This window comes from Triturus cristatus, chromosome 7 (assembly GCF_964204655.1).
Source record: "Triturus cristatus chromosome 7, aTriCri1.1, whole genome shotgun sequence".
Lineage (NCBI taxonomy): Eukaryota > Metazoa > Chordata > Amphibia > Caudata > Salamandridae > Triturus > Triturus cristatus.
This window is the reverse complement of record NC_140590.1, coordinates 167590846-167735024: the sequence shown is the minus strand read 5'-3', so window position 1 is coordinate 167735024 and position 144179 is coordinate 167590846.

The window sequence follows — 144179 nt, the reverse complement described above, 5'->3', positions numbered from 1 at the left end:
CCACTCCAAAATAGCCAACACATTAGTTCTCTTTGTGGCGGCCTTACTCAAACTTTAAAACAACTATAGACTATTTATGATGCTTTTGCACGATGGATACCGGCTGCTATCATTAGTTTTGTTATTACAAACAGAAGACTGCCATGTTTAGAAGACGGTCTGTTTTATTTTTTATACTTGTCTTTTAGTTTATGTTCCATTTGTTGTTAAGTGTGTGTATGTTTTATTGCGTCAGAAGGTGAATGGATGGACAAGTCAGAGGATTACGATGACTGAATGGAAGAGTGCAGAGATGAGTGCCAGAGTGTGTGTGTATGGTGACTTATTGAGTGTCTCAAGCCATCAGCGACACAAAAGTCACTTTCATTCATAAGTCAGACCTACTTGTATTGCCAATGCTTGTTAACAATACCCATCAACCCTCTGTCTTTTGTTATTTTCTTGCTATTTTTGCAGATAACTGAAAATGCCTTCTCCTATTGACATTACGGACAAGAGAGCAGTAAGTTGGAAATCACTGCTCACAACAGGACAGTCTTTCCTGAGCGTTCAATAGTTCGTGGCTTCTTCTTTCTTTTCCTCTTGCCGATCTGATTCATCTATGCCTTTAATTCCACAATCATAAAAAAAATATCCTATCTTCTGGGCTACCCACATCAAAATCTGGGCCTAATTTAGACTTCAGCAGACAGGTTACTCCGCACAAATGGATGGATGTCCCGTCCGCCGAATTACAAGTGTACTGTATTCAGTGGATCTTGTAATACAGTGGACAGGATATACGGCAAAATTGTGAAGGAGTTTCCCGTCTCCCAAACTTCAAATCAGGCCCTCAGTTTGGAAAATATGTTCTCATTCTGCTATCTAAGTTCTCCTTTTGCACTGCCATATGTTACTTTGGTATAATTCCCTGGTTTATGGGGTCTTTCTCCAGAAAGTTAGATGCTTCACTTCATATTTCTGTTGGGGTTTCACTTAAATTCTTATTTACCGTTGTAAGAGTTCAAATCAGGCCCTCAGTTTGGAAAATATGTTCTCATGCTGCTATCTAAGTTCTCCTTTTGCACTGCCATGTTACTTTGGTATAATTCCCTGGTTTATGGGGTCTTTCTCCAGAAAGTTAGATGCTTCACTTCATATTTCTGTTGGTGTTTCACTTAAATTCTTATTTACCGTTGTAAGAGTTCAAATCAGGCCCTCAGTTTGGAAAATATGTTCTCATGCTGCTATCTAAGTTCTCCTTTTGCACTGCCATATGTTACTTTGGTATAATTCCCTGGTTTATGGGGTCTTTCTCCAGAAAGTTAGATGCTTCACTTCATATTTCTGTTGGTGTTTCACTTAAATTCTTATTTACCGTTGTAAGAGTGTGAATTCGTCAAGCCAGTCCAGGACTTCAAACAAGAAACTATGCCAGTAATTTTATTTTGTATTTTTAAAGGACAAGGGAACCCAAAGAGGTAGTTGAGGACCTTGGGTAATCGTTCAGTACAAACAACAATGATCCTCAAGTAGTTGGGGTAGTGGTTAGATAAATATAGTTCAGAATCGATACTATATTCTGGAAGTCCAGCCGGACAACCGATTTAATTATTCAAATTAAAATTGCATACATATAAGAACAAAATACACGTGGGACACAGTCCTGTGTCCAAATAGAACAATGACATTAACGAAACAAACAAGGCATTTCAGGCAAGACAGAAAATGGAGCTTTTTAGATTATCCAGTGTTATAAGCTTTTTCAAAACAGCTAGTGCACTTTTTCAACACAATGGAATAACGTGCATGCTATTTTAGAGGGGGTCGACGACGTTTCGATCCTTTTAGAGGAGTACCAGGATCATCATCAGGACTTTGATGTGTACATGCCTGATTGTGAACGAAATTGCCTGTATTTGTAAGAGAACAAGCGCCGTTCAGTGATGGGGGCAACTGCGGTGAAAGCTCACGGGTATGAGCTGGAGGGCAAATGCACGGTCAGGCCGGAGCCACGGGAACCAATATTCGCCGGTAGGGGACAGATAGGTACGCTAGATGAGAGGATGGTTATTCCAAAATTACAGAGGTCCAAGCAATGCTGTGGATAATGGAGGCGACGTGACAATGCACGGGATACAGCCAGGTCCGTGTATTTTGTTCTTATATGTATGCAATTTTAATTTGAATAATTAAATCGGTTGTCCGGCTGGACTTCCAGAATATAGTATCGATTCTGAACTATATTTATCTAACCATTACCCCAACTACTTGAGGATCATTGTTGTTTGTACTGAGTAATTTGATTTTGAGCCTAGACTTGTGTCAGCCTCTTTATTCTTTGTCTTTCGACAGAGTTTGCTCTGTCTAGTGGTGCCAATTCTCCTACCTCTATATCGTCTCTCTAATAGACTGGTGGTGGGGACTAGATATACTTTTGTCCAGAGATGTGGTCTTGGGGTGGGGACCGCGTCATACCATTTATAGCAAATTAATTATTTTGTATTCCAAAGGTGCTGTGGCATATGGACTTTGTGTAGCATCTTGAAGGATAGTTACGTGATCTCCACCCGTCTCAACATCGCGGTATTGCGGAAATATGGACATTCCTATTGAAGATAAGTTATGAAGCGGGGTACTGAGCAAGATTATCATTAGCGATTGTGTGGTCAGAGATGACTTTCTGGATAACAAGACCACTGCGCGCGATATCTGATTTAAAATTGAATCGTGTACGATTGGAATCCTGCGCGAAGTGTAGACTTTTGGCATTCATTGAGATAAGAACGGGGGTAGGTGAATATTGCCCGTTCCAAGATGGCGTATACTTTTGTTGCACATAAAAAGCCATTCTAAGATGGCGCCCGGTGTGGACGCCACCAGTTTGAACGAAGATTGGAGTTACCGTGGGTGAGTGAGTAGGTTGGAAGCTGCGAGTATAATTAACAGTATTGAATATTGGATTTGGTGACTTATGGTGCGCTTTTGACTCTTCTTACAGGGCACGTACTCGTGTTCCGATTTTGCATGGGAATTTGGAGAGCTTTTATTACGGTGAGGAGTAGTACAGTTGGCCTATGTTAAGACCGGACCGGAGGAAATCCACGTGGAAACTGAGTTATGTTTTTGATTTTTCTTGAGAATTATTTGCTGATTTACTTAAGTGGAATGAAATAAGAAGGAAGTAACGTGGGAACTCCTTAAGCAAATGAGGGTGAGTTGTCATTATGGATAAATCGTTTTTGAAGACACTAATATGGAATTATTAGGGTGACATTTACTACGTTCATTGTGTTATTATAGAGTGTATAAGGGTTCATTTACTGGAGACCGGATTGGATGGATAATATTTCTTCTTTTTGTGGACTTGAACGAGCACTAAGAATTGCTATTTCAGGTATGACGTGGAATCCACTTGAGTCACATCACTTTTAATTTCTGTTTTTTTTACTTGGGGCCTATTTGACATCAATGTGGGCAATAAATGTTATGTTAATTTGGTACGTAATGAGAATACATTTGGCATGCGGATATTTTGCCTGCCATTTGGACATATTACACTCTTTTGGGTGAGTCATTCATGTCCTTGGAGGGGTCTATGTCATCTTGACTTTACACCACATTTCTGGCACTGGGGAGTGTTGAAGGTGTTTCCCCTGTAATTGAACTGTGTTGTTAGAATGTTATACTCCTAGAGTGGAGTACTTATATGTATTATTTGGCCTTTGAATTGCAGCCCTGAAGAAGTTGTGAGTCTGATATGACTTTACGAAACACGTGTCGGCTGCGCTTGCATTGAACTGCTGTCCTGATGAATAAACAGTGGATGAATCTTATCAACTGATGATTCTAATTTTTGGAACTTTTTCAACATGGATTGTTGAGTGCTCGGAGGTGTTTGAATATAGTTCTGGACCACCTTGGTTGTCCTATTGGGGTTGTGGGAACCAATCCCTTCCTCCTGAGCACCATTTTGACTTGGACATTGTTCACTGTTGACCTACATCTGCTGAGCGCTTGAAATAACTGTTTTCCCAATTTGTTGAATCTATTGTGTAGTTTGTAAGCTGCCGCAGAGGTCGAGAATATGAATAGAGATAAAGAGGCAGAGTTATTATTTAAGAACTTGGTCGCTGGGGGTTCTGTGGTAACAGCAGTTGGACCTCCGAAAGATCATAAGAATGAAGGACTCAGGGCCAAGTTTGTGAAGTTGGAGTCACTGAAGAGACAGGAGCTTAACAAATGGTGGGATGCTGCCACATTAAAACAGTACTTAATTCTTAATAGCATACCTAGAGGTCTTAGGTCACAAATAATACCGACCTATGAGGATTTGGAACCTGATTTATATATCACGTGGGAGAAAGAACTAAATAACGGTTCACGTAATCTAATACAGATTTTGATAGAAAACGCCGAGAGAAAGATAGCAAAATTACTAGTAGATATAAGTAAGATTGAAGATGAGATTAAGGATTTGAATCTTCCAGAGGCGACTATCAAAAACTATTTAATTCTTGATGAGATACTTAATGACTTACAAATGGACATTAAAAAGAGAAAAGCACGCAAACTTAAGCGTGATGAGGCTGACTACCGGGCGGGTCGGGTCTACACATTCGCTAAAAGATTTGATTACTTGGTTATAAAAGGCCCGGCGGGTAAACATAAGGGCAGCACTCCTGTTGTTAGTGATAACGATTCGTCATCAGTAATCACCAGTAGTGAGAATGAGGATGCTCCTGATTTAACTGTAGTCCCTGATACTGATACAACTTTTTTAGAGGAAGTGCAGAGATTAAGGAAAGGCAACAGGGACACAGAGAACAGGAATCGGGTAGCAAATACAAGAAGACCAGGAGAGGGGGGAGGGGTGGTAGGAGATCCAGGAGCAAGAATCAGGACCCTGAGGTCTTGGAAACAACAACCATGAGTAATGTTTCAGATATTGAAGTGATCAACCTGTCTATACTAGAATTAACTAATGATATGTTACAATTGTTAAAGAAAGGTTTAGGCTTTTGCCCTGCAAAGAAGCATAACTGGTGTATGACCAAAATAGATCTGTTTAAATTTGCAAGGAGATTGAAACTGAAAAAATACTTTGCCAATGTACTAGAGAAATCCAGAAAAACAGATAATAAAACTATTAGCAATTTGACAATACAAGAGCTTAAAGACACACAGTTACTTGTTTCATTAACTGAAAAGGAGGATGACCCGGTGACTATTTCTAGACTGTTAGAGGAATTGGAAGTAGAGAGATTCCAGAGTGAGGGGAGTGGATTTAAAGTCAGGTCCAAATGGACACCGCAATTACCAGCTGGTAATACGATAGATGTATTCTGTAAGGCAGTGAACATTGACATTGATAAGGAGATGGATGTCAAGAATAGATATGGACTGTATAGGAGAGATGATAATTTGACAGTTGGGGAGAGGAAAGCTCTGAAAGAGTTAATGGAAAATGCAGATATTACCAGTGGCGTCACTAGGGTTGGTGTCACCCGGTGCGGGTAACTCATGGTGTCACCCCCTCACGACTTACCGCATGGACCTCCTCCGCCCCGAGTCCGCCAGTGGACACAGTTGGCAAATAACGGGACCATACAGAATCCTTAGTAACGTTTGTAAATGTAGGTCCTATATTTACAAAATGTGCCTGTTAACAACAGTGTGATAATGATTCGTTAATCAGGTTGTACAGTGGGCTACCTGCTAGTCAACAGTTTAATGGAATTTATAATATCATAGGTATGGTACTTTTTACTGGTGTGGTGTTCCCACTATCCATCAACACGATATATCAGTGGTCGAAGTGGGGGAAGTATAGTAGGGGAACTGTGGGCGGAGAATCAAAGGGCGGGAATAACCCAAGGATTGGATCAGTGGGCAGAGCCAGAGGCGTGGCCAGAATGCGCAAACATCCCAATTTTTTGTATTTGTTTGGTTTCACTGCCCAGTTTTATCAACCAATGGATACACATGATTATTTAAGGTTATAATGAGTTATTGACAGTAAAATGTGTTCACAAAGTGGGATATGCTTCTAATCACAGAATGTCCCCAAATACGATAAAATGTGGAAGCACAAGCCATTTGTCTCCGAGCCATGGAGTTTCTGTCATCAGCACTTCTCCCTTTACCAAAACAGCAGTTCAAACATGAATGGCTAAAAATCCTAGTTTGCAAATGTTTTCTAAATAATAATGGCTCTGCCATATTTGCCTCATAATGCAAGATCTGCAGCATGATCTCACCATTTAAACTAATAAATTGTTTTTTGCTCAAACGTATCAAAAGTTAATAAAAAATTTGACTTGTGTTGCTGCGGAGTAGATGACAGTTAATAGCTCACTGTTCTATGTTAGAATTTTAACTTATAAACTGCAAGTAACAAAAGGATCTCTCTTACAAAAGCAGTAGCCCACTGGCCTATTAACATTATGTGCACTTTGTGATCTGCATGGTACATGTTCTTTGCAGCAGGTACATTAACCCTCTGAGCTACCTTTCCATGAGTCAAATCTTCCATTAGACAAAATTCCGATCTCTCTCTAGGAAGAACATTAATCACCAGAGTCATCATGACATTTTTATTGTTACCGAACATTACTGGAGGCCAGGAAGGAGGCAGCAAGCGCTTTTAAACCATAATATACTTGCAAAAATGATGCCTCCACCGAAAGTGAGCACCTGGTGCGGTCACACCGGTTGCACCGCCCTAGAGCTGGCCCTTCTCAAGGGTCCTGTGATCTCAGTGACAGGGTCACTGTTCTAGGGTGTACTGCTTCATAGGCCTGCCGCAAAACTGGAGGTGAACTTCAGTATGAATAGTGGTGGACAAGCCTTGAAGGTTAACCTACACTTGTCATGCTAGGGTCCACCTGCTGGTGCTACGACACCGGGGCTTCTAATGTCTTGCGAAGCCTTCTAAGGTCTAGCATGAGATAGTGCTCTCTCAGGAGAGTGGTCTGGCGGACTGGTTATTAAGGCTGAACCTGGTTCCCCAGTTCCAAATTCAGCAGCTCTGGCCATAGTGCCACATCCTCTCCCCCACTGAACACCATACTGCCCCACTGAGAAAAACTCAGACTGCCTTCAACTACAACCCAATTGTTGCCAGCTATAAACACCTGGATGCGGCTCAATTTAAATTACGCACTGGGCAAGAGCAATATGTGGCCTACAAAAAAAAGTGACAGCATCCTGGAAAAAGCAAACAACATAGGGAATGCAAAAGTTTGTAACCATGTGAAATGTAAGCAGGAACAACATGGTTAACTTAACACTTTTACACTCACTGTTCAGAAATCAGTGAGTGCTTTTGCCTGAAAAGTTAAGGACATGACAACAGGGCCCTGAATGGACCCATTTCAATGGCCATTCCTTATATCCTTACAAAACGTAAGCAGTATGGTAAAAAAAGACAACATCCCTAGATACAGAGCAGCAGTACAAATTTTGTTTTTCAATCCTCACATTGCAGTACCTCCATGATTGGTGCACTAGCTCCAAGCCCAGGGAAAACAAAGCCAAGACAACAAAAATAGCGCTTCACTGGCAAACTCTGTAAAAGTGGCGCTAATGTGTTTGGGTGTGAATAAAAATCAATCTGGACAGTTTGCTACCACTCTGTCTTACTTTATTTAGTTATTTATTTTTCATATTTTTAAACTTTTATTCCTGATGCTGCATTTTGGAATTAAATGTCAGAAAAATACATTGATTTCCAGCAAAAGTGATTTTCTTTTTTGGATCCATTTCACAGGGAAGCAAATAAAAGAAAGGAGAGGAGACAGTGTGCACTGCGCACAGGCACGTCCTCTTCCTAAAAGGTTAGATTGCTCTGCGCACACAGGCCCCAGGGCCGGCTTTAGCGCTGGTGGCGCCCTGTGCGTCAATGTTTGTTGGCGCCCCCCCAATGACCACCTCCACCACGGATTCTCTCACTAGCACCCTTTAACAGTGACCAAGTCACCATAACCACACTCTCTCAGATGCATTGAATTAGTTATATAGCGCCACTCATAGCAGTGTAGGGTGTCCGAGCACTTTGCATCACACACACATTACACAGAGACAATCAATCATAGGTGTGTAAATCCGTGTATAGGAAATGATACATTAACCAAAGGACTGAAAGTGTAGGAGTCACATGTCATTCATACTGGTAGGCAGTATAGTGCTTGGTGTGGAGAAGCACAAACGCAGAGTCGAAAAAGAAACAGCATAGTTGGGAGTTTTCTTTAATAATAAGAATCTATTTCTAGCCAAATTAACCCTTTTTGCAACATTAATCAATGTTCTAATAATGTATATTTTGAGGTGTGTATGCAGTTCTATGATGAAAGTTAATAGTTCACTATTCTATATTAGGAGTTATAAATTGCAAGTAACAAAAGGATGTCTCTTTTGAAAGCAGTAACCTGCTGATCTGCACTCTATAATCTACTTGGCACACGTTCTTTGCAGCAGGCATATTAACCCTCTGCACTAACTTCACCTAAGTCAAAACCTCAACTTTACAAAACACTGATCTCTCTCCAGGAAGATAATTAATCACACCAGTTATCTTGACATTTATGTGAGGCCTGGTAATTGCTGGCGGAAAGAAACGCTGCAGCAGGTGCTTCAAAAGCTTAATAAAACTTTCAAACACGGCGCCCCCAGGAAGCCAGCACCCGGTCCCACCGCCCTAAAGCCGGCCCCTGACGGGCCCTGTTGGTGTCACCCCACTTGAGGGTGTCACCTGGCGCGGTCCGCACCCCCCGCACCCCCATAGTGACGCCGCTGGATATTACAATACGAAGTGCTGACAAAGGAGGCAACGTAGTTATCTTAAACACATCAGATTACAAAGAAGAGGTGTACTCCCAGTTGAATGACTCACGAACCTATGAGAGGCTTACTTCTATCCTTTAGGAGAGTTAACTGTTTTGTTGAATGCTAAGATTAAGGAGTGGTATGATCTTTCACTTCTTGACTATGATGAGTTCCTTTATCTTATGATCTCTTCACCTAAGGTGCCATGCCTTTATACATTACCAAATATCCACAAATGCAGAGAAAGACCGCCCGGGAGGCCTATTGTCTCTGGCATCTGTGGCCCTACAGAACGACTGTCCCAGTTTGTAGACACCTATCTGAGACAGTATGTTTATAATCTCCCGTCTTTCATAGAAGACACTAAACACGTTTTGAATCTTTTGGCGGATATTGTATGGCAAGATGGGATGCTATTGGCTACTCTTGACGTAGTTTCTTTATACACGTGTATAGACCATGGACTGGGCATTAAGGCACTTGATTTCTTTCTTAGTCGCAGGGCGGCCAAACTTTATGACCACACACAAATGATTTTGCAGATGACTGAGCTGATTCTTACTAACAATGTCTTCTTATTCGATGGGCATTGGTTTAGACAACGGACTGGGACTGCTGTGGGATCCAGATTCGCTCCGTCTTTCGCAAACCTCTTCATGGGGCGGTTCGAGGCGGAGCGAATCTGGGGACCAGATGGCAGGGAGTGGGTGTCCCATATACATTATTGGGGCCGCTTTATTGATGACTGTCTGCTGATCTGGACAGGAACGGTAGACCAGTTGAAAGGTTTTTTCGACTATCTTAATGACAATACTGTCAACCTAAGGTTTACAACACAATATGATACTCACAGCATCACATTTTTGGACGTTGAACTATTTGTGGCTGGGGATAGACTAAAGAGTAGGATGTTCAGGAAACCAACTAGCTGAAATTCTATTTTGCATGCTGGGAGTTGCCACCCCAGCAGTCAAATAAACTCAATACCCCATGGCGAGATGATCAGGGCGCGACGGAACTGTGCTCTGGACGTAGATTTTGAGAGGAATCTCCAGGATATGGAGGGGAGATTTTGGAACAGGGGTTATAACAAGCATATAATTGAGTTAGCGGCACGAAAAACAAGGAATATGAAACGTGAGACTACTTTGATTAGACGGAGCAAAATGGAGAAAAAACTGGAAAGGGATAACAAGATTAGACTAATCACCAATTTTGGTACAGATAGTGCTAAGTTATACAACATTTTGCGTAAACATTGGCATTTATTAATGTTAGATTGTGACCTACAATCCTTTTTGACGTCAAAACCTAGCTTGACATTTAGGAAGGGCCTGACATTGGCAAACATGGTTAGTCCGAGCTACCCTAAAAAAGTGGACAAACGAGACTTTTCACTAAAATACAAAGGGTTTTACAAATGTGGAAGGTGTAGTTCTTGCAGATGGGCGAAACCAAAGGTGCTGCAATTCAACTACAATGCAACTGGTGACTTTGTGATCGAAGACTTTATAAACTGTGACACCACTTTTGTGGTGTACGTTATTGTTTGCTCCTTTGGCAAGATTTATGTGGGGAGCACTATTAGGAGACTAAAAGACAGGATGGTGGAACACTATAGGGCCTTGAAGAATGGCGACACAAGATACCCGATTGCATCCCATATGGTACAGAATTTTGATAAAAAAGATGAACATACCTTTACATACCATGGTATCGATCATGTACCGCGTGATCCCCGTGGGGGTAATAGACTGCTTGCACTGAGAAGGAGGGAGGTACTATGGTTGATCAAATTAAGGGCGGTAGAGTGCGGCCTTAATCGTGATCACAAATATGAATTCTTTCTAGGACAGGAATAAGGTAGATGAATTAAATGAGAGTGTCAATTTTTACTGATTGGAATTTTGGTACATGCTATATTCTTGATTATCAGTATAGGAATGCAGTACTACTAATAGCTGACTTTTGAATAGGATGGAAAGTTTTTGGTGTTAATAATTTTTAAAAAATCTGAACTGTCTTCAATTCTTTGCAGGATGATGAATATGTAAAGTTGCGTTATGAATTTTGACATATATGGGCAGATGTTTAGTTCAATGCCCGTGTAAGGAATGTGATGTTGTATGATTTTAAATAGTTTTGAAAAAATTGTCACTAGTTACAGATATTATACTTTAACTGGGACAAATTGAATTAAGAACTGTGAACTCCTACCTCTATATCATCTCTCTAATGGACTGGTGGAGGGGACTAGATATACTTTTGTCCAGAGATGTGGTCTTGGGGTGGGGACCGCGTCATACCATTTATAGCAAATTAAATATTTTGTATTCCAAAGGTGCGGTGGCATATGGACTTTGTGTAGCATCTTGAAGGATAGTTACGTGATCTCCAGCCGTCTCAACATCGCGGTATTGCGGAAATATGGACATTCATATTGATGATAAGTTATGAAGCAGGGTACTGAGCAAGATTATCATTAGCGATTGTGTGGTCAGAGATGACTTTCTGGATAACAAGCCCACTGCGCGCGATATCTGATTTAAAATTGAATCGTGTACGATTGGAATCCTGCGCGAAGTGTAGACTTTTGGCATTCATTGAGATAAGAACGGGGGTAGGTGAATATTGCCCGTTCCAAGATGGCGTATACTTTTCTTGCACATAAAAAGCCATTCTAAGATGGCGCCCGGTGTGGACGCCACCAGTTTGAACGAGGATTGGAGTTACCGTGGGTGAGTGAGTAGGCTGGAAGCTGCGAGTATAATTAACAGTATTGAATAGTGGATTTGGTGACTTATGGGGCGCTTTTGACTCTTCTTACAGGGCACGTACTCGTGTTCCGATTTTGCATGGGAATTTGGAGAGCTTTTATTACGGTGAGGAGTAGTACAGTTGGCCTATGTTAAGACCGGACCGGAGGAAATCCACGTGGAAAATGAGTTATGTTTTTGATTTTTCTTGAGAATTATTTGCTGATTTACTTAAGTGGAATGAAATAAGAAGGAAGTAACTTGGGAACTCCTTAAGCAAATGAGGGTGAGTTGCCATTATGGATAAATCGTTTTTGAAGACACTAATATGGAATTATTAGGGTGACATTTACTACGTTCATTGTGTTATTATAGAGTGTATAAGGGTTCATTTACTGGAGACCGGATTGGATGGATAATATTTCTTCTTTTTGTGGACTTGAAGGAGCACTAAGAATTGCTATTTCAGGTATGACGTGGAATCCACTTGAGTCACATCACTTTTAATTTCTGTTTTTTTTACTTGGGGCCTATTTGACATCAATGTGGGCAATAAATGTTATGTTAATTTGGTACGTAATGAGAATACATTTGGCATGCAGATATTTTGCCTGCCATTTGGACATATTACACTCTTTTGGGTGACTCATTCATTTCCTTGGAGGGGTCTATGTCATCTTTACTTTACACCACATTTCTGGGACTGTGGAGTGTCGAAGGTGTTTCCACTGTAATTGAACTGTGTTGTTAGAATGTTATACTCCTAGAGTGGAGTACTTATATGTATTATTTGGCCTTTGAATTGCAGCCCTGAAGAAGTTGTGAGTCTGATATGACTTTACGAAACACGTGTCGGCTGCGCTTGCATTGAACTGCTGTCCTGATGAATGAACAGTGGATGAATCTTATCAACTGATGATTCTAATTTTTGGAACTTTTTCAACATGGATTTTTGAGTGCTCGGAGGTGTTTGAGTATAATTCTCATTTAAGACTTCTTTTAAAGGAACTTTATGAAGATTGGGCTTTGTAGCGATGTTCTTAGGACTAATATAAGACTTTTAGCCAGGTCTTCCTATTGGTTGAAACAGCATTTCAGGGTGCAAGCTTGTGCCTATACTATTTAACCTTTTTCTAGAGCACCTAATGCATGGCATAGGATGCTTTGAATTTAATTCTGGATTCCCATGTGTTAGACCTGTCAGCCTTAGAGTGGTCTTCTCCCAAACATGTTGCCTTCCTACTCCATTTTTGCCGATCTTACTTCTACTGGCCTTAGGACTCTGCACACTTTACCACTGCTAACCCATACTAAACTGAATGTGCTCACACCTTAAAACATGGTAACATTGGCCTATCCCTAATTGGCCTATTTAATTTACTTGAAAGTCACTAGTAGAGTGGTAACATATGTTCCCAGGGCTTTTAAATTAAATGCCACTAGTGGGACTGCAAAAGACACACAATTGATGGACGGAATGCAGAACAAATCAAAACATTCTCCCCCAGTCAAGAGATCTGGGTAAATCCATCATTCTTTTGCTCACCATGCCACCCCAGTTTAGACTTGGCCAGATGCAAATCAGTCTTGACCCTGTGCCTCATGGGAACAGTCCAGCCCGAACTGCCAGGCCAGGTCCTCCCTGGACCGGAAACAAGCATCCTAGGACCGGTTTCGGGGTTTCACCCCTCTTCAGCCAGGATAGCTTGAATCCAGTGGCACAGTGAGTCCGGGACCAACGTCTGGGCCTACCTGGCGCACTTAGGGCGAGAAAACAAAAGACACACAATTGATGGAAGGAATGCAGAACAAATCAAAACATTCTCCCCCAGTCAAGAGATCTGGGTTAAATCCATCATTCTTTTGCTCACCATGCCACCCCAGTTTAGCTGGCCATATGCAAATCAGTCTTGACCCTGTGCCTTCGCAAACAAGGATTTGAGGTACTTTGTTCAGCGGTCCTGTAACTGGCCCGCACTCCATCGCGGCCCACCAGAACTTGTGACTTTTTCGTGGTCCAGCATGACCAGATATCCACAGTTGGTGCTTTTTAGGGCTTGCGCCCTGTGTTGCACTGCGCAGCAATGCCCGCGCAGGCGAGAGCTCTTTTGTCCGGGGTTTGAAAACGGACCCTGGAATCGCACACGCTCGTGCGTGTGCTTTTCCTGTTGGGTTCCGCTATTGGGCTTTTTGTGCGTGTTTTTTGTAACAGAGCATGCAATAGGCCAAAGGCGGGCGCATTGCTCCGCCCATGGCCTATTGGTGTCTATTACGCGCACCAAAGCCCATATGTTTTCAATTATCGTGCCCAGACATGGGCGTGATAATTGAAAACATATGCCTCGCAGTGGCGCCCGCACCACTCTCGGGCATGTTTTAACTGCGACAGCTTCTAAATCCTCTGGTCAGAAACACGAAAATGAAGTAACGGGTGAGGAGAGGTCATGTAGGATGTTTATGGATCGGAGGCAGCCAAGAAACTTTATGCGCTCTCTCTAATAATTAACAAATGAAAGCAGCCCTATGCTTCCAGGCTATCTCTGGAAGGAGGCAAGAGGTGGTACGCCGCCATGTAGTGGTTGCCAGACCACTGTAGATGTGCCCGACCCCTTGGCCTACGTCTGGGGGCCCTGTGCGGGGGGTAGGGGGTAGGTTGTGCCACTAGTCCCAGGTGTGTCCGGGACAGGATGGGGAGGGCTGTGCATGCAGACCTTTGTAGATTGGAGGCACTCTCTGCAGAAGTGGCTTACAAGGAGAGGCTTCTGTGTCCCTAGATTACCACGTGTACCATGACTCGCTAATTCCCCACTCCCCAGCGTAATCCAGGCATAACCATGGGGTGGGGGGTTTATGAGCAGACCAGACAGCTCCCAGGCTCATGGGGTGTGGACGGTGAAGTGGAGGGGGGGAGGGTGCTAGTTGGACGGCTAATGATGAGGATAGTAGGCCTTCGCCGCTCCCCAACGCCTGAAGATCACGGCGTTATGTTAGTTCCGACCTCAGTGGCGGGGGCCAGCCTTCTCCCAGCCCCCTTCCTTGGAGAGTCTGATCTTCTTTATGTCTTAATGGTGAAGGGCGGCGGGCAGCAGGAGCCAGCGTGTGGTGTGAGAAGTGCCTCTCTTGCTACTACACATGTGGATCGGGGCTAAGATAGAGAATGCGTCGCCATCTAGGTCAGATGGAACAGGAGGGGGAAGAGGCAGATGCTCCGCTCAACAGCCAGGCCACCTGTGTCCCTCGGAGCGCCATGTTAGTAGGCCTCTATGATAGGTTTGAGCTGGATTAGCGGGCACTCCGGCAACATACCGCCCACTCCCTCAAAACACAGGGGCGCTGATGAAGCAAGAGAGGATGTCGGACCACTGGGTGCAGGTTGGGCTCCCCAGCAAAGGTACTCACTGCGAAACCAATAGATGTGGGAAGGGCAGAGGCACTGGATCTTTTAGGAGAGGATGAGGTGACAGACGGCGCAGCCCCCAGCCTCCGTGATCCTTTCAGTGTACCCAGGAGTCTCTCCAGCCTCATGGGCGGTGCGATGGTGGCCGTGTTGAGGGACGTTGCTCTGCCACGTCTGCCAGGGTGCGATGGGTGGTAATCTCGGCGTGTAGGTCTGGGAGGCTAGGCACAGGTTGGCCCCCACCACATGGTGCGCGGGCCCGGTGGGCCTTTCAGTCCTCAATAAGCAGCTCCAGCAATCGCTCACAACGGGAGACAGGCAGCTGTGCTGGCCCGATGGTGCGTCTACGATGTGTGGTTGCAGACCCAGGATGGTCACGTGGACAATGTGTCCTCCTTCGTAGAAGTGCCCACAATCAGCCTGGGCCGCGGAATCAGCCAAGCCTTGCCCGCAATCTCGAGGTGCCAGTCCAGGCCACACAGGCGCAGCTAGTCACTGAAGGGCACAATGGGTGAATGGTTGCGCCTTCGGCCCAGGCAAAGGGCTCAAACGATGCCGGGGGGGGGGGTAAATTATGGGCTGTCTGTGTAAGGGTAGTTACTACGAGGATCAGTACGGACGATGGCAGATCATGGGTCGTGGTGGGGAGCAGCTCTAAAATACATCCAACATCTTTCCATAGCTGGCCACGCCCCCACTGCCACACTCATTTGAGCTGACTGCGCAAGTGTGATTAAGTGGTCAACCACACACACAACCACACACACAACCACACATACAACCACACACACAACCACACACACACACAACCACACACACACACAACCACACACACACACACAACCACACACACAACTACACACACACAACCACACACACACAACCACGAGCACACACACAACCACACACACACACACACACACAACCACACACACACAACCACACAACCACAAACACAACACACACAACCACACACACACAACCACACACACACACAACCACAACCATTCACACAACCACAACCACACACAACCACACACACAACCACACACACAACCACACACACAACCACACACACACACAACCACACACAACCACACATACAACCACACACACAGCCACACTGTCAGTGCACACTTTCACCAGGCACAGATACCATCAGTCTTCAGTGCACGCTTTCACCGGGCACAAACACTACCAGCCATCAGTGCATGCTTTCACCGGGCACAAACACCACCAGCCATCAGTGCACGCTACCACCAGGCACACACCACCAGACGTCAGTGCACGTTTTCACCAGGCACACACACACACACCATCAGCCGTCAGTGCACGCTTTCACCAGGCACACACACACCACCAGCCGTCAGTGCATGCTTTCACCACGCACACACACCATCAGCTGTCAGTGCACGCTTTCACCAGGCACACACACACCACCTGCCGCCAGTGCACGCTTTCACCAGGCACACACACCACCAGCCGTCAGTGCACGCTTGCACCAGGCACACACACCACCAGCCGGCAGTGCACACTTCCACCAGGCGCACATACACCACCAGCCATCAGTGCACAATTTCTACAGGCACAGACAACACCAGCCATCAGTGCACACATCAATTGTTAACGCATCCAAATTAACTATTGTAGCAATCGCAGTATGGCGCACTTTACTTTTAAACATATTAATCTAAAGCGCAGCATGCCACCATTGCTACAAAAATAAATATAAATTTTTTTGGCCTACAATTTATAGACTTTTGTTGCAATTGGTATTGCAATATTTAGCAATGCCAATAGCTCAAACGTCATTAATGCGAGACCTATTGCATTGCAAATGCTTGTTTCTTTTTGGTGCTATTTTTATGGAAATCTTTAAAAGTGAATATCTCCATACCTACTGATTGTATGTTTATCCTTCTGGTCTTGTTTTATTTATTAAAGATTGCTCCATTATTCTAAACGGATGTGGGATACTTTTGTGGTATGTTTTCGCTGTACTACTGTTTGAAGTAGTGCACAAATACTTTACACATTGCCTCTCAATTAAGCCTGACTGCTCTGTGCCAAGCTACCTGAGGGCTGAGCAGAGGTTGATGTAGGGTTTGCTTGTGGCTTTACCATGACAAGTATTGTGGTTCCTACTTGAGTAGAGTTCCTCCTCCAATCAGTAATTTTATTAATAATGCCATGGGAGCCATTGAAGTTACTTTTGAAAGTATAAAAGAAGAATTAGTTCATCTGATTTGTTTTCTGAGAGGTCAGTGCAGATCTAATTACCGAAGGTGTACTTTACCATGAGAAGAGGTGAACTCCATTCTATGCTGTGCTAAAAGGAGTGATGGGGCATTCAGGTGGAGTTGTGATTGCCACTGCCCTACTTGAAATCTTAAAGTAGGGGTCCTCAGGTTTCATTAAGGCAGAGACACCTCTCTCTCACCTAGTGGTGTGAAGGATCCAGGTGGTTATTGTTGTCTGTTAGGTTTTCAGGTTCATTTTGAAAATGGAGATCAATATGTGTGTTGAATGTGTTTTCAGTTACCTGTATCAGTTGGCACATAAAGTAAGGAAGTGTGCTATGTTGTTATGCATTCATTTTCCCAAGCAGCTCTATTGTCATTCCTAGGGTGAGTGATCTACAACAGTAGGGCAATATTCACCTCATTGTCTTTAATAAAATCAGGACTCTCCTTCACCAACTGGCTAGGAGAATCTGCAGTTTTATTGCGAGATCGGCGGGCTCCTATTATGCACATTCACAGCATACTAACAACCGTCATTGCAGCTTACAATAAAACGTCTCAAAAGTTGACACCCTAGACCAATCTGCAGATTTCATGATCTTCTAGCCCTCCTCCAGCCCAGACTGCCTTAGAAGACATAGCCCCACTGGCTCACTGTGCCCCAAATGGCCCTTTATCAGCTCCTGCCAAAGCCATCACCCCTTCTGCCCATCTAATTAATGTGGTTGATGTTACCAGAGAAAGTGGTTTACGCAAAGCTAACAAGAATTGAGTAGCAGATGCTCTGATCTTTTCAGTTATATGCACATAATGTTTGCAGTAGCTCACCTCACATAGCATTGGGTATGAAGGAAAATGTGGAATTCTTGGTACATCTTGTGATGTTAAAATGAACACCAACAGGAGAAAAATGCATAGCTGTGATGTAGCTATTTTCTGATTTAAATCATATTTACATATTAATTTGAATCTATTGCAATTTTAACGATAATGGCAGGATGTTCAGAACTGTGCTTTTCTGGTCTATGTCAAATTAGACCTCAACTAGGCCTTAACTCCATTTTGTATTTGTATGGCTGCCGCTTCATAACATTCATTGCGTGTTTCTATTTCTCAGGTACATCACAGGCAGCAAAACGTGCAGTGTTTGCTCTGTAAGGACATGTTCTCGAAGAGCTCTGCAGGAAGGCTTCACATACCTTTCAAGGCTCTTCCTGTTCATCCACTGTGGGCCAATCTTATGACTCTTTCCATGGTTTATGTAATCAGATGTGTTCTGACTCCTCCGACGACATTTGGTCAGACGCAGCATATTAATATTCCTTTAGGGAGAGAGTGCTGGGATAGTGGTTTTAGCTGACATTTTATAATGCTATGTTATGATGTAATGTTGTATTGTTACATTTGCTCGTCCTATGCTTAGTGTATGATACACAGTACTTTGTATAGGGAGAATTATTATATTAGAACCGCAATTTGGGGGAGACCCAAACTGTTTTCCAAACTTCTAGTGTTCCAGCCCTAATTTCTATTGATTTGCAGAACATTGTGGACTTGGACTATTTTTCAGATTTTGCTCATTGAGGCATCTATTTTAAATTCTAAGAGCCTTTATGGCAATTGATGTCTATGTCCTATGACTGATTTATTAAGTCTGACAATATTTTTGCCTTTTGTATTACATTTTAATATTTTGTTAAACCTTCATGGTTTCTCCTAAATTGGTGTCGGATCCTTTTTGAGTCAGTCCTTACTTACTGATTATATTTTAAAATACTGTTTTGAGTCTTGTCTTTAGAGACACATTGCCACCTCGCTATCCTCACAATGTGCTTCAATCATGTAGATTATATGAGGGATAGCGCTCGCAGCAGAAACATCTGAGGCTCTGACATCCAACACCTTCCTAAAGAATACCAGGCACAACAATGCTACTAAATTTGACTAATAATAATTTAAATGATAATTCATTATCATCCCATCACTCGAATAACCGTAAAACCAAATTAACACCCACATAGTGGAATACCTAGGTTTGGAGTGATTTATGCACCTTATACCCTTCAATAATCTTCATACGAATGGTTGTTCTCCAACTGGTTTCCCCTCAACCTTGTGGTGCCCCTCTCACACTGCCTATATATCACAGTTTCTCGTGCTGTAAGTCTTCGTACCGGGCAGCTAGGGTTGCTAAGAAATGTAACACTCCTGTGATATCAGATGGCACAGGATCAAAATCCTGTTCCACACACAAACCATCCCATTTCTCAGACTGGACTGTCTGCCTTGCTTGTGCCATGAGCTAATGAGAACCTAATTCACCCAGAAGGGGCCTCTGAAAGACCTAGCTGATCTGCAAACATCCTGAAAGGTTCCATGCCACTAGCCTCAGCCTGCCCTGAAGGACTCCAATGTGGTTCTGAACATAAGGGAGTGTCAGAATCTGTGGGAAGACTGGCAGCTGGACAGAACAATCCACTGATAGCTCCAACAGAACTGGTTACCAGGGCTGACTCCTCCACAGTAGAGAACCCCTGCAACACAGGTCAAGATTTGGGAGAATACTCCCTACCATTATCACTGTGGCAATGATAGTTGTTCTAATTGGATGGATGAGAGACAACTGCCTCCAACTTAACTCAGACAAAAGTGTAGCACGGATCTTTGGGAAGAACACCTCCACATGGGACCACATCTGGTGGCCAGCAGAAGTCGGACTACACATACACCCACCAACCATGCACACAACCCCTGCATCATCTTTGACAGCACACACTTCGCATGTTCGGCAGAATCTTCAGATGGATCCCAACCAACACCAGAAAGACCGTCACTCAGGCCCTCATCACTAGTCGCCTTAACTACAGCAGCGCCTTCTATGCCGGCATCTCCACCCAGCTCCTCAGAAGACTCCAGACCATACAGAACACTGCAGCCAGACTCATCCTGGACCTCCCATAACGCCCCCCACCTGAGAGACCTCCATGATTACCCATCCAAAAGAGATGCCGGTTTAAGATCCTCACACACTCATACAAAGCCCTCAATGAACTAGGACCTGCCTACATCTACCATCGACAGAACTTTCACCAACCCTCTAGACACCTGCACTCCTCTTCACTCGCCCTCGAACTCACCCCCGCATCCGTCGCAGCAGTGGCCACTTCCTCTCCTACATCACTGCCAAAACCTGGAACGGACTTCCCCTCCATCCCCGAACAGCCCCTTCACTGACTTCTGAAAGAGACACAGTGCCCAGATACCCCTAGTGGTGACAGTGTTGTGCTTTAGAAATGCTGTTTGATTGAGTGGAAAAATAATTCACAATGTGTAATTTATAATTGCATTATTCTAGGTAAAGCAGCACAGAAATACCTTGAGCCATTCCCGAGACCTGTACCCACAGGGTCTGTTTACAAACCCAGGGATTCCCCTCAAAGTTAAGGAACCAACTGGAGCTATTGAAACTCCTCTGCTATTAAGTCTACCCCCTCCAGTGAGAATCTCACTGCGACAGGATGACTGTCTTTAAATGGAGGTGCATAAAGGTCTATCTGAAACCCCCACACTGTTTGTAAAACCCAATGATTGTAAATATGCTCCCAATCTAATGCAAAAAGGGCCAGCCTCCCGCCAATTACCATGAGCGCAAAAGTAAGGACTCTTGCCTTAAGTTCCCCCTCCCTTTGTTTGTCTGCAATAGAAGTTGATCTGCCTAACCCTTCACCTTTGCAGGAAGAACATTGGCCTCGAATTTCTGGGTTAGTGGTTGTAGCAGTAGGGAGTGTTGAAATCTGACAGGCCAGCCAAGCGATCCCTGTATGCACTGGCCCTAGGAAAATCCTGATATATTAGCCTTATCAGAGCGGAGTTAGCTTTATCTAAAGTTTAGCTTGGACATAACAGCCAATTTCTTTTATAAATGTTACTCCAAAGAGAAGTCCTCTTATCCAGCTATCCCCCCCAACACCCCCTGGCTTTAGATACTATAATCAGCAAACGTCCCTTTCTGCTCTTAAAGGAGAGACCAGCTCCTGCATTGTCCAGGAAACAAATCACTCTTTTGACCCACTTTTATGTAACTTCATGATAGAGTGGCGCCCCCATATGTTTTTGTGCTTGTTCTGCTGTACAAATAAATTAGGCAGTGGCCCAAGGGTGTCCAATAACTTGTCTTGGTAAGAAACCTAAGCTCTGGCTACCCCTTTTCTGGGATCCTTATACCCTCTACTAAGGAAGGTTATAATGTGTGTTTTCAGTATAGGAGTGAATGCTATGCTCTCCACCCTCATATTGGCTCTAGTAGCCCTATCAATAGAGCTTTTGACTCTAATTACTTCTAATCATCTACAAACGGTGGAGGGAACTACCCTGCGGAATTTGGATGCTGCACTTGACCCAAGTTGAACATCGGATTTCTACTAGTATTGGAATGATAAATGTGGAAACCACTGTTACTCGGATCAGCCTGTGCATGGCACGATTGGGTGTTCAGGGTTAAATCTGGCAGGATCTAATAGGCACTGTAAGCCAAGAACAGTGTAAATAAGAAGCTCCAGGCATCCTTTCTGTTTGTTGAGTCTCAGAAAGCTCGTTTTTGAATAATTGTTACAGTTTAAGCTATCATATGAGCAGGAGGCCTAAAGAATATACAGAAGCTACGAAACCCTGCAGTTGTGAGGGTGCTGATATGAGCCATATATAGCAGAGGTATCCGAATAACCACAGAGATATGGAAGGTGATGACAGTATTGAAATTCTCTAGGTGAATACCTAAAACCCCTAAAGAGGAGACCCTGACTTAGTTCTCCACCGAGACCCTAACTTAGCTGTCCATCGTTTAGTCTTAGGGAGGCATTCCCCTTTGCTTCATGTGAACAAGTCCTGCATGGTGGCACCTGTTCTTGTTTTTGAGGTTGATCCTTGCTTCCAGGAGCGTTGCCTACTGGCCGCAGCTTGTTCATTAAGTTGAGGGTGCATATGGGAGGCCGAGGCCGCTATGTGTTAATTTGTGAATTTTTTGGGGGGTGTAACTGAAATGTTTGCAATCATTGCATGCAGAAGTGATGCTGACCCCTTAGTAAAAATTAAAATGAATGCATACTGTAAAGCCTTCGCAATCATTGCCTGTGCACCTGTTATTAGGATGAGAAGTCAGTGGTCATGCACATGTATTTGTATGTAAGATTGGCTTCACAAGAGGAAGAGTTGATTCTGCCAAGCTAGAACCAGCACCCAAGAGACCCATAAGTCACAGAGGGCCAAAGACAGGACAACAGTCGAGAAGGCAGCGCATTAATCCGTTATTCCACACAGATAGACAGTACAGGTAAAGTCAAGAGAACAAACATCTCAAATCATTTGATATGCACCCTTAAATGCAAAGGATATGCTAGGTGACTGCCGGGGGCTCTTTCCACCAAGCAGAAGGCAGGCGAGCACTGTTACAGGACCGGCTGCTGGGGCCCCCCATTCTATTGTGCAGCAAATCAGGGTATGGTCGGATAGGAATCTGGCTAAGTGTGTGACAGACACCTCTCCAAGGGCATTCCTCCCACAAGCACTCTGTCCAATCTGCTGAACTTGTGTGTCAGAGAATGGCATGTGTGTGCCTGCAGCGTTGGATGGAGTGCCCACCAAGCTTCTACGATCCCTTGGTTGCTCATCATCTCTCTCAGGGCTTTAGTCATGTTGGGCTTAGTGCCCCCCCCCCTTTCAGGAAACTGCCTATCGAGGTCTCCATTCGTCACACAGTTGGAGTTGGTGAACCATAATAGGGGCGTGTTTGCGTCCTGACCAACTAAATCCTGTACTCTATGAAAAAAAGTACAACCTAAATAATCTATTGTAGTAAAGGCTTCACTCCAACTAAAGTAAAGAAGGAGACTTTATTGGTGCGACAGCCACAGGAAACCAAGGGAACCCAACTGACAATCCAGTCAGGAGTAACTGAATAGAACATGGAGGATCTTAAGAGATGAACAGGGGAAAGGGAGAGATGGGGCACAGCATAATGCATCTACAGGTTAAATGATTGCATTCCTACTAAACAACCTACAACACTTCTCCCACCTATACAACGATGATGTACTGTACAGTAAGTTCAATCCCAATAAGGAGATGGAAGGTTTGAATAAGAAAGAGACATATTAAGACATAAGGTAATCTTTATGCCACCCGGAGGATTCCCTACCCTTTTATACTTCTTTTCCAAATCCTTCCTACCATCGTCGGTTGATCCTCAAAACAACTCCCCCCGGCTATCTGAAGACAGCAGGGCAGGGTGACATGGAGTGATTCTGTCCATGCTCCATGTCTTTCCATAATTTAATGTCACAACATTTTTCCCCACCTTAACCACCTCCATGGGTTCAGGAAATGTACTGAATCCTTTCTGTCTAGGAACAGGAAGTTTGATGAGTACCTTATCACCCACTTCCCACCTTCCGTCTTTTAGCCCATGACGGACATCGTATTTTTTCTTGTAGTTAAGTTGATGAAGTCTTCTCAACCTGTCCATTTCTTTCCTACACACCCACCGCGGCTCACCACCACCCAACCAATTGGGTAACAGTTTGGTACCAGGTAACCGGCCTTTTAAAGCCAAAAAAGGAGAAACATTGCTAACCAAATTAGGAGCTGTGTGGTATGACCACAACAGGTTTTGAAGAGCAACATCTGCTGGCCTATGAGAGATTTGAGTTAACTGCAAACACTCCTTGATCATCCTATTCACTCTCCACAAGACCATTGGCCTTAGGACAATACAGGGCCGTCCTATGGTGTTAAATAGACCACTTCTCCAAAAACTGCTGCATTTCATCAGAAGTGAACTGAACCCCATTATCTGTTATAATCGTGCTGGGAACCCCTTCAGTGGAAAACACTTTTTGCAAAAAACAAATAAGAACCTTGCTGTTGATACTACTCACCACCTTAGTCATGATCCAGTGGGAATGATAATCCACCACAACCAAAATGTGTTTTTCAACCCAATGAGAATTCCTTAAAGGACACATAATATCCAATCCTAACTTATCCCAGGGTTTGGATGGCACAACCACTGGGGATAAAGGAGAGCTTTTGAAAGGCCTGGATTTGTCACTACAGGCACAAGTTACACAATTCTTCACAATGCTTTCGACAACACTATCTATTTTGGGGAACCAATACGATGCCCTAACTTTGGCCTTAGTGATACTCCTTCCCAGATATCCTTCATGACCCACCACAGCAATCCATTAATGCAAATCTGATAAAGTTATTAGCCTGTTACTTCTAAAAATGCTGTCATTGACAATACATAATTAATCTCTTACTGTTCAATAATCTTACAATTCTGTACCATGGGAACTACACTTGGCAGGCCAACCCTGGACAATCTTCTCACATACCTGCTTGAGAACCAAATCTTTCTCCATACCAATTTTCCATTCTTCCCTCTAAATAACAAGGATATCCACCAACCACAACACCTCACTTTCTTCACACTCATCCATAACCAACCCATTCATGCATGGAAGCCTAGACAAGCAATCTGCCATGCTGTTTTTGAGTCCAGGTACGAATTCATTTTTAAAGTTGAAACCTTCCAAACTAAGCAATCATTTTGCTATATGGGAGGTAGTGGTATCTCTGCCTCTAGTGGAAAACAATAAAGGTCAAAGGCTTGTGGTCAGTCCGTACCACAAAAGGTAAGACCCACAAAAAAGATTTAAAATGGTTCACAGCCCAGAAAAACACAATGGCTTCTCTCTCCACCGTTGAATAATTCTGTTCAGCTCTCTTCAATGCTCTGGATGCAAAAGTGACCACCCTCTCTTCTCCATCACCCATTTGGGACAGGGCCGCACCTACACCAATCCCACTAGCATCTGTTGTCAACACGGTTTTGCTCCGGGTATCAAAATTCCCCAGAGAAGGGGCATCATAAATAGCTACCTTAGTAAGATCAAAGGAATTATGACATGAACCATCCCAGAGAAATGTCAGAATTTCTTTTAACAAATTTAGCCATATACGCTACAAGCTCAAGGAATAACTTCAATTCCTCATTCTTGGGAGAAGGTGCTCTCTTAACAGCCCCTACCAAATCCAAATTGGGCTTCACACCATTCTTCGAAATAGTGTGACTCAAATATTCCACTGAATCTACACCCAGTTGACACTTATCCTTGCTCACAGTAAGGCCAGCAGATTTCAAAGCTCCTAATACTTCTCTCAATATGCTTTAATGATGTACCACAGAAACTCCATAGATCAAGATATCATCCTGAAAACATAGGACATTCTTGATCCCCCTCAGTACATCTGCATTACTCTCTGGAATACTGCAGCCGCTGACGCAAGGCCAAACAGCATGTGACAAAACTGATAAGCTCCAAATGGTGTGATAAAAGATGTAAGAGCTTTAGAGTCCGGATGTAGCTCGACCTGGTGGTAGGCAGACGATAAATCAATAACACTAAAAACTTCAGCCTCACCAATTATACTCAACATATCATTAATTCTAGGCAAGGGTAACCTGTCAACCCATATATTTGCATGTAAGTCTCTCAAGTCAACACTGAGATAAAGACCTCTTCCCCCCGCCTTCTGTGTAACTACAATCGGAGCCAACCATAATGAACTATCAATTGGTTTGATTATTCCTTGGATTACCAGTTTGTTCAATTCATTTTTGAGAGGCTCTTGCATGAGATATTGATTTATCTCACTTTGTGTACAACTGGTAAAGCATTGTCCTTTATTTTTATCTTATGTTGATATTTCTTAAGAAGCCCCACCTTTTCAGAAAACACAGTGGGAAACTCATCACACAATGCCATAAGATCATGCTACCTGGGAATTTCTACTGTTAAAACTGGTTTCTCCTTCTTATGATCTAAAACAATATCCAGATCTTTTTGATGACCTCAACCTAGTAGACTGGAACCTCAGCATCGCAGCTCCAGGATTTGTTGGAGAAGGCTGACCCAGCTCTCATTTTGAGGCTGGGGGCCTGCATCTACAATTCCTCGGCTGTTTCTCAGCCCTGGAATTGCAGGCTCTGACATGCGCATATGTGATTGACTGGCTGTAGGCAGCCGGCCAAGATGACATGCGCACTGGCAGTGGTCTGCAGTAATAGTGCAACTGCGGTAATCAGCCCTGCCTCCTGCCCTTGCACTGTAGCAGTGCGAGCCTGCCACACATAATAAAATGGTATTTATTACCATTTTATGAATGTGTGTCTGCTGCGCTGGCAGCAGGTAGGGTGATGCTCCTTCACCAGAACGGAGGAGCCACCGCTGAGATTTTGTGTTACTTTTTTTTTTTTTTTTTTAGCAGAGTTTTATATAGCGCGAACTTGACCCGAATCCAATCAGGTATCAGAGCGCTTTACATAGCACCAGTTACATTACATGAGGACACACATTAATTTTTTTGTAGTTGTTAGTCCAACTCCTCTCCAATGGGCACTCTGTAAGGACCTCCAATTTCAGGACCCATAGCATTTCGATTAATGATTATTCCCCACAGAGTATTTACCTTAACACCAACCTCCATAGCAACCGGACAAGATTCCATCCATCTCGTTTAGTTGTTAAGATCGAGATCTCCTCCCTAAATGGATATTCCTTGAGATAGACTTAAGTTGAGCCTAGCAGATTTTTAGAACATTTAGTTATTGTCAGGCTCCCCCACAGTTTACCTGTGTCTTGCGGAGAGATCTCGCAGAGATGACATGGGCTATCGTCCCCATGCCCACCTTACCCGTAGTCGAATGGGCAACGAACTAAGATAAAGAGGGGATTAGGGATGGTAGTTAATGATCTGGGTAGTTAATGATCTGGGTGGTGTCAGGGTGGAGTAGTGGACGTCCCCCTGTGTCGAGAACCGGGGGCGCCAACTGGACAGGAAGACAAGAGGACACCTGTTACTATCAACACAAACAACCTGTGACCGTTCACATACAAGCACTCATGTGTGAGACAGCGATTACCTCTGTATTGTTTCCAGAAGGTCTGCCATCATCGAAAGTAAAGGAATTGTAGTCTTGCCAGGAGTTAGTGCTCCTGCGCTTTTGAACAAAGTAAAGCCGTTCCTGTATAAGGGCAAGCTGCCAGCAGAGAAACAACAAGCTCACCAGCCCTACAGGTAAGAGTGCTAGTAAACAAATCCCTAGTGCGTAGTTATGCGCTCCTGCGCGGTAAACATATGTCACAGGCAAAAACCAATAAGCGCTTCAGCGCAGTACAAAACAACCACAGGCAAAATCAGCAAGCGCTCCAGCGCGTGGCAAACAAGAACATGGCAAAATCAGCAAGTGCTCCAGTGCGTGGCAAACAAGAACATGGCAAAATCAGCAAACGCTCTAGCGCGACATACTAGGACATGGCAAGGCAATAAGCGCTCCAGCGCGGTAGTAGTACTAACTGTCTAGCGCTCCTGTGCGTAAGCCCGGTTCACGATCAAAAAGCTAACAAGCGCTCCAGCGATGCGGTAGCGATAACTGTCTAGCGCTCCAGCGCTTCAGCGCGGTGTGAAGGTTACCTGGGAAGGTTCAAGGGGCAGCTTCTGAGGAATACGTCGGGGACAGACAGCGGTAATGTTTATCCGAAGCGCCGCATCCGGGGGAAAGCCGCAGCTGAAAAGCGGTTTCCCCCAGAAGCGCTGATGACGTCCTGATGTTTCCGGGGACAGGCTGGACTGCTCATGGCAGGCATCAGAAGTGAGGATATCGCGTCTCACCTGAGCAACCCTGACGCACACAGGTAAACAGGTCAGACAAACCATGACAGTACCCCCGCCCCAAACAAAACCCCCACCCGCAACAGCAGACTCACACAGGGGTGGCAGGGCAAGGGCTGAGCGGGTGACGGACATGGAAGGCACGAACCAACTGGGACGTGTGTCAGACATGAGAAAGGGGCTCCCAGGACCTCTCCTCCGGACCATAACCCTTACAGTCAACCAGGTAAGCTTCCCCCGGGTACGACGGGAACCAAGAATAGCCCTGACCTCATACTCAATGTGATCATCCCTAAGAACTGGAGCAGGAGGGGAGGACACCCTGCACTCAGGGTGAACGGGGCATAGAAGGGAGACATGGAAGACGGGGTGCAGTTTCATTTGGGGAGGCAGCAAGAGCTTCATGGACACACGGTTGATCACCTTCTCAACAACATATGGATCCACGAAACGGGGTAACAGTTTCATGGGGCCGTGCACATTGAGGTTTCGAATGGAGAGCCACACTCTGTCCCCCTTCTTGTGGACGGAGTTCCGGTGTCCTGCTGTCATCCGCATACTGTTTATAATATTCCTTGGCTTTGACTAGTTCAAACCGGGTCTGTTGCCAAAGTGTGCAGATCTTGGTGTGGTACTCCTGAACCGTGGGTAAAGGGCTGGCCTGTGGTTCTTCCCATGGTATCGTCCGTGGATGTTTGCCCGGGAGGCAGTAGAAAGGCGACCTGCCGATGGTGGAATGTTTGCTGTTGCTATAAGCGAATTCAACCATCCACAGCACGTCTGACCACTCTTTATCTGCTGACAGAAGTAAGCAACGTAGATACTGTTCCATGGTATGGTTGGTCCTCTCGGCTTGGCCGTCGGTCTGAGGGTGGTATGTAGAGGACAAACAAACATCCAAATCCATGGCGGCGCACACCTCGTTCCAGAAGCGAGACACAAACTGTGTGCCCCGGTCTGTTATGACCACAGACTGTATGCCATGCAGTCTAACTGCGTTCTGCAGGAAAATAACTGCCAGTTCGGCTGCCGATGGTAGTTACTTTAGTGGGACAAAATGAGCCATTTTCGTGAGGTGATCCACTATAGTAAGGATGGTAGTTTACCCTAACGTGGTGGCCGGCAAATCCACCACAAAATCCATCGAAACGGTATGCCTAGGATGAGGGGGAACAGGTATGGGTTGTAATAGCCCAACGGATGGTCCTGTAAGGTTCTTTCCTTGGACGCATATGTTACAACGTGCTATATAGGCACTGGTGTCTTCTTCCAACGTCAGCCACCAGAAGTGTCTCTGTAAGAGGTCCATGGTCTTGTGATAATCCGGATGGTTGGATAGGACCGGATTGTGACACATGGATAGAGCCTGTTGTTGGCGAGCCACCAGAGGTAGGCAATACTTGCCTCCTCTATACAGGAACCCGATCAGTGTAGAAACGTCCTTGTGGTTTGCTGTCACGGCAGCTGCATCGATCTGTGTGAGGTCGTCCTGGAGGAGGGAGAGAAAATCAGAAGACAGCACAACGCCCTGGAAGCATTGTTCGGGAATGACAGGTACGGGCTCAGGAGCAAACACAGAGTCATTGGTATTCTCCAGGCGGGATAGTGCATCGGCCTTGGCGTTCTCTTTTCCTGGTCGGTACGTAATACGGAAGTCGTACTCGCAACTGCCTGGATGTGAGGGCACGGGCTCAACGAAGAAACTGTAAGTTCCGGTGATCCGTGTAAATCACCACGGGGTGTTTGGCGTCCTTCAGGTAGTGGCGCCACGCCTCGAACGCTGTCTTGTTCTCGGTCCGAGATGGTATAGTTGCATTCGGCTGGTAGGAGTTTCCTGGAATAGAACGCTACCGGGTGCAGAAGACCTGACTCAGTGTCCCTTTGCGACAATACACCTCCCAGAGCATCCTGTGAGGCATCAGCTTCGACAATGAATGGTAGTTAAGGGTTGGGGTGCCTCAGAACGGGGCTGTGGTGAACTTCTGTTTCAGCTCCTGAAAGGCGTGCTCGTCCTTATCATCCCAACAGAAAGGGACTCCCTTGCGCAGCAGGCGAGTAATGGGGGTGACAATCCTGGAGAAGCCTGTGATAAAGCGGCGGTAATAGTTGGCAAATCCCAAAAACCTCTGTATGTGCTTCACTGTAGTGGGAGACGGCCAACGCACAATAGCTTCCACTTTCTTGTTGCCTATTTGGATACCAGCTGGAGTGATGATATGACCCAGGAACTCGACAGCTACCGTATGAAAAATGCTTTTTTCCAGTTTCACTTACAAACCATTCCGTCCCAGCTGTCGTAGGACAGCACGTACGTGTTGTATGTGGTCGGTCATGGTCTGTGAATAGATTAATAAATCATCGACATATACTATGCTAAATATATCAATGAAGTCCCTCAGGACTTCATCGATGAAGATATGGAACGCCGCGGGGGCACTGCAGAGTCCGAAAGGCATGACCTGGTATTCATAAAGGCTGAATTTGGTCTGGAATGCTGTTTTCCATTCTTCACCCTTCTGGACTCTAACTAAATGGTAAGCCCCCCTTAGACCTAGTTTGGTGAAGATGGTGGCGTTTTTCACTTGGTCCAGCAGGTTGGAAATCAGCGGTAGCGGGTATCGTTTTTGATGGTGATGGCGTTCATAGCCCTGAAGTCAATGCACGTCACGAAGAAAAGGGGAGAGGACACAGGGGACCTAGAATGGCGTATGAACCCATTCTTGAGGTATTCATCCAGGTAGGAGCGGTGAGGATATCGCGTCTCACCCGAGCAACCCTGACGCGCACAGGCAAACAGGTCAGACGAACCATGACAGCTATAACCCATAAAAAGGCTTTTTCAGTTCTGCTTAGATATCATGACTGATCCGAACGAAGTTATTGAAGCCTTTCTATCTATCTATCTATCTATCTATCTATCTATCTATCTATCTATCTATCTATCTATCTATCTATCTATCTATCTATCTATCTATCTATCTATCTATCTATCTATCTATCTATCTATCTATCTATCTATCTATCTATCTATCTATCTATCTATCTATCTATCTATCTATCTATCTATCTATCTATCTATCTATCACAAAAGGGATTGAGGCTGGCCTGCTGCCACTAGGAGGGGTTTATCCTCTGGGAGAAAAGGGCTGTTTGATTCCATATGCTTGAAAGCTCATAGGAGATCAAAAGAAGCTTTGCATAAATCACCTAGAAGTAAGCAAGAAGTATAAATGGCCAGACAGGAATATAACCTAGCTATTCAGCGACAAAAGAAAGATTTGAAGGAAGCAGCTTGGGAGACCCTGCATGAGGCTAGCCATAGTAATGATACCACGGCTTTCTGGTGTGTAATTAACTTCCCCTTTTTTGAGAGCAGAAGACGGCCCTCACTTGGAGATTGCTATTCCCAAGGCTGAGTGGATAGCTCACTTCTCCACTACTCATTCAAAGCCTTTGGAGGAGGGTAGAACCAAGGTCCCTTTTACAAGATAAGCAGGCTGATGCCTCACCTCACAGTATCACTACTTCCTATTTACATTAGAGGAGGTAAACAGGTCCTTAAATGCGAGCAAGGGGAGAAGCACCGGGCCTGATTGTATCCCTGTGGATCTTTTTAAATCTAATCTTCCACTGTGAGGCTACCTATTGACTTTGGCCTTAGATGCGTGCTGTAGTGTAGGTTTTCTGCAAACCTGGTCAGACTCACTCATTGTCCCCATTGATAAAAAGGGCGACCGCCACAACCCTGCCTGTTACTGTCCTATCTCATTACTAGATTCGCATGCAAAGGTAGTCGCTGCATCATTTTAAATAAACTCCAGAGAGGGGCAGAATCTAATTAAATTCTTTCAAATTTACAATATGGATTCCGTTCTGGGTTAGATACTATTGAACAGAGACTAAATCTTAATCTTTTAATTTGGAGTACACCATGGTCAGACATGGTAACATGTTCTTAGCATTTGTAAACCTATCCTCTGCATTTGACTGTGTTAGTCATCAGAAGCTGTGGTCCATTATGACTGATCTTGGAGTGGATCCACCTATTGTTCAGTTTCTTAGGAAGCTGTACGCAGGGAGTAGGGCCAGAGTACATTATGGTGGCAAGGGAGAATGCACCCAAATGTTTAGCATAGAGCAGGGGGTCAGGCAGGGCTGCTTAGTCACACCCTTCATGTTCACATTGTACATTAACAATTTGGGAAGGGTGCTAGCAAACAAATTTGGAGATGTCCACCAAATTGGTCACCACCCAATCCCAGCACTCCTCTAAGCTAGCAATGCCATGCTCATGGCCTGTACTCCATTGGGTCTGCAGTTTCGGATTATTAGTCGATCAAAGTAAAACTTTTTTTATAAAGTGCAGGAATAAGTCCGCAAAGTGGCACAACATAAAGTTATGCGACACCAAGATTTGCTCTAGTGCAAATTTTCATATTTAGGAATGCTGTTTGATAAAGAGGGTACATGGGTAAAAGCCATCTATACTAGAAAGCGCCAGTTCATGTAATTCACTACAGTCCTGTGTAATTCTGCTAGGAAGCTGGGTATGAGGCCCCCTAAAGGGATGCTAGCCATTCACAAAGCTAAATGCTTGGCAACTGCAGGAGTGTGGGGGCATATCAATTGTCAAACTGTACAATTGGTGGAAAATGCCTTTTTAAGGCACCTCCTCTCGGTCCCCAGTAGCAGCTCCACAGTTATGTGTCATGCTGAAATGCGAATATCTTTTTAATCAGACATAGTAAGGATGCAGTCAATTCTACTTTGGCACAAGATTTGAACATCTGAGCACCCCAGACTTAATCGTGAAATTATTAAAGACTGCCTCAAATCCCCTTTAGCACTAAAAATTACTGGGTTGAAATATATTAAAAAACTCTCCAGGGACTTGAAACATCTAGAATTTTTTGATAAGGTTGACTCCCTGGTGTGTATCAGTCTAAGGAAATTAAAGGCGGATTCTTTGTCATTGTTTGATGCCTAAGATTGTCCACAGAATTGTTGAAACCTAGTGTACTTAAAAACCATGTGATGTTGGTTATGCTTAACATCTATCTAGACTTTGTACACAGTGATAGACACAGGTTTGCTCTAACTCAATTCAGAATGAAGATATTTCACCCCCTCACTAGATTTCCCAATATGAATGATTGGTCCTCGCTTTTAGTGAATTGCCATTGTGACAATGTTTCAAGCCAAAGCACTGTACATATTGTATTTTTGAGTACATTTTATAAAGACCAGAGGAGGCATCTAATTAATTCACTGATTGCAATTTTGTACAATGTTGACATGCATATCTGTTTTAAAAAACTTTACAGTCTCTTTTTGTTTACAATATGATGTCAAGTACTTTTACGGCCACGATTAACTGCAGAAAGGTGTTAAAAGATTGTAACTCTGTTCTCGATGAGTAGTGTTTTCCACAACTATTATCAGCATGTGAAGTTTGCGATATAGTTTATGTACATGTGGTTTTAGGATTTTATTTATGAGGATGATTTTATGATTAATGATTTATTTATGATTTCTTAAAATGAAATCAAATAAAGCTTCTTTGACTTGACTTGTCCTGGTGAGGGCTGGTGCGGCCAAGTTCTGTGAGGGCCGTCAACACTCTAGCGCCCATTAGGGAGCCAGGCTCTGCCCTGCGCCCCACCGAGGGTATGTCCCGCCAGAGGTGATGATCAGGCAACACCACAGGGGTCCCTGACTGGTAGATCTATGCCCCCGCCAGCACAGCTCCCACCCAGCCCTGCTGTCACTCTCTGTGCTTGCTCACCAAGGCCAGTAATTCCCCGGGTCATTGTTAGCTGTCAGTCATGGCGTTCTTCCAAGTGCTTCTCCAGGGGTGGGGAGAACCCAGTAGGTGGAAGCAATGCGGGGCACGTTGTTGCTTCACCCATTCAGGGGCAGGCTTCCGCTGCTCATCTAGGCCGCCTCACCGCTGTCTCTCTGATCGAAGGAGAATCCTTCTGGGCCAGTCGCACTCGGGCCTGATACAATCAGCATGCCCGGCAGAGGCGCAACTAGAGCCAAATTTCGGGGTGGACTAAGAAAACAAGCATTTACAATGCAAATAGGTCTCGCATTTGTGACTTAGAGCTATTGACGTTGTAAATGGCAATTGCTTTTTTACCAACATGTTTTATTCTTGGAGTGAATGTATGTAGTGTGCAAAATCCCTTGGAAAGGTCCTGCACTTCGTAATAAATATATTGAAAAAGACGCAGTGTGGATTTTGTCAACAATTGCTTGGTACGTCGCCACACATGCAGCGTGGTGCTTTAATAATGCGAAACTCATTAATAAAAGTAGTGCTTACAGACTAAACAATACAATCGGGATTGGAGCATGTGAATCTGAATCCCGGCTTCTCTTTCATTTTCTGGATTATTTGACTTACTATCCTGCGTCTTGGTTATCGCCAAAACACTGGGAGGCAATGAAGTTTGCCAACGGGGCGGGGGCAGGGGGGCTTCAGGGGTACATGAAAATGTATTCATTGCCTAGTTGTCAAAGGTCGCCTGGTGCTATTAGTTAAAAGAGTGCAGATTACATTGAGATATTAAGAGTACTTTATTCACATCTATTAGGAAATCGACATTAACTAAACAAAATGCCAGAATGCGTGTCAGTTTTCACAGTGTTTTAGACAGTACTGGTTGCTTAGTTTCATTGCATTAATTTTTGTATTTACTCTTTTACACAGCATCCAAAGTAGGTTACCTAACCCCAAAGCCCCGAGTTGTTAAATGACCCATTGAAGGGAGTCTTTTACATTTGAGCAAATGTGTCCAAATGTAGTTTTGGTAGTGCCATGGAATGATCAGCCAATGAGGTACTCGATGAGCAGTTATTTAACTACACGTTCAAAACGTACGGTATTGTGGCTGTTGTTTGTTTGTACCCAACCCCCTCTTTGAATGTGTTTATTATCACAGGTTCATCTACCAGACAGTGCTCACAGAGGGGCGACTAAAGCACAGAACAAAATGTATTCATTTATCCTGAGTGTGAAGGCACCCGGAAGGCTTAGGTGCCCGCCCGGAGAGGCTTAGGATCCTGGCGCTTCTACAGACTCTGTCGTGCTCCTCTGCACCAGCAGGGCACAGCTCAGAATCTGCCGCTTCTGCTAAGAATAGGTGAGGGGGATGAGGTTGGGGCATGCGGGAGTTGACGGCAGATTTCCAGGTTATTGAAGGTGATGATTCTGATGTGAGGCAATGGAGACTGACTTTGTCTATTTGTCTGCACCAGTCTATTTTTCTCCTATCTACCTGGCTCACTGTCATGTATCCATTCATCTCTCTTTGTTAGAGATGCGCAAGCCAATATATTAATTAGCAGGTAGAGCCAGCCGGAGAAGAGCCAAGCGTATACGAGCCAGTAGGCGAGACGTGAAAATGATCGGCATGTTAATCATACAGTAAACATGATGTAAATGTGCGATAATGTCTCTTCAGAATTCAAAAAAGTGCATTTCTTTAGCGCATCACCTCAGTACACAAGATTATAGCACTGAATTGAGAGGAAGTTATTAAAAGTGCTTGTTTTAAGAATGAGTTAAAACACTGCCGCTCCTCCTGCCCGACAACAATGCCATTTGTGAACTAAGAGGCGTCCGTTGCCATGCATACTCCGAATGTTGCCTAGAGTCTTATTATATTTAGAGTGACATTAAAATCTAGTTCATTAAACAAGAGAAGTTTTTGTACAGCACGCATCTTGAACGCGCATATTTCAAGGTGGCAATAATAAAGATGAAAACGGAAGTGCCGGCAGGCAAGAAAACACGAACGAGAGTGGGGGGGAGGGGCAGGGGAGGTTGAAAAGTCACAGACTGAGGGAGGAGGCAATGGGGTGGGGAGACAGGGAAGAAAATAGTGTTAGGAGTATAGGGGCCAATAGCCATGGAAGGATACAAATGAAGAATGAGGAGGGACTAACAAGCCTCAAATCAATCGGAAGGCATCATTTAAGACAAAAGCCAATTGGCAGAGAGTGGGAGGAGCTTCCACGAAGCTTCCACACCACAGTATATACTGCATGCTTTGCAAAGCGATGGCAGCGCATGCACGCTGCAATGCTAGACGAGGCCTAAAAGTAAATAGTGCTAGGAGTAAACGGGCAAATAGCCGTGGAAGGATACAAATGATGAATGAGGAGGGACTAACAAGCCTCAAACCAATCGGAAGGCAGCATTTAAGACAAAAGCCAATGGGCAGAGAGTGGGTGGAGTCTCCACACTACAGTATACTGCATGCCTCGCAAAGCGATGGCAGCGCATTCGCGCTGCAACGCTAGGCGAGACCTAAAAATGCGGGGGGCTAATTTTTCCAGCAATAGGCAGAGTGGAGATGCAGGGGCTCTAAGAAGGGGTGAAAAAACAACAAAGCCTCATTAACAAGCAAATTGTCTTTAAAGACCTGTGAAGTACTCCGGTGCGGCTGTGTGTGTGCCCCGGAAGATGTCTCAGCCCGGGCTGCCACACACGACGGGGTGAAGCCGAAACCCTTTGAGGCCAATGGGCGTTGCGCACCTGATGCCCGGCAACCCTCTGTTGCCAGTTTGGTTGAGCACTGGCATCCGGGGCAGATTAAAGCCTCACTCTCAGCTCCTGTGTTCAGGCACCAGGCCGGGGGCCAAGCGGGAGCCGAGCGCAGCTCTCGGTCAGCACAATTAGGCCAAGCTCCCTCAGACCACACAGCAAAGGTAGGCTCAGCTCCAGCCCTCTCCCTTCCCACTTTGGCATCTGCCAGCATGGTCCCTGAGTCGCTGAAGGGAACCCGCTCAACAGGTCTTCTCTCCAGCCTCTCATGGCCTCGTGAAGTTCCACAGAGCAGCCCACCTCATCAGAGCATGGGTGCCACAGCCAACCTTGACACAAGCGGGTTCCACGACAGCCCAGGATCCCTCTCAGCATCACAGGGACTCACGGAAGTGCACCACCAGAGCATTGCGATGGCATCTGAAGGAGCATGGAAGCCAGGATTGAGAGCGGTTGAGTCGGGAGCCTCTGAAGCTCATGTTCTGTTGGCCATCTTGTCAGCAAACACCCCCGGAGCAAACTCAGGTTAACTGACCAGTAAATCTCGGTTCTTTTCAAAATAGATAGGTCGATGCAGGGGAATGCCCAAGCTCCACCCACCTAACATAGCCCTGGCTCGTGGTAATGCAAGGCAGTGCACGACGGTGCGTTATGTTACTTTGCAGGTGAAAAGTGATGCAAGCCACGAAAATATTGATTTGCGTGGCTCTGTAAATGTCTCTTGAGCACTTGTGTTGCTTTGAGTCGACTTGCATGACACAAGGGTGCTCAGTAAATCTGGGCCTAGGTGTAATATCTGCTTTCCTTCAATTTAAATAATATTTCTTGCCACGTTGGAAAAACAAATCTTCAACCTGAGTTGCAGTTATTTGGCTCTGGTGTGCTTTTTGTGATTTATTATTATTACACTTAATATTTGTGAGCTCAGCTAATGAAGGGACTGGGACAACCAATAGTACTTGTAAGAAAGTGGGTTGTTGTTTGGGGGAGGGGTGAAACCCCACTCAATTAGCAACCACACTGCTTGTCAGGGTGAAGTTACAAGCCAATATAAAATTAACCTGTTCTCACCCCTCGAGGTCTTGCATCATCACTGAAGATGACGTAGATGGGAAGCTTGCAATACCAACTCCTGTGTCAAAGATGTGTCACAAATCAGTTGGTTCTGAAGAAGATGTGGGGCTTGCAATGGGGTGTCCTGCTACGTTGCCGAGGATGCCGTTGACATGTGGCTTGCGATGCAAGGGCTAGCATTGAGGATGTGTTGTGTATGTGTTGCACAGTTGAGGGTTTCGAGAAGACTGTTGGCTGCAGGGCAACACAGCAGAGTGGCAGTCCTTCCAGTACAGCAGTCCTCATTCTGAACCGTCCTCAAGTTCAGTTGTATACTGAACAGCTGGGTATGAGAGTCCAATATTTATACCTAGTGGCCATCTTGAAGTAGGAGAAGGTTGTAGAGGATTCCACCCCCTTGAGGTAGAGGCGTCCCCTTTCTCCCTACCCTGGACCCAGCTGGTGTGAGGACCAAAAGACTAGTGACAAATCCTTTGTGAGTGTGTTCCGGCAGAACCTTTGTGTTGTGCAAGTGTGGTAGGGGACAGCTCCTCCAGCAGGCCAATCGGCGATGCAGCGCGCCCAATGTAATTTGTTTTAATTATTTACATAACTCCGTTCTGCTGTATGCCGGAGTTTACTACAACCCACCCTGCCCATCCCCCTCCCCCGCCCCACTTCACCGCCTGCAGCACTCCCTCGAGGAGCCGCCACTGGGGCCAGTAAAACTAAAGAAAAAAACCTTTAGAAAAAAACTGTTCATTGGTGGAGTGAGCCACCAGGCCCTCACGTATGTGTAACATAGGTAACACATTCCCCACGAGGGTTGGACACAGGTTAGCTTATAAATAAATGGGCAGGGACCACTTCCAATGAGCAGGATCAAGCCTGGGTTTGGCTCTTACACTGACAACAAGGATCAGACCATAACTGAAATGCACCACATTACAATAAACCGGTGCTTTGACCCCACTACTCTAAGGCTCTCTGATAAAGGTTCCGTCACCGATTTGCACAATGAAAGTGGTTTGCTATACTGGAGTGAAATTTCTGTGTACTTGTTGAATGTTGACCAGTTATATTTAAAAGGGATTCTAACCATCTCTGGTGCTGAATGATGATCAAGATTGCCTTATGCAGTAATTCTTTGTGAAATATATAGCATTAAATGTAATTTATTTAAAAGGTTAAAGTTTAAATGAATAGTATAATTAAAATAATTAATTATAAACAAATAAGTTTAATATTATTGTTAAATGAAATTATAAATATATATCTGTATATGTATACATATGTATATGAAATTATATATATATATATATATATATCCTTACTTGAAAAAATAAAAAACGGAAAAAATATGTAAACAATGAAAATATTGCATTACCAAGTATATAATCAAAATCTATATAATCAACAAACATGTAAAACAAACATACATACATTTAATTAAAAAACAAATTTAAATAGAAACAGAAAATGTCAAATTCTGTGTATGAAAATGTTAAAATAATTAAAAAATTAAAATAAATACCAAAAATGAATAAACTTTGGCTTTGAAGAAGTCAGATTAACTATTCTAGCAATAGAGAAAGTGTTGAAATTTGGAGATTGGCAGATCTACCATTCTCACTTCAACATAAAAACGGGTAATTGTTCAACTTTGGATAGGTTAAATTTACTATCCCCACTCCAACGTAAGCAAAAGCAGGGAAATAATTGGACATTGGGGAGGTTAGATTTATTATTCACGCTCCATCCTGAACAATCGTAGGGAAAGTTTTGGCTTCCGGCGGGTTAGATTTACTATTCCAGCTCCTAAACCTTTTTTAAAAACACATTTAACGTATTATATATATTGCCACATTATATATATATATGTATATATATTCACTTAAAAAACCATAGGTTTCACACACGTTATAGTTAGGAATTAGCATTTAAAAAACCTTGCAAATTCACTTAAAAAACCATAGGTTTCACACATGTTATAGTTAGCTGGACATTCCCCTCGTAAAAAACCAATGCAATTCCCACGTTATAGTTAGTGCAGGCAACTATAACTCACGCGACCGCAATCCTCTGCTGATGATGTCAGATATTACATCACTGTATTTAGACACCTATTTACCCATGTCTTCTTCCATTAATCTTTAGCTATACATATATTACAAATATTTATTTTTCAGAAAGACACATATGTCATCAGTGATGTAATATCTGACGTCATCAGCAGAGGATTGCGGTCGCGTGAGTTATAGTTGCCTGCACTAACTATAACGGGGGAATTTCATTGGTTTTTACGAGGGAAATGTCCAGCTAACTATAACATGGGTGAAACCTATGGTTTTTTCAGTGAATATATATATATATATATATATATATATATATATATATATATTCACTGAAAAAAACATAGGTTTCAGGGGTGTTATAGTTAGCTGGACTTTTCACTTGTACAAAACCATTGAAATTCACCCGTTATAGTTAGTTCAGCTAACTATAACTCGCGCGCCCGCAATGCACTGCTGATGACGTCACATATTACATCACTCATGACATGGTCAGTGACATCACTCATGATATCACTGATGACATCTCAAATGACATCACTGATGACATCACTGATGACATCATCCAGTGAATGTCTGTTTTTCTGAAAATTAAATATGTTTTATATATGTATATCTCAAGGTCGATGAAAGAATAAATGGGTATATAAGTGTCTAAATGGATGATTTGTTTTTGAAAAATTGATTGTGTAACTGACTGATTAAGTATATCATAGTGAATACATGGCTTAGTGAGTAATGTTTAAATATGTAAATATCTGTATCAGTCTCTCACTTTGTGTATAAGTGGCTGCATGGGTTGGTGAGTAGCTACATGGGTGTCTATATAGGTTATTAGTTGGTTTTTTGAGTATCAGTCTGAGTGTCTGCATGGTTCGGTGGGGGGTATTACGTAGTGCATAGGTGCATGAATGAGTGACTCACTGTTTGTATGTGTTGAAGACAGCATGTGTGCAGGACTGTATGGGTGGATGAGTGTGTGTATGGGTGTGTTAGTGAGTGAATGACTGTCTCAATAGTGTCTTTATGAGTAACTACATATGTTTTAAACTAGTATATGTGACTATTGGTGTATATAAGTGAGTATATGTGAGAGTGAGAGATTGAAAGAGTTCCTGTATGAATAAGTATGTGTTTCTATAAGTGATTGTTTAAAAGACTAAGTATGTGTAAGTTTTCGTAGAAGTAAGTGTGGTGGTGTGTGTATAACTGTATATGCAAGTAAATGTATGTTTGATTCTTTATTAGCATGAGTGACTATGTGTGTGAGTAACTCTATGGATGAGTGGCATTGTGTAACAGGATGTATAGGTGTATGAGCACATATGATGAGTGAGTACATGTATGAGGTACTGTATAGGACTGTTGGTGAATGAGTGGATGTGTATGTGGATCTTAGAATTACAGAAGAGGTTGTTGTAACTGGTATTGGTATGTCCATTGTTTTGAAAATTGTAGTCTCTCTTTTTGAATGTGTGTATCAAAGGTTATATTGGGGTGAGAGGAGGTCTGCCACTCTATCACAAGGATGATGTAATCAGTGATGTCATCAGTGATGTCATTTGAGATGTCATGAGTGATGTCACTGACCATGTCATGAGTGATGTAATATGTGACGTCATCAGCAGTGCATTGCGGGCGCGCGAGTTATAGTTAGCTGAACTAACTATAACTGGGGAATTTCAATGGTTTTGTACAAGTGAAAAGTCCAGCTAACTATAACACCCGTGAAACCTATGTTTTTTTCAGTGAATTTCTGAGGTTTTTTAAATGCTAATTCCTAACTATAACGTGCCTGAAACCTATGGTTTTTTCTGTGAATTTCAAAGGTTTTTTAAATGCTAATTTCTAACTATGCCTACAGAGATAGGACATGTGAAGAAAGAAGAAAAAATGCACAGAAAGAAAAAAAAGAAGTGCAGAAAGAAGCAACAGAAGTCCTCAAAGACGAAGACAAGTGCAGAAAGAAGGATAACGTGCAGAAAGAACAAAAAGAAGAGCAGAAAGAAGCCTTGTTGCAAAATCATCCTGTACCCTCAACTTTTTCAGACGGATACTGGTGGTAACTGAGTCTGACTAACCAGTCCTAGAGCCAGTGCTATGTTAAAAGACACTTAGAATACAGTGAAAACACCTACATACACTAGGGAACATTATGCGTTGGGGTCCCCCTGTGATTAGCATGACCTCCTCTGTAAGCCCCTAGTATATAATAGGGCAGGGGGATTAAAACTACCTCTTAAAACAGTCCACAGGGCGTTTTTGCACACGTTAACTCAGGCCCCCGTCCCCTCCCTTCACCACTGTGTAAACACGCCCTGTGTCTGTTTTCAGTTGGAAGATTAAGTTCATTTGAATCCTGAGGGTCCCTAGGGTCCAACTAGCCCACTAGGTACGTCCAGTAAGTGCCACAGAGCTGCGTTGCAGAGAGGTGTAAAAAGTGGCACGGCCTGGACCACCTCTCTGCAATGCAGCTCAGTGGCGCTTACTGAAAGCACTTGGTGGGCTAGTTAGCCCCCAGGGGCCCTCAGTATTGAAGGGAAATTATATCCCCAATTTAAAACGTGCCATAGTGCGTGTTTGCACACTTCACCTCAGGCCCCGTCCCCTCCCTTCACCACTGTGTAAACGCGCCCTATGGCTGTTCTAAGTTGAGAGATTAAGTCCCCTTGAATCCTAAGGGTCCCTAGGGTCAAACTAGACCACTAGGTACCTCCAGTAAGCGCCACAGAGCTGCGTTGCAGAGAGGTGTAAAAAGGGGCTTGGCCTCAGAACACCTGTCTGCAGCGCAGCTCCCTGGCGCATACTGGAGATGCCTGTTGGGCTAGTTGGCCCTCAGGGACCATCAGTATTGAAGAGGAATTAATTCCCCAACTTACAACTCGCCAGGGGGCGCGTTTGCAGAGTGCTGCAAGGAGGGGGCGTGGCCTCCGGCACGATGTCAGTCTTTTATTTATTTTAATTTTTTAAGAAGGGGGGCTGTGTGGTTCCCCTTCTTATTCTAATTTATTGGCCCTGATGACCCCATCCCCCAGGGCCTGTCTCCTAATTATATTTTTTTGACCCCAATCCCCAGGGCCGGCCACTGTTTTTTATTATTTTTAAAAAATATATATTTATAGACACACCTAGGACATGCTGGAAAAACCGTATGTACCTATCACCATGACGATTTGCGTGATATTCATTAAAAGGCGACTATGCATACAATGAATCCACGTGGAATGTATTTCCACCACTAGTGAAGCTCTGACATGTCTGATGCCCTACCGTGCCTAATCCCGGTAGACACCCTTGTCGTTTATTTATACAAACATGGGTAGCTATTGAAGGGCACATTTAATACACATGCACACCAAGCCATTCAAAGGGGATTCGACAAAAATTCGACCAAAACTATGCAAGAAACCCCCCTCACGGTTAATAAAACACACATCCACTGCCAGATGTGTAATACTTTTTATTTTACTCTCTGAAAAGGGGACGAACATCACTTGAGAGTCACAGCGCGCTCCTGGCAGAGCCCAATGCTGTGTTACACCCACCATTGCCTGCCGAGTGCCACACACCTCTGTGTTGTATTCCACCAGCTAGTGCATATGCTATGACACTCTCTAGCCCATGTGCACTGTAACACCACCCCGTGAATATGTCATGCCACACTTGTCTTCGCACGGGTTATATTGCCCCATCTAACGTGCCTTCCTCGATGCCTATGTTACAACGCACAGTGCTATGCCATACATATTACAATCTGGGATCCATATATTTGTCACAGTGCATATGCAACGTTACACTCCCCAGCACATATTTTATATTACAACTTTAGAGACTAGTTAGGTTACACAACACTGCCCTGTGCATATTACACTCCAAGGCGCATATCGCATAGCACGCGCTAGTGCCTGTGCTATCTCGCGCTCTCCAATGAATCTGTTATTGCGCACAATGTATTGCATATTATATTTCACGCCCGGTTCATCTTATATCACACTTTTTGGTGCATAGTTTATACCATACACTATATCTAGTTTTAATTTTCAATCGTGCTCTCAGGACTATGTTCTATATACCACTGTGTTCACCTACCCTTTTCACGGGCATTACATTTTGTGATAGCGGGTGGAGGGTCAGGGGGTGTTTCTGCCAAGTGAGCCCGGAGTCACAGTCACAAACGTCCTCTTCTTCCTGAATAAAAGTGAGATTATGCTGCATACTTGTTCATATTTTAAGTAGTTCGCACAGACACACGTTTTAAAAACAATAAAGTTCCAAATACCCGCCTTCTCTGAACAGTTATCTTGCTGCCCCATCCCCCTCCTCCCTATCCTCTATTGTGTGAATCCATGGACTAGCCTCCTCCCTCCTGCCATGCATGGTCTGATGTGCTGCCACTGCCTTCAATTTAGTATACCAGTCCACTCCTCCTGCCCTCCATTGCCTAATTCTATGCCCCATCATTGACCTCCTGCTTAAACTCTGTGCTTAGCTTGCTGCCCCTATTCTCCATCCCCCTGCCCTCTGATGTCTTTGTGCATGCCCCTGCTCCATCCTTTTCGCCCACCATGTTCCATGGACCTGCCACTCCTATCTACTCTGAGTGTTCTGTTGAGCTGCCACTCCCCTCCCACCTGCCTAGCATTGTCAGATGACTGTAACCTGTCCCTGCCACCTCCACCCTGCCTGTCCACATGCCATGCCCCTATCCTCTTCCTCCTGTCCTACATGGTCCATTGTACTGCCACACCCTTCTGCCCTCCCTGGTCTGTTGTGCTTCAACTGCTCCTCCTGCCTGCCCCGTGCGGTCTGTTGTGAGGCCCCTTACCCTGAACTTTCTTGTCTGTGCACAGGTCCTGACCCTCCCTTCTATCCTCCATCGTCCTTTGTGCATGCCCCTGCACCCTCCTTCTTGCCCATCATAGCCATTGTGCTGCCACTAACCCTCCCACTTGCCATGCATGGTCTTCTGTGCTGCCATGGCCCCTCCCACCTTCCCTGTGTGGTCAGTTAGCTGCCCCATACCCCCTCCCACCTTCCCTCCATGGTCTGTGTGTATGCCATCACAGTCTCACTGTTGCTCTTCATGGTGTGTCTTGCTTCTAGTGCCCATCCTGCCTGACCTCCATGGCTATCTTGCTGCTCCTGCCCTGCCCCCTTCCCCCCAGCCCTCTGTTTACATGTGCAGACCCCTACTCCCTCCCTCCTGGCTTGTCTGTTCCATTGTAATGCCCCTGATCCGTCCCTCCTGCCCTTTATGGTCTGTTATGCTGCAGCTTTCTCTCCTGTCTGTCCATTATGGTCAGCTAGCTACTATTGCCTCTTGCCCCTCTGTTCTCTGTTGTCCATGTGCATGGTCTTGTCCCCTCCCACTTGCTTTCTATGGATTGTTGTGCTGCACTCCCGTCCCGCATGCCCTGTGTGGTGTATTGTGCTGCTGCAAACCCTGATGCCTGCCCTGCAGGGTCAGTTTGGTGCACCTCTCCATGTCCCTCCTGTCCTCTGTTATCCAAGTCCATGTCCCTACCCCATTTCCTTCCATGATCCAATGTACCATACTTGCGAACATTTTGAACTTGGTAAGAGGGAGATTTTGAAAAAAAACTGGGGTATTGATTTTCCCCTTTGAGTTACATTGAAAAAGAGGAGATTGTAGACAGGAGACAGATCAAATAAAGCCCATTTGAGCTTAAAAACATTGGACGTTTCCTGGCTGAATCGGGTCTGTTGGCATGTATGGTTGTACTACCATTGCCTCTTCCTTCTGCCCACAATGGTCTATTACATTGCCACAGCCTCTCTTGCAAGTCCTGTATTGTTGGTTTGTTGCCCCTGCCCCCCTTTCCACTGCCCTCCATAGTCTGTTGTGCTGCCACGGCCCTTCCTGCCTGCTCAGTGTGGTTAAATTGTTGCCTTTGCACCCTCCTACCTGCCTTCAATTTTCAGAGTCCGTGCCCCTGGCCTCTGCCTCTCAACAGTATCCTAATGAACAACTAGATTGCTAACATTTGATATTTATTACAAAAGTGTGGAACGCCTGACGTCATCTTGATGTAATCAAAACTGTAATACCTAGAGCATTTCCTTTAGAAATTACATATATGAGAGGGTCTTATTGGCATCAAAATTATGGTTAGTGCTCTAAAAGACTAAAATAAGGACATATTTTCTGAGTTTTCAAATAGCGACAAAGCACTTTTAAATTATTTGTTATCTTTATGTTTTTTTATCCAGTTGACCACTTGATTAAATGTTGCACTTAGGGGAGAGGATGTGGTGTTACTTCCAGAACTGCAGACTTTGCAACTGGGGAACCAGGTTGGAGTTTCTGCTTCAGCTCGACATTCTGTGATTCTGGTCAAATCACTTAGTCTCCCCATGTCTAGAACCAAAATGAATTTGTTCTTGTGTGATGTAACCAATGCTCATGTAAAGCACTCCAATACCTGACAAGTCTGCACTATATAACAATGCAAAAACACAAAATAATAAGTGTTTTGCACACTTCTGTCATTGGGCTATATTTGGGCTACATCTGGGTGATTTTGGGCTACATTTGGGCTCTTTTGTCTCCGGTGGCCATCTTGGGAGATTTATTTGTTATGAAGTTTCCTAATTTCCTCATGTACTGCAGTCTCCTCAGTAGGAAATGCTTTCAGTTTTTTACTTTGATTCCATCATGAAGGTATTCAGATATGTCACACATTTGCCATAAATTCTGAAAGTTAGCACTCTAGTTGCTCATTAGATCACTGTAGTAAAACTACTGTTCACCATGGAAGTCTGCTCCTGGTATTAAAAGTGCATGTTTCAGTCTGCATGTCAGAATTTTTTAATGAAATAGAAGAGGATTTGAGAAGTCACTCAAAATGTGCCCTCATTTTCTTTCTTCAGCATTAATTATAATTTCTATGGCAAAATGAACTCCCTCATTGTGTTCCTTTTTAAATTAAATGTTTTAAGTGTTACCAGTTTATTCCAATCAAGATGGCTTCAGGTGTGCCATACTTTTGTCATAATGAAGACAGTAAGCGCTCTAGTTGTTTTTAAGAACACTCTGGGACATTCTGTCATTGGGCTATACTTGGGCTACATCTGGGTGATATTTGGGCTACATTTGGGCTTTTTTGTCTCTGGTGGCCATCTTGGAAGACTTATTTGTTATGAAGTTTCCTAATTTCCTCATTTACTGCAGTCTCCTCAGTATCAAATACTTTCAGTTTTTTACTTTGATTCCATCAAGAAGGCATTCAGATGTGTCACACATTTGCCATAAATTCAGAATGTTAGCACTCTTTTTGCTCATTAGATCACTGTATTAAAGCTACTGCTCACCAGGGAAAACTGCTGCTGGTATTGAAAGTGCATGTTTCAGTCTGCATGTCAGAATTTTTTAATGAAATAGAAGAGGATTTGAGAAGTCACTCAAAATGTGCCCTAATTTTTCTTTCTGCAGCACTAATCATACTTTTTATGGAAAAATGAACCCCCTCATGTTGTTCCTTTTTAAATTAAATGTTTTAAGAGTTACCACTTTAATCCAAGCAAGATGGCTTCAGGTGTGCCATACGTTTATCATAAGTAGGACTGTTAGCGCTCTAGTTGTTCTTTGGAACACTCTGGGAAGCTGCCGTAGAACACAAAGGAATCAACTGACAGTCTCTGACCTTGTTGGATGTACATGTTTTACTAAGAATGTCAGACTTCATTCTCACATGACTGAGAAAGATAATGTGAATTTACAGAAAATAAGCTCCCAGTTTAGCTTATAGATCACCTTCCAAACCTCTGTGGGAAAAGCATGAGAAAATATTTTTCTCTCAAACATGATTCATGATATCCCAGCAGAAGGCTTTTCACATGGTGAAATCACCTTAGAACATACCACAATTCCTTAAATGAGTTTGGTATGATCAACAAATGATTTATAATGTAACTAAAATCTTAAAACCTTCTATTAACTGCAATGCTTTTTAATGAGGTGCTATCATGTATATTGGTCCCAAGATGGCTGCCAACACTTCTTGGATGAAGTGCTGACAGCCAATCAGATCTCAGGATGAGATGTGTGGTTAGGCTCCGCCCACATATATATATGATTTTACTTTTGATTTTCTCAGGAACTACTGAACAGATTGACACCAGACCTGCAAAAGGCACTTCCCTGAGCTGAGGACTACCTCTCTGCCAAATTTCAAGTAATTCTGTTCAGCCGTTCGGGCTGTACCTTGGACTAAAGGTCCCTATGGAAAGTTGCATGGGGAAAATGCGTTTTGGGACCCCCCTTTTTTCTCAGCCCCCGCTTGACGAATCCCCCCGAGACTTTTAGGGTAGGAGCGGAGCAGAGCGCCCCACCTATTTTGAAAATTTCGCGAGGATTCGTCAACCGGCGCCAAAGTTATTCCAAATAGAATGTTGCGGATTTCCTATGGAAACACGTTCCTAACTATAACTATCTACTGACGACTGCCAGTAGATAATATATATATATATATATCTCACAATGTTTTATCCACTGCATGAAGACGCACTCCACAACAAGGTCATTCCACTGAAGTTTTTTATTGAGGCAAACAGGCACTGGCATCCAGATAGTGAGTTGCCTAACGTGTTTTGGAGCTGCCTCGCTCCTTCATCCAAGGCTGTTGGTGCACCTGCGCAGAAACAAAAGACACAAGTGTCCACATGATCTGACGTGCGGTATTTGGTACTTCACCAAAATGTATAATTAATTTTGTTAGAAGATCCACTTGGTTGTTACATCACATAAACTAGTAATGTTGATTGCATGCTATACTGATTATCACAACATGAGAAATTAAAAGTGTGTGTTCCTTTAAATGTATTGGTGGAGGGAGGGACTGGTCTATCCCCCTTTTTTAAGTAACACTCTGCACTTTGTTCTCTGTGACCCGGACAAAGGCAACTGGCTGAAATGCTTAGGCCTATTTACCCAAAGGCAAATGCGCTTTGCTGATTCAGAAAATGCAATGAAATAAGAAAAAAAATCAAAAAATAAGCTATGAACCCTGGATTGCTCTCTCGTGGTATGGTGCTGTCTTCCTGTGGCCATCCATACGGTGGAGGTGATTGTGAAGGGGAAATGCGGGATCTGGGTATCATATATATATATATATATATATATATATATATATATATATATATATATATATATATCCTCAAAGAAGCAAAAGCGTTCCTCCGTTTCCGGAGCCCAGGGCCCTACAGGGCGGTCTCACTGCATGAGCACGGAGCAGCACACAACACCACGCTTGGCAAACAAACAAAGGTGAGGCCCAATACCGTGAAATCACTTTATTCACAGAGTCTTTTAAAAGCGCCTGCTTTCATTCGCCCAACGTTTCAGCATGATTGCCTTGTTCACGGACTGAAATGCAAGCGCCCAGGTGCGCTTGGGTGTCTTTTAAGAGGTACATCACGTGACTGAAATTACAGGTACTTCTGATCCCATAGTGCATTGTGCATTTCGTTTTAAATAAAGACTGGATGTTCCAAATTAATAAATGTTTTCCTTGATGGTAAATGTACATTACACAAGCACTGCAATTAGTGGAAATATGAGCACAGTCAGGTGAAACAAACCATCTTTGCAAATGTTCTTGCCAGAAAATATGACTCAGGAATCAACTGACAGTCTCTGCCCTTGTTGGATGTACATGTTTTACTAAGAATGTCAGACTTCATTCTCACATGACTGAGAAAGATAATGTGAATTTACAGAAAATAAGCTCCCAGTTTAGCTTATAGATCACCTTCCAAACCTCTGTGGGAAAAGCATGAGAAAATATTTTTCTCTCAAACATGATTCATGATATCCCAGCAGAAGGCTTTTCACATGGTGAAATCACCTTAGAACATACCACAATTCCTTAAATGAGTATGGTACGATCAACAAATGATTTATAATGTAACTAAAGTCTTAAAACCTTCTATTAACTGCAATGCTTTTTAATGAGGTGCTATCATGTATATTGGTCCCAAGATGGCTGCCAACACTTCTTGGATGAAGTGCTGACAGCCAATCAGATCTCAGGATGAGATGTGTGGTTAGGCTCCGCCCACATATATATATGATTTTACTTTAGATTTTCTCAGGAACTACTGAACAGATTGACACCAGACCTGCAAAAGGCACTTCCCTGAGCTGAGGACTACCTCTCTGCCAAATTCCAAGTAATTCTGTTCAGCCGTTCGGGCTGTACCTTGGACTAAAGGTCCCAATGGAAAGTTGCATGGGGAAAATGCGTTTTGGGACCCCCCTTTTTTCTCAGCCCCCGCTTGACGAATCCCCCCGAGACTTTTAGGGTAGGAGCGGAGCGGAGCGCCCCACCTATTTTGAAAATTTCGCGAGGATTCGTCAACCGGCGCCAAAGTTATTCCAAATAGAATGTTGCGGATTTCCTATGGAAACACGTTCCTAACTATAACTATCTAATGACGACTGCCAGTAGATAATATATATATATATATATCTCACAATGTTTTATCCACTGCATGAAGACGCACTCCACAACAAGGTCATTCCACTGAAGTTTTTTATTGAGGCAAACAGGCACTGGCATCCAGATAGTGAGTTGCCTAACGTGTTTTGGAGCTGCCTCGCTCCTTCATCCAAGGCTGTTGGTGCACCTGCGCAGAAACAAAAGACACAAGTGTCCACATGATCTGACGTGCGGTATTTGGTACTTCACCAAAATGTATAATTAATTTTGTTAGAAGATCCACTTGGTTGTTACATCACATAAACTAGTAATGTTGATTGCATGCTATACTGATTATCACAACATGAGAAATTAAAAGTGTGTGTTCCTTTAAATGTATTGGTGGAGGGAGGGACTGGTCTATCCCCCTTTTTTAAGTAACACTCTGCACTTTGTTCTCTGTGACCCGGACAAAGGCCACTGGCTGAAATGCTTAGGCCTATTTACCCAAAGGCAAATGCGCTTTGCTGATTCAGAAAATGCAATGAAATAAGAAAAAAAATCAAAAAATAAGCTATGAACCCTGGATTGCTCTCTCGTTGTATGGTGCTGTCTTCCTGTGGCCATCCATACGGTGGAGGTGATTGTGAAGGGGAAATGCGGGATCTGGGTATCATATATATATATATATATATATATATATATATATATATATATTCACTGAAAAAACCATAGGTTTCAGGGGTGTTATAGTTAGCTGGACTTTTCACTTGTACAAAACCATTGAAATTCCCCCGTTATAGTTAGTTCAGCTAACTATAACTCGCGCGCCCGCAATGCACTGCTGATGACGTCACATATTACATCACTCATGACATGGTCAGTGACATCACTCATGACATCACTGATGACATCTCAAATGACATCACTGATGACATCACTGATGACATCATCCAGTGAATGTGTGTTATTCTGAAAATTAAATATGTTTTATATATGTATATCTCAAGGTCGATGGAAGAATAAATGGGTATATAAGTGTCTAAATGGATGATTTGTTTTTGAAAAATTGATTGTGTAACTGACTGATTAAGTGTATCATAGTGAATACATGGCTTAGTGAGTAATGTTTAAATATGTAAATATCTGTATCAGTCTCTCACTTTGTGTATAAGTGGCTGCATGGGTTGGTGAGTAGCTACATGGGTGTCTATATAGGTTATTAGTTGGTTTTTTGAGTATCAGTCTGAGTGTCTGCATGGTTCGGTGGGGGGTATTACGTAGTGCATAGGTGCATGAATGAGTGACTCACTGTTTGTATGTGTTGAACACAGTATGTGTGCAGGACTGTATGGGTGGATGAGTGTGTGTATGGGTGTGTTAGTGAGTGAATGACTGTCTCAATAGTGTCTTTATGAGTAACTACATATGTTTTAAACTAGTATATGTGACTATTGGTGTATATATGTGAGTATATGTGAGAGTGAGAGATTGAAAGAGTTCCTGTATGAATAAGTATGTGTTTCTATAAGTGATTGTTTAAAAGACTAAGTATGTGTAAGTTTCCGTAGAAGTAAGTGTGGTGGTGTGTGTATAACTGTATATGCAAGTAAATGTATGTTTGATTCTTTATTAGCATGAGTGACTATGTGTGTGAGTAACTCTATGGATGAGTGGCATTGTGTAACAGGATGTATAGGTGTATGAGTACATATGATGAGTGAGTACATGTATGAGTGACTGTATTGGACTGTTGGTGAATGAGTGGATGTGTATGTGGATCTTAGAATTACTGAAGAGGTTGTTGTAACTGGTATTGGTATGTCCATTGTTTTGAAAATTTTAGTCTCTATTTTTGAATGTGTGTATCAAAGGTTATATTAGGGTGAGAGGAGGTCTGCCACTCTTTCACAAGGATGATGTCATCAGTGATGTCATCAGTGATGTCATTTGAGATGTCATCAGTGATGTCATGAGTGATGTCACTGACCATGTCATGAGTGATGTAATATGTGACGTCATCAGCAGTGCATTGCGGGCGCGCGAGTTATAGTTAGCTGAACTAACTATAACGGGGGAATTTCAATGGTTTTGTACAAGTGAAAAGTCCAGCTAACTATAACACCCCTGAAACCTATGGTTTTTTCAGTGAATTTCTGAGGTTTTTTAAATGCTAATTCCTAACTATAACGTGCCTGAAACCTATGGTTTTTTCTGTTAATTTCAAAGGTTTTTTAAATGCTAATTTCTAACTATGCCTACAGAGATAGGACATGTGAAGAAAGAAGAAAAAATGCACAGAAAGAAACAAAAGAAGTGCAGAAAGAAGCAACAGAAGTCCTCAAATACGAAGATAAGTGCAGGAAGAAGGATAACGTGCAGAAAGAACAAAAAGAAGAGCAGAAAGAAGCCTTGTTGCAAAATCATCCTGTACCCTCAACTTTTTCAGACGGATACTGGTGGTAACTGAGTCTGACTAACCAGTCCTAGAGCCAGTGGTATGTTAAAAGACACTTAGAATACAGTGAAAACACCTACATACACTAGGGAACATTATGCGTTGGGGTCCCCCTGTGATTAGCCTTACCTCCTCTATAAGCCCCTAGTATATAATAGGGCATGGGGATTAAAACTACCTCTTAAAACACGTTAACTCAGGCCCCGTCCCCTCCTTTCACCATTGTGTAAACACGCCCTGTGTCCGTTTTTAGTTGGGAGATTAAGTTCATTTGAGTCCTGAGGGTCCCTAGGGTCCAACTAGCCCACTAGGTACCTCCAGTAAGTGCCACAGAGCTGCGTTGCAGAGAGGTGTAAAAAGTGGCACGGCCTGGACCACCTCTCTGCAATGCAGCTCAGTGGCGCTTACTGGAAACACTTGGTGGGCTAGTTAGCCCCCAGGGGCCTCAGTATTGAAGGGAAATTATATCCCCAATTTAAAACGTGCCATGGTGCGTGTTTGCACACGTCACCTCAGGCCCCGTCCCCTCCCTTCACCACTGTGTAAACGCGCCCTGTGGCTGTTCTAAGTTGAGAGATTAAGTCCCCTTGAATCCTAAGGGTCCCTAGGGTCACACTAGACCACTAGGTACCTCCAGTAAGCGCCACAGAGCTGCGTTGCAGAGAGGTGTAAAAAGGGGCTTGGCCTCAGAACACCTGTCTGCAGCGCAGCTCCCTGGCGCATACTGGAGATGCCTGTTGGGGGTGCGTTTGCAGAGTGCTGCATGGAGGGGGCATGGCCTCCGGGACGATGCCAGTCTTTTATTTATTTTATTTTTTTAAGAAGGGGGGCTGTGTGGTTCCCCTTCTTATTCTAATTTATTGGCCCTGATGACCCCATCCCCCAGGGCCTGTCTCCTAATTATATTTTTTTGACCCCAATCCCCAGGGCCGGCCACTGTTTTTTATTATTTTTAAAAAATATATATTTATAGACACACCTAGGACATGCTGGACAAACCGTACGTACCTATCACCATGACGATTTGCGTGATATTCATTAAAAGGCGACTATGCATGCAATTAATCCACGTGGAATGTATTTACACCACTAGTGAAGCTCTGACATGTCTGATGCTCTACCGTGCCTAATCCCGGTAGACACCCTTGTCGTTTATTTATACAAACATGGGTAGCTATTGACGGGCACATTTAATACACATGCACACCAAGCCATTCAAAGGGGATTCGACAAAAATTCGACCAAAACTATGCAAGAAACCCCCCTCACAGTTAATAAAACACACATCCACTACCGGATGTGTAATACTTTTTATTTTACTCTCTGGAAAGGGGACGAACATCACTTGCGAGTCACAGCGCGCTCCTGACAGAGCCCAATGCTGTGTTACACCCACCATTGCCTGCCGAGTGCCACACACCTCTGTATTGTATTCCACTAGCTAGTGCATATGCTATGACACTCTCTAGCCCATGTGCACTGTAACACCACCCCGTGAAAATGTCATGCCACACTTGTCTTCGCACGGGTTATATTGCCCCATCTAACGTGCCTTCCTCGATGCCTATGTTATAACGCACAGTGCTATGCCATACATATTACAATTTGGGATCCATATCTTTGTCACAGTGCATATGCAACGTTACACTCCCCAGCACATATTTTATATTACAACTTTAGAGACTAGTTAGGTTACACAACATTGCCCTGTGCATATTACACTCCAAGGCGCATATCGCATAGCACGCGCTAGTGCCTGTGCTATCTCGCGCTCTCCAATGAATCTGTCATTGCGCACAATGTATTGCATATTATATTTCACGCCTGGTTCATCTTATATCACACTTTTTGGTGCATAGTTTATACCATACACTATATCTAGTTTTCATTTTCAATCGTGCTCTCAGGACTATGTTCTATATAACACTGTGTTCACCTACCCTTTTCACGGGCATTACATTTTGCGATAGGGGGTGGAGGGTCAGGGGGTGTTTTTGCCAAGTGAGCCCGGAGTCACAGTCACTAACGTCTTCTTCTTCCTGAATAAAAGTGAGATTATGCTGCATACTTGTTCATATTTTAAGTAGTTTGCACAGACAAAATGTTTTAAAAACAATAAAGTTTCTAATACCCGCCTTCTCTGAACAGTTAGCTTGCTGCCCCATCCCCCTCCTCCCTATCCTCTGTTGTGTGAATCCATGGACTAGCCTCCTCCCTCCTGCCATGCATGGTCTGATGTGCTGCCACTGCCCTCAATTTAGTATGATGTACCAGTCCACTCCTCCTGCCCTCCATTGCCCAATTCTATGCCCCATCATTGACCTCCTGCTTAAACTCTGTGCTTAGCTTGCTGCCCCTATTCTCCTTCCCCCTGCCCTCCGAGGTCTTTGTGCATGCCCCTGCTCCATCCTTTTTGCCCACCATGTCCCATGGACCTGCCACTCCTATCTACTCTGAGTGTTCTGTTGAGCTGCCACTCCCCTCCCACCTGCCTAGCATTGTCAGATGACTGTAACCTGTCCCTGCCACCTCCACCCTGCCTGTCCACATGCCATGCCTCTATCCTCTTCCTCCTGTCCTACATGGTCCATTGTACTGCCACACCCTTCTGCCCTCCCTGGTCTGTTGTGCTGCAACTGCTCCTCCTGCCTGCCCCGTGTGGTCTGTTGTGAGGCCCCTTCCCCTGAACTTTCTTGTCTGTGCACAGGTCCTGACCCTCCCTTCTATCCTCCATCGTCCTTTGTGCATGCCCCTGCACCCTCCTTCTTGCCCATCATAGCCATTGTGCTGCCACTAACCCTCCCACTTGCCATGCATGGTCTTCTGTGCTGCCATGGCCCCTCCCACCTTCCCTGTGTGGTCAGTTAGCTGCCCCTGACCCCCTCCCACCTTCCCTCCATGGTCTGTGTGTATGCCATCACAGTCTCACTGTTGCTCTTCATGTTGTGTCTTGCTTCTAGTGCCCATCCTGCCTGACCTCCATGGCTATCTTGCTGCTCCTGCCCTGCCCCCTTGCCCCCAGCCCTCTGTTTACATGTGCAGACCCCTACTCCCTCCCTCCTGGCTTGTCTGTTCCATTGTAATGCCCCTGATCCGTCCCTCCTGCCCTTTATGGTCTGTTATGCTGCAGCCTTCTCTCCTGTCTGTCCATTATGGTCAGCTAGCTACCATTGCCTCTTGCCCCTCTGTTCTCTGTTGTCCATGTGCATGGTCCTGTCCCCTCCCTCTTGCTTTCTATGGATTGTTGTGCTGCACTCCCGTCCTGCATGCCCTGTGTGGTGTATTGTGCTGCTGCAAACCCTGATGCCTGCCCTGCAGGGTCAGTTTGGTGCACCTCTCCATGTCTCTCCTGTCCTCTGTTATCCAAGTCCATGTCCCTATCCCATTTCCTTCCATGATCCAATGTACCATACTTGCGAACATTTTGAACTTGGTAAGAGGGAGATTTTGAAAAAAAACTGGGGTATTGATTTTCCCCTTTGAGTTACATTGAAAAAGAGGATATTGTAGACAGGAGACAGATCAAATAAAGCCCATTTGAGCTTAAAAACATTGGACGTTTCCTGGCTGTATCGGGTCTGTTGGCATGTATGGTTGTACTACCATTGCCTCTTCCTTCTGCCCACAATGGTCTATTACATTGCCACAGCCTTGAAGGAGGGTAGATTTTGTATCACAGGGGGCCCCTGGCCCGTTCTGTCCACACCTGAAGTATGAGACCCTTGTCCTTGCCCTGCCAGCCGCATTTGTAGGCCGTATTAAATTGACCAGCGGGTCCTGTGTTGCTATATAATTATCCTGAGACATCCTTACCACTCAGCCAGCATAAAACCCCTGTGTAGGCCCTTCTGTTCAATATGTAGGCCTCTTTGTTAAATTGACCATAGCTCTGCAATTTTAGTGTATAGCAGTCTGAAGGCAGGTCTGCGAGGCCTTCTGCTCCAAACTAGTAGCCCCCACCCTACCCGAGTGCTCCGTGCTCGGTATCAAAGTTCAACATCCCCCTGAAGCTGTCGACATACAGTAGGCTGCATCCTGGACTGGTACTTGCTTCCTGGGCAGGTTTCCCGCTTTTAAGGAAGTGGCAACCGCAGAGCGTCAAGTTAGGAGAACTGAGGAGATTTTATACATGAATATATTGAATTCCTGTACAATACCCATTATTTTCTGCTTGCTCTATGGAACTTACGATAAGCGATTGGCCTGAGAGACTGACCTTTTCACCCAGTCCATTGTCAGCATTAAGTGGGTAAATGACGAAATGTCTGGTAAAATCTGCAGACGAAGCTTTTGGGTAGCATACGTAGGTAGATGTAGCGTGCAAAGGAGCCCACAAAATGATATAAAAAGGGAGCACCCACAGATATCGACGGACAACCTCGCCGTCTGTATGTAGGTTAACAGGCTGTGCAGGTTTTCCCCAAGAACTGGGAGCTCTTGTCTTCCTTTGCTTAAAATGTCTTGCTCTGCTTTGCTTGAAGTATCTTATTCTATTTTACCTATATGAAATGTCATGTTATGTTTAACCATTGTTCTCTTTACTTTTGCATTTAAAAGATGTTGTATTGTAATTGCAGGAATGCTTGCTCTAAGAGTAAATGTGAGTGTCCCTAGGTAACATTTTCCTTGGTGTAACTTGTTTCTCATGATGCATTTATAGATGTGTTTTCTCTCTCTCTCTGTCAGTCCATTAATTGAGATACAGAGAATATCATGACAGCTGTATGATTATCTGGATTCTGTATTTTGTACTTTATGTCTCTATTCTGCGGTTTCTTTGAAGTTGCATCTTCTCATTAAACTGACATTGTATTCTGCCTCCAATTCCATGTCTCATATGTCTGTTTTCTTCATTTTTGGAGCAAGCGTTCCTAGGCACCCCGGCTCAAATTAAGGTGCCCCTTTTGTCCCTGACTCACTCTCCTGCTCAGTTCTGTGGTGGCTCCCGGGGCTCTGGGGACCGCCCCTAGCTTCCTTGACCCGTAATAGATCTTCCCTCCAACAGCCTCTCTTGCAAGTCCTGTATTGTTGGTTTGTTGCCCCTGCCCCCCTTTCCACTGCCCTCCATAGTCTGTTGTGCTTCCACGGCCCTTCCTGCCTGCTCAGTGTGGTTAAATTGTTGCCTTTGCACCCTCCTACCTGCCTTCAATTTTCAGAGTCCGTGCCCCTGGCCTCTGCCTCTCAACAGTATCCTAATGAACAACTAGATTGCTAACATTCTATATTTATTACAAAAGTGTGGAACGCCTGACATCATCTTAATGTAATCAAAACTGTAATACCTAGAGCATTCCTTTAGAAATTACATATATGAGAGGGTCTTATTGGCTTCAAAATTATGGTTAGTGCTCTAAAAGACTAAAATAAGGACATATTTTCTGAGTTTTCAAATAGCGACAAAGCACTTTTAAATTATTTGTTATCTTTATGTTTTTTTATCTAGTTGACAACTTGATTAAATGTTGCACTTAGGGGAGAGGATGTGGTGTTACTTCCAGAACTGCAGACTTTGCAACTGGGGAACCAGGTTGAAGTTTCTGCTTCAGCTCGACATTCTGTGATTCTGGTCAAATCACTTAGTCTCCCCATGTCTACAACCAAAATGAATTTGTTCTTGTGTGATGTAACCAATGCTCATGTAAAGCACTCCAATACCTGACAAGTCTGCACTATATAACACTGCAAAAACACAAAATAATAAGTGTTTTGCACACTTCTGTCATTGGGCTATATTTGGGCTACATCTGGGTGATTTTTGGGCTACATTTGGGCTCTTTTGTCTCTGGTGGCCATCTTGGGAAACTTATTTGTTATGAAGTTTCCTAATTTCCTCATTTACTGCAGTCTCCTCAGTAGGAAATACTTTCAGTTTTTTACTTTGATTCCATCAAGAAGGCATTCAAATGTGTCACACATTTGCCATAAAATCAGTATGTTAGCACTCTTTTTGCTCATTAGATCACTGTAGTAAAGCTACTGCTCACCAGGGAAAACTGCTGCTGGTATTGAAAGTGCATGTTTCAGTCTGCATGTCAGAATTTTTTAATGAAATAGAAGAGGATTTGAGAAGTCACTCAAAATGTGCCCTAATTTTTCTTTCTGCAGCACTAATCATACTTTTTATGGAAAAATGAACCCCCTCATTTTGTTCCTTTTTAAATTAAATGTTTTAAGAGTTACCACTTTAATCCAAGCAAGATGGCTTCAGGTGTGCCATACATTTATCATAAGTAGGACGGTTAGCGCTCTAGTAGTTCTTTGGAACACTCTGGAAAGCTGCAGTAGAACACAAAGGAATCAACTGACAGTCTCTGCCCTTGTTGGATGTACATGTTTTACTGAGAATGTCAGACTTCATTCTCACATGACTGAGAAAGATAATGTGAATTTACAGAAAATAAGCTCTCAGTTTAGCTTATAGATCACCTTCCAAACCTCTGTGGTAAAAGCATGAGAAAATATTTTTCTCTCAATCATGATATCCCAGCAGAAGGCTTTTTCACATGGTGAAATCACCTTAGAACATACCACAATTCCTAAAATGAGTATGGTACCATCAACAAATGATTTATAATGTAACTAAAGTCTTAAAACCTTCTATTAACTGCAATGCTTTTTAATGAGGTGCTATCATGTATATTGGTCCCAAGATGGCTGCCAACACTTCTTGGATGAAGTGCTGACAGCCAATCAGATCTCAGGATGAGATGTGTGGTTAGGCTCCGCCCACATATATATATTGATTTAAATGCTATTTTCTCAGGAACTACTGAACAGATTTACACCAGACCTACAAAAGGCACTTCCTTGACCTGAGGACTACCTCTCTGCCAAATTTCAAGTAACTCTGTTCAGCCGTTCGGGCTGTAGCTGTGTCTAAAGGTCCTATGGAAAAATGCATGGGAAAAACGCGTTTTGGGACCCCCCTTTTTTCTCAGCCCCCGCTTGACGAATCCCCCCGAGACTTTCAGGGTAGGAGCGGAGCGTAGCGCCCCACCTATTTTGAAAATTTCGCGAGGATTCATCGACCGGCGCCAAAGTTATTCCAAATAGAATGTTGCGGCTTTCCTATGGAAACAGGGTCCTAACTATAACTATCTACTGGCGACCGCCAGTAGATAATATATATATATATATATATATATATATATATATATATATATATATATATATATATATATATATATATATATATCCTCAAAGAAGCAAAAGCGTTCCTCCGTTTCCGGAGCCCAGGGCCCTACAGGGCGGTCTCACTGCATGAGCACGGAGCAGCTCACAACACCACGCTTGGCAAACAAACAAAGGTGAGGCCCAATACCGTGAAATCACTTTATTCACAGAGTCTTTTAAAAGCGCCTGCTTTCATTCGCCCAACGTTTCAGCATGATTGCCTTGTTCACGGACTGAAATGCAAGCGCCCAGGTGCGCTTGGGTGTCTTTTAAGAGGTACATCAAGTGACTGAAATTACAGGTACTTCTGTTCCCATAGTGCATTGTGAATTTCGTTTTAAATAAAGACTGGATGTTCCAAATTAATAAATGTTTTCCTTGATGGTAAATGTACATTACACAAGCACTGCAATTAGTGGAAATATGAGCACAGTCAGGTGAAACAAACCATCTTTGCAAATGTTCTTGCCAGAAAATATGACTCAGGAATCAACTGACAGTCTCTGCCCTTGTTGGATGTACATGTTTTACTAAGAATGTCAGACTTCATTCTCACATGACTGAGAAAGATAATGTGAATTTACAGAAAATAAGCTCCCAGTTTAGCTTATAGATCACCTTCCAAACCTCTGTGGGAAAAGAATGAGAAAATATTTTTCTCTCAAACATGATTCATGATATCCCAGCAGAAGGCTTTTCACATGGTGAAATCACCTTAGAACATACCACAATTCCTTAAATGAGTATGGTACGATCAACAAATGATTTATAATGTAACTAAAGTCTTAAAACCTTCTATTAACTGCAATGCTTTTTAATGAGGTGCTATCATGTATATTGGTCCCAAGATGGCTGCCAACACTTCTTGGATGAAGTGCTGACAGCCAATCAGATCTCAAGATGAGATGTGTGGTTAGGCTCCGCCCACATATATATATGATTTTACTTTTGATTTTCTCAGGAACTACTGAACAGATTGACACCAGACCTGCAAAAGGCACTTCCCTGAGCTGAGGACTACCTCTCTGCCAAATTTCAAGTAATTCTGTTCAGCCGTTCGGGCTGTACCTTGGACTAAAGGTCCCTATGGAAAGTTGCATGGGGAAAATGCGTTTTGGGACCCCCCTTTTTTCTCAGCCCCCGCTTGACGAATCCCCCCGAGACTTTTAGGGTAGGAGCGGAGCTGAGCGCCCCACCTATTTTGAAAATTTCGCGAAGATTCGTCAACCGGCGCCAAAGTTATTCCAAATAGAATGTTGCGGATTTCCTATGGAAACACGTTCCTAACTATAACTATCTACTGACGACTGCCAGTAGATAATATATATATATATATATCTCACAATGTTTTATCCACTGCATGAAGACGCACTCCACAACAAGGTCATTCCACTGAATTTTTTTATTGAGGCAAACAGGCACTGGCATCCAGATAGTGAGTTGCCTAACGTGTTTTGGAGCTGCCTCGCTCCTTCATCCAAGGCTGTTGGTGCACCTGCGCAGAAACAAAAGACACAAGTGTCCACATGATCTGACGTGCGGCATTTGGTACTTCACCAAAATGTATAATTAATTTTGTTAGAAGATCCACTTGGTTGTTACATCACATAAACTAGTAATGTTGATTGCATGCTATACTGATTATCACAACATGAGAAATTAAAAGTGTGTGTTCCTTTAAATGTATTGGTGGAGGGAGGGACTGGTCTATCCCCCTTTTTTAAGTAACACTCTGCACTTTGTTCTCTGTGACCCGGACAAAGGCAACTGGCTGAAATGCTTAGGCCTATTTACCCAAAGGCAAATGCGCTTTGCTGATTCAGAAAATGCAATGAAATAAGAAAAAAAATCAAAAAATAAGCTATGAACCCTGGATTGCTCTCTCGTGGTATGGTGCTGTCTTCCTGTGGCCATCCATACGGTGGAGGTGATTGTGAAGGGGAAATGCGGGATCTGGGTATCATATATATATATATATATATATATATATATATATATATATATATATATATATATATATATTTACCTACTGGTGGTCGACAGTAGGTAGGTATAGTAAGGACCTAGTTTCCATAGGAAAATCACTTTTTGGCATGCCTATAACTTTGGCGTTGTTTGACCAATGTTCGTGACATTTTCGCCAAAAAGTGTCAAGTTAGGTTCTGGTTGTCAAGGAATGTTTGGGGGTCATCCATGCAGTGGGGTCCAAGAATATGGGGCACGAAATAAGGATGCGTTTGTAATGTTAATTCCCCTAAGACTCTTTAGCCAAAAGTAAAGCCCGAACTGCTGAATGGACTTAAACCAGACTTGGTAGGGAGGCAGATATTGGTTCAATGAAGTGCCTTTTTCCAATTGGTTAAAATTATAATGATCTCTCTGGCTGCGGATATTTTGCGGTGGTTTCAAGATTAATTGCGAATGCACGGCCCAACGGGAATGCTCTGATTGGATTTAATCGCACACAATATTCGCAATGATGCACCAACATCAGCGTGGCCCCCTGTGTACCATAGCGGGGATATCGTGACTACCGACATCGTCATGAATATTGGTGGAGATATAAAAAAAAATATATAAGTGAATCATTAATACACATTGTTATAGAGATATTGAGATTCTGGTAAACTTTTTTATACAGTTATTATATAGCGAGTTATCTACTGTGGTGGTTAGAATGAATTAGTTTAAAAAAAATAATATGCTGGTGGCTATTGAATTTCCGCTTTTGTTTTCCGTGTTCACAAAATGTCTACAGGGATCATGATTACTGACGTCATCGCGTTCTCTTGAGTCACTGTGAAAATATAAAATAGGTTTTAGAGATGATTTTCATAGGGTCTCTCTAGACAAAACATCACTTTAGAGAATACTGTAAGAAAACCCTAGTGTGTAAAATACTGTTATATGTGTTTTAGACTTCATGGAGAAGGCACGATCGACGTGGTTAACAATATCATTGCGACGTCTCGAAAAACCACAAAAATGGAAAATAGGTCTGAAAGATGGTTTTTAAAGAAACTTAGTATAAAAAAATGAGTTTAAACATGCTTTGAAAGAAGTATGTATATAGTAATATATGTAGGGCAATGTTCAGAATGTATTTTTCTACATTATATTTTTGGATGTGTTGGTGGTCATTGAATGTCTGCTTTTGATTTCCGTTTTTGCGATGTGTCCACGGGGATCATGACAACATCACGAAGATTGTCAAAAACTAGGGAAAAAAAACCTTTAGAAAAAACTTTACAATATTTCGGGTACTAGGGTTACTCTGACAAGAGCTGTTGCATTGGTTGTGTGTATATGGCTGTCATACATAAGACTGGATGCAGAGTTTCAGGTTACTTAGAAACACCCTGTTGCCTTCATCTGTAAAGTGCACTCCATCATTTCTATAAATCCCATGCATGTCAAAATGCTGATTTTGTTATTATAGATACAGCCTCTGCGATGGTCTCTGAGGAATGCAGAAACAGTTTTATTAACATTTTTCCTGTCTTTTTCTATCTGTGGACAGAATTGATTTGACCACTTCCATTTCTGTCTTTGGCATATATTAGAGTACACCAAGACAGTGTGAGGGAAAAGAGACATCAGTTCTGCAAAGGTTTCTTTCATTAGGATTTCTAGGCTTACCCCAGTCAATGTGACTAGGTCATTGCCACCACAGTGCATAATCATGAGGTGAGGAGCTTAGAATGCACAAGAGATTTAACCAACACCAGCAACTGATGACATTTTAACCCTCTCTGGCCAAACCAAGTAATCTGCACATTTGGCAAGCCCAAGTCCCTGTCAATACCTCTCTTTTTCACAGCCTTTTTAGCCCAATAGATACAGTTGTGGCCCACAATCCATGCTCTAAGCATTTTGAAGTGAAGGAGCGCTAGCATTCAGGAGAAGGTTGGAGCTGAATAAGGTAAATTTCCAAATGAAAAGCAGTTAAAATGGAGGTGTTATATATATCATTGGATGCTGTCAGCATGAAAGTGAATAATTTAGGTAGTGTGTTGGATGACTTAGCAAGAAGTCCCATTATTGGCTGCTGTTTAAAAACAGAAATGTAATACAGATATGGATATGCTTTTGAATCTGTGGAGTAAACCACACCTGCTGCATCGTATTTGGAACTAGCATGTTCCTTCTAGAATGTGCTGTGAACTTGTGACCTACTGGTTCCACTGGGCTGCTATGTACACTGAGCTAAGAGTTTTTGAGGGGGAAGTGTGTTAAAGAGAAATTGTTTTTAAAAGTTGAGGAGTTATGACACAATTTAAGTAATGACCAACTTTAATTTCCAACTCAGGACTATGTAATAAACTGTTGTTTAGTATTTAAATTAAAAAAAACTGAAGCTAAATATCGGTCATCAGTGATATCATTTGAGATCTCATCAGTGATGTCATCAGTGATGTCACTGACCATGTCATGATTGATGTAATATGTGGTGTCATCAGCAGTGCATTGCGGGGCCACAAGTTATAGTTAGCTGAACTAACTATAACCGCTGAATTTCTCTGGTTTTTTACCACTGAATTGTCCAACTAACTATAACGTCCCTGAAACCTGTGGTTTTTTCAGTGAATTTCCAAGTTTTTTAAAATGCTAATTTCTAACTATAACGTGCCTGAAACCTATGTTTTTTCAGTGAATTTCGAAGGTTTTTTAAATGCTAATTTCTAACTATGCCTACAGAGGTAGGACGTGAAGAAAGAGGAACAAACGCACAGAAAGAAGCAAAAGAAATGCAGAAAGAGGCAACAGAAGTCCAGAAAGACGACGAAAAGTCTAGGAAGAAATAAGACATGTGCAGAAAGAACCAACAGAGGAGCAGAAAGGGGCATTGTTGCAAAATCAGCCTGTGCCCTCAACATTTTGCTGATGGGTACTGGTGGTAACTGACTAACCAGGCCTAGAGCCAGTGCTATGCTGAAAACACCTACATACACTAGGGAACACTATGCGTTGGGGTGCCCCTGTGATTAGCGTGACTACCTCTGTAAGGCCCTAGTACATAATAGGGCAGGGGGATTTAAAACTACCTCTAAGCCAGAGGTGCAGAAAGATGCTTCTTTAAGTAGTAGTCACGTTTGCAAAGTGGTGGAGAAAGGGTGCTGAGCGTCCGACCAGCGCTCAGGAATTCCGCTGGCTATGACTTCCAGGAGGACTTCGTGGCCCCCAAACTCCCTCAAGACTAAATTGGACTTTATCCCCCATCCCGTTGTCTGCCAGGAGGTGCGTTTGCAGAGTGGTGGAGAAAGGGGGGCATGGCCTATGAAGACGTCTTAGTAATTCCTCTGTGTGGGACTTACTGAAGGTAACAAGAGGGGTAGTTGGCCCCCTAGGACATCCTTAGGGGCCAACTTCCCCTCCTATTACCTCCAGTAAGGCCCACACAGCAAGTTGTCATATCAGGCCTCACCCCCTCCCTGCACAACTGTGAAAACGCGCCCACTGGCGCGTTGTAAGTTGGGGGATTAAGTCATCTTGAATCCTAAGGGTCCCTGGGGGCCAACTAGCCCTCCAGGTAGCTCCAGTAAGCACCACAGAGCTGCGTTGCAGAGTGGTGTAAAAAGGGGCGTGGTCTCAGACCACCTCTCTGCAACACAGCTCTGTGGCGCAAACTGGAGGTACCTGCTGGGCTAGTTGGCCCCCAGGGACCCTCTGTATTTAAGGGGAATTAATTCCCCAACTAGCGTTTGCAGTGTGGTGGAGTAGGAGACGTGGCCTCCGGCTGGATGCCGGCTTTTTTTTTAAATATTTTTTTTAAATGTGGCCCCTATTCTTTTATATTTTTGGGGCCCTGGGGACCCCATCCCCCAGGGCCTGACCCCTTTTGCTTCATTTTTTTAAAATAAAAAATTGGGAAGGGGCCGCATGGCCCCCCTCCCGAGGCCAATTTCGCCCCGGGGGCCCCATCCCCCGGGGCATGGCCAGTAATTTTGTAATTTTTTTTAATTTAATCATTTGGATGGGGCCGCGTGGCCCCCCTCCTCAGGCCAATTGTTGCCCTGGGGACCCCATCCTCTGGGGACGGCATTTCCTTTTTTTTAATGTTATTTTTATTTACAGGAGAGGGGGGCCACGTGGCCCCCCTCCCGGGCCACTTCTGGCCCCGGTGCCTCCATCCCCTGGGGCCTGGCTATTCCGTTGGGGACCGTGGGGGGAGCCCCAATGCCCCCACGGTTCCGCCGGCTCCCCCCCTCCTGCGGGAGCCGGCATTGCTTTTGAGCAAGGGGAGCTGCTAACATGCAGCTCCCTTTTCTCAGAAGCAGTTGTGCTGTGCTTCCTTGAAGCGAGAGCAGGTTTCCCTGCTCTCGCTTCAAGGAACCAAAGCAGAGTTTGCTATGGCAGGGCGGGAGCCGTGCTCTTGCCCTGCCATAGAAAACAGCAGTGTCCCAGGGGTGGGCACCCCGGGACACTGCAGGAGCTAGCCCTGGGAGGTGGTGGTTCCCAGGTGCCATCGAGGGCTCCTGGAGGGGGGCCACACTGCCCCCTCCCTCCATTTCAAAGCCCCGGGGAAGTGGTGGTGCCCGGGGCAGTGTGGGGAGGGGCAAGAGCCCCCCCACACAGTTCTGTTTTTTTATTTCAGCCCCGGGGAGGTGGTGGTCCCCGGGGCTTGAGGGGGCCAGCGAGGCCCCCCTTGTTTTAAATATTGAATGCCCCAGGGAGGTAGCGGTCCCCGGGGCTGCGGGGCCCCCACAGGCTCCTGCAAATAAATCAATGATTGCCCCCAGGACCTGGTGCATCTGGGGGCTTTTTGAAAACAAAGTGCAGAAACCCGCGCTTCGTTTTTTAAAAATTTTCATAGCAGGATTCGCGATCCCAACGCAAATTCTGCTGTTTGAAAAAAAAAAATGCTTTTTTGGCCCTGGGGATCCTTGTGTGCCCCTGAGCAGGCCTAGGGGGTGAGGGTGTTTCTACCCTGCCCCCTTTTCTTCTTTTTCATGTTTTTTTTCTGATTTCTTGTGACTCGGTTCCTGAGTCACAAGATGGTTGCCAACACTTTGGAGTGTTGGCAGCCAATCAGAATTGAGCTCGTGATCAGGAGGGGACACAAATCCTCCTCGGTGCTCGGATATTGATATTTTTTCTTTTTTGAATTTCTCAGGAACTACTGAACGGATTTACACCATTTAACAAAAGGGGCTCTTTCTGAACCAAGACCTACCTTTTTTCCAAACGTGGTGCAATTCCGTTCAGCAGTTCGGGCTGTAGCTTTGTCTAAAGTTGCCTATGGAAATCTACATGGGAAAAACGAGTTTTGGGACCCTTTTTTTCCCGGCCCCCGCTTGACGAATCACCCCGACACTTTCAAGACAGGAGCTGACCGGAGCGCCTCACTAGTTTTGATAATCTCATGAAGATTCGTTAAACGAAGCCAAAGTTATTTGGAAAACAAAAAAACGCTTTTCCTATGGAAACTAGGTCCTAACATAACCACCTACTGGTGACCGCCAGTAGGTAATATATATACATATATTCACTGAAAAAACCATAGGTTTCAGGCCTGACATTGTTAGGAATTAGCATTTAAAAAACCTTAGAAATTCACTGAAAAAACAATAGGTTTTAGGGGTGTTATAGTTAGCTGGACATTTCACTCGAACAAAACCATTGAAATTCCTCCTATACAGTTAGTTGTACTAGCTACATCTCGCGCGGCCGCAATCCACTGCTGATGATGTCACATATTACATCATTCATGACATGGTCAGTGACATCACTGATGACATCTCAAATGACATCACTGATGACATCCTCCAGTGAATGTGGTTTGGTTCGTTATTTAAATATGTATTATATATATAGCAATTTGCATTGAAGAATGAGTGGATATATAAATATAAATATCTGGATGGAGGATTTAGTAGCAGTGTGATTGACTGTTTACTTGACTAATTTATAGTGTCTCACTAAATATATTGGATAGTGACTAAACTGTGTGAATATCTGTATCACTTTGTCAGTTCTTGTGTAAACTGCTGCACTAGTTGGTTACTGGCTACGTGAAAGTCTATATTATTTATTGATCAGTTAACTGAGTATTTGTATGGGAGAGTGAATGTGTGTATGGTTCGGTGGAGGGTGTGTGACTGCCCAAAGATGTGTGAATAGTTGATTCAGTAGGTATATGAAGTTAAAACTACATGTTATAACAGTTGTTTGGGTGAGTGAATATCTTTATGGGTGTGGTGATGAGCAAATGTATGTCTCAATGCTACATGTCCAACAAACTAGAAAAATAAAAGCCAGTGTATGTGTCATTTGTTGTATATAAATAAGTATAATAAGACTCAGTGATTTTGCAAATAATTAAAATCCCCTCCCCATATAATCTAACCAGGTATACCTGTCAATGCTTGTTTTAACTGCAACATGGGGAGCGGATCATCTACAACTGGTGCATAGATTGTAGCAAGTATCACGCTTGTGTGATTTATTTTCCCATGTAAAAATGTCCATCTGCCACTCATATCCGAATGAGATGCTTCAACATGAAATTGAACATGCTTGCCTATATAGATGCTCACACCCTTCTGAGCTGTCCCTGACACAGCCGAGCAATAGAAACCCGCCCAGTTTTTAAACATCTTACTAGCATCTGCTAAAGTTCGAAAATGTGTCTCTTGTAAAAAAATTACATCTGGGTGATGACTTTTTAACCAAATTTCTATAGCACCAGTTTTACGCCTATTATTTAAACCATTGAAATTCAATGATAAAATTGAGAGTTTATTCCTATTCATAATGCAGCCTGCTTTATCCATGCGCCCCATGGAGTCTCATCTAAAGTGTGATATGCGCTATATGTACAAAAAATGCTTTTCTAAACAAAAATTTTAATGCAAATATGCCAACTGCACCAGTAAATAACCGCTTAATCGTTAGTTCTCTTCTCCCGATAAAACCATAATGAGCTAAGTTATATGCTAAAGTACAGGTCATTAAATAGGTCATTAAATAGTGCAAATTACGCAAGTCTGCCATGTCTAATATAAGAATTGTGCAATTGTGCAAATCATACCATAAAGTGCAAATCACGCATCTAAGACCGCATATTACAGTATAGTTTGTAACAATTGTGCAAAAGGCTATTAAAATGCGAATCAGGTAGCTATTAGGCCACTCAAAACAATATAGTACAGTACGATTTATATCAATTATGGAAGGTAAACACTAAAGTGCAATAAAGTCCTATATCCAATGTGCAATATGTGCAAAATGTGCAACATAACAGCTATACAAGGCAGCATCATTCCCTAACAGCATTATGTATCCTTTTCCTTAATTTATTCAAAAAATCAAAACATAAAAAAATTCCGTTTATGAACTCTCTTTTTTTTTAGCTGCTTCACCCCCATCACCCCCCCCCATCCCACCCTTCCCATAAGAAGAGGAACCCTAACCCATCCCACTATCCTTCCCTCTTCCTCTTCCTCCCCCTTCCTATTGGATGCCATCTCGTTGCATCCTATTGCGTCCCCTGATTCACTTCACGTCCACCACCAAAAAAAAAAGGGAGAACATTTTTATAATAACTCAATCTTATGGCCTACAGCAACCACATGGTCCTTTTATTCCCCCTTTTTTCTTCATGCAATTGTGAGATCATCCAAAAGATTTTGATCCTCAAGTATCTCGGTGAAGATAATCAGTTTTCCTTTGGCTATGACTTTCAATTTGGATTGCTGCACAATCATCGTCTGTGCTCCTTTAGCTTTAAAAGAGTCAATCATTTTGACAAAATCCTTACGTCTATGAGCAGAAGCTGCTGACATGTCAGAGAAGATTTTAAAACTTTTAATGTCATTGGTATTGAATGATCTCCTTGATATTGCCGTATTTAAGATTTGTTCTTTTATTCTATAATCAGAGAAGTTTATTAGGATAGTTCGAGGGTATTTAGGATTTACGGGTTTATGTGCAGGTACCCTATGAGCTCTCGTAATTGTGAGGTCTCCTTGTAGTTCAGGTATTACTTTTTTCAACAGAGATTCAGTCCATTTCACCACTTCCGCACCTTCCAATCCCTCCGCTATCCCCACAAGGCGCAGATTGGATCTCCTGTTCTCTAAATCTTGAAGCTTCAATTCCATCTGGCTCTTGCTCTTATTCAACACCTGGAGATCTTTTTGCATAGTGACGATGTTGTCTTCCAGGGCTGAGATGCGAACCTCCGCCTCAGTAACCCTTCTTGGTAAACTACCTAGACTTTCCTCCATCTTTGTTAACCTATTGTGCAGCTGTGATATTTCAAATGCTTGTGAAGCCTTCAGGTATCGTATTTCCTGTAAAATAGTTGTGAGCCTTTCTTGTAATAAAGTGTCTTGCTCTACTCTTTTACCCAGGGTTATGTTGACTCTTGAGGCAAGGAGCGTCTCCTTTTCTTTTTCTACTTCCTTTTCTGACTCTGATTGTAATTCTTCAGCCATAGAATCGACCTCAACTAAGAATATCTCTTTACCAACTTCGATTTGCGATGTCTTTTGCAGTGTTGGTTGTGTTTGAGGTTGGGGATTTTCAGGTATCTCAGTCAGCGGTTGACTGATCAATGGTGATTTTCCCATGAATAGCTGTGCTCACTGCTATAGACTCTAATCCTGAGCGCAATCTCAGTATGGGCTGTGGGATTATGACTTGCGCTGAAGGGGCATGCACATGGGCAGAGATGGGTGACGTTTTCTGTCCCTGCGTATCCTGCGCACCCTGTAGGTATATTTCACCTTTCGCTCTTCCTGATTTGGCTGCGGCGTGCTAGTAGGTTTTCCCCGTATCGTGGGGGACCTACCAAAGAGAGGATATTGTTTTGAATTTGCCAAACTATCGTTCTCTCTGCTCGGTACATCCTCTACTCCATCTCTTTCTTCCCCACCCACAGCCAACATACTTAAATCGGCTGAGAGATCAGATAGAGTCTCCTCTTCTTCATCCTCCTCCTCCAACGTTTTATCAAAATCACTCTGCTCAGGTAGTTTATTTTTCTCAGCCAATGCTAGCACTTTAACTTTTAAATCCATTCTCTGCTGAGCATTCCTTCTTCCTCTCTTAGCACCTTTAGGTGCTAAAGCTGGCGATGATGGTGATTGACCAGTTTTTAAAAAATCCTTTCCTGTCCCAGCCTTAGATTGTTTATTCCGCAATTTTGCCGCTGCCTTTATGACTACCGACATCCTCTTTTATCTTCCTTAGGCTACAGCAAAGAACGAAGTAGGTGACTATGAGCAGCAGACTGCACACACGTAGCTATGGGCAAATAGGCAATAACAAGCAATAAGGGAATCTTTTCCTTTTAATGCAAAGTAAAGGGGGATAGAAGACAATAAGCAAGACTCCCTTTACCCTTCTTTCCTTGTTCCAACGCGTCGAAAATTATAGAGATACTAATAGCCGGTGCGGGAGATTAACAAATGGGAGTCTCTCTTTTCTTCTATTGGGCACTACTAGATATAATGTCCAGGTAACAGCTGGGGCACAAGTGGCTTTTTAGGGGTTTTAGATGCTTTGTTTCCCCTTAAATCTTGGGGGGTATATCGACATATACTGGCGTATTTGGTGTGCTGGCCTGGCCTTGAGCTGAGTCTCTCTTATCCTCCACTAGAACAGTCAGGACAACCAGTCAAGAACACGCAAAATCACTGAGCACCCCGTCCCATTGGCACACCGTTGGCACACCGTGTATCGGCGGCGCTTACCGCCTGCTGCTCGTTTCTCCTCTTCAGATGTACACGAGCTCCACTCCGCTCCGCTCCGCTCTGCCGATACCGGCGCCGGTGCCTCACATTTGTCTTTTCCTCACTCCGTCCCCAGCTCGTCCCGTCTTCCGTTTTCTGTTTTCCTCTCGCCTCTCACGCGCTCGCCTTAGTGGGCTTTAACAATCCGAGAGCCATTTAATGATCGGAGCAGAGCAGCGCTACCACGCTACCGCGGCCATTCCTCTCCTCTCCTCTCGTGGGCAGGACATCCGTGAATCAGGTGACGCTGACGGCGGCGTGTGCGGGTCACGGCCGTCTCATTCCTCCACCGCTGAGCCCAAGCTCCTGTGGTGGATTCTACCAAAAAAGATCGAAGCCAGAATAAACCACAAGTATGTACTGCATTATTGAGTTGTAAGACAGATTTAGATATTTTAGACCATTGGCGTCTCAACAATCCGACTAAACGTGAGTACTCTTGCTATTCAGCAAAGTATGACTCATCATCAAGGCTTGATTTCTTTCAAACTTCCCATAATCTGGAATATGAGCATATAGCAAATGCCTTCTCAGATCACGTACTCATTAAAATGGAAGCTCTTTTAGGGAAGAAAGATGAACAAGTATTAAGAAGGTGGTATTTTAATAAATTTAACTTAGCAGATGAGCAATGGTGCGCAGATTTAGGGAAGGAGATTGGCTCTTTCTTCTCTATAAATAAAGATTCTGCCGCAATCAATATAATATGGGATGCTTTTAAGGCTACACTGAGAGGCATAATTACCTCAAAAGAGATACCAAAACAAAAAGCTAAGAAGGAGGAAAGAATGGTAATAGAAAATAGTCTAGCTCATGCAAATCAGGAATACTTCAGAAATAGGACTTTAAATAATAGGCAAGAAGTACAGAATGCAAAAACAAGAATGAGGGAATTTTATTATCACTTAGGGGATAGGGCAAGCAGGTTATATCTTCAGACAAGCTATGAAGATAGCGAGTATACGGGAAGACTGCTAGCTTGGCAAGCAAAAGAAGAACAAGTTCGAAACAGAATCGAATGTATTCAAGACAAAGTAACTAAAACTCGCATAAAAACTACGCCATTAATAGGCGAGGTGTTTCTTAGACATTATAAAGACATATATCAGACAACTCAGCAGGTCTCTCCAGAGATAATTGATGAATTTCTGCAGGAATTGCCAATTCCAACGTTGGAAAATAATTTTAAAGAGCTGTTGCTAGCCGAATTTACAAAGGAAGAATTAGATGCGGTTATCAGCTCTTTGCCTAATTGCAAAGCCACTGGAGAGGATGGCATTCCCGCGTAATTTTTTAAAGCATTTTCTACTGTACTTTGCCCCGAATTTTTAAAACTTGCAAATTATTTATTACAAGGGGGTGACCCGCCTGCATCTTTTCGTACGGCAGTAGTGGTCAGTATTCTAAAAAAAAAAGATAGTGAAAATGTGAACTCTTATAGACCAATAAGCCTTTTAAATACTGATTACAAAATGTTTACTAAACTCCTTGCCAATAGGCTAAATAAGATGGTGGGATCCCTTATTGGGACAGATCAGTGCGGCTTTGTAGCAGGGAGACAGCTGTATAATAATACAAACTTTTTATTAGAGGCACTAGATTTTTTTAATATTAATAAGGTTAAAGTGCAGATTTAGTTTTTAGACGCCGAAAAGGCATTAGATCTGGTTTCTTGGAATTGTCTTTTTACAATTTTAGAAAATTTTGGCTTCCCAAATGAGATTATTTTTCTATTGAAACAACTTTATACAAATTCACAGGCCCAAATTTTAATCAACTCTGTTAATATAGGGATATGCCAAATAAATAGAGGCACCAGACAGGGTTGTCCCCTTTCCCCGATTTTATTCGCTCTATTCATAGAACCATTAGCAATTGCAATCAGGGAAAAAAGAGCCCATACGGTTCCGGTTCAAGGAATGACAAACATAAAATTGTATGCTGATGACATTGTCCTCTTCCTGAACCCAAAGATAAATACCCAGATGGAAGTTATGAGTATTTTTGCAGAGTTTGAAAAGATAGGGGGCTATAAAATTAATAAGTCTAAAACAGAAATTATATTATGTAATTGTGAAGTGAATTCTCTTTTACTGGAATTTAGACAGATATATAATACCCATCCGAAGAGGTATTTAGGAATTTATGTAACTCAGCGAGTAGAAGATCTTTACTCCCTAAATTATATTCCATTGTTAGAAAAGGTACAGTCTCAGTTAAAACGATGGAATCAGCTGCCATTGTCAATAATCGGACGAGTCGCATTAATTCCACTTTTCAATTTTCTTTTTAGTGCAGCTCCCTGTGCAATACAGACCACTTTTTTTTAAAGAGATAGTCAGTATGTTTTCTTCTTTTCTATGGATAAATAAGGTACCAAGATTAGCTCTTAGCACTTTAAACTATCCTTTCGCTGACGGAGGTTTATCCCTTCCAAATATTAGAAAATATTATTATGCGATATTTGCACATCACAGTTTTAGATATTTTTTCTTAGATCCTCAAGAGGTGGATAACTTTTTTATGAATAAGATCCTAAGGGAGTGCAATATAATAGACCCAACAAGAGTGACTAAATATCCTAAAAAAGTCCTGTATAAGACCCTACAATGGTTATTTAGACAAAAAACCCAGCTGTTAGCACACTACGATATTTTAAGAATTAATACTTCAACTAGGCTTTCAAACATACATACGGGGGGAACATGTCTTTTAGAGAATAATATACTAAAGCTCTGGGAAGAAAAAGGATATGTTCAAATTCAGGATTTCATTTGGGGGAATTGTTGGAAAAACTGGGTGGAAATCGAAGCAGGTCTCCAACATTCAAATACAATTTTGAAATGGTCATTTATTAAATTGAAATCCATATTGGAAAATTTAGATATGAATAGCTTGTGTTATAAAATCAGTATTAGTGAAGCCCTTAATTCCCCCACACAACGGAAAATTAGCAGCTGGATTAAGATCTTTGATGATAATAAATCTCTATCACTATACGAAAATGTCAGGGATAGATGGAAGAAAAGAGAAGATATGCAGATTCTTAAATCAACTTGGAATAGGCTTAACAAACGTAATACAGCCATTTTCAGAGGAGCAAACTTTAACGCATGCAATATTATATGAAATGGTTGATATATAGAACACCATCTTTTCTTTATAAAATATATCCGCAAATAGAAGATAAATGCTTTCGTTGTACAGAGAAAGGAACCTGGACGCATATCATCTGGGAATGCCCTAAAATCCAGAGTTTTTGGGAGGAGATCGAGAAATATCTTAAATTTATAATTGATCCGGGTATTCTATTTGACAAATCGACAGTGGTTGTGGGCTGCTCTCCCGATACCTCTGCGCATGAGGAAGGTTTGTTTGTTGCAGTCTCAATAGCAAGATCTTTAATTCTGCAAGCATGGAGAACAGAGAAGATACCCTCTTTTAATGCATGGAGGGCAAAGCGTTCTAGAATACAAGAACTGGAAAAAAAATATGCATTAAGATCAGGAACTGTAAGAAAATATAAGAAATATTGGAGTGTGTTTGAGACATAGAATAACATCTTGTAGTGGATATAAAAGGAGACAATATATATTTGAGTATATGTTCGGTCACGGCACTCTGCACTTTAGATTATGTTGATTCCTTGCACTACTGCACTTTAAATTACTAGGTCCTCTTCTTGTATTATAGATGTATTATGATTGCATTATTGAGTATTTTTTTAATATGGATATTTATCACACTGTAATACATTGAACTTTAGATTTAATAAATTTTTCGTTTTTCTTATCAAAATTTTGAAATATGTATTTATATATGATATTATTGTATGTTGATTAGATCTATGAACTCTCAATAAAAATATGTTTAAAAAAAAAAAATAAGACTCAGTGATTGTATGAGTGACTGTATGGAGTCAGTCCATTTCCCTACAATTTCTTTGCCCATCAGTTCATTTGTGTGTTAAGCGGCAGCCTCAGCCGCGAAGGATGCACCTCCTGTTTGAAATGTGGTAACGGGTCTGGATGCTCGTTATTGCACGAGCGAAATCGGCACAGGAAGGTAATTTTATTTAAAAGGTGCACATCACGTCTGGAGCCCACTGGAGGGCAGCAAAATAAATGAACTGATGGGCAAAGAAATTGTAGGGAAATGGACTGACTCCACTGATGGAGAAGAGTTGGACTACAGTTACCAGCATGCACTCACTGGAGAGAGCACGCAATTAATGGATGAAGATGGCTGTGGTGGTTCCGCCATTTCCTGTTTGTCACCCCATGAGGAAGGAGCCTGCGGCTTCGAAACGCGTAGGGGATCATGCTTTAAAAAGTCGTAATGCGCATCTTTTTGTTAATAAAGGGATTGTCAACTCACCTTTCTGCAGAGTGCGTCCTTTATCCAGAGGCAACCTCGAGAAGTATATATATATATATATATATATTCACTTAAAAAACCATAGGTTTCACACATGTTATAGTTAGCTGGACATTTCACTCGTAAAAAACCAATGAAATTCCCCCGTTATGGTTAGTGCAGGCAACTATAACTCACGCGACCGCAATCCTCTGCTGATGACGTCAGATATTACATCACTGTATTTAGACACTTATTTACCCATGTCTTCTTCCATTAATCTTTAGCTATACATATATTACAAATATTTATTTTTCATAAAGACACATATGTCATCAGTGATGTAATATCTGACGTCATCAGCAGAGGATTGCGGTTGCGTGAATTATAGTTGCCTGCACTAACTATAACGGGGGAATTTCATTGGTTTTTTACAAGTGAAATGTCCAGCTAACTATAACATGTGTGAAACCTATGGTTTTTTAAGTGAATTTGCAAGGTTTTGTAAATGCTAATTCCTAACTATAGACCGCCAGTAGATAATATATATATATATATATATGTATATATATATATCAACAATAAAGGAAGCTGAATTTATTATTCCCACTCCAATATGAACAACAGTGGAAAAAGTGCTGGATTTTGAAGTGGCCAAATTTGCTATTCTACTCCAACGTGAGGAGGATCAAGAAAAGTGTTGGACTTTGAAGGAGTAACGTTTACTATTCTAACTCCAACATAAGGAAAGCAGGGAAAGTGTTGGACTTTGCAGAGGTTCAGTTTTGGACTCCTACTACCACCTAAACAGTAGGAAAAGTGTTGGACTTTGGAGGGTTATATTTACTATTCCAGCTACTAAACCTAAAAAAAAAATCAAATCTAAAACAAATTAACATTTTTAAGCATATTTAGAATACAAATGTATTCAAATCAAATCAAATAAAAAGAGCTTTATTCGATTTTTGACATATAAAATCACAAAAGCAGTCAAAGTTTAAAAGCATTTAAAAAACATTTCAGGTATTATGTATAAGACAAAGGTACATAATACAAAAGTGAATCCATATGGAAGAAAGTAGGTATAAAAAGATTACGTTGGGCATCAACAAATATATTTAGAGCAATCCTACATGATTTAATTGAATACATACTGTTCTTTTTTCTAAGGAAAGTGAACGTTAATACTTTTCCTAGCTCTCAGTATACTCTTTAAAAAACAGCCATAACTCCTATACAGTAATCACTGTCCAACAATTGTAAATATAAAAAAGCAGGTCGACATTGCCTCCAGCTCGCCTTTCTCAGGAGAGGTAGAATCCACCTGGATCTTTCCTTAGAATAAAATCGCATGGATAGTTGTTTGTGGGGAAAGATTATCACAGGGGCATAAACATAGCTCTCTAGACCAGTTGTTCATCTTCGGATAGCTACTCAATCTGTGAAATGTTCCAAACCTAAAACGTGTTAGAACATATCTGTAATATCCCCCTGTACAACATAAAAGATATGGTTGAATGTCATATGTTGTTACAGACATTTGATGTTGAACAACTGCAGGTTATCCCATTTCCAGTGCTAGACTATTTTTCTCAAGGTGGGTCATGCAAATTAATTTAAAATTCCTTCCGACAGATGGAATTTAGAGTTTCTGGTAAAGTATAGTAGTCTGGACACCCAGGATCACATAAAAAGTTTTTTACATACTTTAACCAGGTAATTTTAGTTGCATGATCCAAATTCATTGAGTCCTTTAATATTTCTTATTTAAGCCTGTACTATCAGAGGTCCAAATTTGGTGCCAGAGTAACACTGGTTGTATCTTAATAACATCAGAGATGTATGGAACCCCGAGCTCCATATGACAGTTAAAAATGGGAGAGCTAGCAGGTACCGCTAAAATACATCTTAAAAACAAATTTTCAACATATTGAATGGGTGAACAGTCCTGAAAGCCCCAGACTCCTGCCCCAAATTTAGCTATGCTTATGCATTTTGCTTTGTAGATTTTTAGGAGGATTTCAGGGGGGCCTTTTACCCATTTTTTTAGAAAAGTTTACTACACGCTGTCGATTTCATAAAAAGAAGTCTCCTGCTCCTTATCGCCTGGGTCCAGGAACAAGTACGATTAAAAAGAACACCCAAATAAGTAAATGTGTTAAAGGATTCTATTTCCACCCACTCGGATACTACTACTTTTTTGCTTCCCCTGCCCGCAAGACATGATAAAAGTTTTCTTCACATTCAGCTTTAAATCTAGTTCATTTATAAAATATATGCAACAAACAATGAAAGCTAAATTACATTAAAGAAATTCTAATATTTATATTGCATTTTTTTTTTATATTTAAAATTAATACCGTTCTTTCCCTACAACACCAAAAATGTATTAAAATAATTAGGAAAATTAAACATTAATAATAGTCAGTTGGTTATTAAATACAACCAATAGAACCATTACAATAAAAAGAATTAATAAATATAGAAGTTGTATAACACTATAAATCAATAATAAATAAAATACTGACCAACCAATGAACTAGTATTTGAAACGCAACAACTAATCAAAATAACAATTCAATAAAATATTTAACATACTTATTCATCCATTATTAGGTAAATTAATATAACACATTAATTTACAATCAAAATAATAATTCATATTTGAAATAATGTCCCACCCTAATCCCTACAAACCCCCAAAAACCACTACTAAATTCGAAATTACTAATTACATTTTTAAAAAACACTTTATAAATTACAAACTATACTAAAAAAATTGGAGATACCGATTTGATAGAAGTCAGTCGAAGTGACACAAGCGTGGTATCCGATAGCACATCAAGATCCAAATCAACCAAAAAGAATAAAAATCTAAAGCAAGCTAGATATAACTAACCTATTTAATGTGGGAAATATCCAATCAAGCCCCAAACTTTCATCAAACAAATCAAACCTGAAAATATCATATGATTACTATAGAGTATATTAAGATCAAACTAAAATATAAAAATTCCACATGTATAGTGCAAATCAATATTATTCCTTATCCGTATTTTCATATCCACTCCATATTATACCAACCAACATAATGAACCTGAAAGGCATCTGTTTAGCATATCTCTCAGTATATAACGCGCACATTCATCGAGTAGACCAAACCAACATCTCTATGAGGGTACAGAAATGTATAATAAATACATATACATTCTGAAATTACCAACATTCTTATTAAGGCTGTACTAATCTGAATTAGATCGTCCCCAGCAATACTTATAGTGGATAACTCTACATGTTGCTACTGTATTTTAGTGTGTTCCAGACTCTGGCGCCATTTTAAATCTGCGCGTACTTAGAAAAGAAAGGAGGTCTTAGTACTTATTCAACGTAACGAGAAAAAGCTGACTATCAACTCTCCATACGAACAGGGCCGCCATATGCAAAGGATAAAATTCAGATGTGAGATCATTTTTGTATAATTTATCAATTCCCTAATGTCTCTGATATAATGGTGTTAGTGTGTCATGCATCAGTTGAAAGGGTGCTAATTTAGGCAGTTGGGTTTGCGGTGATACGCACACCTTTACTCATTATGGATGAGTATGTGGGTGTTGCCTGACAAGGCACTTTATTTGGCGATACACTCACCTATTGCGTATCTCTGATACGGCTGTTCCTGAAAAGGTACTGTGGAAGTTGCATACATTCAGTGATGCTCACACTCTAGCTCCATTTTAAACACTTGCTCCTGTAGTAACTTTGAGATCATATTTTTTCACTCTCCTCAAAGTTTATTGGACTGAGGTTCTATTATATTAGTATTTGTAGTTGATGGGGTTTAATGTGTGCGCAAACATGTTCTCTGACACCTTTTTTTCCGAAGCCTCGGGAACCAGCAATAAAATGTTATGATTGCAAGAATTATTTTTTTTAACTACATTTCAGCCATAGAATAGGAGGTGGGAGAGGAACTTTCTAATACTAGGAAGAAAAAGATATTGTTGCATAGTCTTGAGCCCGAGGGCTACTTTCCTACAATGAGATGGGAAAAAATGAAAGGATGCCGATGACACAGATGATTTTAAACATGCTTTGGAAGATTTAGAAAGGTTTAGAAAATGATTACGAACCTATAATTTGTGCGGCTATTGACAGGTACATTTTCTTCAGTGGAGGAATATATTTCGAGCCATAAGAAATTAGCAATTAATTACAAATTTGGTTAGTTACATGATGAACTTATTTGAGATCAGATAATTATGCATTGAGTCAATACAAGTATACAAGAGAAATTGTGTCTATGTGGTGATCCTTCTCTTAATGCGATAATAGCTATTGTTAAAAAAGCTGAAATGTCAAAGAGGTGCGCGATGGCTGTGAAAAAAGAGAGCGAAGTTGCGTAGTCTGTTTGTAAGGTTACAGTTGAAAGTTCAGGTTATGAGAGTGGGAACATTGAAAGTTCAGGAAGCAAAAGTGGAAACAGTGCATTCCCAAAACAGGTGCATTCCCAGCAAAAGGGGAGACTTGACAAACTACCTAGTTGTTTTAGGTGTGGTAGGCAAGGCCATATAGCAAGAGCTAGAAATTGCCCTGCAATAAATCTAAGTGCTCTTATTGTGGTATTATTGGTCACTTTGCTGTTTCATTGCATTATGAATAAGCAGGGTGCTGAGGTCTGGAGACAACGAGGCAGGTGGTAAGGATTGCATTTTATGCATTGATGAAGCAGTTTTGGATGTTGATGAAGTGAGAAAGAAACCTTTGTGTCACATGAATATTGGGGGAACTGAGATACAGATGGTGGCCAATTCAGCTCACCATATAACATTGTGCAGCGTACAATCTGTGAGGAACAGTTTGCAACTGTTTGGGGGCACCATTTAACTCCTACAGATGTTATTCCAGTAACATTCAATGATAGAATTCCCATTTTGGGCTAAACCCAGATTTTTTTATTTAAAGGCAGACATACTTTAGGGAGGTTGTACATAGCGGAGAAGGGACCGTCTGTGTTAGGTTGGACAGACCAGCGTGTGTAGGGTATTACATTTAATCCCAATTGTAAGGAACAGGTATTAATGCTAGGTGATCCTGGTGTATCAATGGAAGATGAGCTAAAAGAGGAATTTCCAGATGTATTTTCAGGTACAGTAGATAGATTGTCGGAGTTTGCACTTAAAATTATTTTAAAGAAGGTGCATTAACAACATTCCTTCAAAAGTAAAAGATGCTGTGCAAATGGAACTAAACTAATTAGAGAAGAACTGCATAATTGAGCCCATGGAAAGAGATCCATCCATCTGAACTAATCACCCCTAAGGGTCTAACGGTGCTGGGGCAAACGAGGAGATTAAATGAACTATTGCCTAGAGTCACATGGTGCTGAGCTGAGCTGGCCCCGGTGCAAGGTTTGAACTGTGAGCCCGCGCTCCGGAGTCATCCGCTCTGGCTGCTGCGCCATACCTCTGCCTCTATGCTTAATGGTTGGCACCCTTGTTGGTTCCACATAAGCAGAATGGTCAAATTAATTTATGTGTTGATCTTAGGGATCAGAATAAAAATATTGTAGTGGATAAGTTTTCCCCTCCTAGGATTAATAAACGTCTTGCAGCGATATAAGGTGTTCAGTGGTTTTCAACCATTTACTAAACTGCTATGTATCATCAAATTCCACTACACCATTCTTGTAAAAAGCTGACCTCACCACATACCTCCTTCCTTAGAGGACACAGAGTAATTGCCTCAGGGAGTCTTAGGGAACATATACTCAATATTATGCATGAAGGACACCTAGGCATTGTCAAATCCAAAAAGAGGGTGAAGTCATTGTATTGGGGGACTGGAATGGACATGGATATTGAAAGGAATGTGAAGACTTGTAGTCCCTGTGCCAATGCTGCCAAATCATTAACAGTTATCCAACATCCATTAGGGGAGTATATATGTCCTTTGAGCCCTTGGAATGAATCAGTGGTGGATGTATTGGGTTCCATTTTGGATTAATTGGGTATTCCAAATATGTTATAGTATTATTGGATCTGTATTCTTAAAGAGTTTGATGTGTGTGATAAGCTTGATGCATCTACCTTGGTTTCTATCTTAACCAATGTCTTTTTGAGGGAAGAAATTCCGAGATCTATTTTAAGTGGTGACTGCCCACAGTTTGCTTCAGACAAGTGGAAAGCATTCTTGACTAGGAATGGTGTAAAAGAGAAACACACTCCTATTTACCATCCGGCAGGGAACAAAGCCATGGAACAATTCAATTGTGTGATTATGGGCTCCGTGCAAGCTGCAATCAATGCTGGAAAGGATTGGGAGAAGGAGTTAGCTAAAACAATGTGGGCCTAACGCATTACTCTTAGGGTGACAGGGTACAGTCCCTTTAGAGTTCTTAGAGTAAGAAAGCCATATACCAGAGATAATGCTGCATGATTGAACATGAAGTTACAGAGTAAGTGACCCCCATCAGTTGTCAGGGGTGACCTGCTAGAGGCAGAAAAGGTATATATGGAGTATTATGACAAAACACACCGTGTGAAAGAAGTGAAGTTGTCTGTTGGAGACTGAGTTAGGACTGAGTTTTCGGAACTGCTCCAAGTGAAGGAACTTTATTCACGCTCTGCATTACTGAGTGATAGGAAAATTTGGCAATTGAACAGAATGACCAAATGTAATAAAGCATTGTGGTGGAAGCATGATGAAGGAACGCACTGGAGCATGTAGAGCGTGATGGCTGGTTGTGGTCTGAAGTGGAACAAACTTGTTGTGAGTACAGAGGAAAAGATGAGGGTGCACAAGGAAATGAGGCAACTCATGATGAAGTGGTGACACATGATGAAGATGTACAAGCTCCTACTTGATCAGGGAAATCCACGAGTGTGGGCAGACTTGTGACATTGCCCAAGAAATATGATGAATTTGTCATGTGAAATGTTATATTAAATATTATGTTCTAATAAGATGTATGAAGTTTTTAGCAGAGCCAAATGTATTATATGATTAGTTCTGGTTGGAAATGTGTGGTCATTTCTAATTGTATTCTATTTTACCTTAGTTGCATAATTATTTTTTCAGAAGGGTATTGATTGTAAAGAGGGAGATGTGTGGTGTTGAGATGTACTGCATTACTGTCATAAGTGTGACATCACTCAGTTCTAAGTTGGAACGTGGAGGAGATGAGAATGTTGAGAATGACCGTTGGGGGACAAAGTTGGAGGAGATCTTGTGGAGTTTTATACATTTACCTGCTATCACCATTTTATGATATAAACGTAGATGTACTTACTCCAACTGGTGTACGTCCATCCATTACAAGTATCTGTTGTTCTGTCAGGCGATATGATGAAAGCAGACTAGTGGTGTTAATATGTCGCTATGGCACTTGGTGAGAATGTAGTATTTGAAGTGTCCAGCTCAATAGCATAATAGACCTATGTTGTGACTGTCCATGTTGTAATGCAGACATGTCCTGCTGTAAAATGTCTATTGCAGACAATACTAAGTTGCCCTAAGAGTACATTTCAGAGAATAACTTGGTCACACCATTTTCCACTATAGCCAACTCCTTTTCAAAATTAAATTTGTCAATTTCACGCAGTCTCCCAGCAGCACCCTGCTGTGAAACCTTAAATATCTCATTGTATATTGCATACAAGAAGTGCATTTGATGTGGATTCCAGGGACCCAATAGAAAGTCCCTTAGATCCAGGTCATCAGACAAAAGAGATAAGTGTTATTTCACAAAAGACAGTGTTGAGGTTTTTAGCAAATCAAGGCACAACCTCCCAACACTATAAGTTGTCACCACCCGAGTGTTCAGACTGTACATAACACAGGTCAAGTCTATTAATCATGAAACCTTTGGTGTTCCCTGGGATTTGTGTCGGACACCCATTAGTGTCCAGTGGCCAAACTAACCATCCCTGCCAATTGGAGTCAGATGAATTGTATGTGCCATTCTGTAGTATGGCATCCAGTGTATCATCAACATAGTGTGTAAATTATTGCCAATTTTCAAAGCGTGCGAATGTTGGAATTCATGGTATATTCAGGTCTTTCATTTTTGCTATCCCAAGACGTAATGTTTGCTGCACATTTTTGTTAAGGAAACTCAATAATTGCAGTATTTAGCATGCTCTAAATAAGGCCTCAGTTCCGTGAACCTGCCAGTCTCTTGTCTTCCAAACAGATTTTACATCTATCGTGTCTTCCCAAAAATGTAAACCCTATACAGACAGTTGGGAAATAAATGAAGCAGAATACATCAGCTTAGTGTCAGTATTTTTCTTTCCAGGTGTTGGTGCAAGCCTATACAATTATGAGGCTGGGTCTGATGTGTCATACCCAGAAAAAGTTGCACATTTCTATACAAAAATCTTTGAACTACCATGTGGAGGTGTAGGGCAATGCATCCCATTGAGTGTAATTATAAACAGCACATGGCACACTGGCTTTATGCCGGAAGTGATGACCATAATGTTGGAAACAGAACATGTCCCCATAATTAGATGGACCATCATACAACGCATCAGAGGAAAACACAGTTGAATGCTATAGATCTTCTAGTAGTTATTGCACTGTAGTAATGTCCCAATCATCAGAAACAGTACTAGGGTCAATGACATAATTCAAAACAATCTTGAACAAATATGGAATTTGTAAAAGTTCAGTTGGGCCATATACTTCATATGATACCTGATCGCATACATTCCCCTCAGGAACCATAACTTTTGTTATGTTCACCAGGGAAAGGCTTCTCCATTCACGGTGTGATGTTGCATGTGGTTTGTGGTTTGTGTACTAAGCTCATCAGTTGTACTACAGAACGTTCCGGAAGATAGCATCTGTTTAAAAGGAGAAAAAAGACTGTCATCAAACCAATCCAAGGGATAAGGAGAAGTAACCCAATTTTAATCCATAGGTGCACCAAAGAGGAACAAAATAAGTATTTTTCAGCCAAATATAAAGAGCATGCACTTTCAGCCAGAATGGCAGAGGCAGTGGTGGCGGTGGATCAGTTGAATCTGACGAGAAGTCATCAAAGTCGATGAAATAACCTGATGCTCCTATTTGCGGTACATTGACGTAGGCTTTGTTCTTGTTGTAATGCAGAATGTTCAGGAAGATAGTGTCCATTTAAAAGCAGAAAAACGACTGTCACCAAAACAATCAAAAGGACCAGGAGAAATAACCCAATTTTAATCCATAGGTGTAACCAAAGAGGAACAAAATAAGTCCTTTTCAGGCATATATAGAAAGCATGCACTTTCAGCCTGAAGGGTAGGTGGGGTGATGGTGGTGGGGTGGATCAGTTGAATCTGATGAGAAGTCATCAAAGTCGATGAAATAGCGTGGGCCTGTGTTATGTCACTGTGGAGGAAACAGGTAGCTACTCAGAAGCCTACATGGGTTACTGTTGTGAATCGGCCACATAGTGTGGTTTGATAAGATCAATGCAGACAAACCTTTTGCCTTGGCGGCAGACAAGGGATGGAAGCTTCTGGTACCTTCAACAGCCAGGACTCTGTAGGCTGGCCCAAACTCTTTTTTTGTGCGTTTTACTTGGACATTGCTTTGTGCATCCTGAAAATCATTCAGTTCCTGTAAAACAGGCAAACGTCCATTGATGTCAAAAGGTGTTTCTGCGGCCAGTGTGCTGTGATTGTCGAGGACTAGGACCCACATCTTTACCCCAAACAGGACTTCATAGGTAGTCCGACCACCCAGCGATTTTCTTGGCATGTTACTTCAAGCCATCTGGACCCCATATTTGTGATGGACCTAACTGCGCCCTGAGTCTAGGACCCTTGCTGTTAAAGACTGCTTTAAGTCACGGTTTTTCCTCTCTACCTTTGAATTTTCCTCAGGATGATAGGGTGAGGAATACCACAATGTCACAGCCACACTTCTCATGGCCTCATTGTAAGCCAGAGAGCTCAACACCAGACCCTGTTCAGGATGTAATGTGGCAATTGTCTATGAACCGATGAAGACTCGCAGATCTTTATAACAGGTTGCTCGTCAGCCTACCACTGTGGCCATACCTACAGGAATTGGGAGCATGAATCTACTGCAGCGCTCTGATACCCTTGGGTCTAGCCAGCGCTATATAAAACCTTTCAAATAAAATAATATAAAAAAATATCCAATGGAAGGGGGACACAGTGTTCCAAATAAACACAAGCGAATGGCTTGTTTGAAATCACTAGAGGAGTCTGTGGTGAGCGTGCTACGTTCAAGCCCTTCATCTGCTGACAGATGTTGCATTTAAGGACCAAGTCCTTGATCTGTTTGTAAAGACCTGGCCACCAATAGCGCTGCTGTAATGGTGAAATTGTAGCCCCCACCCCACCATGTGCAGAAGCCAGACCATTGTGAGCAGCTAGTATCAATCTCAGTCTGCGATCTGTCTTTGGTATTACTCTATCCCCCACTCCAGGAATGTGAGCATACAATATGTTATGGGTATCTAATTTGTAGGAGTACTTGAGCGGAAAGCCTTTCGGCAGGTGGGTGCTGTCATGTTCACGAATAAAGAAATAAATCACGAATAAAGAAAAAAATTACCACAGCACCTCTTGTGCAACATTGGATTGATGAGTCACATGGAGATCTCGATTTCAGATGGACCGTCATTTCGAAGTTAGAGCATGATCAGAGGGGTGGAGATCTTGAGACCAAACTCAAACAACGAGAAGCGATGTTGATCCTAAAATTCAACTCGGCCACACAGGGCTTGAATGAAATGTCGGAACTTTACAATCTATGAACACAGTGTTCTCCCTCCACCTACTGTTATAAGAATTCATGGATAGAGTGGACAATCGACTTTTAAATGCATCAAGATATATCAAAAAAACTACAATGCCCAGAATCCTTAGCAGCAGCCTCCGATTACTTTTACAACCGGGTCAACCGGGTCAAGCACTAACGCGCCTCAGTCATGGACATGGATGCGTATGGAGGAGACTTGAAAAACTAACACTGGTAAGATCTCTTAAACCCTTTCACAACCTAGGAAGCCGCCGTAATCTAAACGAATCTGAATGCAGAAGTACTCACATACTTCTTCGTGAATGTACGCAACCGACTGCAAGAACTATTTCATTCTTAGACGCGCAGCGTGCTTATATGCTCCCAATTCCGAGCCAATTTCACTCACGAAGTCGCCAGTGCTTGCCCCTGTTTTGCCGAGGCAAATAAAGGTTTTTCTTCCTTCTAGAATCGACTGATTTAATCGACAAGAAGGAACTGATCACGCGGACACACCGCATCTACATGTGAGTGCCCTGATTTACGCAAGTCATCTTTTTTCCTATCTATTCGGTACTCCAACCTTATTAAGTCCATTGAATCCTTAATATTACAGATCCATTCCAAATAACCACATTGGGAGAACGACTGCTGAATCACATGACAAAGGTATGATCTGAGAGTTTGCTTGATAGATTGAAGTTGAGTGTTCTGAGTATGACTGACAGAATGTTTTTATTATTTCTTTTATAGATTGAATCTTCACGGTCCTGATGAGAATCCCTGTTACTTAGGGGATTCGAAACGCGTCGACCCCTGTTCCCTTTATCTCCGTCCTTTCAAATAGACCAATCTCCCCAGGATTACAAACTTAAAAATCAGATTATTGGATGGTCTATTACATGATAATTAAGAACAAATAAATTCTTTATTAATCACCAGAATCCGCACCTGTTTTCAAAAAAACTTTAATCAACACAGGGCGTTTTCTCTTGTCCATGAACAGGAATATTTGTCAATGTTTCGTCAATTTGTTAGGTCTTGTTGTTTATGTCCCTAAGTGCACTTAATGTTGTCTTTCAAATGTTGAATATGTCTACTGAATATCACATTATATGAAAGTTGTGACATTGCCCATGTCTTTGTACATATTATACGTTGTTGTATATATTTTGTTCAAGTCTCTATTTTTGTTGTCATCTCAATTTTTGTTTAAAGAAATTGAATAATCCAAATAATTATATGACTAAAAATTAAAATAAAAGGATTTTTTCAAAAGAAGTCAGACTATAAGATTGGTCTTGAATTGAGGATTGCCACTCAATCATAAAAAACGAGTTAATCATAGTGCAGTACTGGCATTTTTTTGTTGAATCTTATATTGGCGCAGCCTTACTGCGTTGGAGCCAGAACCCTCATTGTTGTCACGTCATGTTCAGCATTGACAGCTACAATGATGTCTCTGTTTATCCTCGTGCTATAAGGAGTGATTGCAGCAACCACAGCAGTACATACAGTGGCTTTTGCGGCTTCATCAGCAATTGAATTCCATGCAATGTGAATGCCAACACGTTGGTGACTCAATGTGTGAATAACATGAGTCTGTGGCAAGCATTCTTTCAGCTTTGTCACCTTCTCCCAAAGCAGCTTGTGCTTAATTGTGCAAACCTTTGAGTCACTGAATCCAGTCTGGCTCCAGTAGAATAGGTATTCATTATAGGATTGGACACAGTAATACGAATCACACACTGTTAGCGTCTGGATTCCATGATCCATATTTTTTAGTGCTAGTATTAGAGCCTTGAGGTCTGCCTAGCTGCGCTGTGTAGTCACCTAGTGACTGTGTGTAGGTCTTTTCAAGAAGGAATTCTCCATCGTTCATGCACCCTTTAACAAGTCCCTACGACAAGCTGGGGAGACCCATCAGTATAAATTATGTAATTATAGCTTTTTAGAAGCATTATTTCATTAGGCAGAGGAAATTCCTGTTCATATTGCTGAAAGGCTTGTGTTTGAAGTGCAGAATCAAATCTGTAGTCTACATCTGTTGCAGTGAGTGAGTTAGCCCATTGTATCCATCATGGATGTAAAGCATTAGAGCTAGTGCTTGTTTTGTTGACAGGGTCACAACAATTGGGCCAGGCATCTCTCTCTCACTAAAGCAGTCTGTACTGCTATGAGTATTTTTTCAGGAGGTGCCAAATGCATTTCAGCATTGGTGTATAAATGTGATTTATATGCAATTGGTACTGTCACCTTCATTGAACGGGACATAGGTATAACCAGATGTTCCTGAGATGATACGGATCACCATGTGTGTGGTATTTACATGTGTGAGCAAGTGTTTTGAAGGTATATCAGCTTGTACAGAAGATAAAATGTTTGTGTGTTCCTGTGTCCAATGTGTACTTGAGAAGTCAGGACGCATTAAGGTGTAGAATGGTTTAACCTGTTTTGTGTAATATGGAATGTATGTTTTGCGAAAATTCAAGAATCCCAAAATGTACAATAATCTTCTCAATGTTGTAGATGGTTGAAGGAGTACACATTTCTCTTAGAAGTGTGTTGCAAGGCTTTTGCCTTCACTTGAAGGCCAATATCCCAGAAAAAGGACATTGAGGTGGGCAATTTCTTATTTTTTAAAGTTGAATTTGTAGCCCGTGTGAGCAAATCCCACAATTATGCTATCTACACTTGTCAAGTGTTCCATAAGGTAATCATCCATGAAATAAATGTCGTCGACATAGGAAAATGCCTGATGGTCTAAAGTTCGTAGTAGCTCTGTTACTCTGGCTGAAAACAGCCCAGGGCTATTCTTATACCCCTGTGATAAATGGCAGAATTGTTTCTGTGAGCCTAGCACTGAATATGCGGTCAAATATCTGCTTCCAGGCACTATATTTTGGGAGAAAAACCCATTTGAGATATCTAGAGATGTTTTATATTTTTTCCGCACTATGTTATTCATTAGTGCGACACAGTGTGCATTTTCTATTGCAGATGTGTGAGTAGCTGTGTTTAAATGTCTGTAATCTAATACTAGACAGTATAAATGGTCTGATTTCATGACCGGAAACAAAGGATTGTTCATTGATGAGGTACAACTTTCTATTGTGCCTTCTAGAATTTCTCTAACTTATTTTTTAGTATTTTTTTATCGGGTATTGTCTTTGAGGTTGTGGGGTGTCCTCAGTGGAATATCATAATAGGCATAACCGTCATCCCATCTCACATAGTTGCAGTATAACGCAGGAGCTAGTGCTAGTGCCTACTCCTTGGCGTATGAATGTCTTACTGATTCTGGAACATGGTCAAAGAAAGCAGGTAAAATTACCATTTTCCTGTTTGGGCAATCCATTATGAAATCAGGTGGCCAAGCCTTCTCAGCCAAGAGAATATCATAACTTTGTGTCAAATCCTCCCAAAAGTCAGCATTAATGAACCTTAGCACATCCCCCTGCAACCTTAGTTGAATTTTGTATAAACGATGTGGGACACTTACCCTTGTATCAGGTGTTTCCACCGTGGTATACTCACCAAGTGCTACTTCCACCAGACAATCCATCAGATTCTGGTGAATTATTGTGACCTTTGCCACTCTGTCTGGCAATGTCACTGCCCATTCCCCGCTCAGAAGTAGAGACCTCAATATTCAGGGCATGCCTGATTTTTAATCCGGCCCCCTTCTTTTTGAATTGAAGCTTAGAAGATTTCTTGTTATCTTCCTGTTTTATTATGTAGTCAGATGAGCATTGTACATCCTTCTTTGGTTTCACATGCTCCTACCATCTGTGCTCTGACCGTCCACTTCTTTACGAATGTTTATCGGATGACTCCTGTGTATGAGTATCTTGATACCCATCAGGCTGTTGTATATCGTCACGGTTACGAAGATTGTATCTTTTTTCGGTGGCTACTTTTTGAGGAGACCCATCCCATGATTTATTCTTGTCTTTATTATTTTTTGGGTTTATTGTCCCACTTCTTTGTTGAAGAGTCGGGTGCTTGCTAAGGGTTATCCTTTTCTAATTACCCTATAGTTGTGGTTTTCAGGGTCTGGCTTCCAAATTATCTCTACCTATCGTAGCATAGGTTTCTTGGGTAGTTTTTGGTAATTCACGCTCTTGCTGAATAAAAGTCAAATCCCAAATCGTTGTTGTATAGCCAACAGGGAGGGAAAGGAGATGGCCTAACGGCTAGGGTGGTAAACCTCGAATCTGGGGACCTGGGTTCGAGTCTCAGCAATGACGCTGAACATCCTGTGATTCTGGGCAAATCACTTAATCTCCCCGTGCCTAACAAAAACAAAAATTTCCTCATTTATTGTAACTGGTGCTATGTAAAGTGCTCTGATACCTGATTTGGGTCAAATTTGCGCTATATAAAACTCTGTAAAATAAAAATGAAATAAAAAAACACTGCTGCCTCCCCCTTGATGATACTTAACATAATGGCAGATACTGCAGTTAAATTGCCCATCAAATTGCCCTGTACTCATTCTGAAGCTGTTTCAGTATCTTAGGCAAAACAGCCAGAGAGGGGTTACCATGTGTTCTGTTATATAAAGCAGCGAAGACAGTGCCCTAAGTGGCACAGCCTTCTACAGGGGGAACCATTCCCATAGGCAAGCAAATAGTAAAAAGTCTGTTTTTTTCCAGTGGGCCCATGTGGGGACCCACTTCAAGCTGGCTAGTTTGTGTGACATCCAGAATGTCTTTCCATCTGACAGAAACTTTGCACATGACTGCATTTAGTATTTGTGGGCTGATGCCCAGGGAAGCCAATTGTGGTTGTGCAGCTTGAGCAGCCTGTTAGTGTTTGCATAACAAACTGTGTAAGACTTCTGTATGGTGTTACTAAATCTTTATATAGTGTTCGCACCTTTGCTGTTGGTAAATTATCAACATTGTGGTACGGTGTGTAACTGGCTATGACTGGACATGTCTCTCTCTCATTGCTGAACGGACCGAGTCTAACTTGGTGAGTGAGAGGTATCTCTATTTCTTTGTGTGGAGTGTACTCTTCAGGTATTTCGTCCTCAGTGTGAAATAGCTGCGTGACATTGTCTGCGGCCAGGAATGTAACTCAGGCGATCCATAAAATAAGAAGATAACCAACGTTGGAGACCCCAGGTCTTGTAGTTTCAACCCTATGCCGTGTTGGAATGATCTAAGAAGTCCACCCAGGACTGGTTTGAGAGTTTGTGACTGTCCCTAAACCTCTGATGGTACTTCTCATGAGTCAGCCCAAATTAGGAAAGACAATGCCGGACTCGGAACCCAAACCGGCCCTGGCGAACCGCTCGGCTGGCCCCCCTGGGGGGGGAGGGCCGAGCTGTTTGCTAGGGCCGGTTTAGGCCAATTTTATTACTGGGGGCCGATATTGCAGGCCCTCAGTAACCTGGCGGCCTACTGGTGAAACGCCCAGTGCCCGCTACGGACAGTCTGGCCCTGATGAAAGAAGGATGGTCTTCATAGGGGCATACTTGGTCTGGTCCTCTACTTCAAGTGTAAGGAGTGTCCCTGCCCACTGTGGGCATGTACCTCCAAAAGCTACCCTCCTCTGTGACCTTGTGTACCCGCAGAGCTACTTTATATGCTGAGAACCATTTATCAATAATATCTCCTACCTCATAGCTAGGCCCTAGATCCTTGAGTATGCTGCCCCTCACCTCTTCAGAGGGCACTGCTGGTATGCTGCCACCAACATTGCTGGACTCCATCGGTTTTGTTCTGCGGTCCAGCTCCCTGGAATGAGCTCATGGCCCATCCTCCTCTCCTCCAGAGCCTTTCTTCTTTCTTCCAAAGCACTCTCAGCCTTCTCCTTCCCTAGTTTTAACTTGACCAGCTCCAGCTTGAACTTGTCATGTAGTTTCCACCCTATGGTAGGATCAGCAAATTTGTGGGCAGCATAAACTTTTGGATGGTGCTAGACTGATTGTATGCACCCCCTTGGGATATGTCATTCTATAGGCCAGCTAGCTCACAGTACCACCATAAGCCCCCCTAAACCTAGCCGGGCAGTGAATGGTTCTGGCAACCACCAAACATGACAACCCTGTTGCCTCAGAAAGTGTGGTAACAGATCTAGAACCTTTTCGCTCAGGCACTCATGCTCTAGCACTCTCAGAGAAAAGATAGAAGAGAAACTCAAGGGGATGTTTTTCAATGTTTATTGAACCAACGTGATTCTTGTATAAAACATATCTGCTGCAATGACCAATAGACAGAAGCAGATAAAAGTTATGAGTAGTACCAAAATGGTAAACAGAGTAAAAAGCAGCACTATTGTAGCAAAAGTATATATGCAGGCATATAAAGCAATGGAGAAGATTTGGGTACTCCTGCTATGCAGTCCCTAACCTACTTATCCAGGGCATTTGTGTGTATAAATAGCCAAGAAACCCCACACTGAATGATCCAACCCCCGATTACCTAATGGTAAAGAAAGTCCCCATCTTGGTTGTGAGATGAACACCTTCATGGAGAGAATCAGCAAGCTGGTGGGATGAAGTGGTGGAGTGAAAAGAAACCTCGCCAATGTCAGCAAAATCGCTCCTCTAGCTAAAATCAGGAAATGCTTGTTTATTTATAATGATTAGCATTGATTGATTGATTGATTGATTGATTTGGCAATTTATAAAGCGCAAACAAATGACCAAAGGCGTCAAGGTGCTAATGTGGTTAGTCTGATGGAAGGCAAGAGCATCATCCCTTAAATGAGTAGCATTACGAGGCGAAAAGGCATTTCTTCAAGGACTTGCAAAAAGGCAAATGAGATAATAGGCAAGAAATGAATTGAGGGAGGGAATTCCAAAGCCTAGATGCAGACACATCAAAGGCTGTCCCTCCCCATCTTGGCCTTCAAAACCTTGGAATAACCAACAGATTGTTTTCAGCCGAACGCAACTGTCTAGAAGGAAGATAGAATTGAAAGAGATGCCTAACTCCCTCAGGGCCTAAGTTGTGAAGTGCCTTATGAACAATGCATAAGGCCTTAAAGGCAATCCGTTTAGCGTCAGGGAGTATTCTTGCGAGTTATTTGTATTTATTCTATAGATTGCCATGTCACCCTGTAGATGAAAAATAGAACGACATTCGCACAATGTATGTAAAGGCCATGTACATGTTGTACAAGGACTCGTGATAATCTTAGGCGAAGATAAATCTGTAAGCAAAGCAGTTTCAGAGAAACTCATCAAACATGTCATGCATGCAAAGGTGTACAAAGGTTATTGTGTAAAAGAGAAAGCAACTTAAGAAAACGTGCGTGGGAGAGGTGGTAGAAAGAAAGTTGCAGAAGAGAGTAGATAGAAACAGGAGTGAGTGGAAGAGAGCTTAAGAGATTAGAGACTTTGGAAGGAGAACAAGAAGGATAAGAAGTAGAGAGTTACAGGCTGTGTAAGAAGTAGAGAATTCTGTGTGCACATGCTTGAAAAAAGGAGAATGAGAGGTAAGAGAAAGAGGAGAGAGGTCAGGTGCCTCTGGCTATGCTTCCTCGAGGTATGCAAGTGGTGTGCATTAACTTGCTGTGATGCAAGCGCTGAATATGGGTCTAGACATAAGACACATATCTGTTTATCTGAAGTGAGTATTTGTAGAGGCTGGAAGAGTATTTCATATAGTGCTTCCCTTTAATTTTCTAAGCACTGTCTATACAAATGCCACTTTTATCCAGTTTAAAAGTACCTCAATATTTGTGCCTCAGAATCATGGTTTAGTTTACTTACAGGTCACAGCACATGTTCAGTAGAAGTCACAACTCATTGAGCCCTCTTGCAGGAGCCAATTACTAGTAAGACAGCCAACGTACCCCAAAGCCTTCGTGAAGCTATTTACAAGGCCTCTACACTTGCAGCTGCTTATATCCTAGAGCTCAGTAGGGAACCAAGCTAAGCATAGCCCTTCCCCAGCCTTTGTAGGGCACTTGGGCTTTGATAATACATTGCTTATGATTAATGAGTACTGTCACTTCTAAGCAAGTAAGACTAGCTGCCACTTTGAAGGGGCTATAATCAGTAGTGGCCGCTGTGTGGTACGATTGGCAGGGCGGGTGGGCGGTGGGGTGATTGTGGGGGACAAAAGGGGTACAAAGTGAGGGGGAAATAAAAAAAAAGAATAATAATTAAAACATTTTTTCAAAAGTACCTTCAGCCGGCCGCGTACCGGGTCGCGCTCCTCTGCTCCTTCCTCTTCTTCAGGCACAGGCTCCCAGCCTGCCCTGCAGCCAATCCTGAAGCTGCTCTCGCATGGTAGCAGCTTGAGGATTGGCTGGAGCACTCTTGATTAGCACTCCAGGACAGACTGGGAGTCTGTGTCTGCTCTCTCCAACCCCAGTAATGCAGCTGGGGTTGGAGAGTGCTTCACTGCGCATGATGGTTTGGCCGGCCTCAGACAGACGGCCAAACCATCATGCTCAGTGAAGGGAGTGCACTACCACTCCCCTCAGTGCCGTCACCCTCCAGGCCCTGCCCGCAGGATGAAAGGAAAGGAGAAATAAAACAAGTGTTTTATTTTTCCGTTCCTGCCGTATTTTGGGTGGGTGGAGGAAGCACGCCCTACCGCTATAGAGGAGCCGCCGCTGCTTATAATAGGAAATCATTGGCACATCTAAACACATTATTAAGACTTTAATCAGACGATACCTGAATTTCCAATAATGTTCCTAATAATGTTGAGTCAGATTTGTGTTTCTCATCTCATCCCCAGCAGTTAGGGACATTTCAATCTTGCTGCCTCACCTCCCTTAGGCTGTGCCACCTTCCTCTATCGGCAGCCAGCCAGGGCAGGAAAACAGCCAGAGACATTTTAAAGAATTTGAAAATGTCTTTAAAACTTTAAAACAATTACAAAGGGCCCCACTTTCCAGGGCCCCTCCTGATAAAATGATCTCTTGCTCTCTTTTTTCACACTTCCTACTTGTTATAGCAACCTCTCTCTTTCCCACTGTTCCTCTCTCTCTCCCTCTCTATCTCTGACTGTGCCCCTTTTCCTATCCTTGTCTCACCACTTTCTACTTATCTGTCTACCTCTTTTTCTCTCCTCACCTATCACTTGCTCCTAGCACCTCTCACTATCTGCCAATACCCTTCTCTAAAGATCTCTCTTTTGTCTACCTCTACCTCAATTACTCTTCACTTCATCTCCCACTGTTTACCTTGCATCTCTGTACCCCCTTCTCTTTGTACCTCACATTCTACTACTTCCTCTCTCTTTGGACCTATCTTTTTGTGCTTCCCTACTTCACCAGTCACCAAATCCCTAGCTATATCTATCTACCCCTATCTGACTACATTTGCCACCTATTGCTTACTGTCTACCTCCTTTTCTCTGCCTCATCTATCTTTACCTATCTTTCTGCCTCCAATATTTCACTTTACCCAGCTCTTGAACTTCACCTCTGTTCTTTCCCTCTATCTCCACTGATCTCTACACCTCTACATGCTTACTCCTCACTCTCTATTTAAGCCCTTTGTAACACATTTCTGTCTACCTCGCCTCTCTCTTTCAAACACACCTCTCACCTGTCTCTACCGCTCTCTCTCCTACTGTCTGTGCATACCTCTACTTCTCTTCTTCCCTGACTCATTGTCCTTTGCATATTGCGGCCATGTCTATTTTCTTTGTTTACTTTACCTCTCTCTCATCGGCATCTATTTCTTTACCTCATAACTCTGTCTATATCTTACCTCTCTCTACATTTGTCACCCCTCTACAACACCACTCTCTTCATCATCTCTTTCTCTACCTCACATATCAAACATTACCGCATCTTTTGCCCCTAAATTTCACTCTCTCACTGCACACCCTCTCAATTACCCTCATATGTGTCTCGCTGTCTCACCTCTCCATTTCTTTCTAACTCTGTTACCTTTATGTCACCTCTCCAACAACCTTACTCCTTTATCTGTAACTCTCCTCCACCTCTAGCCCTCTTTTTAAACTAGCATTGCCTTTTCTCGCTCTTTCATCTCCCTCTTTGGACCACCTTTCAGCACACCTTTCCTGCCACTGTCTTCTTACACTCCATTCTTCCTGTCTTAATCTCCACTCTATTTTTCAACTTTACTTCTCTCTTTACTTCACCTCTTTTTCTCTAAAAATCTTTTTTTAACTTTCGCCCCTCTAAATCTACCTTTCGCTCTCTGCCCACTGTTGTTTACCTATCTTTCTGTACCGTACTGCTCATTCTGCCCCTCCCTCTACCTCAGTGCTCTCTCCAGTGTTTCTGTATACTCCTTCCTCGTCTACTGCCTGTGTGTAGAAGTCTAAACCTGTCTCCAGCTCTCTCTAGCGAATCTCTCTTCCTACATTACCTTTCCCTCTAACTCACTCTTCTGCAACACCCCCTTCGCTTTACATTTGATGATCTCAATCTCTACCTCACTCCAAAATCGAATCTACCACTCTACCTCCCTTTTTCTATCTGCCTTTTGTGATATTTTCATTAGCCCATTGCCCTTTCTATTTTTCTCACTCAGTGGATCATTAGCTAGACAGTGAAAGAGAGGAAGGACTAGGCAGATGAAGAGAATTAAGTAGAAAAGTATTATATTTCACCTGATTAAACAGTGGAAATGTTCAGAGACGTGCTTTTATTTTTACTATTGCAGCAAGAGGGCCAGTAGTCAAGAGGGATTTATTTGTGATTACAAATATTAAGCAATTCAAGCTACAATCTCAAGCACTCTGTGCTTGAGTTTTAATAGTTTCTACTGGTGCACAAAGCAGATAGCAAGTCACCCTTAGTGTGTCTTTTCTACAATTATAGAAACCACCATTCAAACTTGTTATATCCTGCTAATGCTAATGCATTGCCAGTCTACCACCAGTGGAATGTTAATGTGATGATGCTGTCAGAATGTTGGGAATCTGCAGTGAGTAATGACAGTTGACTGGGCTGAGCTGCCTGCTGGCTGCTCCTGGTGGGGTCTTTATCTGGTCTACTTCTAATCTTCCTGTGATCCTGTACCATCACCAATAAAACCTCCTTAAACCATCTCAACTGAGTGGACTTGATCACTACAAAACTTTTATGTTGGTACTATTTGGCTGGCAGATGTCAGACAGCTTCAGCTTTCAGTGGCTTTTGCTTGCTGTCATTTCTGAAAGTTTAACATATAATTCAGTGTTCTTTCATGAAAGCTTCCATTAGCTGCAGATGCACAGAAAATTCACAGCTGTTTTGCACAAGGCCCCCCTCAAAATAGGCCTTGGTTGGGACCCCAGCAATCCTTAAGATGGCCCTGAAAACAACCAGCAGGCTGGGTCTGAAGGATCTGACTGCACTCCCTACTCATCCAACCACCAAGTTGAGGTTCCTGATGTGACGGATAATGATAATGAAAGATTCCCTTCATGTCTTCTGATTTCTATGCCTACTTTTGCCAGGTGAGAAAGATACATTCAACTGGATTTTACAGTCCCCACTATCAGCAGGCTCTAATCAGGAGGACAAAGCAAAGAGATTACCAGCCAACAGGTGGGCATGAGACTCGGCTTTAGTAGACTGCTGCTTCATCTCCCTGCGCCCAACCATCTCCTGTCCTGCCTTGGAGAAGGGATCATGGCTTAAACCAAGACCTTCAGTGGCCCAGTCCCTCTCCTGAGGCCCAGGCAGAAGGCAGGTTACAAGCCTCCCATCCAAAACCACCTAGGGTCATCCGCCCTTTTGTTTTCTGTAACTCCGCCAAACCCAGGAGGATCGTGCGAGAGCACCAACTCCAGAGGTCCATCTTATTTACCCACTCACCTCCACCGAGGACTAACCAACGCAGCCTGACCGACTCTTCCATCCTGGCTTTGGACTCGTTCTTCGTTGTGCAAGGCATTGACGTTACAGAGGAAGCAGTTTTCAAAGCTGCGGTGTTTCTAGCCTTGACTAATGTTACGGTCCCTTATAATCCGAAAATGGTTACTTAACCACACGTACTTGCAAAGATGAGTACCTTGATAGTAGTCTAGCAGTGTTTCATGAAAGACTGTGATCCGCAAAGGTGGGCCACTCTTTTTGTCGTGCCCAAGCCTATTTTTTATCCCAATCCAACCCTGGGTCCCAGTAGGGAATACTCTTACCGGCAGTTGGGACACGCTCCAGGCTGGTCGGGCAAGAGCACCACTTCTCAGGGGGTCATGCACGCTTGTCTTTCTACCAGCAGCACACTGATGGCTTTATTCACGAGAGACCTCTGCTGCAGTTGCAGCTCTGCTTCATCGGGCATTTGAATGCACCAAGCAGGAGCTGTACTGCTGTCATGGCATGTCACCCTGACAGTCAGTGGTGTAGCAAGGGGGGGTGGGCGGCGGCCTCCCCCAGGCCTGGTAATATATGCGTTTGGTGTGGGGAGGCAAACGCAGGAATCGCCAGCACCTGCACCCCTGACCTCTTGCTCTTCCATGCATCTGCCACGGGGCGGCAAATGCGAGACCTATTGCATTGCAAAGGCTTGTTTTTAAAGAGAGCCTAAGTTTCTAGATGACCATTAGTAAAGGAGTTCGATTGTGGTGCTACTTTTAAGATGCAATTGTGAATGGTGCAGACGAGGTAGTAAGAATGAACCCTAAAACACCCGTCCAGATCAGCTGAAGTTTTTTGTTCCTGACTGCCGGGCAGGTGCCACTACAAGGACCATTCTGGCAAAAGGACAGATTTACTTCTCTGTCAAAAAGTTGGAAAGGGGGTTATTTGAGGATGCCGTCAGTAGCACTCTGACTGGACGGTCACCTGGAGAGGATTGTGTTTTCAAAAATGACAACTATAAAAAACTTGCCGGGTTCTAGCAAGGACATCATTCATTTCCTTCCTTTGAGGGGAGTTTGGGAGCGGTGTAAATGACGGACAGCTAGACAATGTATACTTAACACTGACATGCACGACAGCGAAGAATCTGAAAGCTGAGAACCGTGTGCTTCATGTAAACACCTGAACTGATTAAAAACATATATTTGCAAAGTAGACAAGCAGTGTATTTGTTTTAGCACCTTGTTCTAACAAACCTTCCATTCCACTGTGATCCAGGCTGTTGTTAATACTTGGCTTACACTCTAGCATTGTACTGAACATTTAATAAAGTATTGGCCTTTTCAAAAGTTGTATATCTATACTTCTTGAAGCATTGATGAAATGAGCCGTCCATCTGATGTCAGAGGTGGGTACCTGAAATGTGGTGATAAGTTTACAACAATCCCTCTTGCCCAACTGGTTAACATGGAAGGCTGCACGAGGCCACTGCTGGTTAACTGTGAAAGCACAACAAGTCTCAGGTTACTCACACGCGGATCACCTGGTCAGCAATCATGTAAAAATGGAGCGTGGCTTTAAAGTGAGCAGTGAAGCTCGGAGAGTGCAGCGCACATTGATCCTCCCCAGGGCTGGCTTTAGTGCTGGTGGCGCCCTGTGCGACAATGTTTGTTGCCCCCCCACCCCTCAATGACCACCTCCACCACGGATTATTTCACTAGCACCCTTTAACAGTGAACAAGTCTCCATAACCCCACACTCTCTCGGATGCATCATTCAATTAGGTATATAGCGCCACTCATACCAGTGTAGGGAGTCCGAGCACTTTGCATCACACACACATTACACAACCAATCTTACGTGTGTAAATCAGTGTATAGGAAATGTTACATAAGCCAAAGGACTAAAAGTGTAGGAGTCACATGTCATCCATACTGGCAGGCAGTATAGTTTAAGAGTGCTTGGTGTGGAGAAGCACAAACTCAGAGTCGAAAAAGAACCAGCATAGTTGGGAGTTCTGTTTAATAATAAGAATCGATTTCTAGCCAAATTAATCCTTTTTGCAACATTAATCAATGCTCTAATAATGTATATTTTGCAGTGTGTATGCAGTTCTAGGATGAAAGTTGATAGCTCCCTATTCTATATTAGGACTTTAGGTTATAAATTGCAAGTAACAAAAGGATGTCTCTTTTGAAAGCAGTAACCTGCTGATCTGTTTACATCATACGCACTCTGTAATCTACTTGGTACACGTTCTTTGCAGCAGGCATATTAACCCCTTGCACTAACTTCACAGAAGTCAAAACCTCAACTATGCAAAATGCTGATCTCCCTCCAGGACGATAATTAATCACAGGAGTTATTGTGACATTTATGTGAGGCCTGGGGGAAAGAAACGCTGCAGCAGGTGCGTCAAAAGCATAATAAACTTTCAAGCACGGCGCCCCCAGGAAGCCAGCACCCGGTGCGGTGACACCGGTCGCACCGCCCTAAAGCCGGCCCTTCTTCCAGCCCATTTAAGCTTCCCTGGTGTGTTGAGGCTGTTGGAGTGCACTGTTTGGGCTGTTGGAGGTGTCCGCCCAGAGCACTGTGCATGGAAAATCACAAATTCCTGTAATGGCGCCCAAGCCTGGTCAGTTCTTCTGTATCTCTTCATTATTTACGGCCCTGTTACCCATCACAGGCTTTGTGGTGTTTCTCTTGGTACGTAAACGCTCTAACGAAACACATTTCATATTGCACTGTGGCAGAAACAATTTAAGGAAATGGCCCACACCACAAGCTGCCATTGAAAAATGGATGTTGTGAAACACCCCATGCGGTGCCTGCCACACAGTGCAGGGATGTTTAGGGGGAACCATAGGCCCCATAGCGGATCCCATAGAGGCCTTGCTAGGGGCCCCCAATGACACTTTCCAACAGCCGTCCCATGTCGGGAAGGCCGACATTGGAAGGCTGTTAGAAAGTGTCATAAAAATCCCGACGGTGGAGCTGAGGTTTGGTCTGCCGTTATTAAGGGATAGTGAGGCTTTCCGATGCACCGACAGGCCCAAGGAGCCCATCGGAAGTGCACCATGATCCCCTTGTGGGTTGCCTTCCGACCACCAGCATCGTAATACAACTGTCGGAGCGAAACCTATGATGTCGGACGGAAAGCTTCCGACAAGGTGTCGGATGGCTTTCCGCCCGACATCGTAATCGGGCACTCAGTGTCAGACTGTGAAAGGGAATTACAGTGGAAAAGCTTGACAATTAACTATTACCTCTGTGCGCTATGATTGCAGAGCTCAGCAGTTTTATACACTCTGCCTGATATCTCCAAAGTAATGAAAGATGATTCGCAGAAATGCAAGGAGGCCCCGGAAGTGATATCACAGATCCTTCTACCCCAGATGACCTCACTGGATGAGCTACTTGTCTGATTCTCAGCCGTCTCCTGGTTGTTGTTGAGTGGTCAAGGGAAGGGCAAGGAGGAGTGTTAACCTCAGACTCCTGGGACAAGGGGCAGCAAGAGAAGAACCAGAAGCACCAACGATCAAGCAGAGATGGCATATGCCACGCCAGGCAGTTGACCCCCATAGTTTAGAAACTTTGAGGAAGTATACAGTGAGAGCACTCTTTTAGACATGTTCTTTACCATGTATACTTGTGTTTGATTTGTAACTGGGAAGGTTTTGATGCAAGAAAATGTTTACTGGTGCCAGGATGTAATCGTAAATGTATTTACATAGCACTTACAACCCCTGAGGAGGCTTTGAAGCGGTTTTTCGGCCAGTAGCATGTTACTTCGTACCCCAAGACTAGTAGTTACTAGGTTAGAACATTTGTTTTCTTGTGCATTAACTGTGTTAGGTCTGTGCTCTTGGTTTCTACTGTATTTAGTAGAGTTTGGAGTAAATGTATGGAAATTCGACCATCAAATATTATTGACAGGCCCGCTATACCTTGCAATAAATTGTGGGCAAAATGTTCTTTCACGTTGTTACGGGGGTATTTGGTAGTCTGAGCAAATAAAAAGCTGAACATAGCTAAAACCTGGAAACTGTAATTACTCTGTGATTCCACTCCTGCAAGGATGGGTAGACCTTAAGCCCATAGCCCAGCAAAGATGATAGCTCTGCACAGAGGGAGAAGGGTGTGGACAGAGAAGAGATCTTTGCGTTTACAGTGTGGAAATACTCATAGGTTGTTCCAATATTCAGAAGAGACTTTGCATATGGATAACAAATATTGTGGAGTGATTTCTTTAGCACCAGGACGCTTCCTTGGAAGCAGCTGTTCGCACTTTGGAAGTATTCTTTCATTCATGAGTCAAAAAGTAGAGAATTTTCTGTAAATTAAAGTTCCTTTATTCTTCTTTCTCGTCGTGATTTTCAGCTCTGGTCTTGTTCACAGTGGAGGACAGCCAATATGTGTCACGCTCCATCTGGCTATTATTGCCTGGTGCTTTTCTAGACTGCAAGTGGTTGCGTCTGCATTCAATATAGGTATTTTTATGTTGAACCTTGAATTACAAACTTTTTGCCATTTCAAGCACTGTGATCCCTCACTGAATTGGGGAACACATTTGCTATGAAATAAAAATATATATTTAGTATGGGCATATAGCTTGTTTGTCTTGTTAGTGTAGGCCCAATATAATAACTGCTTTGTAAAACATATAATAACTGTTCTGTATCTCTGACCGTATTTTCCAAGCCATATTTTCCCTTTACAACTTGCAGACAGGCGCATTGCAGAACTTTTCATGCTTCAAATGCCTGCTACTTTTCTCTCCATGTAAAACCCGTCACCTGCAGCATGTATCTGGGCTCTTGGGCTGTCATGTTTTTTTATGTGCATTGTGTTTTTTATGCGTGTCATTGGGTATTCTTTCCCCATTACAATGGCAGGGCCGGATTTTGCGGTTCAGCCCATGCCGGGATGTCATACATGACGGACAGGGAAGACGAAAACATTAGGTCCCGTCCGGACACGGTGGGGGTAAGTGGTTTTGGGCTGGCGTTTCACAGTCCAGGCAGCTGTCTCTCATCCGCATCAGGAGGCAGACATTGTAGCGGTCTAGTTGTGGTCACGTCACGTTGACGTGACGTAGGCGGCCATGTTGGCGCCGGGGTGTGCGCGTGGCATTAGCGCGCTGAGCAGCCACAGGGAGAGAGTGCCGGCCGGCGCTCCTCGGTACATTCCTAATTGATATTAAATAAACATAGCGGTGTCCATACAACGTGCCTCGAGTGATCATTGAGCAACATTACAGTGGCGACGAGGTCGGGACGGAGACCGGACCGACGCGGGAACATAGGAGGAGGCAACACTCCACGTGGCCCCACGAGGCGAAGGAAGACACGCAAGTAGGTCACAAGGAAAAAAAAACGGAACACAAGACAGGCCTGCCTGGAGCGGTGGAGTCACGGGGGAACGTCGGACGATCCAAGTTACGGAGCAACCGAGGAGCGTGGCAGTGCCACAGCACAGCACACGAGCTGCATATAAGCCACAGGGACGAAGCAAGCCGCTAACGGCCAAGAGCACACGCGCCACCTTCACACATTTCCACGCACTGGGAGCGCTGCGCTGGCTACCAAGGAGGAGGAAGTGGGGTCTAGTAATAAGAGCCCCCAGAGAATCAAGCATACAGGGAACAACGACAACACCCCAGGCAGCCCCCCGAGCAAAGCCACTGACGGAACGAGCGCCAAGGAAGTGAAGATGAGTACCCCGGCAGGGTACGCGATAGCACCCGTGCAATTCCTAACGAAACCCGGAGACCCACTGATGAAATGGGAGGACTGGAAGGAATATATAGACAACTTCATAGGGGTCCTGGAGGACGAAAATGAAGAGAAGTTCACTCCTCAGAGAAAGAAACGCATCTTGCTACTAAATCTGGGCCCAGAAGGACTGAGAATATACAAGAGTCTAGTACCAACGAAGAGAGAGGACACGGACGACGATGTGTATGCGCATGCGGTGGAAGACCTAGATGAGCGATACCGCCCCACCATCTGTGTTTCAGTGGATAGATATAACTTTCAGCAAAGGAAACAAAAGGTGGGGGAATCCATCGAAGAGTATGTAGCAGCGCTGAGGAAGCTAGCAGCCCCGTGTAAGTACGCACTGTGGGAAGATGAATTCATAAAAGACCAGGTGATCATGCACACCACTAGTGCAAACGTGCAAGACAAGCTGTGGGCGAGCGGGGACACCACACTCAAGGAAGTAATGGTCATAGTGAAGAGGGCAGAACTCTCGAGGAGGTGCGCCGAAGCTACCAAAAAGGAGGCGGTCACTCCAACCATGGTGAACAGTATACAGGAGGAAGATCACCGCAAGGACCAGAAAAACAAACTACCCACGGCCAAAGGGATTAGCAGATGGCAAGGGAAACAAGCGGACAGCGTGAACAAGAAAACGTGCTACAGGTGTGGAAGTTGGTCCCACGAAGCCCACGACAGACGCTGCCCGGCGTTCCGAGCCAAATGCCTGCACTGCGGCATCATGGGGCACTACGAGAAGGTGTGTCGGAAGAAACAACAGAAAGGAGTGGTGAAATACGTTGACCACAGCACAGAAGACCTGGAGGAAGCCCCAGAGGAAGAAGTGGTCACCGTCTTATGTATATACGATCAAGTATTGAGCGTAGACGACAAGAGATCAACCAAACCAGTCCTAGAGATGTCCATGGGCGGCATCACCATTTCAGTAGTGGCAGACACCGGATCCCCATTTACCATTATACAGAGAGCAGTGTGGGAAGGACAGTTCCAAACCAAGTTAGGCCCTGAGCTGGAGAAACTAGACATACGACCAGTTACCTACAATGGGGATCGCATTCCCATGCTAGGCTTCCGACGTCTACTGTTCGAGTTCAGAGGCCGATCCGCGTGGTGCAAACTGTATGTGGCCGAGAAAGGACCCTCCGTCCTAGGATGGTTAGACCAGGGCGACCTAGGCATAAAACTCGACCCAGGAGGGAAGGAACAAATCCTGCTCACAGAACAGGAGGAATGGCCGGACATGAACAGATGGAAGAAGAACTACCCAAAAGTGTTTGGGGGCACTGTAGGGAAAATGGAGAAATTTCAGCATAAAATAGTGCTTAAGGACGGAGCCACACCAGTGGCACACAAAGTGAGGAATGTGCCCATTGCAGTAAGGGAAGCCGTCCAGACAGAACTCCAAGACCTGGAGAAGAAGGGCATTATAGAACCCATTACCTGCGCCGAATGGCTGGCGCCCTTGGTGGTCGTGATGAAACCCAACGGGAAGGTCAGGCTCTGCGTGGACCTGAGAGAACTCAATAAAAACATAGTGGTGGAGAAGTTTCCCCTTCCCAAGATAGAGGAGATGTTGGCAAAAACCAGAGGAGTTCAGTGGTACTCCACCATTGACCTTACATCCGCTTACCACCAGGTAGCTCTACACCCGGACAGCAAAAGCCTGACATCGTTCATCACCCCGTTTGGGTGTTACAGATTCTGTCGCATGCCGTTCGGGCTAGCCTCAGCGGCAGCCGTCTTTCAGAAGATGATGCACCAATTGTTCAGAGACTGCAAAGATGTACAGTACTTCCAGGACGATATCTTAGTGATGGGGAGAGATAGAAGAGATCATGACCGAAAACTAGACAAAGTACTACAGACACTGGAAGCCAAAGGTCTCACGGCAGAGTGGTCGAAATGTCGGTTGGGACTGCAATCGGTAACCTATTTAGGCCATGAAATTGGGCGACAGGGGATCACACCCAAGACGGAGAACGTGAAAGCTATCGCTGAAGCACCGCCCCCCAAGAACAAGGAGGAGGTCAGATCGTTCCTGGGGATGGCGGAGTACTATAGTAAATTCGTGGTACACTTCGCATCCAAAACCTACAACATGAGGAGGCTGACCAGGGACAGCACGGTGTTCCAGTGGACACCAGAAGCCCAAGCGGAATTTGAAGTCATCAAAAAGGGAATCCTGGAAGCCATACCGCTCAAGGGGTACAACCCACAAGGCGCCACCATACTCATCACTGACGCCAGCGACAAGGGGTTAGGCGCTGTACTCATGCAAGACCGAGGAAGAGGGGACACGGAGACAATCAGCTTCGCCTCCAGAGCATTGACGGAAACAGAAGGCAAGTACAGTGTCATCGAGAAGGAGATGTTAGCGGTAGTGTGGGCCACGACGAGGTTCCGGCAGTTCTTATGGGGTACCCGATTTCGGCTCAAGACTGACCACAAACCGTTAGTGAAGGTATTAACATCGGGCGGGCACGCCAGCGCCACACCCCGGATATCGAAGATGTCCTTAAAACTGTTGGAATTCAGATATGATGTGGAGTACATCCCTGGAAACAAGAACCGAGTGGCGGACTACTTGAGTCGAGCGGCGGCCATGGAGCCGGGAGAAGAGGACCCAGCGGACAGAGGAGAGATGGTAGCTCTCGTAGAGGACCAAGAGAAGATAATCAGCATACAAGAGTGGACTGAAGCCTATGAAGAAGATTCTGACCTGGTGGAAGCAAAAGCGCACATCACACAAGGGTGGCCTGACAAGAAAAAGGTGAAACCCAACCTCAAACCATTTTATGAAGTGAAGGAAGAACTGACCGTAGGAGACAAGGGCATATTCATCTACCGGGGAGACAGAGTAATTCCCCCCACGAAGCTCATCAACAAGCTGCTGGACTTATTACACGAAGGCCACCTTGGCATAGGAAAACTCAAGGCCAGATCGAAACAGAACTACTGGTGGCCAGGTATGGACGTAAGAGCAGAGAGGCATGTCAGAGAGTGTCCCCAATGTCAAGGGGCCGACAAAACATTGAGACCACTACGTCCAGCCCTTGGAAAATTCGACACTCCCTCAAACCCGTGGGAAGAGTTGTCAATAGACATTCTAGGACCGGTGCTGGATGACCAGGGCATACAGAAATACGTGTGTGTCCTCATCGACCGTTATTCCAAATGGCCAGAAATAAAGGTGAGCGAATCCATGGACACGGAGAACATCCTGGAGTTTCTATCGGAAACATTCACCCGAGAAGGAATTCCCAAGTCCATCTTAAGCGACAATGGACCACAGTTCACGTCGGAAAGATGGAAACAATTCATGGGTAGAAATGGCATCTCTGTAAAGCACACGGCCATATACCATCCGGCAGGCAACGGTCTGGTGGAACGATTTAACAGAGTGGTGATGGGGGCCATACAAGCGGCCATCACCTGTAATAAAGACTGGAAGAAAGCGTTGGAGAACATGGTATGGGCCTACAGAATAACGCCCACAAGCACGGGGTACAGCCCGTTCCAAATATTGAGAGGTCGTGAACCCTTCACGCACAACAACAGAATCTGGAAGGAGAAGGTGGTGACCAGCGAATGGTCCCCGGCGGTAGTAAGAGCAAATCTGGAGAGAGCACAAGCCACCTACACCAACAACTACAACAAGAGGAGGAATGTGAAGGACACTCATTTAGAGAGAGGAGAATGGGTGAGAGTAAAGCTGGCGACCCTACAAAGGAAGGGAGACAGCAAGTACAGCAAGCCGATGCAGGTTAAGGAAGTCTATGATCGAGCGGCCCTGCTCAGTGATGGGAACGTGTGGTCGCAGGACCGCATGGCCCGGTGCAACAAGATATTGAGATGGGAACAGTGGGATCCGGAAGGTGAAGACATGGAAGACCTGGATGAAGAGAACAAGAGGGGCGGAAGTGAACAAATGGGAGAAGCAGGTGCAGGAGAGGAGCAAGAAGGCGTGTTAAGGGGTGAGACCCCAGTGGTAGAGATGGACAGGCCGAGTGGCAATATGAACAGCGGAGGAGCGATGAGTGAAGGAACAGAAATCGAGGAAACGCAGAGCCAAGGGGCTCGAGGGAACATTGGTAAGGTGACCAGGAGCGGAAGGCAAGTTGTAAGGCCTTCCAGGTTCCGAGACTTTGAACTAACCTGCGAACTGTAAGTGACTTAATTTTGGTTTGGTAAAAGGGGGAGATATGTAGCGGTCTAGTTGTGGTCACGTCACGTTGACGTGACGTAGGCGGCCATGTTGGCGCCGGGGTGTGCGCGTGGCATTAGCGCGCTGAGCAGCCACAGGGAGAGAGTGCCGGCCGGCGCTCCTCGGTACATTCCTAATTGATATTAAATAAACATAGCGGTGTCCATACAACGTGCCTCGAGTGATCATTGAGCAACATTACAGACATGTGCATTGGCGGGGGCAGAAGTGAGCTGTCTGGGTTACATTCTTAATTATAATACACTTTGAATGAAAGGACTGTATTTTATCGCTGTAGTCCCTTGCAATCGTAAGCATTACCATTTTATGTGAGGAGCAATAATGGTCAATAACCTCCAAATGAAATAAAATTCAAAGTGCCTCTTTGGGCACATATAAAACTACTGCCTGCTTCATGAAACTAGAGAGCTTCCTGTTTGCTTCGGAACAGCATCGTATTCGGTGCGTGCCACAGGAGGTGGTGGTGGGGGAAGGGCTCCCCACATGCCCCTATAATTAAACATAAAGAGTGGCGTGCCACGGGAGGTGGTGGCGGGGACATCACGGGTCGTAGTTGTAAAAGTTAAAGCGTGTCGTGCCACGGAGGTGGTGGCAGGGGAAGGGCACAGCACGGGTCACAATAGTAAAAGTTAAACAGTGGGTGCCACGGGAGGTGGTAGCAGGGGAAGGGCACAGCACGGGTCGCAGTTGTAAAAGTTAAAGAGTGGGTGCGATGGAAGGTGGTGGTGGGGAAAGGGCACAGCATGGGTCGCAGTTGTAAAAGTTAAAGAGTGGCGTGCCACGGGAGGTGATGGCAGGGGAAGGGCACAGCACGGGCCGCAATAGTAAACATTAAAGAGTGACGTGCCACGAGAGGTGGTGATGGGGGGAGGGCACAGCACGGGCCGCAATGGTAAAAGTTATTGAGTGGTGTGCCGCGGGAGGAGGTGGTGGGGGGAGGGCACTGCATGGGGAGATTACATAGCAAGAGCAGGAGCACCGAAGACAGGAGCTGGGCTTGTAGTGTAGGGAAGGGCAGCAGAAGAAAAGTAGTTCTGCCACATAACAGATAAGCCCTGAAAGTGTAGGGATACTATACTTGGCCGGTGACCCTCAGACTTCAACGGACCTGATGTATCGGCTGCGGGAACCAGTTATGAGCCAGGAACCAAGAGCAACGAAGGAGTTAACCAATGGCAACCAGCAGGCGTGCTTACACTCCGATACTGGTTACAGCAGGTCTTCCAGACAGCGCGTGCGCGCTGCCTAGGCTCAACCTAAAAAAACACTCTCTACACAGACACTGGCCCAGGCTGGTGTAAAGCTTTTGGTGTTGGGCGGGTCATGCAACTCATGAATGTGCGTACTTTTTGCACCAATCAGTGCTTGGAGAATGAGGCAGGTCAGTAATATAACAGTCCAAACAAGGGTTAGACTTTTATTGGCTTGCTGCTGCAAACAATCTGTCAATGATTAACACGTATGGGAAACCAGTTAAGGAAGCCGCCACGGGGTAGGAGAAAGGTGAGGACACAATCAGCTTTCACTTCAGCTTATTTACGTTACAATTACCAATCATGTGGTGATGCGGAGACTTGCCATAAAATGTGTTCCACTGAGACGAGATGCATTGCACTTGGCAGAGCTTCTCAAACAAATTGTTCACCAACTCATGCCACAATCCACTTCTCCATCCACTTATTCATGCATCATTACAGCCATTCAACCCTGCACGCTTAACATAACATATGTATTTGTGAAACACATTTGCATCGCTTGGGGCAGCTTGCCTCTGCAATGACAGTTATAAATGCTCAACCATCATTACTCAACTGTTTACTTGGTCAGCAATCCATGCACTTACCAATCCCAATAATTATACTGAAACGTAAGTATAAAATAGGCAAAGAAAGGTTTTCGTACTGCTGCTGCAGACTGAGCTGTACCTGTTATGGGAGAGAGGAGGCTTCACTGTTACTTCTTGAGCCATAACTGTTTTGCCATACAAGGAAGACTGTGCTGCTGCTGTAGTTTTGTAAACTTTCTCCTAGGGACGATAGCTTCCGAAGCTCATGCTGCATCTGTTGTGTGAAGGAGGGACGCATGGGCTTCTGCCATACTGAACCAGCTCCATGAGGAAAGGAAGCCTGCTCTGCTGATGCCCAGCTGTACGTGTTGTGTTATGGATGCTGTCCTATGCTTCTTTGAAGATGGGAAGCTTGTCAGCTGATGCACATGGTGTGTCTGTTGTGTGAGAGTGGGAATCTTGCACTGCTGATGCCCGTGTGTGCTTGCATTTTGAGTGTTGCTTGTTCTGCTGTGGTGTGCTATGCTTATTCTGTGAGGCAGGGCAGCTTATGCTGAAACTGCCCCTTTCATGATTCGGAAGAATTAATCACACTCACTGTGGTATACCTGTCTGTTTGTTCCATGGGGGTGCATCTCGGTGGGGGTTCTTACCAAGATTGCGAGCATCCAGTGGGTGTCCTGCAGGAAGGGTGGACTCCTTGCTCAGAGAACAATATGAGACATTTCTGTTTATTCTGAGGTTATGGAAGGGGCAGGAGTTGGTACTTAATAGCAGTTTGTTTAAAACATCTGTATTCTTTTTCTTTAACATTTAGCAATCAATTCTGCCACTATTTTCAATAACAATATTTAGAAATAGTCTAGACAGCTCTAAAATACTTTTGATTGGTTTTCATGTTGTAGGAGCTTCTTGATGTTTATGTGTTAGAAGGGAAGAATACTAGATGTGTTATCCAATCTTTTTAATCTGACTTTGCATGAAAATAATGATCAGACCAGTGGTCACAGCTTCAATCCGCTTAAAATATCTTGAGTGGTTAATGCTCTTGCACAAGTGCATTGCCTATAATATCTCACATTTGTAGTCTATGTAGGACAGCAACTGGATTAATGCTTTTGTTATAGATATCCTTGTGTCACATTTGCTCTCTTCCTTTTGCCTCTACTTAAGGAGTCTTCATCATCTGCTGCAGGTCAGGGGGTGGTGGTGGGTGTATTGACATGGACTTGGTCTCTCCCATCTTCTTTCTGCCTCAGCCAGGTTCCATCGACCCTTTTTATCATTACGTCCCTTCAAGTCATCACATTGTGGTGTCCTATCAGAAGCCAGTGGGTGAGGAGACAACTCCTGGGCCATAAATCAGGTGCAATCCATCCAGATGAACCAGTGTTTGATAGATTAGTACTACATTCATCCTAAACCACATTTATAGATCACTTTACAACAACAATATACATTAGACACAACTCCTGTCACCATTATGAGCAGAATACGGATAATAGCCTTACCGTTGTCTAAGAGTTTGTTCACCCTGACTGGTACATCCTTTCAAGTCATACTGACAAATGATATCCAATCATCAGTCAATATAACAATTGTGAAAAAGTAGATTAAACCTACCACATCTAAAGACACTTTGTATGGCATCAAAGGCACATAAATAAGAAAGTTAGCTCGAAACTTAACAGCCACTTGAAGCTGAGGAATGAACTTTTTTACACCTCAATACAACAAAACAAACTATAATTTCCTACAGCTCTGAAACTCCATACTTAGGGCCTCATTTATGTGTTTTTGCCGTAGGGCAGCGCAGCAGGCCTTCCTGCTGCGCTGCCCTATGAAGAAAGAAAAGGGCAGGAATGCGCGGTATCTATGAGATATGGTGCATTCCTGTCCTTTTTCCCCTGTGCCAGTGCACAGTTGGCTGCCGTGCAGCAACGCAGGCACCTTTGCACCATGGTGCAAGGGTGCCTGCTTTGAGAGGATGATTGTTTTTGTGCAGGAAGGGAAACCTTACTGCACAAAAACAATCACAGGAGGCTTTTTCCTTTTTCTATGTGTGCTGCAGAATTCAAAGATAAAGATATTTCTCCTCAGTGTGCCTCCCTTACGCCTCCCCTGGGGAAGCGTCAGTTTTTGGTGCTGCCTCAGATTTATGATTTCTCATAAATCTGGGGCAGTGTCTAAATACCATGAATGTTGCTGGGAACGCCCCCAGCAACACCCATTGCACGCCCCTTTAACGCAGAAAACTGCATTAAAGGGGACAATATTTATGAGGCAGCATTAAGCCAAAAAAGTGGCTTAGTTCTCCCTTGTAAATACGGAGCTGGCTTCTGCTCCACGGAACGTCCCAAAAATTGACGTTCCAGCGCAAGGGGCCTCATAAATGAGGCCATTAATGTTCAACTCTGAGGAGACCATTCCATGGATACAAAGGTATGAACTAATCAATTAGACAGACAAAGATTTCAAGAGTAAGGGGCCTGATTTGGAGTTTGGCGGACCAGGTTATTCCATCACAAATGTGGCTGATATCCCGTTCCCCGTATTACAAGTCCATTCTGTCCTATGACACTTGCACTGCGGCAGACGCTTGTGACAGAGTGACCCGTCCGCCAAGTTCTCAATCTGGCCCCATCTTTGCTAGCCTGAGACATCATACTCTGGTCATGTGCAGTTATTTACCTGTTTGAATTTTCTTGTATTTTGCAGTGGGGAGAGATATAGTGAACCACTTAGCCCTCACATATGTGTGACACACCACACACAAACCCTGAGCGGTTGGCACAGGCTAGGGGATAAATAATTAGGGCTGGGACAGCTCTGGCTCTCTGCCAGTTGCACTGAGCTGACGCGTGCACCTCATGTGTCATGACCTATGAGGGCCTAGATCTGACCATGGCTTAGATCTTACAGGTGGGGCAAGGTAGGGATGGTTTGTGGTGGGGGCAGTGGCATAATGGAAAAGGAAGAGGCCACACTACAGAATGTGACAAGGGGCCTGAGCCTCCATAAAATTATGGAAATTCAGTGGTGTTGGGTCGAACCCTTGAAGGGTTTGGGGCCCCCTGCGCCACAGGGCATCATGGTAATGCCTTAACCCCCCTGGTGGGGGGCCTTTCACCATATGGAGCAGGGGAATCCCTAAGGGTTTGTGGCACCATTAGATGCTCGTAGCAAACACGGCATATTCGCCTCCTCTCGATTGGCTTTGTCCTGTGCTTTAATATATAATAGAGGGGTCTCTAATCAGTAGCTCGTGAGCCACTGTAGCTCTCCAGCTACATCTGAGTAGCTCACCTGTGTGCAGCCCAGCTTATTGAATTAGAAAGATTTTGCTTTCTTGAATTAATTTATACTTATTAAAAAATTGAAATTCTACTATAATAATTATATTAGTAGCTCTCAATGCGTTTAATTGAACATAAGTAGCTCTTAGTGCAGAAAAGGTTGGATATAATGTATCCACTCTGAAGGCCTTCTTGCTGCAAGAAGTGCAGTGTCCATGAATCCTTGAACACGTCTCTCTCAGCGTAGTCTGAACGGTCTTGTTAAACATTATACGGATAATATTAAAATTGAGTTGACTCTTCGATATACGCGCGCCAACACCATAAAACACGCACACACAAACACACACACATCAGGAGTTTCACACACACACAACCATGACACACACATCAGGAGTTACACACACACACACACACACATGACACACACATCAGGAGTTACGCACACATGCACGCATGCACACACACGCACACACACACACACATCAGGAGTTTCACACACACACATGACACACACATCAGGAGTTAAACACACACACACATGACACACATCAGGAATTACACACACATGCACGCGTGCGCATGCGCGCGCGCACACACACACACACACACACACACGCACGCACGCACTCACATCAGGAGTTTCAGGTACACAGACCAAATGCAGAATAGCAGGAACCCCCTGATTGTTTGCCTTATGAATTAATTCAGTTTGTCTTTAGCTTATTAATATCAAACAATGAGGAGTATTTTATTAATCCTGGGTTTGCAACTCCCTTAAGGCTTCCACATAGCACATTAATAGAAGCGTTGGTTTTCATTGCCCTCCATAACTTCACCCTGGAAAGACGGCACAAGTAGATAGGTGTGCAAGTAAAGCTCTGGCTGCAGTCCTGCTGCTCAGAAGCATTTCTAAAGGAGGAACAGGAAGAGGATGTCATATCACCTCAGTACCATGAATTCACAGATGACAAAAAGAGCAGATTCCCCTCTTCTGCATCAATATGGCTGCTGGTTTGAGCTGGTGCTGGTGGTAACCTATTCCTCACAACAAAGTATTTGGCTACGGTTTCCCACGTGCCACATTCCTCTCCTTTGCAACTAGGTGCAAAGCGCAATGATGAGCAGTTGGTAGGTAGAACTTTCCAATTGCCATGTTATAATTTTAATAAAGTGCAACCAGGGCTTCTAAGCATGGAATCTGCTATACTTCTAATGAGACAGTAGCTGTACAGTAAATCTCATTCTCTCTTGTGGCCTTACTACTATTATTAGCACTTTTTAAAAGAAATGCTATAATTTTAATAACAGAACTTGCTCTACATGGTAGTCACTGCGTTGAGGCCATATTTCAACGGACTCAGGCCATCTTGATTACGTTAGGTATTGCAAGATTTATTTTGCATTGCCAAAGGAGTGCACTGCTGTGTAAAATATCGATTCACTATGCTTTCAGACCAGCACATTTCATGATCTCTCTTTACAATACACGATGAGTAATTGACTGACACTTTCTAAACTCTGCAAACACAAGGAGATGATGGATGAAGCACTGAATATTTTCAAACACTCACCTGAGTCACAGATCTGAGTTTAATCCATCATCGTTCTTTAGCTCACTTCACCACCCCAGTTCAGACCCAGCCATATCCAAATCAGTCATGACCCTGTTCCTTTTGGGAACAGTCCAGCCCCAACTGCCAAGCCAGGTCTTCACTGGACCGGAAACAAGCCTCCTTGGACCGGTTTCAGGGTAACACCCCTCATCAGCCAGGCTAGCTTGTATCCAGTGGCAAAGTGAGCAAATGACCCACGTCTGGGCAAACCCTGCCAACTTAGGGCAAATATAAGTAGATGATGGACGGAGCACCTAAACTTTTCAGGCACTAACTTCAAGTCACAGATCTGGGTTTAATCCATAATTGTTCTTTAGCTCACTTCGCCACCCCAGTTTAGACACAGCCATATGCAAGTCAGTCTTGACCTGGGTCCTTATGGGAACAGTCCAGCCCGAACTGCCAAGCAAAGACTTCCCTGAATTTGTTAATAAACCTTTGAGGGGTAACACACTAATGTTTTGGCTCCTGAAGCCAACATTTTGTAGGACCCTTCATCAAGGCAACTGAATGTCTAATAAATAGTGAACATTTCTATTCACATTTAAAATAGATGCAACAGGTACTGGTTCTGAGTGTTGATTGTCTTTGTCCCTTCTGATGAAGCTTAAAGACTTAGATATACTCTTGTACTATATTTTATTCAGGATACGTTCTCCCTCTTACTTGTTGCTCCACTTCTGGGAGAGCTTATCTCCCACCGTACTGTTGAGGCACTTTCCTACATTACATACCTTCCTTTCCCTTCTGAAGTCCTTCACACGATAAGGGTAGAAAGAGGTGTCCAATGTCCGAAATGTAGGCCTCTAATAATTCACTACAGATAACTTCTTACTTCCTGGAGAGAAACTATTCTCTCATTTCTTGAAAATAACCCCATGCTTTGGGAATCACCGGGTGAGTCCAAATAAGCCTTCCACCTGCTCTGGTAGGAAGCTCAGGCTAGCGAGGGTATGAGGTGTTTGTTTGAGTCTGGTGATGACCATCTTTCCCTCCTTGCATGTTCCGGTTTGCATTTCTTTTTTTATGTTTAAAAAGCTTTATTTGGATAAAAACAAGAAATACCGAAGGCCAGCGATAACAGAGAAGAGCAAATTAAAATGGAAACATAACAATAAAATGGCTAGCGCAAGAGCAAACAAGCATTGGCATAGCCAATAGGTCTCGCCTTTGGGACCTTATAAGTGTTTAGTTATTCAGCACAATATCCTTGGTGCAACAACATCAAGTGTTGCATGGCTAAACACTTATAAGGTCCTAAAGGCGAGACCTATTGGCTATGCCAATGCTTGTTTATTTGTGTTAAGCACATGTGAGTGCATTTGTTTTCAAGTTTGCTCCCTAGTACTTCTCTCCCCCCTCCACTCTCTGATGTTCTCTTTTGGCTGCATGCATGCAGGCAGGGAAACAATACATTGCTGCAATTTTGTCAGAAATGTCAACTTTGTCAGGACACGTTTTTGTAACTCTCTTGATGTTTGAAGACATGGAGACAGATAAGCGTGCCACCTCCTTCTAATCTAGGGGAAGAAGAGGGCGCAGGAGCCGATGAACAACCACCTCATTATAAGTGCTGGAAATATACATATGTACTTCAGGAGCTATTAAGTAGGGGTCAGGGGAAGGTGAAACAAATGGGAAGGGAGGAAAACCGATCTCAGCAGTAGAGTCAATGACTCAATATAGTCATTATCTTTGACAAGCTGCCCACCAAGGACATTGACAGCAAGAACAAATATGTCATCACAACAGCTCTGGTTGAGTTTACTTCATCTCAATTAGCATGCATACTACGATAGCTTAGTGGGCTAAAGCATTAGCTGCAGCGATCATTGTACATCCAGAATGCTCAGGTAGCTTACACTCTTATTACAGAGATGTGTGTGCAATGTCTGGTCACAGGTTTGACTCTGCGTAAAATATCTCAGAGGAATAATGTGCCTGCTGCAGAGCACAGTATGTAATGTGTAAATCACAATTTTGTATTTGATGTACCTTTCCTGAGTGAGGTAATAATTTTGTTGAAGAGAGCCTAGGGCAGGCCACAGGTAACAGGCTAGTAATATAGGCCAAAAAGTTATCAACTTCAAGGCATATGTTTGAAACCTTGTACTATGGTATCGATCTTTTGTCCTCTGGGTAGAAATAAACAATTATTAGCAAGTACCGTCTAATTAGTTTGTGGGTTTTTTACCCAATTTTATTTCCTTTAATAACAAGACAGGCAGTTACATGACATTTCAGAACATGTTGACATACAGCGTCTCCATTACGTGTGAGAACCATGCCAATGCGACAATATTAGTAGGAGTTCCTGGTTCAGCCTCTTTAACTGGCATAATACAAATTTAAAAAACATTCAAAACAACAAAACCATGCGGTAATAGCCAATTGTAGCAACAACATAGTACAAGCTTTCCATTGCATATCAAGGGGGCCGCCAAGGATTGCGATAAGACAATCTATGGGGCATATTATCAAGCACGGTGTTAAAATTATCGCCGCTTTAGCGGCAGAAAAGTGCCGCTAAAGCAGCGATAATGGGCTTGATAATATGCCCTGGAGAATTCCAATTGAAGCCCATGTTCACACCAGAACATGGGCTTCTATGGGAATGATAATTTTAACGCCAGATCTTGATAATATGCCCCTAGGCAACTAAGCATGTCTTGTTAAGGCAACATTGCCTGCAGAGCAAATACTGGGGTTCGTAGCATAGGCAAAATAAACATATATGCAGCGGAAACAATCCCACAGAGCAGCTGGTATGGAGGCGCAGATGCCTGAAGCAGGTGTAAGTGCTAGGAGGAAATCCCAAATGTCTTAAGTGTGCCAGGAGCACTCCACAGTGGGCGAAACAGCAGTGACACTGGAGAAGGCGCAGGCTGACTAGGACGTGCCGCCATTATGGCGATCGCACCAGTCCCCGGCCTCTCGGAAGGGGGGGGGAGGCCGCATCAGCGAGTGACGCGGCACTCCTCCCCCCCGCAGTAGCCAATAATGAGTGAGGCTATTTCTGCGCCGGAAGCACTCTAGTGCTTCCGGCGCAGAACGTCCCGCTAACGTCCAGGCTGACCGGTCTCAGCCGGCCGGCCTGGGAGTCCTCTTTAAAAGAGGTGGTGGGGAGCAGAACAGTCTCTTGTTCTTGCTCCCCCCAGATAGGGTCGCCAGGCCGGCTGCGGGCCCACAACGTTCTTTCTTTTGTTTTGTTTGTAGGCAAGGAGGCTTGTCACTGGACCGCGTTGTTGGAAGCTGTGGCGGAGAGGCAAGGAGGATCGTCGCTGGACCGCGTCGTTGGATCCTGTGGCGGAGAGCGTGCGTAGGGCTTTGAAAGCGGAGCTGCGGGTGGTGGCGAGAGCGGCCCACGCGTCTATGTGCATCATCGGTCTGGAGCCAGCATCGTCGGCGGTGTATGCAGCGAGTGGAGCCCCCGTTGTGAAGGTCTGAAGCGCGGTAGGCGCAGTGGCAAAAAACGTGGTGGTAGGAATCCGGCAGCTGTTAGCGCTAGTGAATTTTGTTAAAGCGCTAGGAAAATATAGTCGGGATATCGCCTTTTGTTTAGCGGGTGGGGGTTTCTGGCGGCAGCGCTGCGCGAGGTCTGGGGACTCCGGCGCGCATAAGTAGTTTCTGTACAAAGCTTGGCTAAGCAGAGATCGTGTGGAGAATTTTTTAAGTTTTGCATACAGGTGGAGGTCTGAGAGGTTTTTGAACTCAAGGTTACAAGCTCATTTCCCATGTTTTCTGTTCAGTTTAGAGCATTTTAGCTACCAGAATAGTTAAGGTCTGAGACCCAATACTCTCATGGTTGCATGCGCAGTCCTCAGTGATCTGATTAGGTAGACTGCTAAAAAGCTTGGGGCAAAAGCGGGGACAATACAACCACGGTGCCTTAAAAAATCTGGGAGTGTTACGTAGGCACGCGACCAGCGGCAAGGAGGGGGGTTGCTGTATTTGTGCATTGCTGCTGTGTAGTCATGCTAAAGGTATTTCCTCTGTACTTTTGAGGAGTGTTAAAGGTCCCAGTTATAAACGGGGGGCGGTAGACACTTAGTCCTTCCTTACAGTTCCAGGACACTGTTACTCAGTGTGTACAGTGGGCTGTAGGGTTTGGCTGCGAACTAGCCAGGCCTCTGCGCAGCGCAATTGGTTTATTTGTGTTTCCACAGCTCCAGTATTTCGTGAGAACAAGACGGTACCAAGGTCCAAAGAAGTCGCTGGTGGAGATTTGGGGGGACACGTTTGGGCGCCACCGGCTAGCCAGCATCTCATCGCTTCTGGGAGCCACAGAGGGTTTGAGCGGGCGGCTCACCTGAGCTTACTGGAGTAGCCAGTAAGTCGTGGCTCTGGTTGCGTGGGTGCAAAGGTTGGCTGGTGGCTGCTGCTTCCACAGGTAAGAGGTGACACAGTCACCTGCTGGGGGTTTATGGTTACGCGAAACAGGCAGGTCTCAGTTAAGTGGTTTACATGGCCCCCCAGTCCGGCGGCACGAAAAGCGATCGCGCACGACATCCTCCTGGAGGCTTTAATGCAGCAGGTCCAGGTCATGGGGCAGACACACAACAGGTTATAGGATAAGGTTGAGGGTCCCGAGGTCCCGAGGTCCCAGAGGGGAGGGGTAGGCGGCCTATTGTACCACCAAGACCCTACCCCCCGCCACCGCCAAAGAGGTACAGGCGCAAGCCAGGTGGAAAAGGGGCAGCGGTCCCACCAAGGCGTAAGCCCACACCCGCGACTAGCCCTCAGGGGGAAGGGGGCACTGGTGACCCAGTCCCACCCGTGGACACGCCGGGTCCTGTGGGCAATGGGGAACCAGGGGACACTGTGCCAGCAGGCCCCATTGGGGAACCCACAATTCCCTCAGTAGAGGGGGCGGGCGGAGCACACCCAGCTGAACCAGATATAGCCACCAATTTAGCGATAGTTCTCCCCTGGCTGGAAATGGTAGGGAACTGGTTGCATGCTGCAGGTGCAACAACTGGCGGGGGGGATGCCATTGAAAGGGCTAAAAAATTGATGGCGGAGCTGGGAAAGGGAAAGCCTGGCGAGGTGCCGGCAATACCGGCGGGGGGCGTAGTACCCGTTGCCCCAGCACCAGCTCCCGGTGGCGAAGTGCCGGCAGTACCGGCAGGGGGGGCAGCACCCGTTCCCACAGCACCAGCCCCCAGTGGCGAAGGTGTCCGGTAACAGCAATGCGAAGAATATAGACGCGGGCAAGATGGCTGATGCAGCAGCACCAGCAGGTACAAGGGCAACATTACCTCCACTAGGTCTGGGGTTGCTGCGCTCCGGGAGGGAACAGTTGGGGCGGCATCTGTCAAAGGAGACTAAAGAAAGGATCTGGAGAGGGGAGTACGTTAGCATGTTTTCCCTCTTGATTGATGAGGCAGACAGGGAAGAGGTAAAGAGCAACAAGGAATGGACACACTACAAGGAATGGTTCAATATAGTCCTGAAATACAGAGTTGAGGAGAATTTGGCCAATTGGATACAGGGTTTCACTATATTCATGGCCGTCATGTTAGAGCGTTTCCCAGAGGTTGGGACTGAAATGGCGTGTTATCAGAACAGGATCACAGTTGCCAATGCCACACAGGGCGGGGATGGGTGGAAGGAGTATGACAAGGAATTTAGAAGGGCAAAAGCACGTGATCCAACCCTAAGATGGAGCCAGACAGACATGTTTATTCATCTGAGGCATTTGGTGCAGGGCACAGGTGAGAGTGGGTGGGGCCAGGTACCTGATACAGTGCGGTCTCAGCCCTTTAAAGCAGGCCCCGCCGGTAACACGAAGGGGGGTTCACGGGAAAGCCAGGGAACAATGGGAAGAGAGGCGTCTGTTTTGACTTCAACAAACGGACCTGCAGTAGAGCACCGGGCACATGTAGGTTCAAACATTCCTGTGGTTACTGTGGTAATGCGTCCCACCCAGAGTCCAGGTGTCACAAGAAGTCTAGAGGCAGAGGGGGAAAAAAGCAAGAATAGCAACCTGCTACTAGGAAAGGCTGTTTCTCCTATTAACATTAGCACTATGATACCTTGGTTAGAGTCTTACACTTGCCAAGAGGCAGCTAGGACGATCAGGGAGGGTTTTGTAGAAGGTTTCAGGATACCAGCCCTGGGTTACAAGGGGGTGGCGCATTGCCGGAACCAGCTGTCAGTGAGGTCCAATGTAGGCATAGCAACAGCAAAAGTCCTTAAGGAAGTGAGCCTGGGTAGGGTAGCCGGGCCTTTTTATGAAGTCCCAATGAAGGATTTTGTGTGTTCACCCCTGGGGGTAGTACCTAAGAAAGCGCCAGGCGAATACAGACTAATTCACAATCTTTCTGCACCCGGGGGGGTTCAGTGAACGAAGCCATCTCGGACACACTTTGTACCGTGAAATATGCATCCTTCGACCAAGCGGTAGACATGCTTAGGTCTTTGGGGCAAGGGGCTTTGCTGGCTAAAGCTGACATTGAGTTGGCATTTAGATTGCTACCAGTGCAACCGCGGATTTTCACTTACTGGGTTTCCAGTTCCAGGGGAAGTACTATGTCGACAAATGCATGCCAATGGGTTGCTCAGTGTCCTGCGCCTATTTTGAGAAGTTTAGCTTGTTCTTGGAATGGGCATTCAGACAGGGGTCAGGGCATCGCTGGGTGCTACACTACCTGGACGATTTCCTGTTTTTGGGAGCGCCTCAATCTGGGGAGTGTGAGTCAGCATTGTCAAAATTCTGTGCATTATGCAGGAGTTCGGTGTGCCTTTGGCGCCCGGCAAAACAGTGGGCCCTAACCCAACAATCGAATTCTTGGGGATTGAATTAGATTCTGTCCAAGGGGTCTCGTGGTTACCCGCTGACAAAGTTAGGGATTTCGGGACGGCGCTGCAGCACTGCCTCAGGAAAGAGAAGGTTACGTTGCACCAGCTACAGCAGGTGGTGGGGCAATTGAATTTCGCGCTACGCATAATCCCAATGGTGCGCCCCTTTTCTCGCTCTATCGCGCATGCAATCTCAGGTCTCAGGGAGAAGCATCACCACACCAGGCTGTCCGCAGAGGTCAGGCAAGACATGATGATCTGGAAGACATATTTGCGGGATTTTAATGGGAGAGTGGTGTGGCCCAGCCCACCTAAGTCCAGCCCGGAGTTGGGCCTCATGACTGATGCTGCAAGTAGCGAGGGTTCCGGGGCCATCCTGGGGCACAAATGGGTAGCTCAGCATTGGCCACATTGGTGGAAGGAAACCGGCATCACCACCAACATAAGTTTCTTAGAGCTTTTTCCAATTCTGGTGGCACTGATTGTGTGGGCAGAGGTTTTGAAAAACCAGTCTGTGATATTCTGGACAGACAACATGGCAGTAGTAGACTGCGTAAATAGCCAAACAGCCAAATGTAGCATGATACTGCGGTTAGTGAAGGAGATTGTTTTACAGTGCATGAAATTGAATGTTCTTTTTAAAGCAAAACACGTGCCAGGTATTCTGAACCACGAGGCTGACGCATTGTCTCGTTTTAAAATGCAGGCTTTCAGGTCACACATTCCAGAGGCAGCAGCGCACCCATCACCTTTCCCAGAACATCTGTGGCAGCTTGGTGCCCCAGGGTATCAAACCTCGTGGCAGCAAGCCTAGCACCCAGAACCTGGAGTGCCTACGAAGGGTCGTTTGGGTCTTTTTGCTTGTTCTTGGGGGAACAGTGGGAGCACAAATGGCAGGATCATGACTCAGTAGTTGACTACCTGGTATAAATGAGAGAGCAGGGGTGCACGGTTGCAGGGGCGAGAAGGCATATCTCAGCCATATAATTTTTTTCAAAAATGAAAGGAAAAGTGGATCCCACAAAGAATTTCATAGTATGCCAGGCGCTGAAAGGATGGCAACGCTTGCAGGAAGGGCAGCCGGATGTCAGACGACCCATAGATTTCGAAACACTAGGCAAGCTACTGGGGGTTTTGCAGCAGGCTTGCACTTCCTCAGACGAAGTCATTTTGTTTCAATCCGCATTCTGCATTGCATTTTACGGTGCTTTTAGGGTAGGCGAGTTAGTCACCAGAAAACAGGAAGATTGGCTGGGGTGCCTGCAAATGGGACATGTTAGCATCAAGAAAGATTCAGTGCTGATTTCCATCCGAAAATTAAAAATCCGATCAGGAAGGTAAGGGTGAGAGCATAGTATTACACAGAGCAGGGAACACACAATGCTGCCCGGTTTACAGGCTTGGGGTTTTCATGGCCCAACGGGCACACACTCAGGGAGGGCCGCTCCTGATACATGGGGACGGGACAACACTCACAGTATTTCAGTTCAGGAGAGTCATGCTCCTAGCGTTGAAGAGCGCCGGGCTGGACCCAGCCGATTTCTGGACTCATTCATTTAGGATAGGAGCAGCCACCGAGGCAGCAGCAAGAGGGCTGGGGGACGAGCGTCTCAAAAGGATCGGTAGGTGGTGCTCTAATTCCTTCAAGAGATATGTGCGGGTGCACATGCTCTAATACGGTGCGGCTGCCCAACTGTTAGGGGCATAAAGGGGGTTACCCCCTCCCCCCTTTTCTCCCTGTTACTCAGGGAAAGGGGCTGTGTCAGTGTCGCTAGCTGACAGGCGCTAGACGTAGTTTCATGGAATTTTGTGTGTTGTTATGCCAGCATGGTAAAGGACTTACCCATCCTCTTGTTTGTTTCATCGTCAGTTGCAGTTCCTTCATCCTGTGACTCAGGAGAGGAGTCTGGACGCTTTTGCATTCACAGAACTCAAGAGCAAGCAGTAGTGCGGCGGGCGCCGAGTTACGAACTAACAGCAAACATGGTGGCGCAAGTTCACTCTTCGCACCAGGAGGATCAACATGTGTGGATGATAGGGCACTCGTATGTTCGACGTTTGAAGAATTTCTTTTCAGGAGCAGACAAGACTAGGGCCACTCAGCTAGGGATAAACTTATCCTTTTTCTGTCAGGGTGGTTTGTGCGTTGGTCAATTCAGGGAGCTGGTGAACCGAGCTTTGAAAGCAAGTACGGGACCACCGGCAATCTGGATCCTGCACTTGGGGGGTAACGACTTGGCCCGGTTAGGCAGGAGAGTACTGGTTGAGGATCTCCTCACTGAAGTGGGATGGCTAGCAAAGCAGTGCCCCCAGTCGATAATAGCATGGCCACACATGATCCCCAGGTCACACTGGAGGGGGTGGGGGGGGGGGGGGAGTCAGTGAGATCATTGAATTACGCGGTAAAGTGGATCAACAACAAATTTGATAAACTGTTCAGGCCCCCTAGACTAGGGTCCATAGGGCACAGATACATCAAAGGGGAGCAATTTTTTCATCAGGACGGGGTGCACCTCTCACATAAAGGGAATCAGGCTTTCATAGAGGACATCCTTGCTTGGGTGGAGAGCGTAAGGCGCAGTGCATGACCTTCCTAGGGGGTGAGGGGGAGACCAGGTAGTCGGGCAACTACGCTGGCCTGTGGCGGTAAGGTCCTGATTGGTAAGCATAGTCTTCGGTCCTCAACGGTCAGCACCATATAACTCCAGGGGGTAGTAACAGCCGGCAGGTAGGCTGTCGGGGTGCGGGGTGCGGGGGCCGGGGGAGTCATCCTTCCCAGTGGGCCTGGGGCCACCCCCACCCGCGCATGCGCATTAAGGCCCAACTATGCAGATGTCTGCAGCCCCCACGTAATGGAGTGTAAGGCACAGGGCGTGGGGGGGCCCGGGGAAAAGTATCCATCTGATAAGCTGTAACCCCCTGCGCAACCTTATTAGTATACGGGGACCAGGGGAGCTGCCAGTCATTGACTTTACCGTATGCTCTAGAGGGGACACGCAGAAAGTAAATAACAGGTATTGATAGTGTGGAAATGTGGATTTCCCTGATCAGTTATGTCCCCTATCTTGGACCCCAACGGTTCTATATGGTTCTATATGCATGTTACAAGTACATGTATGTTTCCTCCAGTTCCAGTTTCGAAGACGCAAACACATGTGCGTCCACCGTTAACATGTCCTCTGTCAGATCCGCCATGAATGGGCTGGATATTCGATTCCTAAGTATGAAAGGCCACCGACTTTATATGGCTAAGTTACTCCATTTTTACAGTTCAGGCAAGTAGGCCCGATTCTGTCCTCAAAGCCTTTCCCTGCTCTCTGCCTCTGACAGCTTCAGCTTGAGCCTGCATCTGTGACCATGAACTTTGTCTCATTCTCTGTGCGGCCCACGAAGCCTGACATCAGCCTATTCTCTGCCAAGAGCTGTATTTCACCTTCGAATTATCTGCTTCCCCCTCAGCCGATGCATTCCTGCCTAGTAGCTTAAGTAAACATTCCTCCAGTTACCAAGCAAAAGGCCCGGTTTCTCTGCCCTCATGCAAGTAATTCATAGCCCTGTCATCATGGAATATTCCCATCCCCTCGCATTCAGTGTAGACACTTAGACGCTTGTACACACACACACAGTCAGTATAGAATAGATTCTGTCCGAGAGCCCTTCCCTTGTGGATAACATAGTTCTTTAAACATAGGATATTAGATATGATTTGGGATTAGGTTGACATAACCCCAGACTTTTGTCTCCACATGTAGAGCTAAATGTCAAGTCCCCTTCACCCCCTAGTTGCACGTCAATTACACGTCATGCTGCTGAGCGCGCATCTCTGCCAAGTATTTCTGCTGACATTGCGAAATCATCTCCAGGTATCCACCCACACATGACAATTTACCCCTTATCATCAAGTGGACGCCCACATGGACGCCCACCTTCACGCCTACTTACACGCCCACATGCTCTTATCTCATTCTCTCTTGCTCTCTTGCTTACGTACAATTGAGAAATGTATATATACTGTACTCTGTGAATAATGTTTTGAGAATATCGAGAATACTTTTCAGCCCCGTCCAGATCCTTTTTGGTGATGGAGATATTCTCCCTTTGACTCGAGTTATTGGAATAAAGCCCTTTATGAATCTGATACCACAGACTCAGCCTCTTGCTTTATGCATGATCTTATTGTTAATATTTAAAAGTCTGAGAGCGTGATATTTTATTTACCACAGAATGGCGCCCGAACAGTTTAATCTCTTTCCCCACACGCCGGAGATGAAGGTCCTGTTTTGCCCCCTTCCATAGCCGTGATGGACTTCAAGCGTGCACGTCGCGGGTTTTTCCCGCCAACTCCCTCAGGCCACCGAAGGGGACAGACTGCGACAAGGCATCCATACGAGGCGGTGAGGAACGCAGATTGTCTACCCAGAGCCCACCTGCGAGAGAGCTGCGTCTGAGGTATACAGAGGCCCACCAGGTTTTCAAAGTCCCGATGTCCAGAGGGTCCGATGTCCGCAGTCGTCGAGTCCAGTCCATTCTCTGAGGCCTTCCGTTTCAAGGAGCTACTCGGTGAGTACCATCGCCGGGGAGGCGTGTTGACGCGCACATAGGTTGTGCCGGTCAAGACGGATTTGGGTACACAAATCCGGTCTGCACTGTTTAGCAGTGTATATGTACTGTTTAGCAGTATATCAAGTATTCCGAAGTATTCAGTTATTGTCAAGAATTCAGCGTGGTGATTAGTTAGGCAGACTGTCATCATTGTCGGTCGTTGTTAAAATGTTTAATGTTTAATGTTTAAAGTGTTCAAATATTGTGGTATGAATGATTGTTCATTGTTCACTGTTCATTATTGTGTTTTTTTCGTATTAAGTGAGTTCAAGAGTAAGTATCAGATCAGTTGTCAATATGCCGCTCTTCTCGAAGTTAAGACAGATTACTACCAGAAAAGGGGTGCTTGAAGAAGCAGTTCCTATTCCTCCTAGGGACACTACAGGACATTTTATTTTTCACAAGCATGGCTTAGACGCCATATTATTCCTTGATCTATGGGTGGACTACACCAAAGAGTTACCAGAAAGTCAGAGATGGCCCGTAGCTGGGACCTGGGATGCCGAATGTATCATGAAAGTCGAAGAAGAGTTGTGGAAGAGGAAAGCTAGACAGTCACAGAAAGACGCTGTTGAATTATGGCGTAAAGAATAGCATAGACGCACAGAGTAAGCGCTCAGAAAAGAAGAGAAAAGTATGGAGGATTCAGACAAAGCCCGAGAAAACGTGTTAGTTGAGGAAGGTATCTGAGTAAAAGCAGAACAAGTAGATGGACAACGAAACACTCTTATGAAAGAGAAAATGTAGACCAGCTTGGAAGGATGCCATTGAGTTTTTGGCGCAAGGCGTCACATAGAAGGTCAGAGTAAGTGTTTCACGAAGCAGAGAGGAGTGGACTGGAGTCTGGAAAAGCCAAGGATGAGATGTTACAGGAGGAATTTGAGCTGGTAAAATGAGCGCAGGCTGACAGAAAAAGAAATACTGACGTTGCTGGTATTTATCCCGTCCTTTCAGAGGACCTAGCAAGAGTGGCCCCAGTAAAAAGACCAGTTATAATACATATATTAATTACATAGTAGCCCAAAGGTTCTTGAGCCCCCCACCAAATGAACAGCGCATAGCTGGTGTTTACATGGTCCAACATTTGACTACATTGTCAATAGGAAATTGAGAGGGGTGCAGCTAGAGAAGGAGCAACTCCTGTGATTTGATGACACCCCTAATGTACAAAGTGTTAACGAAAAATAATTAGTGACAAGTTTAGCTTGGAAAAAGAATTGTGGGTATTTCGAATTTGCAAATTTTTCATGAATACAGGTTTGTGTTCTTGATGGTCCAGTGAGCCAATGTGCTGGGTCAAGTCGGTAAGATTATGACCCCCTGAGTGCAAATTGTATGTAAAAATAATTTTTCAATTGAGCGAATTATTGCAGTTTTTATGGAATTGAGTAGTCTTTTTGTCTTTGACAGCTTCAGAGTGAGGAGAAGGTGGGGGCCGTGTAGAGCAGAATGTGATACAGAAATCGGAGACAGATTCTGACCTTGTAGCCAGTGTAGGTGGGGGCCGATGAGAGGAGCAGAACAGGGCACTGCTTAGAAGGCTTCTCTGACATCGCATCTGTGTAATGCCTGCAGCTGGAGAGCCTTGGGGCCAGGAGTAGGAAAAACAAACAAAAGATGGCTGGCAGCCCAGGCTCAGGCCGCGCTGAGGGGCTATTTTTAACTTCTCTGATAAGACAGGGCAGCTGAGAAATGTAAGTCGAGAAAGATTCCCTTGTTCTATTCTGTGCAAAACAAGTGCCCCGAGGAAATGTCTATGGAGAAGATTTGTTTTATTTTTTAGCAATTGTTATATTGCTTCTGGTCAGAAAGTAAAATGTTGCTCTTGTTTGGAATTTTAAGGGCTATGTGCCTATATAAAAACGATTTTCAAATTCAGACATTTTTGAATTGTGGCCACAAGCTGCCACCAGTTGCATTGGATAAATGATCCAGTGGTTACGGGTCTGTGAGGAAAGATGTGAGATGCATCTTCGACTAGGACATGAGGGTACATTGTGTACAAAGAAGCATAGCACATTTTTATAAAAAAAAAAAAAAAAAAAAAAAAAAAAAAAGAGACAGGTTCGTGTGTTCGTCATTTTTTGATTATTGTTGCTGATCCTGTGTGTCAGACTTGACGCGGTCATCATTGGGATGACCCACTGCCAGATGGGGTTGTATAGGGCAGGTAAATAAGTTATTGATTATAAGCCTGACAAATTAAGCAGGCCAGAATGTTCGCATCTGAGCTGTAGGTACTGTAATTACGCATCGCTGCTCATTTATATATGTTAGTGTAATTATCCATGCTTTCTGTGCCCGGTATACTGATGGCTTGGCACAATTACTAAATTTCACAGACATGATATTACCATTATCATGCTGTCAAAATAGCAGACAACACGTTATCAGTGTATGTCTAATTGGTGTTGGAGATGAATGAAACAAAAGAAAAAGGCTATGCAAGACTAAAATATTTTTCACATAACTGCCTTTCTCTTATAGACAGGCAGCCTCGGTCATATGTTTCCAGATTGGACATTAAGGAACAATTATGATCTGTGCATTCGCATTTTAACTCTTGAAAGGCCTGTTTTAAATAAGGACTGCCACCACAGAGGGACATATGAGGCCCGGTATTTAGGGTAATGAGAAAATATCTGACAGGATTTCCTTTTTAAAGTTTGCTTTAGTAAGCTCATTCTTGTGAGTGGTGGCCCCAAAAGTTGACTTGTTTTTGAATTAGGCTATTTATTGTATAGGTGGAAATTATTGCACATTGACTGATTTCTTTAGCAGATAAATTATTAATTATCAACATTAACAACTGTTCTTAAACTTGGTTTTCCGAATATTTAGGTAATTTAGCATTCCTATTAGGGCCTCCTAGCATTAATATTGACTTCAGGTTGGTGTAGGTTCATGTAATAGGGACATTTGCATATGAGATGTCATTTGGCTAGCTTATGAGCTAACACAATGAGGTTTGTACATTAATTTGAAGGATTTCTCGCCGTTTCACATACGCTGTGTATCTCCTATAATTTTGCTTACGCCCAGTAGCTACACACAGGGATTAATAGTATTGTCAAGACACAGGGTGGCCCCTGAGGAGGTTCGCTTCCCGCTAGCCCCTTAAGAAATTAAGCCCCTTAGAAATTAGCCCCCTTAGAAATTAAGCCAAGGAAATAGGTATGGTGTTTTCCCCTTTTTCTCATGTTTTATTGTGATCTTTCAGGGGAATTAGTCCAAGCCCCTAATACAGCTTCTACTAAAGTCCTCCCTTGGACACAAGAACACACTGTGGCATTTGAAGAATTAAAGAGAGCTTTATGTCAAGCACCAGTTTTAGCAAACCCTGATTACAACAAATCGTTTATGTTTTTGTGACAGAGCGGGATGGAACAGCACTATCTGTCCTAACACAAGATCATGCAGGAAAACACGAGCCCTGTGCTTATTTTTCTAGTACATTAGACCCAGTAGCACAGGCTGTGCCTGCGTGCCAAAAATCAGTTGCAGCAATGGCCTTAGCCATAAGACAAAGTGACTCGATAGTGCTGGGCCACCCTCTGACAGTACAAGTACCACACGCAGTAGAGGTTCTCTTGAACCGGACACAAACACAACACCTGACTGTAGCTAGACTGACGGATTATGAGCTGACGTTATTTCAACCACACATAGAGATCAGACGATGCAACATACTGAATCCTGCTACCCTTTTGCCCTCCAGTACAGAAAGCGTTTCACCACACAACTGTGTTGAAGTAATACATACCGTGACTAAACCAAGACAAGACTTGACAGATGTTGCACTCCCAGACCCCGAGCTAACACTATATGTTGACGGCTCATGCATGAGGACAGGGGCGGGAGAATTAGTGGCAGCATATGCAGTGACTGCTGATACTGTAATAATAGAGACTAAAAGAATAGACATATTGTCAGCACAAGCAGCAGAGCTCATCGCCCTGACACAAGCGTGCATAAGAGCTAAGCACCTGAGAGTAAACATTTACACCGATTTTGTGGAGAGAAAGAGGTTTCTTGACCTCTCATGGGGCCAAGATACAGCATGGCCCCCTTATTCAAGCCCTACTGGAAGCAATACATTTACCAACAGCCATAGCTATCCTAAAATGTAAAGCACATACTAGAGCCACAGATACCATTTCCCAAGGCAATGATCTGGCAGACCGAACTGCTAAACAGACAGCTCAGACCCCACTAGACATGACAAAATCACAGATACTATCACTGTCCAAAGCCATGACAGTTAGGGATCCTTCCAGGGATGTACAAGACATTCAGACACATGCTACTGTAGACGAATTAAAGAAATGATCGGAACAAGGAGGGGTACTGACTGATCAAGGTTGGATGACAAAGGGCAAATCCACATGGTTTCTTCCTGATACCATGGTACAAGTGATTATAAATACCGCACATAGTCCTGCACACTTAGGAGAGAAAGCAATGATAGATAGCTTACAGAATATATGGTTCAACAAGCACCTGCGTGCAGCAGCGAAACAAAAGGTCAGAACATGTATGATCTGTTGCCAATTCAATGCAGGTAAAGGCATTCCGATGGAACAAGGTGGATTCCATCCACCTGACCACCCTTTTGAAGTGCTCCAAATGGATTATATCCAAATAAACAGATGTAGAGGTTACAAATATGTCCTGGTACTAATGAAGCAGGTGTCCCTTCTGTTAGGGTATACCTGGAAATTCCATTGTGTGCGACATCCTGAAGCAGCAGGCCTTGTAGAAAGACATAATCAGACATTAAAAATTTGCGCAGACAAAGGTATAGACTGGATGGTAGCCCTGCCGGTTGCCCTCTTTTACATGCGAATTGTAGCTCATTCTAGAACAGGCTTATCTCCCTATGAAGTGGTCTTTGGTAGACCACCAAAATATGTGGGCACTACAATGCCTAAAAGATTACTTATGTTGACAGTAACATGCTGACAGATTACCTGGCTTCCTTGATGTCTGCACTACTCTCTTGTTGTTCGCAGGTTGCTGCCGCCTTCCCTGACAACACCCAGGTCAAAGAATACTCCATCGCTCCTGGATGACAGGCGCCGAAGTCAGTGCTCTGGACCACGGGGACGGCCGTTAAAGTCAAAGTGCACCTTCACCACTCTTTTACAAAGGAAAAAAAAACTTTGAACTTGGATTTTGAACAACATTTTCTAGAGGAGAATGCCCAGAAGTTTCCACAAAGCTAAACCTTGATTCAAAAAGTCAGAACCCGTTTGATCAATTAAGTCCACTAGGTGGTGAAGCGGTTGAACATGTATTCTGGCTCGCATAAGATCTTGGACAATAACATAAAGCAAAAATAAGAGAGTTAGATAAGAAGCAAATAGATGTATAGTGACTGTAATTTTTCAATATCTTAAGAGCATCACGATAATATGTATCAGCTTAATACTACATGCTATTTTTCCTCCTATTGCCTCACTTTTACACTCCTCCACTAATGATACCATAAAGCACACATTTAGTGATCTGCCATCCTATGAGCTATCATATCGACTTGCCTTACGCAACAATACCTTTATTCAGATGCTGCACCATTCACATCAGACTAGCAATGCTACAGACTGCTGGGTCTGTGGCCGACTCCCCCCCTATCAGAACTATAAGGGAGTTTTGCCCCTTTTTCTCTATCCGTTCACACACAATGGCTCCTGTGGAGCATGGTTTAGTTTGATTAATTCCCTAGATTCGAATTCCGCAGTTTATCAAGACAACTGGGTATGGGGAAACCTGAATTTAGTTTTTGCTTAAAGTCTGCTACCCTAACAAGGAGGGACTTCCCAAAAGAACAGGAACTGATCTAAGAAATGAAGTATATGGATTAGGTAATTTTACACTTAACCTCATGATCCTGAACGTTGAATCTGAAGCTACACCAATCTTGCCCGCCATGTCCGTATTCCCAGTAAAAGAGGAATTATGTATAAGAAAGAATGGCTCCATACACATGGGCCATAGTAAATGCACCACTGTAATAAAATTCAGTGATCAAGGCAAGTCTACATTTAGAGCTTCTCGTCATTCCTACTTTATATGTGGCCAGACCGCATATATACGCTTACCTCTAGATTGGGACGGTACCTGTTACATAGCATTCCTCCTACCACCTGTTTTCCTAGCTCCTCCTGATTCTCATAGAAATACTCATTTAGTACACAATAGACAGCAGAGAGATCTCCCAATTGTCAATTACACTGAAACAGCATGGGAAAAATACACAGATTTCAATAAAGGTTTCTTTCCCTATATAGGTACAGTTACCAATAGTAAACTGATACGTAGATTAACCAGAACCCTTGAAGCAGTAGTGAACAAAACTATTTCCGCCTTAGGCAATTTAACAGAAGAGCAGTCTGCTATGCGGATTGTTGTGCTTCAAAATAGTCTTGTCCTTGACGTTATCCTGGCCGATAGGGGCGGAGCTTGTAGGGTCATCGGATCAAGCCATTGCATTTTTCATACCAGAAAATTCGCCATCTGTATATAAAGCCATAACTCGCCTTCATAAGATTGTAAGCCAGATACACCAGAATCCAGGCACCTGGACTTGGTCCGGTTGGTTTTGGAGTGTATTATCCACCTTTGGATGGAGGGTCCTATCCTTCCTAGGTATTGGCCTTCTCATACTATTCAGTTGCTGTCTATGCCTGCAATGTGGACCAGCGATTTGTGGTCTGTGTGCCACATCGTGTATTCCACATCAAGGTTTTCGCTCAAGATCCCGGAAGAAGAAAGAAGAAGAAATGATGCTCCATGAGCAAATCGATGGATTAATGAAGATTGATGTTTCTTGACGGGCAAGTAGGGGACAAGGAGGGAATGTGGAAATGTGGATTTCCCTGATCAGTTATGTCCCCTATCTTGGACCCCAACGGTTCTATATGGTTCTATATGCATGTTACAAGTACATGTATGTTTCCTCCAGTTCCAGTTTCGAAGACGCAAACACATGTGCGTCCACCGTTAACATGTCCTCTGTCAGATCCGCCATGAATGGGCTGGATATTCGATTCCTAAGTATGAAAGGCCACCGACTTTATATGGCTAAGTTACTCCATTTTTACAGTTCAGGCAAGTAGGCCCGATTCTGTCCTCAAAGCCTTTCCCTGCTCTCTGCCTCTGACAGCTTCAGCTTGAGCCTGCATCTGTGACCATGAACTTTGTCTCATTCTCTGTGCGGCCCACGAAGCCTGACATCAGCCTATTCTCTGCCAAGAGCTGTATTTCACCTTCGAATTATCTGCTTCCCCCTCAGCCGATGCATTCCTGCCTAGTAGCTTAAGTAAACATTCCTCCAGTTACCAAGCAAAAGGCCCGGTTTCTCTGCCCTCATGCAAGTAATTCATAGCCCTGTCATCATGGAATATTCCCATCCCCTCGCATTCAGTGTAGACACTTAGACGCTTGTACACACACACACAGTCAGTATAGAATAGATTCTGTCCGAGAGCCCTTCCCTTGTGGATAACATAGTTCTTTAAACATAGGATATTAGATATGATTTGGGATTAGGTTGACATAACCCCAGACTTTTGTCTCCACATGTAGAGCTAAATGTCAAGTCCCCTTCACCCCCTAGTTGCACGTCAATTACACGTCATGCTGCTGAGCGCGCATCTCTGCCAAGTATTTCTGCTGACATTGCGAAATCATCTCCAGGTATCCACCCACACATGACAATTTACCCCTTATCATCAAGTGGACGCCCACATGGACGCCCACCTTCACGCCTACTTACACGCCCACATGCTCTTATCTCATTCTCTCTTGCTCTCTTGCTTACGTACAATTGAGAAATGTATATATACTGTACTCTGTGAATAATGTTTTGAGAATATCGAGAATACTTTTCAGCCCCGTCCAGATCCTTTTTGGTGATGGAGATATTCTCCCTTTGACTCGAGTTATTGGAATAAAGCCCTTTATGAATCTGATACCACAGACTCAGCCTCTTGCTTTATGCATGATCTTATTGTTAATATTTAAAAGTCTGAGAGCGTGATATTTTATTTACCACAATAGATTAACAGCAGGAGTGTTTTGTGTATTAGACTGTGTTAAGGTTAGCCGTGGAATATCTGACTGTCAAAATGTATCTGTACTTTCTGCGTAAATGTTTTAATTTGTTTTGTTAAATGTTAATAAATACGGCCGGGGGGGGTTACTCCCCCCCTAATCCAAAAAGTAAAACTAGCTGTGTGGTCTCACAAGGAAGGGGAGGGAAATGTCATTCATAACCACAGGGTCAGTCGTTAGTGTAGGGGACATGGGTAAGTACCAGACCATATAGCCAGCCAAATCCTCGCTATATGTATGTAAATCCCCCAGTAGTGTTTCCTAGTCCTCTGCAATAGGATATTTGAGCAACCCACGAGCCTCCTCTCACCTGAGGGCCACCACCTCTGCACGCCCCTATTTAAGCATCGCCTAAGTGTCTGTGCTTCCCAGTGCACAGCAATGAGCCTATGAGTGACCAGCGGTGCTAAATCAATGAATCCGGTAGTTGCCTTTGCAGCCTTAGAGCGTTTAAAAAGACCCAGCAGAGCACCCTCCAGTGAGTATACATCCGAGCGACCAGTCACCTCCTCCAGTGCTCCAGGGACTCCGCCCCATAACACCGCCTCAGGGCAGTTTCAGAATGTGTGCAGCATATCCGCACTCAGCTGTGGTCATCGAGGGCACTTAAAGGAGGATCCACATATGTGGTGCAAGTAAGCCGGAGTAAGATGGGCCCTGTAGAGGATATTCTGCTGGATCTAATCGAACTTTGCATTCCGCAATGCTTTCCTAGGATAGTGTAACAACAACTCTCACTCCTTCTGTGTTAACTCTCTGCCCATGTCTGCCTCTTAGCATCTCCGAATAGCAGCTAGGGGATCCTGTGTGGTGAAAGCGAGGGCTCTGACCAGCCATGTAATAAGTTTCTGGTCGCTACCCATTACATATAATTTATGTATCAGGCAGAGGCGCAATTAGAGCCAAATTTCGGGGGGGCTAAGAAAAAATTTCGGGGTGAAATGAAATGAAATGAAAAATGATATTTATATAGCGCATAGACTACCCGGAGGCCTTGCAGCGCTTTAATTGATCACTGTGGGGTGGGGGGGCTGAATCTTTAAGCAATAGGCAGAGTGGAGCTGATTTCCAGGGAGGGGCTGAATTTTTAAGCAATAGGCAGAGTGGAGCTGCAGGGGCTCTTAGAAGGGGTGAAACAACAACAAGGCCTCATTAACATGCAAATGGTCTTTTAAAGACCTGTGAAGTGCTCAGGTGCGGCTGTGTGTGCGCCTGGGAAGCTGTCTCATCCCGGGCAGCCACACACGACAGGGGGGCTGAAGCCCTTTGAGCCCAATGGGTGTTGCGCGCCTGGTATCAGGGGTGTCTCCAGTATTGCCAGCAATCTACCATAAGCTAGAAAGTGCCCCACCGGCACGTCACACTTTACACACAACTGCTCATTGGGCAATAGGACACCATTTCAGAACAGTGCCCCTAGGGTGCTCGCCACTTCTGCCTCCCAGGCCCTGCCCAATATGTTCCCAAAGGGCTCAAGTGAACTCAGTGAAATTTCAGGAGAGTAACGGTATGAACGGCATGAGTCACAAACTGCAGCGGAGACTGGTACATACCATCCAAAACAGACTGTTCACATGTGGCAGGAGTTTGGCATTAGGTAGGAAGGTATGATGGACTATTTGCAGCACCTGGGTAATGTTAGGGAGGCCCAGTTCCTCTGTAAGGCGACCAGCCAGCGTGTAGGCCAGTGCAACTGCACTGCCAGGTAATAATGCTCAATGTTAGGGGCACCCAACCCACCTCCTCCCGCTCCACAGGCAACAGCAATTTGCGGAGCGCAACGCGCCTCCTCCCTTTGTTCCAGATAAGGCTGCCCAGTGCGGAGTGTATTGTGCGAAAGTTGGATTGAGGGATGTGAACCGGGAGGTTTATGAAAGAAGAGATGATCCGACTATGTGTCTGGACCTCACTTACCACTCCAAACCCTTGCCATAGAGGATATATTACACACAACAAAATGCACAGTTAAGCCTGCAGTCTGTTCTGAAAGTCTGCATGCCATCATGTCTGTTGTTTGAAACATAACATGCACATTATGTGACAACAGTAGTTCAGACTTACATACAGAATAGACAGAGAAACACAACGAGCTTTAACTTTGCAAGCGTGGATGTGTTCAAGGTTTCCATTTCAATTATGCACAGAATGTATTCAACAAAGACTAGGACTCATTCAAATTTCGCACTGGAGTGCTACCTGCCTAATTGGAACACTGACCCACCCACATCAAACAATGGGCTTGTAGCTGCACAATTGTGTAGTTTTAGGAACCAAAAAGAGCTGGTGATCAGTCTGTCATTTCAAAGCTTCAAAGAAGATAACAGTGCAATAAGTGTATAACAAGCATTGTCAAAGGTCACACTTTGCCAATAATTGTTGGTAGAACCGAACTGGCAGAAGGTCAAGCTGAGAGAACATCTCCATAAGGAGCATGGAGCAAAGAAAGTCCTTTCACCATTAATTATTCTTGGAGTCGTGCAATCTGAACAAGAGCCTCCATTTAAAATGAATTCGTAGTCTCATTCTAAAAGACCTCCTGGTAAGAAATTAATTTTAAAGTTACTGAGCTGCCTGCTTCAGAAAAGTGAGACCTCTTTGAACCAGGTCACAAAGGGGTGAGAGTCTGATAGGTATTGTGTGCAGGAAAAAGTTCATTTGGTTATCTAGGACGTTCTACCAAACACACTTGGTTCCATTCACTGAATGGACCAGTGGACAAAATGGCTTGATCATACTGAATCAAAGATACAATTCCTATTCCTGAACTCCTACTCACAATATTGCATCAGGTGGACATTTGGTAACTATTCCCTTATGTATTAAACAATATCTGTTTCCTGGACTACAGCCAGAGGCCTGGCATCCCTCATCCTTTTGCACTAGGATAATGCTCTCACCTCATAGAAATATATTTGTGCAAAAGAGAGATAAGCAGCGCACTCCTTTGTTTTCTAATTAATCCAAGGGTGTATTCTAGGTGATATAGGTGCTGCAGCGTGATGCCCGCTGTCAATCGGGCAAAAGAAAAATTAGATAAAGAAGAACAATCAACTAATGATTGACGCTGCGCACTGTGCTAAATGTAACTACGTTACAAACAGTTAGTCTCATTAACAAAGTTTCAAAAAACGCAAAACAATGGTATTCGTTTGAACATATATTTACAGCATATATGTAACGACAACTTCAAATTACAACATCATAAATGTATCAACAAATATACAAAACGGTAGACATCTACCATGAGCAATGCAATAATTAGGTATACCACATAATATTTCAAGTAATCACAAATAGATGTTTTTGATGAGCCCAATGCATTTCGGGACTTAGCTGTCCCTTCGTCAGGGGAATTCTGCGGAGAAAATACATATGTTACATGATCAGTAGAAAAAATGGTTATTATGTTTATACAAGAAGATCACATGGTGGAAAATCGTGCGGTTAACATGATGCATGGTAGTAAACCGTAAATCACACGTGCGGTGGATAGACCCTCCGTTGGCTGAAGGAAAAAAAATATAAAAAAATAAAATAAAAATAAAAATATAAAAAAACAATCACCCAATAGCGTGAAGATAGAGATGATAAATGTGACTCTAGAGAAGAGAATGAATAAAATGGGAAACCATACAAAGTGGGAGAAAGTAAAAACAATACATAGGATGTGCCTGATGAAATGTGGCTAAGGAACCTCACCTCAAATATTATGTGTATGAATCCATGAATGGAGCAAACAATGGAAGCAGGCTGACTGTTACTGCAAACTAAGGAGAACAACACAATGAGTGCATGTGCTCATATTACAATGACGCGTGTAGAAAGAAACGAAGGGACACAACTTACCAACAGGAAAAGGTGGTGGTCAATGTAAAATGACTAGAGAAGATATAAGAATACAATATAATCAGAGAAAATAAGAGATATACCGTGCCGCTGATAGAAACGCAAAGGAGCAGAAGCCATACTCACTTAAAAAATGCTAAGACACCTAAGTGCTTTTAACAACGCGTTGTCCAGGCGATAAATAATGCGGAATTTATGATGAATCAATCGCTCGAAGGCAGCATGTGGCAGCAAGTATGTTTATTCCGTCTCCGGAAAGGGCACTACAAAGTAATGACAGTGTATAAATACGAGCTAATCCTCACGAGTAAGCTTCACAGCTCGAACGGCTATGAACAAGAGCACGGCTTAAAGCAGTGAAAACTACTTACATGAGAAGCACAACGAGAAAAAACTGGTCCGGTCCTCGCGATCGCGTCCTGTTGTCGCAACGGGATATTTACTATGAGAATCCCGCTCCATTTTAACCAAGCGGAATGACGACATGAAAAGGGAACTCATGGCAACTAAAAGAGGACTTACATGTAGAGCCATGCTTGAAAGGGTAAAGTAACCGATCTGAGAAAGAAACAAGACTGGGTGTGAAGATGAAAAATAAATAACTAGAAAAGCGTCTGGAAAAACATAAGCGGAGACTACCAAAAAATATTCAATAACTAAAAGGAACTGAAGGAACATGCGCGTACTCGATTGGTATATGTGCGTGGTTAATTCAGTGTAACGGCGAAGTGTTAAAGCAACACACCATGACCATATTCGTGAAACTAATACTGGGTTAAGAAATGTAAATGGCGAACAGTAAAAAAACCTGTAGGTGAATCACTACTGGCCTCTAAGATGAAATATGTGAAAGGGGTAAATGTCTAAAGATGTGTCTGAAAGGACAGTTAAATATGAGGTGAAACAATGTAATCTGAGGTAAAACAAACAAACGAACAAGTACCAATCTGGAGACGTAAGAAAACGTTTGGTGTAATAATAAAAATAAAATAGACAGTTAAGAAAACATAACATGAGTATAGAGAATGATTAAGGGTGTTGAAATAGCCCATATGCCACAAAGAAATTAAGAAAGGACTAAAATACAAAATTACAAGGTAACTTATTGTAGATGTATCCCAACAAAAATAGTGAGCAGTCACTATGGTACATTAGGAACTACGCATGGCCATGCAAGTGCTGTATTTATAGGAAACATGAAAGATCTAGACGGTCATTAAGCCCACATGGGGCCAAGGTCTGCAGTTTCTGAATCCAGAAGAGCTCTCTGCGTAAAAGTAAATTAGTGGTGTCTACGCCTGGTTTGACATCAATAGTCTCAATGATCTGAAAACGAAGTTGGGAAATTGAGTGTTTGGCTTCTAGCCAATGTATAGCAAGGCTGGAGGTACTGTTCTTGTTCCTGATCCTGGATTTATGCTCAGTAATCCGTGTTTTTATTTTTCGCTCAGTTTTGCCTACATAGGCCTTGCCGCAAGGGCATTTTATGCAGTAGATGACGTGGGTAGTATTACAATCACTGTTGTGTTTCAAGCATATGTTAGAGCCAGACGTAGGATGAGTTAGGATGTTCCCTGTGATGACGTTACTGCAATGGATACATGAATGACATTTGCGAGTGCCATGATAGACAGCGGGTTTGTCGTTGGTTTTGGAGAATTTCAATAGATTCCGTAAGTTTTTGCCTCTTTTATATGCAAACAAAGGTTTCTCCAAAAAAAGATGTTGAAAATCCTGTTCTTGTTGTAGCAACTCCCACCGTGTCAGGATGATTTTCTTGATTTTGGGTGAAGATGTGGAAAAATTGCTGACAAATACCAGTCTTTTAGAGATGGTCTTTGGTTTCTGTTGCAATAAGTCTGTTCTTGGAGTAGACATAGCTCGTGTGAGGCATGTTTGTAGCACCTCTTGTGTGTAACCTCTTGACGAAAATTTATCAACAGTGATTTGAAGTTGGAGGGTGCTATTGTCAAAATCAGAACAAATTCGGCGAATTCTGGTAAATTGTGACAATGGTAAATTATTGATGAGATGACGTGGGTGAAAACTTGTGAAGGTAAGAAGACTGTTGCGATCAGTAGGTTTGTGAAAAACTGTAGTATGGAATTGATTCGTAGATGTTTTGGTGACTTGTACGTCCAGGTAATGGATAGAGTCCTTATGAATGGTGTGGGTCAACTGAATATGAGTGTGATTCCTGTTAAGTGTCTCTATCATAGAAGTGAAAGACTGTACCGAATCACCCCAAATTAGGAAAATGTCATCTATGTAGCGGCAATAAAGACGTATTTTAGACCACCATTCAGTGTTAGAAATGATATGATCCAGTTCGTATTGAGCCATGTAGATGTTCGCATAGGCGGGTGCTCCTGAAAAGCCCATCGAAGTACCATTCAATTGGGCGTAAAATTTGTCTTGATATTGGAAATAGCTGTTATGTAGACAGAACTTTAAGAGCTGCAAGATCAGAACCTTCTCAATGTCAACGTCTTCCATCTGGAATAATGCCCATTCAACCGCTTCAAGGCCTGCTGCATGGGGGATAGAGGTGTAAAGAGCTGTGACATCAATAGTGCACAAATAGATGGAATCCTGAGGTTCAATGGTAATTTGTTGGAGCATCTGTAAAAAGTGAGTGGTGTCTTTTAGATAAGATTGCCAAGATTGCACGAACTTCTGTAGGTAATGGTCCAAAAATTTGCCAATGGGATCAAAGATAGATTTGCATCCAGAGACTATTGGACGAAACGGGGGATCTTGAGGATCCTTGTGTATTTTAGGGATCATGTACAAATGAGGGCGTTGTGGGTTAGTTGATGATAGAAAAAGACGTGTGTTATTATCAATCCATGTTTGTTCAAGGGCCTCATTGAGAATAGAATTCAGTAGCTCCAAAAGCAATGTTGTAGGATCGCTTGCTAATTGCAGATAGGTGTTGGTATCGGAGATATGTGCCAATACTTTGGAGTGGTAATATTCTGTATCCATCAGCACTATGGCTCCTCCTTTGTCTGCCGGTTGAATTGTAATCAAGGGGTTTTGTGACAATTTTGACAGAATTAGTCGTTCATGTTTTGACATGTTGTTGTGATGTTTAGGTTTGTAGTTTAGTTTCTCCAAATCTTTGTTGACCAATGTCTCAAAACTGTCCAAAGTTTTGTGAGATGATGGTGGCATGAAGGTACTCTTGGGTTTGAATTGATGATGAGTAGAAATCTCATCTTGTGTGGTATCAAGTACAGCATCATTGAAGAAATGTTTTAAGCGAATGACACGCATGAATCTGTAGAATTCCCCTTGGGTTTGCAAGTGATTGGTATGCGTCGTAGGGACAAACGAAAGTCCGCGTCCCAAAAGGGATTTTTCTTGGTTGGAAAGATTATATGATGATATATTAATCACTAGATCACCGTTTTGCCACTTCGTAAAGCTTTGCCGCTGCTTTCCTTTCCCTCTCCTGGTTTTTCTTGGGGGATTGATTTGGACATGTCTCGTGTTGGAGGTGGACGTCCCTGATCCGTTGCCTGTGATAAAAAAGACGACGTAGATGCTGTTGAGGTGGTAGGAATCGTGGCAGTTGGTGTATGATCCCCTGGAATAGGAGAACCAGATAGTTGGACTGGATGAGCTGAAGACGCCGGTGTGCGGCTGGTTGTAGTGTCTTTTTCTGACGCTAAACTTTCATCTGAAGTTGTGGGTGTTTTTTTGTTATCAAATCTTTTGCGAGTGTATATCTCCGCCCACTTATAAACCTTGTTAAGTTTATAATCGATGGTATCGCGTCTATACTTGCGTAGCTTGCCTTCCTGTAACTCTCTCTCATATCCATCCAGTTTCTGGTTGAGGATTTCCAAATGTAGCCTCCAAGAATCCGCTTCCATGCGAAATTCTAGTTCAGTTTTTAAGGAAGTAATTTCTTCTTCTAAATCTTTGATGGTTTTTGACAATTCTTCAATGATTAAAAGAATGAGATCTAATGAACATTTATTAAGGATTGAGTACCATTTGTCCATGAAGGCTGTATTCAAATGAAAACGAAATAGCATTGGTTTGATGGCCAGGCGTAGTATTTGTATATCACGGACAATAGAGCCAATACTAAAGCTTATACCTCAGATGAGGCTTCCCAAATTTATTCACTTATACAAGAAGTGAAGATTACGGATTCACATGGTGGTTCTATAACTCAACAACTTCGCCAACTGGAATTCATTACCAGGAGACAGCTTAACCAGAGACTTCATGCTTCTACTCTTGTTCAATATCATAAAGCAAAGAGAATTCCGCGTGGACTACGCCTGGCCATCAAACCAATGCTATTTCGTTTTCATTTGAATACAGCCTTCATGGACAAATGGTACTCAATCCTTAATAAATGTTCATTAGATCTCATTCTTTTAATCATTGAAGAATTGTCAAAAACCATCAAAGATTTAGAAGAAGAAATTACTTCCTTAAAAACTGAACTAGAATTTCGCATGGAAGCGGATTCTTGGAGGCTACATTTGGAAATCCTCAACCAGAAACTGGATGGATATGAGAGAGAGTTACAGGAAGGCAAGCTACGCAAGTATAGACGCGATACCATCGATTATAAACTTAACGAGGTTTATACGTGGGCGGAGATATACACTCGCAAAAGATTTGATAACAAAAAAACACCCACAACTTCAGATGAAAGTTTAGCGTCAGAAAAAGACACTACCACCAGCCGCACACCGGCGTCTCCAGCTCATCCAGTCCAACTATCTGGTTCTCCTATTCCAGGGGATCATACACCAACTGCCACGATTCCTACCACCTCAACAGCATCTACGTCGTCTTTTTTATCACAGGCAACGGATCAGGGACGTCCACCTCCAACACGAGACATGTCCAAATCAATCCCCCAAGAAAAACCAGGAGAGGGAAAGGAAAGCAGCGGCAAAGCTTTACGAAGTGGCAAAACGGTGATCTAGTGATTAATATATCATCATATAATCTTTCCAACCAAGAAAAATCCCTTTTGGGACGCGGACTTTCGTTTGTCCCTACGACGCATACCAATCACTTGCAAACCCAAGGGGAATTCTACAGATTCATGCGTGTCATTCGCTTAAAACATTTCTTCAATGATGCTGTACTTGATACCACACAAGATGAGATTTCTACTCATCATCAATTCAAACCCAAGAGTACCTTCATGCCACCATCATCTCACAAAACTTTGGACAGTTTTGAGACATTGGTCAACAAAGATTTGGAGAAACTAAACTACAAACCTAAACATCACAACAACATGTCAAAACATGAACGACTAATTCTGTCAAAATTGTCATAAAACCCCTTGATTACAATTCAACCGGCAGACAAAGGAGGAGCCATAGTGCTGATGGATACAGAATATTACCACTCCAAAGTATTGGCACATATCTCCGATACCAACACCTATCTGCAATTAGCAAGCGATCCTACAACATTGCTTTTGGAGCTACTGAATTCTATTCTCAATGAGGCCCTTGAACAAACATGGATTGATAATAACACACGTCTTTTTCTATCATCAACTAACCCACAACACCCTCATTTGTACATGATCCCTAAAATACACAAGGATCCTCAAGATCCCCCGTTTCGTCCAATAGTCTATGGATGCAAATCTATCTTTGATCCCATTGGCTAATTTTTGGACCATTACCTACAGAAGTTCGTGCAATCTTGGCAATCTTATCTAAAAGACACCACTCACTTTTTACAGATGCTCCAACAAATTACCATTGAACCTCAGGATTCCATCTATTTGTGCACTATTGATGTCACAGCTCTTTACACCTCTATCCCCCATGCAGCAGGCCTTGAAG